General features: G+C 39.6%; 1 protein-coding gene across 3 annotated transcripts; it reads left to right on the top strand.

Moving 5' to 3' along the window:
* The first annotated feature begins 21078 nt into the window (after nt 1-21078).
* Nucleotides 21079-113440, top strand: NNT (nicotinamide nucleotide transhydrogenase). 3 transcript variants are annotated; one of them, XM_068990392.1, is made up of 22 exons: nt 21079-21151; nt 26294-26498; nt 32963-33192; nt 36022-36239; nt 40190-40277; nt 45413-45501; nt 48196-48383; nt 66104-66237; nt 66508-66699; nt 67734-67887; nt 70866-71027; nt 72148-72258; nt 73146-73291; nt 74799-74994; nt 78177-78410; nt 79511-79671; nt 81248-81427; nt 88354-88513; nt 90902-90983; nt 108234-108352; nt 109821-109936; nt 112228-113440. In XM_068990392.1, exons 2-22 carry the CDS (start codon nt 26348-26350, stop codon nt 112375-112377), a joined length of 3261 nt encoding a protein of 1086 aa, XP_068846493.1. In that variant the 5' UTR covers nt 21079-21151; nt 26294-26347; the 3' UTR covers nt 112378-113440. The 3 variants fall into 3 exon arrangements, with proteins under 3 accessions (XP_068846493.1, XP_068846492.1, XP_068846495.1); XM_068990391.1 differs by lacking the exon at nt 21079-21151 and adding an exon at nt 21617-21705; XM_068990394.1 differs by lacking the exons at nt 21079-21151; nt 26294-26498; nt 32963-33192 and adding an exon at nt 35064-35111.
* Nucleotides 113441-133932: the final 20492 nt, after the last annotated feature.

The following is a 133932-nucleotide window of genomic DNA, read 5'->3' as shown; positions in this document are numbered from 1 at the left end:
GCTGTCTAATCAAAATATGAGAGCCACAAATGCAAGCCACTTACATAATTATAAATATTTTAGAATGCACCTTACGCGAGTGAAAAAAACAGGTGAAATTAATTTACATAATATCATTTACTTAAACAAGTAGACCCCAAATGGTATCATTCCAACATGTAATTAATAAAGATATTGAGGGTTTTTTTTGCATACTAATCAAAATCCAACGTGTATTCTAGGCTTCTGGCATATCTCACTTAGGATGAAGCCATTTGAAGTGCTCAGTAGCCCTCTGAGGCTAGTTGCTACTGCACTGCACAACAAATTTCTATTCATTATTTATGTGTAAATTATTGTTTTTTTAAAACCAGCTTTGATGGTGCTAAAGCCAAATGAGGGGAAAATGTAAGTAATAAAAAGGAGAAAAAAATGATTTTTTCACCATGAAATTGACACATCTTCATAAATTGATTGTAGCCCTGTATTTTAAGCAAGGCTTAATGTTTTTCAATTTTGTCATCTTGAGAATCATTTGTTAGGAAAAAAGAAACCTCCTGTTAATTTCTTTGTCTTGCTAATAAAGAAAACATTGACATCTTCACCTAAATGAAGGAGGAAAATAGCTTTGATGAAGGTGTGCATTCTCAGTCCTGTCCACTCTGTGCAACCTCATGGACTATAGCCCGCGAGGCTCCCTTGTCCATGGGATTCTCCAGGGAAGAACACTGGAGTGGGTTGCCATTTCCTCTGCCAGGGGATTTTCCTAACCCAGGGATGACACCCACATCTCCATCTCCTGCATTGGCAGGCAGATTCTTTATCATGGTGCCACCTGTAAAGCCCTAATGAGGCAATCACGAATAAATGATTAACACTGTTGAGTGTTGGCAAAAATAAGTCAGGGATGGAAGCCAGCAAAAAGTGCGGTTCCTCGGTGCTGAGAAAGAATGTAGGGTTCAAAGTAGGCCAGAAGTTTGGTTTGGATCCTGGTTTAGACCCTTAATGCCTGGGTGGTCTTGGGTAAGTAAGGGATTTAGCATCTCTGAGCCTCAGTTTCCTCAGCTATGAAATAAAAAGTATCCTGTAGCACTAAGTATATATCACGAAGACAAGATTACAATTTCAAAATTAGATGAGATAATGCCAATAACATAAAAATTCATTCTTTTAGGCTTGCCTGGACTTTTCTATTGTGTAGGAAAGCCCCACAAACTGTATGCTCAACGACAGAGTTATCCTGTATGTTCCTCCAAAGTAGCTGATCCAATCCTGTCCCAGACTTTTGTTTGCATTCACCTCTCTTTTCTCCCCTTAGAACTTGATGGCTAGCTCCTTTTCCGTATCTGAGACTTTCTTACCTGAGAATGAGGCTATTCTGCATCTGTGGTGAAATCAGGTTATCTTTATAGCCCCTTTTGTAAGATAAGTTAGATAATTTAGATGTTACTCTTTCAGTTCAGTTCAGTCGCACAGTCGTGTCTGACCCTGCAACTCCATGGACTGCAGCACACCACGCCTCCCTGTCCATCACCAACTCCTGGAGCTTGCTCAGACTCATGTCCCTTGAGTTGGTGATGCCATCCAACCATCTTGTCCTCTGTTGTCCCCTTCTCCTCCTGCCTTCAATCTTTCCCAGTATCAGGGTCTTTTTCCAATGAGTCTCTTCTTGGCATCAAGTGGTCAAAGTATTGGAGTTTCAGCTTCAGCATCAGTCCTTTCAATGAATATTCAGGACCGATATTTTTTTAAGATTGACTGGTTTGATCTCCTTGCAGTCCAAGGGACTCTCAAGAATCTTCTCCAACGCCACAGCTCAAAAGCATCAATTCTTCAGTGCTCAGCTTTCTTTATAGTCCAACTCTCACATCTATGCATGACTACTGGAAAAACCATAGTTTTGGCTAGACGGACCTTTGTTGGCAAAGTAATGTCTCTGCTTTTTAATATGCTGTCTAGGTGTGTCATAGCTTTTCTTCCAAGGAGTAAGCATCTTTTAATTTCCTGGCTGCAGTCACCATCTGCAGTGATTTTGGAGCCTAAAAAAATAAAGTCTGTTACTGTCTCCATTGTTTCCCCATCCATTTGCCATGAAGTGATGGGACTGGATGCCTTGATCTTCGTTTTCTGAATGGTGAGTTTTAACCCAACTTTTTCACTCTCCTCTTTCACTTTCATCAAGAGGCTCTTTAGTTCTTTCTTTCTCTCTGCCATAAAGGTGGTGTCGTCTGCATTTCTGAGGTTATTGATATTTTTCCAGGCAATCTTGATTCCAGCTTGTGCTCCATCCAGCCTGGAGCACATGGAGCATGATGGACTCTGCATTTAAGTTAAATAAGCAGGGTGACAACATACAGCCTTGACGTACTCCTTTCCTCATTTGGAACCAGTCTGTTGTTCCATGTCCAGGTCTAACTGTTGCTTCTTGACCTGCATACAGATTTCTCAGCAGACAGGTCAGGTGGTCTGGTATTCCCATCTCTTTAAGAATTTCCCATAGTTTGTTGTGATCCACACAGTCAAAGGGTTTGGCGTTGTCTTTTGCCTTCTGCCTATTTACTGTTATGCAACTTTAGCCCTGTTATGGTATAGGAAAAGTAGACCTGGGGACAAACATGAGTGAATTTTCTACATAGCTGTTGCTCTGATTCTTAGTCCTTCAGACTTGGGCTGGAATTATACTACTAACTTTCCTTGGTTTCCAGCTTGCGGACAGTAAATCGTGAAACTCCTTAGCCTCCATAATCACATAAGCCAATTCCGATTATAAATTGTAGCTGTCTCTATATCTATCTTCTGTAGTTATATTTCTCTGAAAAGCCCTGAGACAGAAGTTGATGCTGAGAAGTATGGAGCAGCTGTAACAAATACCAAAAAAAATGTGGTAGTGGCTTGTGAACTGGTTAATGGGTAGAGGCTGCTTGTGATTTTTTTTTTTCTTTTCTTTTTTTTTTGCTGCATGAAATGTGTGGGATCTTAGTTCCCAGAACAAGGAACTTGCCCCCTGCAATGGTAGCATGGGGTCTTAATCACTGGACTGCCAGGGAAGTCCCTGGTAGTGATTTTATAAAAGCTAGAAAAAGTCGATATTGCCATGAAGGGACTGTTAAAGGTAATTCTGATGACAGCTCAGAAAGGAAAGAGGAGCACTATAGAGAAAGCTTCCATCTTCTTAGCGAATACAAATAATCACATACAGATTGTTGGTAGAAATATGGATACTAAAGATGATTCCAGTGATGTCTCAGAGAGAAGTAAAGATGTCATCGGACAATGGCAGAAAGGCGTTCCGTATTACAAAGTGGCAAAGATCCTCTCCAGCTGTGAACCTGTGAAACCAGCTCAGTGATGTTTCCACCTAGTCTATGGTATTTTGTTAAAGCAGCCCAAATTAAGCCTTTACCCAGAGAAATGAAGATTTATGTCCACACAAAAACTGGTACCCAAGCTTTTATAATAGCTCATAATAGTCCCACACTGGGAATAATATAAATCCTTTAACAGATGAATGGCTGAACTGTGGTATTCATACCATAAAATACCATTCAACAAGAAAAAGAAAAACCCCCTGATAAATAGAACTTTGATGGCTCTTGAGGGATTATGCTGAGTTTAAAAAAGAAAGTAATCTTCAAAGGTTATTGTATGATTCCATTTGTACAACTTCTCTCAGTGAGGCAGCAGTGAGCGGTGACTAGAAGTGAGACCTTAATTCTCTGCCCAGGAACTGAACGTGGGCAACCTGTGTGAAAGCCAGGAATTCTAGCCACCAGATCAGCAAGGGCTAGTGGCTAGAAACTAATTTTCCTGGGATCTTTGTACCCCAGTGAAAATGCATTTATCACGGAGGCAGAAAATGTAAATGCAGGTACGAAGCTTATTATTAGAGACATAGCACAGCAACAAGTGGGAGAGCGCAGAGAGAAATGGTTTGTTTAGTTAAGACAGAAGCAAGGAGAGAGACACACCCGGGGAGAAAGGCTGTGGGTGTCCCCCCTCGTGAGATGGAGCACAGTAAGGAGACAGTTAAATCACTTATATAGGGCAGTTCTTCTGGGTCTTTCTCTTGCTTCAGGTCAATTATCTGGTCTCTTTTTTCATACCTGACCTATCCTAGGACATGCACCTGAGTGCACATGCACCCCTCAGCCAAGGTGGATCTTGAAACGAAGGCTTCTAGAAGGAGCAAGACTTATTATGGCCTGGCATTATTCCTTGACTTCTGACCCACAAGGGGACTTTCTGCCCATGTGTAGTATCCCTCTTCCCAAAAGAAGGGGGAGCTGAGATCCCTTAATCCTTTACTCAGAAAGAGTTTTGCCCCTCTTTGTCCTTGCCACGACTGTTACCTTGACTACTGCCATGACTATTACCCTAAGGTGTTTATAAGGACGAGCACTGACTATTTACCCTCTTTCTGTTGTTACTTCCATTTTGGAGGGCAAACGGGAGGGCGAGTGTAAATGCCTTCACTGGAGGCCACCTGTCTCTTGTCTCAAGAAATGGTAACAGTTATTAAGTACCTAACCTGAAGCCCACTTCTTCATGACCCATGAAATAAAAACAGGAGGCCAGTTGTAAATGTCTAACCTGGAGGCCATCTATCTCCTACATCACAACTCTGAAATGACAATATTATCAAATCTCTTACTATTATATAGTAGAAGTGACAAATAGATTCAAGGGATTAGATCTGATAGAGAGCCTGAAGAGCTATGGAAGGAGGTTCATGACACTGTGCAGGAGGCAGTGACCAAAACCATCCCAGAGAAAAAGAAACGCAAGAAGGCAAACTGGTTGTCTGAGGAGGCCTGACAAATAGCTGAGAAAAGAAGAGAAGCGAAAGGAAAAGGAGAAAAGGAAAGATATGCCTATCTGAATGCAGATTTACAGAGAAGAGCAAAGAGAGATAAGAAAGCCTTCTCAAGTGAATAGTGCAAAGAAATAGAGGAAAACGATAGAATGGGAAAGACTATAGATCTCTTCAAGAAAACTAGAGATACCAAGGGAACTTTTCATGCAAAGGTGGGCACATTAAAGGACAGAAACAGCAAGGACCTAATAGAAGCATAAGAGATTAAGAGGTGGCAAGAAGACACAGAAGAACAGTACAAAAAAAGATATTAATGACCCAGATAACCATGATGGTGTAGTCACTCACCTAGAGTCAGACATCCTGGAGTGTGAAGTCAAGTGGCCCTGAGGAAGCATCACTATTAACAAAGCTAGTGGGGGTGATGGACTTCCAGCTGAACTATTTCAAATCCTAAAAGATGATGCTGTTAAAATGCTGCACTAAATATGCCAGAAATTTGGAAAATTCAGCAATGGCTACAGAGCTGGAAAAGATCAGCTTTCATTCCAATAAAGAAGGGTAGTGCCAAAAATTGTTCAAACTATCGCACAATTGCACTCATCTCACGCACTAGCAAGGTAATGCTCAAAATTCTCCAAGTGAGGCTTCAAAAGTACGTGAACCAAGATCTTCTAGATGTATAAGTTACATTTGGAAAAGGCAGAGGAACTAGAGATCAAATTGCCAAAATTTGCTAGATTATAGAAAAAGCAAGAGAATTCCAGAAAAACATCTGCTTCACTGATTATGCTAAAACCTTTGACTGTATGGATTACAACAAACTGGAAAATTCTTAAAGAGATGGGAATAACAGGCTACCTTACCTGCCTCCTGAGAAATCTGTATGCAGGCCAAGAAGCAACAGTTAGAACCAGACATGGAAAAACAGACTGGCTCCAAATTGGGAAAGGAGTACATCAAGGCTGTATACTGTCACCCTTCTTATTTAACTTATATACAAAGTACATCATGCGAAATGCCAGGCTGGATGAAGCACAAGCTGGAATTGAGATTGCCGGAAGAAATATCAACAACCTCAGATATGCAGTTGATACCACTCTAATGGCAGAACGTGAAGATAAAGCCTCTTGATGAGGGTGAAAGAGGAGAGTGAAAAATCTGGCTTAAAATTCAACATTCAAAAAACTAAGAGCATGGCATCCGGGCCCATTACTTCATGGCAGATAGATGGGGAAACAATGAAAACAGTGACAGATTTTATTTTCTTGGACTCCAAAATCACTGCAGATCATGCCTCATGAAATTAAAAGACGCTTGCTCCTTGGAAGAAATGCTATTAACAACCGAGGCAGCATATTAAAAAGCAGAGACATCACTTTGCTGACAAAGTAAAAGCTTTGCCATATAGTCAAAGCTATGGTTTTTCCAGTAGTCAAGTATGGATGTGAGAGCTGGACCACAAAGAAAGCTGAGCACTGAAGAATTGATGCTTTTGAAGTGAGGTGTTGGAGAAAACTCTTGAGAGTCCCTTGGACTGCAAGGAGATCAAACCAGTCCATCCTAAAGGAGACCAACCCTAAATATCCATTGGAAAGACTGATGTTCCAGCTGAAGCTCCAACACTTTGGCCACCTGATGCCAAGAAGAGACTCCTTCGAAAAGACCCTGATTCTGGGAAAGATTGAAGGCAGGAGGAGAGGGGGACGACAGAGGACAAGATGGTTGGATGGCATCACCAACTCAAGGGACTTGAGTCTGAGCAAGCTCCAGGAGTTGGTGATGGACAGGAGAGCATGGCATGCTGCAGTCCATGGGATCGCAAAGAGTCAGATAGGACTGAGCAACTGAACAACAACAGCAACTATGTTCAGAGGATGACCAAAGTAGAAGTTTAGTGACTGAACAATGACAATAAAGATGGAGAATGTCTCAGTGATTGCCAGGGGTTAAGTGGGGGATGGCATTTGGAGAGAAGTAGGTGTGGTTATTAAAAAGGTGACGCATGTAATTAAATTGCATAAAACATGGACTGTAGCCCACCAGCTTCCTCTGTTCATGGGATTCTCCAGGGAAGAGTACTGAAGTGGTTAGCCATTCCCTTCTGCAGGGAATCTTCCCGAACCAGGGAACAGACCCGGGTCTCTGGCATTGCAGGCAGATTCTTTATTGTTTGAGCCATCAAGGAAGCCCACTTAAGTGTGACAATTAAAAAGGTGACATGTGATTAAATTGCATAGAATTAAATACATGTCCACACACACACACACACACAAATGAATGCATGTAAAACTAAGGTAAGTGGATTATTACAGTTTCATGGATGTGATACTGTATTATTTGTTGTTGTTTTAGTCACCACATTGAGTCCGACTCCTCCTGCAGTCCTTTGCAGCCTCAAGGACTGTAGCCCACCAGGTTCCTCTGTCCATGGGATTCTCCAGGATTCTACTGGAGTGGGTTGCCATTTCCGATCCAGGGATCGAACGTACGTCTCCTGCATTGACAGGTGAATTCTTTACCAACGAGCCACCTGGGAAGCCCTTCATTATTATAGTTCTGCATATTTATGCATGATATCACTATCAGGGGAAATTGAATAAAGGAGAAATAAAATCTCTTATTTCTCACAACTGTATGTATCTTCAACTATGTCTAAGTAAAAAGTTTAAAAAACTGAAGACATAAATAAATCTTGTTTCATTTTGTTCCATCACTCCCAACTCTTTCCTATCTAATTCTGTTCACTCTTTCCTGCCCAAATCATCATGACAAGTTATATATCATGGCAACATTATAAATCATTGGGGGTCTCATCAACAGAGAGAAGCATTAGCTGATGTGTTGATTCTCTTGGGTCTCATTTCTATAAATTTTCTTCCTCTCCTAGTCTCTTGGGCCATCTATGAGATGTAGCTCCAGCCAGGCAGCACTCGACTCCAATCTGGATCAGGGCTCCAATCCATCTTCAAGAGTCAGAATGCTGTCTGGAATCTCCCCCAACATTTAGTGTAGTCACTTGTTTAAGTGAAGTGAAGTCTCTCAGTCGTATCTGACTCTTTGCGACCCCATGGACTGTAGCCTACCAGGCTCCTCTGTCCATGAGATTTTCCAGGCAACAGTATTGGAGTGGATTGCCATTTCCTTCTCCAGGGGATCTTCCCAACCCAGGGATCGAACCCGAGTCTCCTGCATTATAGACAGATGCTTTACCGTCTGAGCCACCAGGGAAGTCACCAGTCACTTGTTTAATGATGATCTATTAGCTGGACTGTAAATTCCATGAGGATAGGAATTCACTCATTTATTTGTTCATTCATTCAGTAAATATTGCATGTCTACTAAGTGCCAGGCTGTTCTAGGTGCTGAGGGTACTCAGAGGTGTGAGATTAGTGGGTATGATGTGTATGAAACTAGTAGCAGGAAGACCAGTTGGGTGGGAGCAGCAGAAACCCTGGTGAGAAATAATAGTGGCTACTAAGATAGTGGCTGTGGGGTTGAAGAGAGGAGCCAAATGCAAGAGATGCTAGGAAGAAGCTGACAGGTGTACGTAAGGCATTAAGGAAAAACGAGAGATAAATATGATTCCAGGATTCCAACTTTGGTGCCTTAATCCCTAAGAGTGAGAATACCAGCCGGAAGCAGACTTTCACTGAACAGTGGCCTCTCACTAATTCCATTTCAGAAATTTCATTTGGCACCTGGAGTGTTGAAGTAGAATTGTTAATTCAACAGTTAAGTCATGAACTTGGAGTTCAAAGGAATGTTGCCTAGAGTTATATATCTGATAGCTGATGTCATAGGAAGAAATGACATTACTTAAGCAAAGTGCTGTTGTGGTTCAGTCACTAAGTTGTGTCTGACTTGTGACTTCGTGGGCTGTAACACGCCAGGCTCCTCTGTCCTCCACTCCCAGAGTTTGCTCAAATTCATGTCCTTTGAGTCAATGATGCCAGCTAGTGATGGGTAGGTAGCATCACTTAAGGAAAGCATTGAATACATAGAGGCAGGAGAGAGAAGCACTAAGTTGAATGGCGAGGTTGAAGAAGAGGATTCTGTTTATTTGCGTGCATTCTTAAGTCACTTCAGTCGTGTTTGACTCTGTGTCCCCATGGATTGTATGTAGTCTGCCAGTTTCCTCCGCCATGGGAATTTCCTGGCAAGGATACTGGAGTGGGTTTCCATGTCCTCCTTCAGGGGATCATCTGGACCCAGGGATCGAACCTGCCTCTCTTAAGTCTCTTGCAACGCAGGCAAATTCTTTTCTGTGGAGCCACAAGAGAAGCCTGTTTACTCTGCTTCAGTTCAGTTCAGTTCAGTTCAGTCGCTCAGTCGTGTCCGACTCTTTGCGACCCCATGAATTGCAGCAAGCCAGGCCTCCTTGTCCATCACCAACTCCTGGAGTTCACTCAGACTCATGTCCATCGAGTCGGTGATGCCATCCAGCCATCTCATCCTCGGTCGTCCTCTTCTCCTCCTGCCCCCAATCCCTCCCAGCATCAGTCTTTTCCAATGAGTCAACTCTTAGCATGAGGTGGCCAGAGTACTGGAGTTTCAGCTTCAGCATCATTCCTTCCAAAGAAATCCCAGAGCTGATCTCCTTCAGAATGCCTGGTTGGATCTCCTTGCAGTCCAAGGGACTCTCAAGAGTCTTCTCCAACACCACAGTTCAAAAGCATCAATTCTTCGGCGCTCAGCCTTCTTCACAGTCCAACTCTCACATCCATAGCTGACCACTGGAAAAACCATAGCCTTGACTAGACGGAACTTAGTTGGCAAAGTAATGTCTCTGCTTTTGAATATACTATCTAGGTTGGTCATAACTTTTCTTCCAAGGAGTAAGCATCTTTTAATTTCATGGCTGCAGTCACCATCTACAGTGATTTTGGAGCCTAAAAAAATAAAGTCTGACACTGTTTCCACTGTTTCCCCCATCTATTTGCCATGAAGTGATGGGACTGGATGCCATGATCTTCGTTTTCTGAATGTTGAGCTTTAAGCCAACTCTTTCACTCTCCTCTTTCACTTTCATCAAGAGGCTTTTGAGTTCCTCTTCACTTTCTGCCATAAGGGTGGTGTCATCTGCATATCTGAGGTTATTGATATTTCTCCCTGCAATCTTGATTCCAGCTTGTTTACTCTGCTTACGTAGAACTAAAACTGAGAATGTCAAATTGTGCCAGAATATCAAGTAAAAGTAGGATTCCTAAGAATCCAGGAAAGCACACCCATTCCCTGAACTTGCGCACCTCTTCACAGGTGCCTGTGTGCTTATCTGAGGTCATTTACACAGCTGAATGAACAACCGCCTGTGGGAACCATGCCCTTCTTCCCCAAGAGATCTTCTGATTATAATTTGACTTTCTAGCTAAATTTGCATTTGGAGAAGAACAATAGCAACAGTAATAACTAATGTTTAGCAACTGCTCTGTTCCAGGTAAGCACTTTACATGTATTATTCATTTAAATTATTCATCTTCTAAATCCTATGAGGTAGGTACTATTATTGATACTTACCCCACTTTATAGATAAAAACACTAAGATTCAGAGATGTTAATTTGCCTAAGATCACATAGTTAGTGAGTAACTCAGTTTTATTAAGTCCAGAGTCCACATACTGAGCCAGTAGGCTATACTTTATCCCCAGAATAAGTGGATGACACTGATGCAAACATTCTGTTTTGCTTGGGTTATATTTCTCACTGTAAATGAACAAATAGACATTCCAGTGATATTCTCCATGGGAATAATAAAGATTTGTGAGTTATTTGGGTGCAAGCAGTTGTCAAGATTAGGAAGTACAGACAGAGCTAAACCTGACTATGAAATAAACGAGAGAGATATGGGAAGTTTGCAAGGCAAGTGTATTAAAGACATTTTTGTTGCTTTTATTTTTCTTTTAAAGATGGGAGAAAGATTAGTTTGTTAGCTAAAAATCATGAGGTAAGGGAACACATTAGGGAAAGGGGGAAAATTGAAAGATTAAAGGACCAGGTCACAAACTCAAAGTACAGTTCAGTTTAGTCACTCAGCTGTGTCCGGCTCTTTGCGACCCCATGAATCGCAGCATGCCAGGCTTCCCTGTCCATCAGCAACTCCAGGAGTTCACTCAAACTCATGTCCATCGAGTCGGTGATGTCATCCAGCCATCTCATCCTCCGTTGTCCCCTTCTCCTCCTGCCCCCAATCCCTCCCAGCATCAGAGTCTTTTCCAATGAGTCAACTCTTGGCATGAGGTGGCCAAACTATTGGAGTTTCAGCTTTAGCATCAGTACTTCCAATGAACACCCAGGACTGATCTCCTTTAGGACGGACTGGTTGGATCTTCTTGCAGTCCAAGGGACTCTCAAGAGTCTTCTCAACACCACAGTTCAAAAGCATCAATTCTTCGGCACTCAGGTTTCTTCACAGTCCAACTCTCACATCCATACTTGACCACTGGAAAAGCAAGGAGAGATAAGAAAGACTTCCTCAGAGATTAATGCAAGGAAATAGAGGAAAACAACAGAATGGGAAAGACTAGAGATCTCTTCAAGAAAATCAGAGATACCAAGGAAACATTTCATGCAAAGATGGGCTTGATAAAGGACAGAAATGGTATGGACCTAACACAAGCAGAAGATATTAAGAAGAGGTGGCAAGAATACATGGAAGAACTCTACAAAAAAGAGCTTCAAAACCCGGATAATCACAATGGTGTGATCACTCACCTAGAGCCAGACATCCTGGAATGGGAAGTCAAGTGGGCCTTAGAAAGCATCACTACAAACAAAGCTAGTGGAGGTGATGGAATTCCAGTGGAGCTGTTTCAAATCCTGAAAGATGATGTTGTGAAAGTGCTGCACTCAGTATGCCAGCAAATTTGGAAAACTCTGCAGTGGCCACAGGACTGGAAAAGGTCAATTTTCATTCCAATCCCAAAGAAAGGCAATGCCAAAGAATGCTCAAACTACTGCACAACTGCACTCATCTCACATGCTAGTAAAGTAATGCTCAAAATTCTCCAAGCCAGGCTTCAGCAGTGTGTGAACTGTGAACTGCCAGATGTTCAAGCTGATTTTAGAAAAGGCAGAGGAAGCAGACATCAAATTGCCAACATTGACTGGATCATGGAAAAAGCAAGAGAGTTCCAGAGAAACATCTATTTCTGCTTTGTTGACTATGCCAAAGCCTTTGACTGTGTGGATCACAATAAGCTGTGGAAAATTCTGAGAGAGATGGGAATACCAGACCACCTGACCTGCCTCTTGAGAAACCTATATGCAGGTCAGGAAGCAACAGTTAGAACTGGACATGGAACAACAGATTGGTTCCAAATAGGAAGAGGAGTATGTCAAGGCTGTATATTGTCACCCTGCTTATATAACTTATATGCAGAGTACATCATGAGAAACGCTGGGCTGAAAGAAGCACAAGCTGGAATCAAGATTGCTGGGAGAAATATCAATAACCTTAGATATGCAGATGACACCACCGTTATGGCAGAAAGTGAAGAGGAACTAAAAAGCCTCTTGATGAAAGTGAAAGAGGAGAGTGAAAAAGTTGGCTTAAAGCTCAACATTCAGAAAACGAAGATCATGGCATCCAGTCCCATCACTTCATGGGAAATAGATGGGGAAACAGTGGAAACAATGTCAAACTTTATTTTTTGGGGCTCCAAAATCACTGCAGATGGTGATTGCAGCCATGAAATTAAAAGACCCTTACTTCTTGGAAGGAAAGTTATGACCAAAGTACAGACAACAGGAATATTAATAACTTTGGATGGGAGAAAAGCTATGTCACTAAGAAATGGAACCAGGTGCCAATGAATTACAGAAAAAGGGAGGGTCTGGAAACTTCAAATGATCTCTATGTTCTCAGTAAAAGAGGGGGAAATGTCTTTACTGAGAATGGGAGACTTAAAAGTAGGGCTTAAGGAGGGTGGCGACAGTTGCAAAAGCTGCTGTGGGAGAAGAAGCTGAAGAGGAAGCGGTCCATGCTCACAGGAGGACTGCTGGGTGGTTCAGAAAATCCAGCTGAGATTGAAGACCAGGGACTTGTAAGGACAATACTGAAAAATTTTATAATTTTTCTCGAGCAACTCTTCCTATCCTGATCTGAGATCTGAGAAACCTGTTAGTGGGAGTCTAATTTTGTTAAGGCAGTTAAGGCAGTAGGGTAAAGACAGAAGGGGCTGTTCATGGTTTAAGCTAGCTAGAGGAAGGATTGAAAATAAAAGACAGGTGATAGATGGAAAGGGAAAGGGGGATCAAAAGAAAGAAATGAGGGGAGTTGGAAAGAAAGAAAGTGGTTGTCCGAGCATGAGATGTGAGAGTTAAAAATTTTAGAGGAAGTTCTGGCAGACAGTTGTAACATACAATATTGTACTAACTGCATGATTCAACTAATTGAACTGAAGTGCTTGCTGGCCAGCAGCAAGGTAATATAATAACTGGAGGTGCTATTTTCAGAATTTAAATTTGGCATTCAAAAGACTGTTTGGAACATCAATTTTTTTTTAAAGGAACACCAATGTTTATAAATGTCACATAAGAGGCATGTTCTGCTTCCCGGGTATTCACTGCCCTCTCTGTTGGCACGAGTTCAAAAGCCAGTGTGTTCATTCTGTTTCAACTCCTAGAGGATGCTAACGCAGTTTTCTTTTTACGTATGGCTGCGTCAAGTCTTAGTTGTAGCAGGCGGGATCTCTGTTGTGGGCAGTTTGGGTCCAGAGTGTGTGGGCTCTGTAGTTGGAACATGTGGACTCAGTAGCTGTGGCGTGCAAACTTAGTTGCCCCGTGGCATATGGGATTAGTTCCCCAATCAGGGATCAAACCCACGTCCCCTGCATTGGGAGGGGGATTCTTAACCACTGGACCACCAGGAAAGTCCCAAGGTTTTCTTTCTTTTGACCAATATTTGTTGCCTGCCTAATAAAGCCAGACAGTCTGTTAGGTGTTGATGACTCATCAACAAGTAAGATGAAATATCCATCCTCAAGAAGTTTAAATGCAGAAATCAATAGGCAAAAATAATGCAGAATGATAAACACTATGATTATGTTAAAAGTTGGGTGTCAATGAGAGACCACCTAACTCAACCTTGAGTAGTCCAAAGAGGCTTCTGTGAGAAGGTGTCATCTAAAATGAAATAAAGGAGTATAATCCCAGAGAAGGCCATGACACTCCACTCCAGTACTCTTGCCAGGAAAATCCCATGGATGGAGGAGCCTGGTGGGCCGCAGTCCATGGGGTCTCGAAGAGTTGTACACGACTGAGTGACTTCACTTTCACTTTTCAGTTTTATGCATTGGAGAAGGAAATGGCAACCCACTCCAGTGTTCTTGCCTGGACAATCCCAGGGATGGGGGAGCCTAGTGGGCTGCCGTCTATGGGGTTGCACAGAGTCGGACAGAACTGAAGCGACTTAGCAGCAGCAGCAGCAGCAGCAGCAGCGACAGGTATAATCCAGGCAGATGAATGGGGAGGGAAAAATAAGAGGGACTCAATGTTCACAGAGACATCTCTGTCTCTGAAGGAGCCTCTGGGTTCCTTGCATCTCTTGGTATCTTCATTCTTACAGGCCAATTATCTTAACATCCCCATACCTAGGGGATACTTCTACTAGGAATCATTGAACCAGAAGATTTATATTTAACTGTCAGTAATATTTCTTATTTATGTGTCTTTAGATATGTCAGCTGATCTCAAGTCAGTTTCTTCATCTTAAAACAGGAATAACAATACCTACTCCAAGAGTCGGGCACGACTGAGCGACTTCACTTTCACTTTCACTTCAGAGTTATTAAGATGATCAAATGAAGTGATACATATGAAAGCACTATGCAAACTGTTAAATGTTACATAGATCTTAACTGTTCTTAGTGTCCTAAGATGTCATGCCCTATGCTTTTATATTCATTATGGGGATTAAGAAACCAAAAGTCCTGTATCATTGCTACAGATTTACTGGTTCTTTTGAGGTCTGCCAAGTTTAAGCTCTGAAATAAATTGTTCTCTGAAGCTACTTAAAATGTTTGAGTTAATGCCATAAATTATTATCATTGGTCCTCTACTCAAAAGCCACTGCAGAGAAGATATGGCAGCTAAAGTATCATTTAGCAGTAGAGTGAGCAAGGCCATCCTTAGAGTACATGGGCTGCTCTATGGTAAAAAAAGATCAATAGAGAGGAAAATCTGAAAATTAACAGGCCTAATAAATATTGCAGAATAAAGGTGAGATGGTGTGGTGGGAGGATGGAAAAGATCTTTACCTCCAAATTTAGGATGGCCTCTTGAACCATCAACATCTGCATCACTCTAGTTCAGAAAAGCCCCTCTAATGAAAAATCATTTCACAGAATTGGTTTCTTGTTTGGTGGGCAAATTCATTTGACAGACTCATGCCACTGGGGTGGAACAAGTGAATCTCTGAAACTTTTATATTAATTTTTCCCCTAATTTTACCAAGAAAATTTTAAAAAATACATACAGCTAATTTGAGAAAATTTTACATACTCATCTTTGTGTGCTGTGTGCTTAGTCACTCAGTTGTGTCTGACTCTTTGCACCCTCATGGGCTGTAGCCCACCAGGTTCCTCTGTTCATGGGATTTTCCAGGCAAGAATATTGGAGTGGGTTGCCATTTCTTACACCAGGGGATCTTCCCAACCCAGGAAGCAAACCCACTTCCCTTGTGTCTCCTGCATTGGCGGGCAGATTCTTTATCATTCTGCCACCTGGGAAGCCCCTACCTGAGTACCTACCACCTATTAATCAATTCTGTCATTAACATTTTAATACACCTGCCAGGATAATTCTTTAGGTTGAATATTTTATTTTGAGATAATTGTTGATGTACATGCAATTGTAAAGAATAATACAAAGAGAATATTTGTTCTTTACCCTGTTTTTCTCAGTGGTAACATCTTGCAAAACTATAGTCCAATGGCACAACCAGGATACTGACGTTGATACAGTCAAGATACAGAACATTTTCATCATCTTAAGGACTCCTTCCTGTTGCCCTTGTATAGTCACATCCACTCTCACCTCTTCCTTAACTCTAGAAATTACTAATCTGTTCTCTATTTCCATAATTTTGTTATTTCAAGAATGTGTGGCATCATTCAGAATATAATCTTTTGGGACTGGCCTTTTTCTCTCAGCATAATTCTCTGTTGATTCATCCAAGCTGCTGTGTGTATCAATACTTTATTCTTTTTCATTGCTGAAAAGCATTCCACTGTAAGAATGTACAACAGTCTGTTCAACCGTTCACCTGTTGAAGAACATCTGGGTTGTTTCCAGTCTTGGATTATTATGAATAAGGCTACTATAAACATTGGTGTACAGGTTTTTATTTTTTATTTTTGCCACACTATGTGGCTTATGGGATCTTAGGTCCTCAATCAGAGATCGAACCTGGGCCCTTGGCAGTGAGAGCATCAAGTTTGAACCACTGGACCGCCAGGAGATTACCAGTGTACAGGTTTTTGCAGAAACATAAAATTTCATTTCTCTGGGATAGATGTCCAGGAGTGTAAACACGGTAGTTACAAGTTTAATCTTTTAAAAAAAATTTATTTATTTTTAATTGAAGGATAATTGCTTTATAATATTGCTTTGGTTTCTTTCTGGAGGTTTCTGTTGTCGTTTAGAAGTTGCTCTGTAGGAGCTGTTCGATGTTCTAATGAGTTTTTGATGTATTTGTAGGGAGGCAGGTGATCTCCTTGTCTTACTCCTCTGCCATCTTCTTTTGTTCACAAGTTTAGTTTTTAAAGAAATCACCAAACTTTTTCCACTGACGGGTACCATTTTACATCATCATTAGTAATATGTGAGTGATCTAGCCTCTCCCCTTCATTGCCAGCATTGGGTATTGTCACTATTTTTTTATATTAGACATTCATAGAGATGTGTAGTGATGTCTCATTGTGGTTTTAATTTTCATTTCCTTAATGGCTATTGACATTGATTATATTTTCATATGCTTATATTGCTCTTTGGTGAAATATCTTTTTATGCATTTTGCCCATTTTCTATTTGGATTTTTTTAATTGTTGAGTTTTGGAAGTTCTTATATTTTCTAGATACAAGTCCTTTGTAGAGCAGGAGGGAATTTTCTCAAGTCAAGTTTAAGACATCTGTGGATATCCCAGTGGAAATGGCCAGCTTGCGGTTGGCTGCATGTGTCTGGAGGTTAGGAGAGAGATTGGAGCAGAACATTAAGCTTTGAGAGTTGTGATAGCACAACTGACATTACACTGGAGGGAAGACAACATTAGAGATGAAGGGAAAGACGGTCAAGAGAACATTTGTACGTTTAAATGGTGTAAGAACTGAGAACAAATAGTTAAAGAAATAGGAGGAGGTAGGAGAATGGTGAGATGAAAACCAGAACCTGGTTTTTGCTTTACTGTAATGGGTATCACCTAGAATTTAAAAAAAAAATCTACAAAGAGATGATACTCACAAAACTGCTTAAAAAGCAAGCAAACTAGAGTTTTCATCAAATGCAATATTTAAAAGTTAAGTAGAAACATGTTGACTGCTATTATGGAGTTTCACAATAACGTAGTTGGATAATAGTAGCTATGTAGTATATAGTTATATATATTTTTAATAAAATGAAGGAAAAATTCAATTAGGTTGAGTATTATAAAAGTAAACAAGTGTTTAGGAAAATTCTTTTAATTATTAATACAAAACAACTTTTACCTGGATTTCCCCCAAATAGTTTGAACTTTCACCTTAAACTCAAGAACTGGCGAATCTACCCATGTTAAAAACAATACGACTTTACTTTGCAGTAGCCTTAAACATACAGACTGCTCCTGTAGTGGGTTGAACAGTGTCTCCCCAAAATTTGTGGTCACACTTATTTGATATGGTCTTTGCAGATTTAATTTTAGTTAAGGATCTTGAGATGAATTCAGGATTTAGGGAGGACCTTAAATCTACTGGTTGATGTCTTCATAAGGGAAAGGAGAGGGAGATTTGGGCACAGAGAGACACATAGAAGGGGTAGAAATGCGAAGAGGAAGCAGAGATTGGAGTAATATGTCTACAAGCCAAAGAACACCAGCGACTGCTGACAACTAGAAGTGACTGCCGATAACCAGAAGCTTTCTCTACGTGCTAGGAGAGAGGTATGGGACATATTCTCCCTCAGAGCCCCCAGAGGAATCAACCCTGCTGACACTCTGATTTCAGACTTTTCGCCTTCAGAACCGTGCATGAGTACATTTCTGTCATTTTAAGCTACCTAGGTTGCAGTAGTTTGTTACAGCAGCCTTAGGATACTAATGCAGCGCCTCAGTTCAGTTTAGTCGTTCAGTCGTGTCCGACTCTTTGCGACCCCATGGACTGTAGCACACCAGGCTTCCCTGTCCATCACCAACTCCTGGAGTTTGCTAAAACTCATGTCCATCGAGTCAGTGACGGCATCCAACCATCTCACCCTCTGTCATCCCCTTCTCCTCCTGCCTTCAATTTTTCCCAGCATCAGTGAGTAAGTTTTCCAATGAGTCAGTTCTTCGCATCAGGTGGCCAAAGTATTGGAGCTTCAGCTTCAGCATCAGTCCTTCCAATGAATATTCAGGACTGGTTTCCTTTAGAGTTGACTGGTTTGATCTCCTTGTAGTACAATGGACTCTCAAGTCTTCTCCAACACCACAGTTCAAAAGTATCAATTCTTCAGCACTCAACTTTTTTTATGGTCCAGCTCTCACATCCATACATGACTGCTGGAAAAACCATAGCTTTGACTAGACAGACCTTTGTTGGTAAAGTAATGTCTCTGCTTTTTAGTATGCTATCTAGGTTGGTCATAGCTTTTCTTGCAAGGAGCAAGCGTCTTTTAATTTTCTGGCTGCAGTCACCATCTGCAGTGATTTTGGAGCCCAGGAAAATAAAGTCTGCCACTGTTTCTATTGTTTCCCCATCTATCTCCCATGAAGTGATGGGACCAGATGCTATGATTTTCATTTTTCGAATGTTGAGTTTTAAGCCAACTTCTTCACTCTCCTCTTTCACTCTTATCAGCTCCTATCCCTCACCATTTTCCCAGGCCCCCAAAGATACCACTACAGATTTTTTGTTATTCGTTTAAAAAAGCATAGATTTTTATCATTGGCACTTACTGCATAGAGACAACAAAAGTATGCTTAGAGCTGGTGTTTTATTTTATTTATTTTTGACTGTGCTGGGTCTTTGTTGATACGCACAGGCTCCCTCTAGTTGCGGTGAGCATGAGCTACTCTTTGTTGTGGTGCATGGGCTTCTTATTTCAGTGGCCTCTCTTGTTGTGGTGCACAGGTTCTAGGCACATGGGCTTCAGTAGTTGCAGCATGCGGGCTCAGTAGTTGTGGTATGTGTGCTCAGTAGTTGCAACCCCTGGAGTCTAGAGCATGGACTTGGTAATAGTGGCTCATGGGTTTAGTTGCTCTGGGGTACTTGGGATCCTCCTGGACCAGTGATAGAACACATGTCCCCTGTGTTGGCAGACAGATTTTTATCCACTGTGAAGTGAAGTGAAAGTTGCTTAGTTGTGTCCAACTCTTTGCGACTCCATGGACTGCAGAGTCCATGGAATTCTCCAGGCCAAAATACTGGAGTTGGTAGCCTTTCCCTTCTCCAGGGGATTCTCCCAACCCAGGGATCGAACCCAGTAATATGAGGGAAGTCCTAGTTGGTGTTTTTGATGCTTATAAAACTAATGGCCAATTATTTAACTTTGTGCTCTCTGTTTAAAGTCAGTTTGCCTGTATCCTCTTCCAATTAATGTTGATTAGTATAAATTCATTTAGCTGGTTATTATTTGCTTCCTACAATCAAACACACTCTGTTTTTTTTTTGGCTGCCGACGTTAGTGATGTGTTAGTTAGTGATGGATGTTAGTTCCCAGAACAGGGATAAACCTGCTCTCCCTGCATTGGAAGCCCCTTTGCTGTAAGGGGCTACCTAGTGTAATACCAGATGTTTAGCAGCATCCCTGGTCTCTATCCATTAGATGCCTCCCTTTTCCAGCTGTGATGACCAAAGATCTCCAGACATTGTGGGAAAAATTTTCCCCAGCTGGGAACCAACCATTGTTCTAAGTCTTGGGAGAGAAAGAAGCAAACCTCTGCTCCACTCCCCCACCTACACATGTGTTTTAAGCCAACCTTAGGTTTTTCCCCAGTTTTATTGATATGATTGACATATGTGTGCTTAGTTGCTCAGTTGTGTCATATTGATATATAGTACTGCATATGTTTAAGGAGTATAGCATAATAATGTGACTTACATTTGTTGGGAAAGGAGCTTAGTTTTTAATCCTTATCAAATACTCCTACCTCACTGTACTCGCAGTATCTTGAACCTGTTTCTGCTGCTGCTGCTGCTAAGTCGCTTCAGTGTGTCTGACTCTGTGCCACCCCATAGACGGCAGCCCACTAGGCTCCTCTGTCCCTGGAATTCTCCAGGCAAGAATACTGGAGAGGGTTGCCATTTCCTTCTCCAATGCATGAAAGTGAAAAGTGAAAGTGAAGCCGCTCAGTCGTGCCAGACTTTTAGCAACTCCATGGACTGCAGCCTACCAGGCTCCTCTGTCCATGGGATTTTCCAGGCAAGAGTACTGGAGTGGGGTGCCATTGCCTTCTCCGGAACTTGTTTCTAGGGTTGCACTTCTCATGGTTCATTATTATTTTAAAGCATGGAGCCGTGTCCTTTCCCGTCTGTGAACTCCTCCAGGACAAGAACAGTGATTTTACTTTGTCTGGATGCAGTAGAAGTCCTCAAGTTGAATGACCTTCTGTAGTGCTTAAACACAATAAATGTTCGCAAAGTAAGGGCTTCCCTGTAGTTTATTTCTTTTTAAGGATATGGAATATCTGTCTTGTCTCACGTCTTTGAGTTTCATAATTTTTAAACTCATCTTAAATATTTCAATTAAAGTAAAGAAGCAGTGACCATCTTGATACTTCATGATGATTCAGCTTTGGATAAGTGGACCAGTGTGTACCACTTTCAATCAGAAGACACCTGCAGACTAAGTAACAGGAGTCATCGCCTTGCAAAGCCGTTTGGCAGTTTTGCCGAAACCAGCCTAGGCCTGGTCAGGACACTTACCGTCCACCAAGGGCGCTCCGCAGCCCTGGCTATTAATACTCAAAGAAGCACACGGCTTTCCGTGGGCGGGCCGTTGGCAGACCAGTCCGCAGAAGTGTGTTAATTTTCGGGCCTTGACATCGTTTCGGAAGCATTTAACTCCACCTCTCCATCCGGAATTAAAAACATTCCCGCCCGTCACCACCTCCTGGCCTCCTCTCACTTTCTTTTTGGTCTTCTGTTTCAGACGTTCTGATTTTTCCTAGAGAGCGAGAGGAAAGTCAGGTACCAAAAGTGGAGTTCTATTACTTTATTTGCTCTGGTGGGACAATGCAGGTAGTCTCACTTTGTTCCTGGCTCTCCAGGAGAGGACAAATGTGGCCGTTGGCAACTTCAGCGCCCGCACTGAGCTCCAGGTTTGATTGACAAAGACGGGAGGAGGGATAGCACGGAGGCGGGGCCGAGGAGCAGCAGGTCGAGCCCGAGACAAAGAGGGTTTTGGCAGCCCCGGGAGAAGAGGCAAGGGTTCCTTGGGGTAACTGGTCTTTGCGCTCCAAGGGGCATTTCGTGGGGTCGCTTTCTCATTTGAAGAGAGGGCGGGCGGGCGGGCGGACGGGCGGGCGGGCTGGGGGAGGGGGCCGGGCGGGAAGAAGGGCCTGGCGGGGAGGCGAAGAGGAGGGGACTGGGAACCGGGGTGGGGGCTGCGCCGCGGTCACGTGGTCTCCGCAGCAACGGGGTTGGGGCTGTTCTTCCGGGTTGCTGGAGCCGCGGGGCTGGAGCCCGGGTCTGCCAGCGCGACGTCCGCTCGCGGCCCGCGGACGCCTGGCCTCCCCGCCAAGGTGAGCGTCCATGCAGCCCGGGCACGCGCCTGGGGCGCAGCTGGGGAAGGGGCGTGGGGCTTGTACGGAAGGTCGAGATCTCCAAGCTGGGAAGACCTGTCAAGGAGCCGCTGGGGGCGGGGTCGACAGTGACCGGGGCGCCGGGTTCACCCGGGAGCCTGAGGCCGTGCCTCGAGGGCCCTCTTTCTGGTCACAAGCTGGGGCGACGTGGAAGCGAGTCGGGGGTGGTGGATTCGAGAACCGGGTTTCCGCCGCAGAAGGCAGGGAACGAGGTGTCAGCTGTGCAGATGCAGATTTTGGAGCTTTGGGGGGATGGGGCTGGAGTTCTACAGGGTCCTTTCAGCTTAAAGGATGGGAGGACATAGGGGACTTTCGATAAGTGGTGCATCCAGAAAGGTGGCACCTGGACGCGCCGAAACTGTGCTTGAACCCGGAGAGATTTGGGGTGGGTGACCGGCTGGAAACACAGGTGGTGCTGTTGAAAGTTTTAACTGTATGGGGGGTGGGGCAGGCTGGTATTGGGCTGAGAGTGGGGTCTGGGCTGGCGTTGGGGGAAAGATCGTGTAGTGGGGCTGAGCTGATTCGAACTCCGGAGGCGGAATGACTATTATGCCGCCAGTCTCCACCAATCGGCTTCCGAGGAAGGTTATAAATAGCGGTCCCTGGCAGATGCTTGCCGGGTGGCAGTTTAGCTGCCGAGGGAGGAGCCTGAACCTGTGGGCTTGAGCGAGGTCACACTGCCTGCTAGTCTAAGCTTTGGTAGGGTATTGTGTCCTTGGTTGGCATGTCTCACTTTTAAAAGCGTGACTTGTTTATTACAGTTGCAGGTGCCCTTTATTCGCCCTCTGGTGCAAGGAAGTCCTTAAGCAATCTGTAAGGAGTCTTGTAGGATAGGATGTATTCGGAACAGTGAGGGTTGTGTGCTTTTATTTAAAATGTTTCCCTCTTCTGCAAACTGTGGCCGTTTAAAAATTAAAAAAAAAATTGAATTGGCAGTTTAGGATTGCTTTCTTATCAGCAAGTGTGCTCAGGCTGCTTACCTCTGCTGATGGAATCACTTTTCCAGGAAGCTACATAGCCTTTAATTTTTAAAGGAAATTTCCTGAAACTCCCTGGAGAATATATTCATAGAACTCCAGGCTTCAGGTTATCTAACTCTAGTTACACATTCACTGAATCAAACAGTACTTGTTGATTTCCTCTATTTTGTGCAAGGCACTGGGCCAGAGGTAATACTAAAGTGAATACTGATAGCAGTAAAGATACTGTGTCCTTTTAATCCTCACAGTGACCCTACAAGGTACTGTTATTATTTCCCCCATTTTAAAGGTGATGAAATCCGATACAGAGAAGTTCAGTGACTTGCCAAGGTGACCCAGCTAATGCATTGCAGGTGGGGCTTCCAATTAAGAGTTCACACTCTTAGCCTCTGTGTTATCCTCTCTCAGGTTCTTGCCTCCAAAGATTTTAATCTATTAGGGGAGATACCAAAATGCCTTACATTAACTGGTGGTGTGAATGCCCCAATTTTCAGTTGTAAAGTTGCTGTCCATTTCTTATTAGCCGTAGAAGCACATGGATAATAAAATAGCAGAGAGCTTTCAAGTGAAGTTAGGGGAAGACGTGACAATTAAGATAACAGCTCTTGAATAACGGCTCTCGGTGTCTGCAGTTCCTCCCCATCTGAGGATTTAGCTAACTGCACACTGTGTATATTGTACTATTGATATTTAGTATTGAAAAGTAGCTGCCTAGGAGCAGACCCATGAAGTTCAAACCCTGTTGGTCAAGGGTCACCTCTACTGTCTTTGCTGTAAACAAGTACTCGGCTGTGATAACATGGTTCAGATATCTCTGAATATCTTTCAGGTTCATTTTTTGATTTAGGCTTAGTGACAGTTTCTTGACACTAAACTACTTCCTTATCAACTGTCTTACATGCTCATGACTTGAATCAAGTAGAATTTGGAGGAGCACTTGGTCTCTGAAGGCCTTGGCTATGTTGATGTCTGATGCCAGGGCTCTGTTCAACATCAAATTATACTTTTTTAAGTAGACAGGGCAAATTGTGCAGACTCCAGGCCATGAAACAGGACTTCAGCTTTAGAGCATTGCAAAATCTCCATCTAATGATAAAACTTCTAGAGCCTGATTGTGCCCTTCAAGGGAGCTTTCCTGTACTCCTTTTATAGGAGAGCAGACTGAGCTGCCGAGAAATTCAAGCCAAACAGTCAGTGAGTAGCAGGTTTAGACAATACCCAGGCTGCATTATAACTAGCTTTGTTATTTTGCTGATGAGGTCTGGGTAAGCCTGACCAGTGAGAATGGTGGTTGTTGGGGATATGGGACGATCCAGGAAGAGAAACTAGGGTAAATGAGGAGATTGCGCTAGGACTAGGCCCTTGGTAGTGGTAGGAAAAAATTTCCCTTTCGACCGGAATTATCTTTTGTATATCTTTGGATCTCCCTCAGTTCTTGGCGTAGACTCAGTGAATGTTTTCAGTGGGTGGCTGAATTTTGAACTTGTTTGTTCTCCATTCTCAGCCATGAATAACTCTAGAAGTGACCTCTGAATGAATGAGGAGGGTATTTATTGATTCAGGGATGATTTAGAAAGACTGAGATGAAATGACATATATGGAAATACTCTGAAATTATGAAGTCTTCTGTCAGCATGTAAAGAATTATTCACATTTTTGGTTGCATGCCTGGACACATCTTATATGCTCCCTTTTCCTTAGCTTTGTTCATAGTATTCTCTCCTTCTCAAGTGCCTTTTCCTTCCTTTTCTTAGCCCTGTAGGAGGATATGATCTTCTTTGATGCCTCAAAGAACTTTGGACTTGTGTTACTCTGCTTTCTCTGTTATTGCTTGTTGACTTTTCTTATCTCCAAGTTTGTAACTGATTCCAGTTTAATTCTGCAGATGCTCCTAACGGCTGTGCCTCTGAGACTCAGCCCTCCATGTGTTTATTGAATTAAAGAGCATCAGGAATAAGCACTACCTGGATTGAGCATTTCTGTTCCCAGTGTTTCTTTCTGGTATTTGCATGAAGTGGCTTCAAGGGCTTGTGGCAGTAGTTATGACATGAAAAATGAGTTAGACCCTACTTCCTCTGGAGGCTGGAAGTATGTTTTTGGAGGCTGCTGAGTTTGGGTGCTGGGTCCCAGAAGGGCCTGCACCATGGGGCAGAGCCTAAAGGCATAGTAAGTGGAGTTAGCTGTGGTTGACTGAGAACAGTTCCAGGTCCTCTGCTTCTTCACATTTTTGAAGGAAAGAGAGCATTGGGAATCAGGGGGATAGTGGGAGAGCCTTCTGTGTACTCTCTGGGATCTGCCAGGGAGGTTGGAGAAAATAGCCACTGAAATCTCCAAAACAGCAAAGGTCACAATGCCATTTCACCTAGTTCATTTAGAGCTGGCAGAAACGGGCCTCGAGTGGTGAGAACCCCTCACAGAATTCCTAGTTACGCCCACATATGCAAGCACAAACCTATGTGGTAAAGTTAACTATGGAAGTTTTTTTTTCTTTTTTTTAAAAATTGGAGTTGTATTTTGTGCATGTTAAATTTTCTTGAGATGTACACCTGGCAAACATGAATCTCACTCAGTCAAGCTGGGTTTGGGGTGGGGGTGTGTATATCTCTCAGGATGTATAGCCTGCTGCACTGAAAAGGATGGTGGTGTTTTCTGTATTGTATAGTGGCCAAACAAGTACTACTGTACTATTTAGACAGTCTCAAGCAACCAGTATGAAATCACCACTGAATGAAGAATTGGGAAGAAGTGTACAAATTTGGCTCTTTAAGCTGGCTCTATCACATTGTTAGCTAAAATGTACTTGAAAGTTGACTAAAGAGACTTTTAAGTACTGATATTTCTTAATTTATCCTTTCTTATACTGTGGTTCAGAGAAGGCAATGGCAACCCACTCTATTACTCTTGCCGGGAAATCCCATGGACAGAGCCTGGTAAGCTGCAGTCCATGAGGTCTCTAAGAGTCGGACACAACTGAGCGACTTCACTTTTCACTTTTCACTTTCATGCACTGGAGAAGGAAACGGCAACCCACTCCAGGGTTCTTGCCTGGAGAATCCCAGGGACAGGGGAGCCTGGTGACCTGCTGTCTACGGGGTCGTGCAGAGTTGGACACGACTGAAGCGACTTAGCAGCAGCAGCAAGGAAAGTTAAGGGGAATTTTGATTTTGTGCAGTTTTTGCTGGACAAACTGAGATGATAACTTTCATATATGATGTGTCTGGACTTTATAGCAACTTTTCTTAACTTTTCAGCTACATTAAAGATCACTTAAACTTAAGTGACCTAGCTTGGAATTGAGTAATGAGTTTATAACTACAGTTTTAAGTGGGAAAACAGATTCCAAATTTTAAATACCTTAATTGGAAACAACCTTTTGAAGCATCTTCCTTAAGTAAAGGACTTGGCAAATAAATTCTTTGTAGATGCCCACGTTTAACTGTTATTTTCCAACCTCTCTCAATTTGCTTTTTTTTTAAAAAAGGTTTTTGATATCCAAAAGGCAAAGTATGTTATTTTCAGCACATACATTTTTGCTTTCTTTCCTTTAGTGATTTACCTTGAAGGAAACTGGGGATCCAGAAAATCGGGAACTTCCTGTGAACATGGCGAACCTACTGAAAACAGTGGTGACTGGCTGTTCATGCCCTTTCCTCAGCAATTTGAGGTCCTGTAAGGTTCTACCAGGGAAGAAGAATTTTTTACGAACATTTCATACTCATCGGATTCTGTGGTGTAAAGCCCCTGTAAAACCAGGTAAAGTCTCACTTTGAGTCGTAGAAACAATAGATCTGATGATGATAGAAAAACCACACAGTTTTACAGCCTAGTGCTTGTGAGTGGTCATTTTGAGTAAAAAACTGAATGAGTGCTTTCTTATATTTTCCATGTACGGAAGTTCTTGGCTGTCAGTGCTAACAGAGAAGAAAATACAATAGAAAAAGAAAAATGTTAAATAAATTGAGCTTATACCCAGGAAACCATTGCTCATAGTAACCATTTCTCCTGGTAGCTCTTCCGCTTTCCTAGTTGGTATTGGGGAATCATACCATACATGGCTTAACGATGCCTAAGAATTAGGAACTAAGCAGATTGATTGATTTGCGTTAATGTTTCTTGATTTAGTAAGTGGCAGCTTCATCTCAGTTGCTCAGGGCAGAAACCTTAGAGTCATTCCCGATGCTTATGATCAGTGTAGATCAGCTCTGCATCGTATCTTGAATCTGTTCTTTTCTCACCATCACCACTTTTATCATCCTGGTCCAAGCCACCATCACCTGTCAGCTGGACTGTTGCATTAGTCTTCTGAGTGGTCTCTGCGCTCTTTACCTCTGTCCCTGCCAACAGTCTGTTCTGTACAAGACAATGAGAATATTTTAAAAATGAAAGATCATGTTACTCTACTCTTCTGTTCGGAATTTGCCACCAGCTTCCTCGCTCACACAGGGTAATAGCTGAAGTCTTCCAATGGCCTACAGGCTTTCTCTGCTAGGACTCCCACATGCTTCTGTTCTGTGGTACAAGCCAGAAGGAGGAGAGGCTAAAAGGGGAAGCTTCTAAGCTGTGTCAGATCCCTTTAAGCATCTTGCCCAAAGACCCTTCTAGCGCTCTATCTATACCTCATTGGCCAGAACTCAGGTGGCAATATGTTGCTCTAAGGGAGACTTGAACATTTAGCTTTTTATTCTAGATGGCAACATACTTAAATAAAAATAGTATTCTGTTATTTTTAGGGGAGGAACAGCCTGGATATTTGGGAAGAATCAGAAGTCTTTGCCATATAGAATATTCTCTTTTTGTTTGTAGGACTGTTATGTGCATTCAGCATGCCTAAATTGCCAAGTGTTTTCAGTTCTTAGGTCTGCCTTTAGTAGATTTCATAGCCTCTTTTATTCTCACGTGACAAGTCACTATTGGCAGGGTACCTGCCTCTGAGAGCCCTCAGCCTTATCTGCAGATTAAGTGTTCTGGAAGGCCAGATTATCCAGTGTGATAAGAATGTGTATAAAGCAAAAGTCAGTAACTACACTGAGTACATGGGAATTGTCCTTGTAAGTGAAAGCCTGTACTTCAAGATCTCTACTATCAATTATGAGTAAGGCTTTTTTTTGTTTGCTTAATTTCTGTTCTTGACTATTTCCTAGATAATTATTTTTTTAATCTCTAAAAGATGAGGATTCTGTTTATTCCTTAATATAGCCACAATTTCATTAACACATTGAAAAGCTTGAAAAGTAACTTCAGTCAGTTTTAATATTTTCTCAATTTTTTTTTAACAGATGCCTTGTTCAAATTATGATCCAAACAGAGTCCATGTGTTGTATTTACTTGTCTCTTAGGTCTCTTTCAGTCTGTATGTTCCTCTTCTCTCTTTTCTTTTTATTTGTTGAAGCATTTAGTTGTCCTGTAGAATTTCCCACATAATTCCCTTGGTGTTATTTAACTAGGTTTCTTGTATTTTCTGTAATATTTAGCTGGATCTCAAGGCTTGATCAGACTCAGGTTTGCCTTTTCCAGCTAGTGTACTTCATAGGTGATGTTGTGCACTGTCTGTTGTATTCCATCAGGAAGATTGATCAGTGAGTTTAGATGTTGTCAGTGTGATCTGTTATGAAGTTCCCATTGATTTTTCACTCAGAGGCGCTAGCAGCCGTTTAATTGATTGTTAACTAAATGTGTGATTTTATCAGTAGCTTTAATATGCCATCATTTTGTCTTCATTTATTAGGTAGAATTTTTCTGTTAAAAAATTTTTCCTTCTGTGACAGTCATCCTTTGGTATCCATGGGGGATTGGTTCCAGACCTCCCGTGAATACCAGAATCTTTGGATGCTCAAGTTCCTCATATAAAATGGTGTAGTATTTGCATAGAACCTACACAGATCCTCCTGTATACTTTAAATCACCTTTAGGTTACTTATCTTTAGGTTCAATCATCTTTAGGTTGACTTCCCTGGTGGCTCAGATGGTAAAGCGTCTACCTACAATGCGGGAGACCCAGGTTCCATCCCTGGGCTGGGAAGATCCTCTGGAGAAGGAAATGGCAACCCACTCCAGTACTCTTGCCTGGAAAATCCCATGGATGGAGGAGTGAGGTAGGCTACAGTCCATGAGGTCTCAAAGAGTTGGACACGACTGAGCGACTTCACTTTCTTTCTTAGGTTACTCATGATGCCTGTGTGTGTTAAGTCACTTCAGTTGTGTCTGACTCCATGTGACCCGATGGACTGTAGCCCACCAGGCTCCTCTGTGGATACAGAGTGCGTGCATGCTAAGTCACTTCAGTTGTGTCTGACCCTTCTGCATTGGTAGGTGGGTTCTTTACCACTAGCACCACCTGGGAAGTCCGTGGATATAGAGGGCCAACTGTATTTAGTTACTCTGAGGTTGTATGGAAAAGGTGGGTAGATGTTTGATCATTGTTCAGTATTTACTAGTTTTGTTCATCAGTTGGTTCTCTTATGTATTCATTTTCTGCTGTATTAGATGATTGCAAAGTGGCTTCATATGACATATTTATTTTATTATCTTTTACTTCTGGAGGCCAAAGCCTGAGATGGTTCTCACTGGTGTCAGCAGGACGCATTCCTTCCAGAGGCTCTAGGGGAGAATCTGTCTCCTTGCCTTTTCCAGTTTCTGGAGACTGTCTGTGTTCCTTGGCTCATGGCCTGTTTCTCTGTCTTCAAAGCCAGCAGGATAGCATCTCCAAATTTTTCTTTGACTCTAATTCTTCTGCTCCCTTCTTTCACATTTAAGGATCCATGTGATATATTGAGCCCACCCACATAATTTAGAATATTCTCCCTATTTCAAGGTCAGCTGATTAACAACCTTAATTCCATCTGTTACCATAATTCTCTTTTGCCATGTACTGGAACGTATTCACTGATTCTGAGGATTAAGACATGGATATATTTGGGAGACTCTTATTCATCTTACCACACATTACTTTCTCCAAAGTTGAGAAGCTTTTAGCAAATATTTATTTTTTGAATATTTTTGAATTTTGAAATATTTATTATCATGAATTCTTGGATTTTAACATCTTTATATGTATTTTATGACATTTGCAATTAATTATTTTTCTTTTTGATGCTCAAATTGTCTCATATGTGGCCAGTGGAAGCCCTTCCAGGTTGGTTCCTAAATCCTTTTGATGTGACTTCATCTGTCTTTGGTAACTTCCTTGGCATATGATATGTAGGACCTAGAGAATTTGAGGTTGTCCAATAAGTGAACTCTAGATAAGTTTATATAATTAATTTTTCACCTTAATCCAAAATGTTTGCTATCTTTCAGTTATTTTCCTCTCTTTTAAGTAGAGAAGAAGATTCAGCATGTGTTTGCCTTTGGCTTACTATCAATTACTACTGCTTAAATAGTATGAGATCTAAGACTGCATGTCCAAATGCAGCTATTTTTAGGTTGATTTAGTCTCTGTAAAGTTTCACTTAATAAGTTACTCTGTAGAGATATTTTGATCTACCTTTTTATTATATAAGAGGAGAGTGAAAAAGTTGACTTAAAGCTCAACATTCAGAAAACTAAGATCATGGCATCTGGTCCCATCACTTCATGGGAAACGAATGGGGAAACAGTGGAAACAGTGTCAGACTTTATTTTTTGGGGCTCCAAAATCACTGCAGATGGTGATTGCAGCCATGAAATTAAAAAAATGCTCACTCCTTGGAAGGAAAGTTATGACCAATCTAGATAGTATATTGAAAAGCAGAGGCATTACTTTGCCAACTAAGGTCCGTCTAGTCAAGGCTATGGTTTTTCCAGTGGTCATGTATGGATGTTGAGAGTTGGACTGTGAAGAAAGCTGAGCACTGAAGAATTGATGCTTTTGAACTGTGGTGTTGGAGAAGACTCTTGAGAGTCCCTTGGACTGCAAGAAGATCCAACCAGTCCATCCTAAAGGAGATCAGTCCTGGGTGTTCTTTGGAAGGAATGATGCTAAAGCTGAAACTCCAATACTTTGGCCACCTCATGGGAAGAGTTGACTCATTGGAAAAGACTCTGATGCTGGGAGGGATTAGGGGCAGGAGGAGAAGGGGATGACAGAGGATGAGATGGCTGGATGGCATCACCGACTCGATGGACATGAGTCTGAGTGAACTCCGGAAGTTGGTGATGGACAGGGAGGCCTGGCGTGCTGCAATTCATGGGGTCACAAAGAGTTGGGCGCGACTGAGCAACTGAACTGTACTGAAAGTTTAGATTGGTAGAGTAAGTTTTCTAAACTTTAATAAGACATATAGAAGCAGATGCTCTTCATTAAAAATAATGTTTATGCCCATATATTGTGTAAAACAACAGAAAAAAAACCTAGTGTATTTTAGCTAAGGCTGGTCTGAACTGTATATAAATAATCTGTTGCTGTTCAGTTGCTAAGTTGTATCCGACTCTGCAACTACATGGACTGCAGCATGCCAGTTTTCTCTGACTGTGAGATTTTCCAGGCAAGAATACTTCAGTGAGTTGCCATTTTCTTCTTCAGGGATAAATAGTTTAACTGTGTTATACGGGTTCTTCTGTGTTGCAGGGAACAGAATCACAGCAGGTTATATTTTGTGATGAGGTTTTATTTTTATTGTATGGATTTTGGGGAAGTATGGAGCACAGTGAACTGTTCTCCTTCTTGGAGAAGTGGGGTGTTATTCTGGATTTCATTGCTGTCACTCTTCTTTTCCATCTGCATGCCCACTACCGATGTTTCTACTGCTATGGCTGCTGACCACCTCCCTTCGATTACCTTGTGGCTCTGTTTACAAATAGTTGCTGCATCATTCTACTCTCCTGGTCCGTTTTGGTGGGTCTCACGTCCCAGTTCTCTCTGAGAGACCCTGATTGGGTTGAATAGTCATTGACCGACATGGAGTATCCACAGGGCAGAGTTCCTCTATAAGTTGTCTCATGCACTACTGGTTTTCCTTCTGTCTGGCCTGTAGACTGTTATCTTTAACCCAGCTGCTGACCCCCTGGTCTCATCAGTTGTGACCAAGAATAGATGATGCACAAAATGGAATCAAGATTGTGGGGAGAAATATTAATAACCTCAGATAGGCAGATGACACCACCCTTATGGCAGAAAGTGAAGAGGAATTAAAGAGCCTCGTAATGAAAATGAGAGAGGAAAGTGAAAAGCTGGCTTAAAACTCAACATTCAGAAAATGAAGATCGTGGCATCCAGTCCCATCACTTCATGGAAAATAGATGGGGAAACAATGGAAACAGTGACAGACTTTATTTTCTTGGGCTCCAAAATCATTGTGGATGGTGACTGCAACCATGAAATTAAAAGACACTTGCTCTTTGGAAGAAAAGCTATGACAAACCTAGATAGTGTATTAAAAAGCAAAGGCATTACTTTGCTTACAAAGATCCATGTAGTCAAAGCTATAGTTTTTCCAGTAGTCATATATGGATGTGAGAGCTGGACAATAAAAAAGGCTGAGCGCCGAAGAATTGTTGCCTTCGAACTGTGGTGCTGGAGAAGACTCTTGAAAGACTCTTGGATAGTAGGGAGATCAAACCAGTCAATCCTGGAGGAGATCAACCCTGAATATTCATTGGAAGGACTGATACTGAAGCTGAAACTCCAGTACTTTGGCCACCTGATGCAGAGAGCCGACTCATTGGAAAAGACCCTGATTCTGAGAAAGATTGAAGGCAGGACGAGAAGGGGACGACAGAGGATGAGATGGTTGGATGGCATCACTGACTCAATGGATATGAGTTTGAGCAAACTCTGGGAGATGTTGAAGGATAGGGTTGCATGGTGTGCTGCAGTCCATGGGGTCACAAAGAGTCAAGACATGACTGAGCGACTGAGCAACAATTACTTCTGTCTTCCTTAAAGATAAGGATCAGGGGACCATAAACCACAATGGGTTAGTTTGATGAGTGGAGTTAGTGTGTTGAGTGGCCTTTCAACCCATTTTTTCCCTAAGAATAAGCTAAGCTAGTCATATGCCTTGAAGAAAGCCATTTGGTTAAATATTTAGGATTTTTAGGAGAGTAGGTATAAGAATTCCCCATCATCTATCAAAAAAAGTGAAATTATGATTACAAATCAGGAACATCACTTTGAATAGCAGCCTGTACATGTAGTGTATTTTGAACAAATTTCCCATTTCCATTTTCTGAACTGCATTATTAAAACATTGACTTTTGGTGGTGTTTCTTACCAATTTTTTTTTTTGTCTTTGTTGTAGGAATTCCATATAAGCAACTAACTGTTGGGGTCCCCAAAGAGATTTTCCAAAATGAGAAGCGAGTGGCATTGTCTCCTGCGGGTGTTCAGGCCTTGGTCAAGCAGGGGTTTAATGTTGTTGTGGAATCTGGCGCAGGTGAAGCTTCCAAGTTCTCAGATGATCACTACAGAGCAGCAGGTGCCCAGATCCAAGGGGCGAAGGAAGTGCTGGCTTCTGATTTGGTGGTCAAAGTAATTATTCCTTTCCCCCTTCCATTTATGGCTTGCTGGCTTTTCTAAATCTTCTTGTAGAAAGATTACTTCTTGTACAAAGATTAAAGTACCTTCTCTTTTGTTATAGTTTTCATACTTTCAAATGATGCTTTTTTCCTCAAGGAAACGATTGCATGTTGTGACTATTCTTCATGTTTCAGTAGAACTTTTATGAAAGTGAAAGTGTTGGTCATTCAGTCATGTCCGACTCGTTGTGACCCATGGACTGTAGCCTATCAGGCCCCTCTGTCCCTGGAATTCTGTAAGCAAGAATACTAGAGTGGGTTGTCATGCCCTCCTCCAGAGGATCTTCCCAACCCAGGGATCAAACCTGGGTCTCCCACATTGCAGGTAGATTCTTTACTGTCTGAGCCACCAGGGAACTCAGAACTTTTATGAGGCAGTGTGAACTATATTACTGTATTTAAGCATGAGAAAAGAAATGATCTTCTTTCTTACATTTGCTGTGTGGAATTCCCTTCTTATTGGCTAGGGAACATTTGTACCATATGGTTCCTATATGTCCATAGTACCACTGGGTGAGTATTTAACTCCTACTAGAATGGTAAAGAGGCAAAGAACTCCTTGGACTGAATGCGCAGTGATATTCTGATATTTTGAAGGATCTTAGGTCAGTGATTTAACTGATGTAAGTATTATTTCTAGAGGGCAGGACTATTCTGGAAAAAGTAACGTTGGGCTTAGAATAGACTTACCTACTTTAATAAAAGGTCTTAAGGTCATGTGTAATAGAGAGCTGTAAGCTAAAGAACTTTACAAATAAAATCTGAAGTAAAAAATTGTGTAGAGAAAGGGAAACTGTATCAAGAGTATAACATAGGTGAGCTGAATAGTAACTTAAGTCTTCTGTAACCAAGGCAGGTGGGGCTTCCCCGGTGGCTCAGTGATGCAGGTTCAGTCCCTACATCAGGAAGATCCCTTGGAGGAGGGCATGGCAACCCATTCCAATATTCTTGCCTGGAGAATCCTGTGGACAGAGGAGCCTGCTGGGCTATAGTCTATATGGTTGCAAAGAGTCAGACACGACTGAAATGTCTTAACACGAAACCAAGGCAAGTAGTGAGGTATGGATTAAATAAGCATGTTTATCAGGTTAAAATAGTCTCACTTTTCTAGGATGACCAGCTTTTTTCCTACGTTAATTTCTAAAGGGGAGTCAATACATAGGCTTTTTCACATATAGTCAACTGAATAACTTGATAAGATCTTACCGAGTATTTTTTGCAGGAGACACAAAACTTTTTCTATAGAAAATTAATAACAAATTTATGATACGGAAATAAATAGTAATTTAAGTGTTTAAACATTTAGGTATACTGATACTTGAGATACAGTATAATAAAGGCCTAGGGGAAAATTATAAAGTAAGTATAATCCATTTTAATGTATGTTTTAGGGATCAAAAACCTTTTGAGATACCCCACTGAAAGGGGTTACTAGGGTGCACATAAGCTTTAGAAATGCTATGTGTTTCTTGTAGATTCACAAGGTGTATGAGCCATGTTAAAGACACTGAGGAATCCTATAATATGAAAACTTAAATACTTTTATATTTGTAGTGATAAACTACTTGACCTTAGGTCTCTCTTGAGTCAAGCCTGTTAATATTCTGAGGAATTCGTGACCCCAAAAAGCATCTTCAGGGAGACATTCTGTTGGCTTCACTCACTCAGATGTCAACAGTTTCAGCTAAGCATTTGATAGGGGCCAGGAGAATTCAGTTGTCCTCTAATGTTTATTAAATCTATATTATAGATTCTCACTGAGGAAAAAAATAGACCTTGTCAGAGAGTCTTAATTAAAGTCCAGAGCCTAAAATCACACGCGTCACCGCAGCAACAACTGAAATGGGAGTGACAGATAAAGGTGTTTCATAGGTAAATTGAGTTGAAATGCTGTTAAATGACAGTATTGACCAAGTGTTTGTGTTTCTATTTCCTTTTAAAACAGAAGTCCCAGAGCTGTTATTGTTCTGTGCTTTCTAGCCTAAGAGCACTGCTGCTGCAGATTGGGAGCTAATGAAATGATACAGTTTAATTGAAGGTTGACTTTGAACAAGGATGTAAAACACATTTTAAAACACCTTTTTAAATGGAAGTTTTAAAAATTTAGCTTGAAGAAGTAGACAGTTGAAACTTTCAGGCATGGACAGTGTGTGTTCATTGACTTGATTCAACATAACAGAGTACATTGTAGCTTTTTGCTTAAACCCAACTCAGCAAGGCTACTGGTTTGAGTTGTGTTCATCTGTAGATTTTTCTGGAACTTTAAGGTGACATAAATCTATACACATGACATGGAGATTTTAATTTATGATATTCTTAAATTCTAACCACTCCAAATATTTATGCTTACAAATTAACAAGAATTAAATCTTTGAACATTCAACAAAAGCTTACTGTCTGTTTATTCTAATGTTTCTTAATTTTACCAGAATAGTAGATTTTGGGACAACAGATTTGTTGTAGAACCTGTTTCCCCCAAAAAACAGGTTGTTGTTTTTTTAAATTCCTCTACCTGTCATTGTCAAACCTGTCCTGACACTATTTCCAGGTATGTGTGCTTGTTACTTAAGACTAGGTCATAAGTTCAGTCAGATAATCAGTGGCATAAATTTCTATGTGCTTTATTTTGTTTAGGAATTGAGTAAGAAATTTTTTTGTGAGAGATTATTTCTGGAGTGTTATTTCAATAATGGCATATTATTTTAGCTGTCATGTTTACTTAAAAATAAGATAAAGTTATTTACATTTTTAATTAGTGACTTGACTTTTTTTTTTTTTCCAGGTGCGAGCCCCTATGCTTAACCCAACATTAGGTATTCATGAAGCTGATCTTTTAAAGACATCGGGTACACTGATCAGTTTTATTTACCCAGCCCAAAATCCAGACTTGCTAAATAAATTGTCCAAAAGGAATACGACAGTTCTGGCAATGGACCAGGTTCCAAGAGTCACAATTGCTCAGGGATACGATGCGCTAAGCTCCATGGCCAACATTGCTGGGTAGGTTGATTGTTTTCCAGTTGAACAAAAGCACAGTGGTGCTACAGAAACATGCTCACTATAGCTCTTCTCTCTTAGAATGATTTTGCTTGTAGTGGCTAGGAGACTGCAGCCTTCCAAGAGTGTACTTCAGTTATTTTTAAGATTCGTATTGTTTCACAGTCACCGTCAGTAGGAAATGGCTATTCACTTCGCATGCTATTGTATATTACTTTTTAATCTTCATGGGCAGAAGGGAGTCGTATTTCTTTCTACCAAAGGAAATGACTTTTTTTTGAAATGTGTGGTTATTTTTCTTAACATCTGTTTTCATGAAAAACTGCATGGTAAGTAAACCATAGTCTTAGCAATTTATAATTATCCAAGAGCTTTAATGTAGTAAACTCATATTTTACTAAAGTCAATAGCAGGGGTAGTGATAACAATTTAGAACAAATGGTTTAAAATTCACAAAAGTCTAGTACTGTCTTTAAAACTATTATTTATATGGAATGAGAAAGGCTGCAATGTAGAAAGTCTTATTTTAGTTTACTAATTATGAGGCTTCTGAATCTATGCTTAAAAAGTACTTCTGATTTCTGAATACATAATGTTCCAATTTTTCTCCTTTGTAACTTATTTGTACTTTAATGATGATATACTGTATTTCATATGTGTGTATGTGTTTGTGTATCTATGTATGTATTAGTTAAAATTACAGTTTTATTGCAGTATAATTGACACAGAACATTGTTTCCACCTTAAAATTTATGCAATGATTTGATATATGTATATATTGTGAAATTATTACCAGACTAAGTTTAGTTGACATAAATTACTGTTGTTATAGGGTCAAAAATGGTAACACATTAGCAGTTTCTTATGGTCCCGTCTAATATATACATATTGATAGATTGATCACTTTAATTAGATTTTGCCTAGGGAAATTTATAAATTATTTAATTAATAGGGAAAATGTCTGCACTTGAGGAAGTTTCATCTTAGGTCAAAACCCATGATAACTGAAGGCTAACTATGGCCAAGATGGCAATAAACTTCATTTGCCTGCCAGCCTGAATGCATTCCCCATCTAGTGCCTGGACTGCTGCATTGAGAAGAATTCTAGGACCCATTCAGCTCAGAGGAGTGTGTCTCTGACTAACAGTCATGTGTGCCTATGCCTGCCACAGAGCAGGGACAGGCATAACTATGTAAGTGCAGTATATTGCTGACTCTGCCTGGAGAGTGCGAAAAATCTGGAAATCAGATGATGTTTATGAAATCAGCTTATCTAAGGAACGAATTGAATTAGATTTTAAGCAGAAAACTATTAATAGTGACAACTTGCTAATATGAGTGAGGCACCAACAAATGAAAAAAAATTTTAAATAAAACGGTGCAGAAAGAAAGATAACCTGAATAAAGACTTTCACAGCTGACCCAGGAGCCGAAAGTTCTTAGGTTTCATATTTTAGATGTAGCATATCACATGTGCCACAGATTCTACTCTGGATTCCAGCTGTTCATTTTTGATGTAAAAGAGAAGTGCTAAACAAAAATGACAAATAGAACACATTTTGTTACCTTATGTAATATGACAAATTGTTTGAAGATTTTTTTGTGATGTGAATTAATGCAGAGAGACGAAGTAAACTTTTGTCACATTTATTTAGTTTCTGAAAGAGTTAGGTTATGCAGTGTGGGACTTAAAATTTTATGTAGGAAAGAAAGTGTCACTCAGTTGTGTCTGAATGGCCTGTAGTTGGCCAGGTTCCTCTGTCCATGGAATTTTCCGGGCAAGAATACTGGAGTGGGCAGATACTCCCTTCTCCCGGGTATCTTCCTGACCCAGGGACTGAACCCCAGTTTCCTGCATTGCAGTCAGATTCTTTCCCATCTGAGCCTTCAGGGAAACCTTTATGTAGGAAATGAACAATGTGAAGTTTTAAGGATGGTGTTCCTTTGCTCATGTGAGAAAGGTTATCCCAGTCAGTGGTTTTCAGCTGCAGAATCTTTTGAGCAAATGAAACAGGAGGGAATGTAAACAAATCCAGTAGTTCAAGTGGCCTTAGTTGAATTAATGCTTTCTTGGTGGCTCAGACAGTAAAAGAATCTGCCTGCAATGCAGGAGACCTGGGGTTGATCCCTGGGTCAGGAAGATTCCCCTGGAGAGGGAAATGGCAACCCACTCCAGTATTCTTGGCTGGTGAATCCCATGGACAGAGGAGCCTGGAGGGCTATAGTCTATGGGGTCGCAAAGAGCTGGACATGACTGAGCGACTAACACTTCACTTCAGTTGAATTAAGGGACAGAAGGGTGTCCAGAAACACTGTCTCTGTTTTCCTTCCCATCCACGATACTCTAAGAATTGGCTGAAGTGTGAGCTTTTGGAGATCCAGGGACACAGTTTTAAAGAATCACTGTCTTATGTCCTGAGCTGATATATGCAAAAGGCGTGGTTAGAGATGAATCATCTAGTATATTTACCCGTACAATATGTGATAAATCATTATCTAACTCACACACATAGGTGTGTTGCTGTGACGACATGCTCCTTCTAGTTCACTGCGTTCATCTGAGCCTTTTTGCTCTCCTCCAAAAAAGGCCCACTTTTATCACTTTTTCCCCACTACCAACGTTTTCTTATACATTTCCTGTGTAATCTATCTCATTTTTTTTCCCCAATACAGCAACTGAATCTTTTAATCAAAATTAATTTCTTCCAGTGGCCTTTGAGTGTTTATCATCTTTGCTCTCTGAAACTTTTTATCACTTGGATTCAGAACTAACAAGTAATATAATCATTAAAATATTTTTTCTTGCTATAAGTAATAGTAGTAACTATTATATGCTTTTGCATTAATCATTATATAATTTTTTTACAAAAATATGACCAGGTAAAGGTTTTTTTGTCAGCTAGTAGGTGGATACTTGCATTATGATTACGATCTTTGTATTATAATGTTAAGATAGAGTGTTTGTTACTGAGTGTGCAAAAGTACCTTTTAAGTATAAAATAATGTGAAAATGAAATTAATGTAATAGGTAATTTAGTGTAAAATACCCTATGAAAGAAAACTTAGTATAAATTGCTAGTTTTTGATGTATAGAGTGTTTTTTTAGCTAAAAACATACTTGCCAAGCACTTATTGTGATAGGTTTTATGGTAAGGGCTTTACTGAATTATCTTATTCAATCCTTACAACAACTCTTAAGAGACCCTTATTGTCCCCAGTTTAGAGATGAGGAAACCAAGGATTAGAGAATTAAAGAAATTTGCCCGGGGTCACAAAACTAGTTAGTGATAGAACTCAGATTTGAATTGAGATCGTGCTGTCTCAAAATATGCCACTTCCAACCATTAGAGATCAGGGGAAGTGTTTTTGGTTATGAGGTTGGAATTTTGTTATGTATGAACAGATAGCCAACCTCATTTTTTAATTTTAAAGATGTTTTCCCCATATTATATAAATACTACACAATCATCAAAGAAAATCTGGATGATAAAGTAAAACAAAGTTTAAAGTACCTAGAGTCCTAGCTGCCAAAGCAAACTGTTGTTAGCATTTTCTTGTCTTCCCTTTACTTCTCTTTTTATCTGAGCTAATTTTCTGTAGTGCTCATCATGAAGTCAGAGAGCACCATGGGTAAGAGTGTGTCTCTGCAGGCAGGATGCTAGGGTCAGACGTCTGGCTCTGCCATTTAATAGCTGAGGGACCTCGGTCAAGTCTCTTTGTCTCTCCATGCCTCAATTTCCTCACCTGTAAAATGAAGATTATAGTTATATTTATCCATAGGGTTGTTGTGAAGATTAAAGGAGTAAGTATATATGCAGTACCTAGAGCTGTTTTTGACAGATAGTACTTACTATATAAATTTTAGTTGTTATTCTCTAATAATTTTGACACATAAGCTTAAGTTCTTTAATTTTATAGAATTATTTATCCACTTATTTGTCTATTTTCCTAAGTTACAAGGCGGTTGTACTAGCAGCAAATCATTTTGGACGGTTTTTTACTGGTCAGATCACAGCTGCTGGAAAAGTTCCTCCAGCTAAGGTAGGTTAAACTTTTAATGTTTCTTCATACTATGAATTAATTAAAGGCAGGGATATATACAGTTATTTAAAAATTTTTGTTCTCTGTTAATGTCACAGGGATGACTTTTGTGTCACGTATAATATATGGTGGCGCCTGAAAGTTGCTTAAGATTACTTGGGAAAAAAAGAATTTTTGACATTTCTGGAAGTTCTAAGGTTTTTTTTTTCCCCTTTCTGTTTTTTACTTTCTAACTTGAATTCTTAAAGGGATTTGGGTGACTTATTACTAGTTTTTTTAAAACTTTGTGCTACCATTTAGCAAACTCTCAACTTCCCAGTGATTGTGACATGTTGGCTTGGGAAAGACTTGGTTTTCTCACTTTTTGCCAAATTTGGGGTCAAGAGGACAGGACTACACTACGTATTTGGCAGGGGGAGAAGCTGCGGTTTCTGTAATCTATATTTAGAGCAGAGAGGAGCAGGAGATAAGAGGTCAGGGTGGCTAAGTGAAAGAATCAATTATGCTGTGACCTTCAAGGCCACATATCCTAAATGACAGTATAAGCACTTTGGCAAAGTATAGGAAACAGGACCTTAAACATTGTCATCTATCTGCAGAGTACACTCTGTGGGGTATAGGTCTACTTGGTGCTTCCTGCTCTTAAGTACTTTGTAATATCAATCCAGAGCTCTCACACAAAAGAAATCTGAAAAAAATGAAAAGAAGACAATAGCAGCTTTGAGAACTCTAGTATATATGCTCGGAGAAGGCAATAGCAACCCACTCCAGTACTCTTGCCTGGAAAATCCCATGGGGGAAGGAGCCTGGTAGGCTGCAGTCCATGGGGTCTCTAAGAGTCAGACACAACTTCACTTTCACTTTCACTTTTCACTTTCATGCATTGGAGAAGGAAATGGCAACCCCTTCCAGTGTTCTTGCCTGGAGAATCCCAGGGATGGTGGAGCCTGGTGGGCTGCCCTCTATGGGGTTGCACAGAGTCGGACACGACTGAAGCGACTTAGCAGCAGCAGCATATGCTAGTGTGTATATAGTCTCTCTATAAATCTATCTAGTATATTATATAAATTATGTACTGGATTATATACTATATAATATATATATATACTATATAGGTATATACTAGGTTTCTAGTATATATAGTAGTAGATATATATATCTAATATATTGCATAGTATACCTAGTATATAGCTTCCCAGGTGGTGCAAGTGGTAAAGAACCCACCTGCCTATGTAGGTTGACTTAAGAGATGCCAGTTCAATCCCTGGGTTGAGAAGATCCTCTGGAGGAGGGCATGGCAACCCACTCTAGTATTCTTGCCTGAAGAATCCCATGGACAGAAGACCCTGGCAGGCTGCAGTCCATAGGGTCACACAGAGTCAGACATGACTGAAGTGACTTAGCACGCACACATGTTTAGTATGTAGCGTATATATCTAGTAGATATATGTATATATCTACTAGGATATATACTAGAAATCTAGTATATAACTATGTAGTATATGTATTATATAGTATATAATCTAGTATATAGTATATTACTTTAAAAACAGACCAGGTGGGACTTCCCTGGAGGTCCTGTGGTTAAAGCGTCACGCTTCCACTGCAGGGTTTGATGATTGGTCAGGAACTAAGATCCCTCATGCCTTGTGGTGTGGCCACAAAAATCAACCCCCCTCGCCAAAAAAAATCCCCCAAAACAGACCAGGTGAAGCAGGTGAAGATGATGGCAAGTGGTCCAAGTAGAGGCCAGAATACTTAACAAGAAGGTACAGAGAGACAACACAGAGGTCTAAGTAAAGTGATTACATCCGGACTTCTTTCTTAGGATCATAAGTAAAGGTTTAGCCCTCATGGTGGTCAGAAGTTGGCTGCTGTTCTTAAACTGGCTGAATGCTTTGATGCACAATCCACTACTCAGTTTTGGTTAGAACCTTTCTAGAATTATATGAAAGTTGAGAGGAAAGCTGTGATTATAAAAGATTAAAAAGTGAAACAGAAGATGAGGAGTAAAGGAAGGAGAATCAGTCAGGTTTTAAAAGGTGGAAAAGTGACTGTCTTTACTGAGAATTTAAACTGCAGCATAAGAGATTTTAGTTACATGTCACAAACACTTTCCTGGTATCAAAGAATTAGATAACAGATGGCCTTTTCAGGGTACAATGAATATTTTGAGTTTCCTTTAAACATGGAGTGTTCTTACTTGTCTAGAATGAGCTAAAATCAATCGGTTGATGGGTATGACATGCCAGGCACTGTTGCAGGAGCTGGGAATATGGCATGAACAAGACAAACAAAATCCCTCCCATATGTAACTTACATTCTAGTAGGGCCCACAGAGAGGAAGTAAATAAACCATCAAACAAATATAGAAGATTTTTTTTATATAGAGAGGAAATGAACAGGATGGTATGGTGGGTGGGTAATGGGAGCAGGCTACTGTAGTTAGGGTGATGGGGAAAGTGCCTGTAGCATTTAAGTTGGGACCTCAAGGATGGGAAGAAAGAAAGAGAGGTTCAGGCTTCTGGGCCAAGAGAGCAGTGTGCTCGAGGAGACTGAAGGAGGCCTCTGGTCTTGGGGTTTGATGAGTGAGGTGCAGTGTGATCTGAGATGATGCTGGAAAGGTAGGTCAGGGCTGGATGACGTGGGTCCTCTCTTCTTGGTCTTGTTTCAGAATTCAGATTGTCTTGCAGTTGAGGGAAAGTCTAATTTAGGACTGTTTTGGAAAAACTCCACTCTTCCTCATGTTTCTGATACTTCCTGTTACCAAATTTGTGGGGATTTTCCCCACCCTAGGCAATCCTCCGGCACCAACTGGGCACCCTCCGGTTTCACTGAATTCTCACGGTCTTCTTGGAGGTAGCGTCACATCTCACAGGTTAAGGGCTCAGGCCCATAGGACTGCCCTCACCTCTCAGATGCCAGTCACAAGTCTAAGTTGCTACCTACTTCTGACAGATGGGCTGTAAACCAGAGGTTCCCAACCCCTCTCCTTGGGTTTGATTAATTTCTAGAGCTGCTCACAGAACTCAGGAAAACAGTTTACTTCCTGTTAACCAGTTTATTATGAAAGGATATGATAAAGGATGAGATGAAAATCCTGTTGGGAGAGGTGAGCAGGGCAGGTGTGGGGCCTCAGTGCCCTCTTTGGGCCCTACTCCTGGAAGCTCCCAGAACCCTGTATTTTGGGGATTTTTATGAGGCTTCATAAGTAGGTATTCACTCCATTTCCAGCCCCTGTTCCCTCTCTGGAGAACAGATTCTGCCTTTTAAATTATGGGATCGTTTGTTATTTCTTGATTCAGGGTAACTTGGCCTAGTCCTCTTTTTTTCCTTTTTTTTCTCTCTCTCTCTCTCTCCCTTCCTTCCTCCTTCCTTCTTTGGTTCTCCTTCCCTTCCTTTCCAGTGATTGGGCTTTGGTGTGTGGAGTGGGATGGTGCCTTGGGGCCCAGTAGCGTCTTATTCCCTCTGGTCCCTCTTTGTCTCCCTTCCTGTAAATGCCCTCTGCTCCTTAAACAAAGCATTCCCATGAAGACTGATAAATGAGATCTCTAAAACACTGCCCAGAGGTCACTGGAGCACAGTTCCACTAGCCTAGTCTTCTCGAAGAGGCACAAGAAGTGGGCATGATGGGTGGGTGGGAATTTATAAACTTCTCTGTATCTGTGGGTATCTCTCTCTCTCTCTCTCTTTCTTTTTTTTTTTTTTTTAGCAGGAACAAGGAGTTGCTTTCAATTGACTGAGAAGTATAATAGGGACTTTTCTCTGGAAGGCCCATTCTAGTCTAGAGACAACATTGTTCTTAGCTTGTTTCTTAGAATGAGGAGACTCTTTCTGAGGAATTCTTTGATTTACTTGGCTCCAGTCCTGCCTTGGTTAGAGGGATTATTTACGTTGGTTTGGATTTCAGGTACAGATCATTCACAGTGGATCAAAGTTAGGCACCTGGTTCCCTCTTTTCCTTGTAGAAGCATTTGAGCTCAAAATAGGATTAGATACTTCACAAAGTTGTACCCATCTCTGAAACGTATTTTGATGTTTTATGAGCATAAAGAAATATTACACTGGGGATTCTATTAGAAGTAGCTTTGATATTGTGGGGAAGAACCTGTCAGTCTTTAACATTCCCAGCACTGCTGATGCTGTATATAGCTTTTCCAGTGAGATGCTGGGTATCACACTATTTTAGTGAAGTTGTTTTAAACTTTACTTTTTCTTTTTTAAGATTTATTTAATTTTTAATTATTTTTTTTAATTTTTATTTTTACTTTATTTTGCTTTACAATACTGTATTGGTTTTGCCATACATTGACATGAATCAGCCACGGGTGTACATGAGTTCCCAATCCTGAACCCCACTCCCACCTCCCACCCCATAGCATCTCTCTGGATCATCCCCGTGCACCAGCCCCAAGCATCCTGTATCCTGTATCGAACATAGACTGGCGATTCGTTTCTTACATGATAGTATACATGTTTCAATGCCATTCTCCCAAATCATCCCACCTCTCCCTCTCCCTCAGAGTCCAAAAGTCTGTTCTATACATCTGTGTCTCTTTTGCTGTCTCGAATACAGGGTTATCATTACCATCTTTCTAAATTCCATATATATGTGTTAGTATACTGTATTGGTGTTTTTTAAGATTTATTTAATTTTGGCTGTATTGAGTCTTCGTTACTCTGCATGGGCTTTCTTTAGTTGTGAGCTGGAGCTGTTTCTCTTTGCGGTGTGTGGGCTTCTCATTGCAGTGGCTTCTCTTGTTGCAGAGCACGGGCTATGGAGCTCGTGGGCTTCAGTGGTTGTGGCTCAAGGGCTTGGTTGTTCCTTGGCACATGGAATCTTCCTGGACTAGGGATCAAACCCATGTCTCCTGCATTGGCAGGTGGATTCTTAACCACTAGACTACCAGGGAAACCCTATTTTAAACTTTTTAAAAACAGTGGTGGTCCAGTTAAAGGATAGTCTATCCACTCCGTATATTTTTTGAGGACTGAATATCATTACCAGCACCACTGGGTGTAACAGTGGATGCTAAGTATGATACCTGGCCCTGAGAGTTACTGGCTGATGATTTTAGATAATCAGTTGATCATGAACTTTATTTAAAACATGTGGGTTCTATTTTCTCTCCTAGATTCTGATAGTTGGTGGTGGTGTTGCTGGGCTGGCTTCTGCAGGTGCAGCCAAGTCCATGGGTGCCATTGTTAGGGGATTTGATACAAGGTGAGTGCTATACTAGTGATTGCTTTAAGGTAAAAACATTTTGCTTCAGGTGAATATTATGTTTTCCTTAGAATTTATAAACTGAAGTAGTACATTGAAACTGTTGTATGACTTCTTTCCATTTAAAAATATTTCCGCTTTTTCACAGTTTACTCAAAGTGAAAATGTATTACTTAGTGGGGAAAAAATTTAAGGACCCAGACCCAGTACAGCAGAGATTATTTAAAAACAAAAAAAGTAAAAAACAACTCACACTCAGACTTGTATTTTCATGTAGATTAGCAATGGGACCAGATTAGCAGGGTTTGCTAATCTCTCTCCTGACTTTCTAACGTGTTTCTCCACTGTGTTTTATTTCTGCTTGAAATGTGTTTAGGCACTAGGTAGGGTTTGAAAAAAGGTGTTGTGAGTTTGAAGAAGGGGAGTAGTATGGGCAGCATCTTGGAGAGCAGTAGGGGGAGTGAAGGGTGGGGGGTTGAGAGGCATGCTCTGCATTGAAGGATGGAAGCAGGTGAAGTTGATTGGGCAGCAGTAGAGCCCCCAGATGAAAGTACTTGATTATGTCCATTGCATATTTCTTTAAAGCAGACACATCACCATTTTCCTAGGATTTCTTTAAAAGAAGTTTGATTAAAATTGTTCTTCATTTCAGGCTGCTATATAGCATAGAGAGCTCGGCTTGGAGCTCTGTGATGACCTAGAGGGGGGGTGTGTGGCGGGAGTAGGGAGGGAGGTCCAACAGGGAAGGAATACATGTATATATATAGCTGGTTCACTTCAGTGTAGAGCAGAAACTGACACAACATTGTAAAGCAATTATACTCCAATAAAAAAATAAATGAAAAAAAATCTTCATTTCAGAACACACTTTTTTGTTGTTGTTTAGTCACTTGGTCATGTTTGACTCTATTGCAATCCTATGGACTGTAGCCTGCCAGGCTACTTCTGTCCATGGAATTTTCCAGGTAAGAATACTGGAGTGGGTTGCCCTTGCCTCCTCCAGGGGATCTCCTTGAACCAGGGACTGAACCCTCGTTTCCTGCTTGGCAGGTGGATTCTTTACCACTGAGCCACCTGGGAACCTCTGTCATTTTCTTAAAGTGTAAGAAAATGGATTATTGGGACTTCCCTGTGGTCCAGTGGTTAAGACTCCACACTTCCACGGCAGGGGGCTTGGGTTTGATCCCTATTGGGGAATTAAGATCCTGCACGCTGCTTGGCCAAAAGTAATTCAAAAGATAATGTATTTTATCTCCGAAGTGAAAACCTGGGGGAAGGACTCCCTTTTCACACTAGAGGCGGCAGCTTATCACCCATCAGGGCCATCCAGGACCGGGGTCTTTCTGTCTCTCCTCTCTGCCGTTGTCAGCTTTGGCTGAGGTATGAGCGTCTTTGTTCAAGCTGGCAGAAATGGAGAGAAGCTCACATCCACCCATGCCTTTCCTTTTCTGCCCTGCCTTCTACATCCTACCTTTGTGTCCTCTCCCTGACCATGGCGGTTATCATGCGGCTGAAGGGCTTAGACCGCTACTGTTTCCCAAATTTCCCTGATGATAAGAATGACCTGCAGCTCTTGCTAAAAATAGAGATTCTGGTACCTCTGCTGGAGATTGTAATTTCAGTGGGTCTGGAGAGGAGCTTGGCAATTTGAATTTTTAACAAGTACTTGGAGTGATTGTTGTCGTTAGGGAGATTGGGATTCACTGTAGTGGACTGGATGTGGTGAGTTAAACACACTAGACCTGAGAGCTTTATTGGCTTTGGTTTTCCAGCTAGTACACAGAACTTGGCTAGTGTTTATTTTTAACCTGAATATATTTTTACATAAGTTAATTGTGTTGGTTCTTCACATGTTACCATTTATGCCATTTATAGATTGCTTTTCTCAAACACAGTTTAGTGAGGACTAGGGGCAAAAATCACTTTGCAACAATATTTCTAAGTAAAAGAGTCCTTTATGTCGTCAAAGTCCCCATAAGTCGCAATGTTTACAAGTGATTTGACTGATGTCAAATCTGAATGTTGGTCAGACAGATCTCACTTCATCACTGACAGTGGGACCTCTGTTAAGAAACAAAATTGATGACTAGAGTTGGCAGTAGTGAAATTCCTTTTGTGACTTAACTAAGTGATTTAGTTAACTAAGTTAGTAGAATTTCCTATAGTTTTTTTTTTTTCCCTAGGAAAAAATATCATAAAAGTGTTACCTGTCTTTAGAAAAAAATGGAAACAGTCTGGTCAGAGATCTCAAAAGAAGGGGTGTCCACTTTTGAATTTATAGTTTTCTTAATAATGCATATATAAATGATCTTTTTTTCTTAACATTTTATTTTGTATTGGAGTATAGTCTGTTAACAATGTGTTAGTATCAGGTGGACAGCAAAGGGACTCAGCCATAGGTATACATGTATTCATTCTCCCCAAACTCCCCTCCCATCCAGGTTGCCATATAACATTGAGCAGAGTTCCCTGTGTTATACAGTAGGACCTTGTTGGTTATCCATCTTAAATATAGCGGTATATACATGTCCATCCCAAACTCCCTAACTACCCCTTCCCCGCTGGCAATCATAAGTTTGTTCTGTTGAGTCTGTGAGTCTGTTTCTGTTTTGTAAATAAGTTCCATAAATGATGATCTTAATTTCTGTATTAAGGACCTGACATAACTGCTGCTTCCCCTTCAATAATCACCAGGGCCGCAGCTTTGGAGCAGTTTAAGTCTTTGGGTGCTGAGCCTTTGGAGGTGGATTTGAAGGAATCTGGTGAGGGACAAGGAGGATACGCAAAGGAGATGTCCAAAGAGTTCATTGAGGCCGAAATGAAGCTCTTTGCTCAACAGTGTAAGGAGGTGGACATCCTTATCAGCACAGCGCTTATTCCAGGTGTGTCATTACATCAGGGGTTACTGGTAAAGCACCTTTATGAATGATATTTTAAAATGAGAATGAGTTTAACATCAGGATTCAAATAAAGACTGATTTACTTCTAGAAAATAAGAAAGCACATGAAAGGCAGAAAAGGCAAAATCACTGTGGCCCCTGGAGAAGAATGGTCATTCATGATGTGATGTATTTTATATTTTTATCTGTGTTTACAGATTATGTACAATATTAGATTTATAAGCAGTTTCCTCTGTTTACATCCTTGAAAAATTGGTTTTTAATTTACTTCTGTTGTCTTTGTTAAGATACTACATTCCTATTATAGGAAATCCAAACAGTACTAAAAAATATGAAGGAAAAAAGCATAGATTGAAAGTTCTACCAGAGATGACCATTATTAATATCTTGATGATTGTTTTTCTATACATGAGAGAAAAAGAGAGGGGGCTTTGTGTGTATGTATTTATGGAATTTCCAGTATATATTTTTTTTACTGAAGGATATGATACTTTGTCATGTTCTAATTACTTCCTTTGAAGTGTTTGGTCTTTGCACCCAAATTGTGAGCTCTTTGATGGAAGGAATCACTTAGGTCCTTTACAGTATCTTCTTCTAAAGAATGTTTCTCACTCAACAGATGATTGATATCAAAGCAGCCAGCATTTATCAGTAGTAAATAGTACACAGTAGCTTGATCTAGCAAGATTTGGGCATGAAGAGACTCCCTCTTTTTTATTGCTACTTCCTCTCCTGTCCTTTCCTTCTATTACTGAGCAATGAATACCAAGCTGACTCTAATTTTTTTCCCTTTCCAAAAGAAAGTCGGCCAGATAACGAGAGCTTACAGGTTCAGGTTACTTGTGTTTGAACCTACTAAAGGAGCTTTGCTTGCTCTAGGGGACTGTGGAGGATTAGGGGAAGCTGCTTTGTCATGAGGTTATAGGAAATGGGAAGTTCTCTTCTGGCACTCCTCCCCATGCCCCTGCCAAATCTGGCTAATATACACCTAACAGCAGGAGATTGATTGGGGTCACATCTATGAGCTTGTGGGAGAAATTGTGCCTCCCAGGCTCTCCGTTATGTCCTCTGTTTACCCACGTGGTACCTGATAGGTGAACCGCTCTCTCCAGGTACCTCCATCCCCCTGGAGCTGGCTAGATGGAGCAGATAGCGGGAGGGTGATCTGGGCTCAGCCCCTAGAGGAATCTGTGTGTGGAAATGAGGCTGGGGTTGGTTAGTGGAGATAGGTGCAGACCAGACAAGGCAGAAGCCCCGGCTGCTATTTGTGAAATCTGCTAGCGACAGTAGGACTCGTGGACAGGCCGTGGCAGGAGAGCACTTTAGGGCTCGTCCTCTCCTTTCGTGGCGGCGGCTGCTGGCTCAGCTCTTACACAGTTGGTTTTGAAGGAGGTGAGGTAGCCTTTGCTGTAGCCACCATGTGACCTTGGAAAGGTTAGCAGCCTACTGGCCTCAGGAGTTAGGAGCTGATTAGATATAACAAGTGGCCAGTAGAGGGTGCTAAAGCATTTACTCATGCAGTAAAATGGGGAGGCTTTGAAGCTGGTAGTTTAGTGAAGCCATATTCTTTATAAAGAACTGAGGATAATTTGGGCATAGTGTTTAGAATTATCATTATTTTTAAAAATTTTTGTTGGAGTATGGTTGCTTTACAATGTTATGTTAGTTTCTACTGCACAGCATAGAATTATTATTGATTGTAAAGCTTTAAGTAAGTGATAGAACTCAAGACTTCTTGTATAAAACACATTTGGATTTTCCGGGCCTACCCCACATAGGGTATTTTTTTTAACCTAGAAAAGGGGATATGAAGAGGTGACTTGACTTTAACCTCTCATTTAAAAAAAATATCAATAGTTAGTAGTAAGTGTACTTTAGCAACAGGTCAAATTATATGATAGTGTAATATAATATAACTATACTATACAAAAAGAAGTTGTTGAGGAAGTTTTATGAGTCTGTTTTGCTGAGCCTTCCCTGTTTTCAGTCTTTTCTGAAGCAGCCTGCTCAGAGCACTTTAAACCTGTACAATGTCCTTGACCAGTGCCACTGACCTGAGCTTGCACTCATAAGACTGATCTGAAAAGGACTTTTCTGTTACTTTTTTTGGTAAGCCCTCCAAAAGAGAAAAGCTATTCAAATATTATAAGGAAGATGGTCTTCTACAGATCTTTCACATCCCTAGGGGACTGAAACTTGAAAGTATGAGCATTAAAAAAAAAAAAAATTGAAGAGGTTATATAAAGGTCCACGTGCCCTGTGAAAAATAGTGTCCTTGGCATTATACCCTTATTGATGTTTGTCCCAAGCCTTTGCATGGGTCACCTGACGGTGTGTGTCTCGTTCCTGAAAGACTGCTGGAACATAAGTTGTTCTGAAGTTTTCCTTGAGTGGATCCAAAGGGGATTAAGTCAAATGTCAGAGGTTCCCCAAGTAGCAATTCCTTAAACAGAGATCCTCGCGGCTGTGCTGAAGACCTGGCCAGGATAAGAACATTAAGAGAGGAGCATGGGCAGTTAGCTTGCTTCAGGCAGCAATCATGCTGAGTGGGTAAATTTTCATTCTTCCTAGGCACACATTAGTCAGTGGGCTTGGACACACAATTACATTGTAGTTAGGAGGATCGTAGGTAGAATGAGATGTTTCTATAACTAGCTGCTTATTATGCTGCCTGCTAGCTTTTATTTTTTTTAGTTTATTTTTAATTGAAGGATAATTGCTTTACAATATAGGTTTCATTTCTGGCATACATCAACATGAATTAGCCACAGGTACACATATGTCCCCTCCCTCTTGAATCTTCCTCCCACCCCCGACTCTTTCCCACCCCTCTAGGTTGTTAGAGAGCCTCGGTTTGAGTTCCCTGATTCCTACTGCAAGTTTTCATTGGCTATTTTACATATAGTAGTGTATATGCTTCCACGCTACTTTCTCCATTCATCTCATCCTCTCCTTCCTCCCCTCCACCCATGTCCATAGTCTTTTCTCTGTGTCTGCATCTCCATTGCTGCCCTCTGAATAGATTATCAGTCTTTCTAGATTCCATGCTGTGTTGTGCTTAGTTGCTCAGTCGTGTCCGACTCTTTGTGACCCCATGGACTGACTGTATCCTGCCAGGCTCATCTGTCCATGAGGATTCTCCAGGCAAGAATACTGGAGTGGGTTGTGATGCCCTCCTCTGGGTGATCTTCCCAACCCAGGGATTGAACCCAGGTCTCTTGCATTGCAGGTGGATTCTTTACTATCTGAGCCACCAGGGAAGCCCAGGAATACTGGAGTGGGTAGCCTATCCCTTCTCCGGGGGAACTTCCCAACTCAGGAATCAACCTCGGTCTCCTGCATTGCAGGCAGATTCTTTATCAGCTGAGCTTCCAGGGAAGCCCCTAGGTTCTATATATATGTGTTAATATACGATATTTGTTTTTCTATTTCTGACTTCACTTTGAAGTTCATCCACCTCATTAGAACTGACTCAAATGCATTCCTTTTTATGGCTAAGTAGCATTCCATTGTATTTACGTACCACAGCTTCTTTATCTATTCATCTGTCAATGGACATCTGGTTTATGCTGTCTGGTATCTTATACCATCCTCTAGATCCTCTCAGTTGGGTTGGGCGATGGATGAGGGCTAGCATTTAACTTAATGGCAGGTAACTTCAAGAGAGGGCCTAGTGGAGAGTGTCAGTTTGTGGTTGTGTACCCACCAGGGAGCGCTCCCAACCTTCTTGTGACCTTTAGGGTCATCATTAAAAAGTACCTAGAGAGACTCTTCATAGACTTGGAATGTTTAATCAGGAAGAGACTGAATCAGATTGAAAATCTGATTGGTAAGTTTGGACTTATAGGGGCCAGGTGAGGAGGAATCGCAGTGGTTTAGCACTGACTGTTTAAGCAGATTTTGCCTAAATTCCTGAGACACTTAGGAGTGCCATGGGGCACACAGTAAATCCACCCTGATGGAAATAGCCTTCTCCATTTAGGACCTTTCCTGATGGCCACCCGCTTGCAAAGCATGAGCATCGTAGGGTCACTTGACATTCCCGTTCTCCCTTTCCCCACCTCAGGTCCTGTCCTCATTTTGTAATGGCACCAGAAAGCCTGGGATTTTGTTTAATAAGGACAGTAACTTGGACTGCTCATGTTAGATAAAGGCATCTAAAGTCATCAGGACTGGAGCACATCCCCTCCCTCCCCGCCCCCACCCTTAACTGTGCTCTAAATTTTGCACCCCTTGGTAAAGTGTTTGTTGCCTTTCAGTTTCTAGTCCCGGTTTAGCTTTGGGGCCTCATGTTAAACTAATTTCATGCTCCCTGGGCCTGATTTCGGTCATGCTGGCTGTTGTGATCTGCACCAAGAGGCCAAGGACTTTCAGGCCTTAAACATATTGTTCCTTCTCTTGAGAATGCTGTCCCTGCCCTTCTCTGCCTTTTGAAGTCCTACTGAATTCAGTAGTTAAACTCCATAGTTTCTGCTGTACCCTACCCTGGAGTAAACACTTTTTTTTTTACCCCTGCATTTGTAGCATTTGCCTGTGGCTTGAATGCCAGCAGTGCTCAGCTCACTGCCCTGTCGTTGTCCCATCTACCTGTGCCGCCAGAGTGCCTAGCTTATCTCTGCCATGGACGGTGCTTACCACGGAGCCTTGTATACAACAGTAGCTCAGCAGATGTTCCTGAGCTAATGTGAGTTCCTTCTTTATTCTCAGTTGGTACAATCCCTTTCATTTTACCAGTGCTATCCAAGGAAAGATAGAATACTCTTGGGTAGGAATACTGCAGAGGCTAGTCTTAAACTAAGAAAGGAAGCTAGCTTTCTTAAATTTTCGAAACTATTACTCTTGCCATATTTGCAATTTGAGGTGATTAGCTAGGCCTCTCAGAAGAAAGACTTAGGAAGTAGTGGGATGGTCTGTTCAGGAGTTAGAAGTACCCTGTCAGCCAGGAGGGAGGCTATTCATTGGTTGATTATAAATTATAATGGCTTAGGCCATATATGCCTGGACCTTTTTAAGGCACAATGAAGATTAGGATAACGGTACTTTTTATTTTTGGGCTTTCCCAGGGCTCAATGGTAAAGAATCTGCCTGCAAAGGACTTTTGTGGTAGTTTTGCATGACTCTGGGGAATTGGGAGGGGATGTTCTCCCTTGATATGCAAGGGCCTTACACATACGAGACCTAACCTGAGGGCTGTCACAGTCTCCTGGAAAATCAACACTGGTTCTCCATCAGATCTCCATCTGTCTCTTGGAATCCATCTTTCATATAGAGTAGAAATATAGTACAAAAGAGTAACTTTCCACGGTAATTTTCAAACTTGTTCTTTTAGGCAGGAGCATAATTGATTCAGCAATATACGTATCTTCATTTATGAAATTCCACAAAGATATTATTGTTTCGATAACTACTCAAGGTTATTCTCTAAAGTGAAGCTTTGTTTTTCAGATTTACTCTTTTCATTCTGTAAGCATTGTGATCTAATAGGACAGAACTGTACAGATCAGTGATTTCCAACTTTTTTTGAAGAATGGTTTAACTTTGTTTTACTGACTAATCTGACTCATATACCAGCATCCTCTCCAATAAATGCATTGTATGATTTTATGGAATTTTTTTAATATTACTTGCATGAAGTTTCATTTGTTTTGAGAATTTTGAAGGACAGAAATACTTAAATGTTGCAACATCAAGGGTTGGTAACCACAGGCTGTCTACACACCTCTTTGTAACTTTCAGCAGAGCAGGACAGCTTGTCATCAAGAAGAAGGTGCCAAAGTTGTGAAGTTTTCCATCATGTGTCAGTCTTGATTGTTTAGAGTATGTTTGAGCGCATTTAGTGAGAGAATGGGCTGAATTTAACAGATATCCATTAGGAAGATTTATGGCACGGAATCTTCTGGTTTGGTCTGTTGTTTCTCCCAAAGTGTGTTGCAAGATTGGGAAGCATTGTGTTCCCCTCCCTGGCAGTCCTTGAGATGAAAAGAATTGGGAGACTGATGCTGCTCTGGTGAGGAGCACCCAGTAGAGTTACAGCTACAACCAGCACCTTCCATCATGTGCATTTCTGTTCTTCCTTCTTTCCTCTGTCTCAGTATTAGTTAGGGTGGTCTAGCTGCCTAACAAATTCACCCCAGAGCTCAGACATTATAGACATTTATTTTCTGCTCAGTTAACAGTAATAGGATGATTGACACATTGGAGGGCAGCTCTTCTTGCAGTCTTCTGGGATTCAAGTACGACAGTATCACCGTAATGGTGATAAGGCTCTGAAAGTCACTCAGGATACTGTGTCTGTTCCACTGACTAGCAGCAAAAGGCCATGGAGGAGTGTGCATGGGATGCCCAGAAGTGGCACATACCACCTCTGCTAACATTTCTCTTGCTAAAGACCTAGTCACGTGGTCAGACCTAACTGTGACAGATGCTGGGAATTGTAGTCTAACAGTGCCTACCGGAATAAGAGAACACTGTGGTAGTTTGCTAAGGCTGCCATAACAAAATCTCACAGACTGGCGGGGGAGGTGTGTGGTGGTGTTGCTTAAATGATAGAAATTTATTTTGTTACTGTCTGGAGCCTAGAAGTCCAAGATCAAGGTGTCGGCAGGTTTGGTTTCTTCTGAGGCTTCTTTCCTGGGCTCGCAGAGAGCCTCTTCTGGTGCGTCCTCATATAGTCTGGGTGTCTTTTTTTGTGTGTGCGTGTCTTCATATTCTCTTGTTTTAAGGATACTAGTCATATTGGACTGGAGCCCACCCTGATGGCCTCATTTAATATAATCATCTCTTTAAAGGTTCTACCTCTAAATATAGTCATATTCTGAGTTACTGTGGGTTAGGGCTTCAACATATGAATTTTTCTGGGGACACAATTCAGCCCATAGCAAATGTAGACTTTGGTGAGGAGCTGAAAGCTGCTTTCCTCTTCCCCTGTACTGTGTGTGTGCGCAGTCACTTCAGTTGTGTCTGACTCTTGGTGACCCTATGGACTATAGCCCGCCTGACTCCTCTGCCCATGGAATTTTCCAGGCAAGAGTACTGAAGTGGGGTGCCATTTCCTTCTTCAGAGGATCTTCCTGACCCAGGGATTGAACCTGCATCTCCTGTACTGTAGGCGGATTCTCTACCACTGAGCCACTGGGGACATCCCTTATAACTGCTTATGTTTAATCCATTCATTGGCGATCAGATCATGGATTTAGAACCAGACAGAGTAGATTCAAATTCTAGTTCCACTACTTAACAGCTGATGTGTCTCTCTTAACTTCAGATTTCTCATCTCTGAAAAGGAGGTAAACATTTTCATCTTACAGAGCTGTTCTGAGGACTTGTTAAGGGAAAAAGCCCAGCGTAGGGCCTGGCACATAGAATATTAGCATAATCTCCTTTCTTCTATTGGTGATGCTTGTCTTGCAGATGGTACCCAGACTGAACAGCTCGTTGAATTTTGCAGTAGAAGGTCTGGACATTCTTGAGCATTTCGTGGTATGTCAGAGATAGTCTCTGAAATCTTCAAGCTTATGGACATAACTCATGAAGTTACAACACCATTGCCATTAGATGGCAATCTAGCATGGATTTCACTGTGGAAAACCGTGACTTAACTTGCTTTTCATCTGACTTTTCTGAAGATACCTGTTTCATTAAGCCTTTTTCGTCCATCTCATTCTAAGTTTTCTGACATGGAAAAGAAAATAGACAGTATTATTTCTATTAAAAAATAACTTCCTAATTGTTTTATAAATTAGTGTATAATAAATATTCATTAATCTTTTTAGGGATTTTGGTAGCTGAGGTACACCTAAATGGGCTTCCCAGGTGGTGCTAGTGGTAAAGAACCTGCCTGCCATTGCAGAAGACATCCATCCCTGGGTGGGGAAGATCCTCTGGAGAAGGGAATGGCAACCCACTCCAGTACTCTTGTTTGGAGAATTCCATGGACAGAGGAGCCAGGCAGGCTACAGTTCATGGGATTGCAAAGAGTCAGACACAACTGTGCAACTAACTATTGCTTAATGTAATATATATTTACATATATGTTATATAATATACATTTCCTTTTTATGTTACCATTTAAGTTTGGTAGGTTGTTTTCCTTTTTTTGAGAATTCCCATAGATTATGATTCCATGGTAAAGCCTTGACTAATTTTAATTTTTATCTATACAGAATTTTATAGCTATAACAGGTAAATTATTAAGATAATCCTGGGAAAATTTTTATAAATGTGTTCTCTAGTTATTGGGTAAAGGCTTGTTTTTAGGTTTCTTCTTTAAATGAATCTTTAGGGATTTCTCTAATCTGCTAAAACATGCTGGTGACTTACCCTTTTTGCTAAGTATTACATTTAGAAATATCTTGAGGCATCCAATTTGTAAAAGTCAAATTTTTGCCAGCCTGACTTTCTCTCTGGTTCCTTATACAAATAATTAATTAGGCAGAGGAAATTTTTGTCTAGTTCCAAGAATAGCATTCACATGTAATGTACTCTACTTGACTATTTAAGCTTAGGTCAGGATCATTCCGTACTCCCTGGTGGCTCAGATAGTGAAGACTGCTTGCAATGTGGGAGACTCTGATGGGTCAGGAAGATCCCCTGGAGGAGGGCATGGCAACCCACTCCAGTGTTCTTGCCTGAAGAATCCCATGGTAGAGGAGCCTGGAGGGCTACAGTCCATGGGGTTGCAAAGAGTTGGACATGACTGAGCGAACAGCACTTTCACTCTCAGAATCTCTTTCTGTTCACAAACACAGCTATCTGTAGCCTCTCCAGTGATAACAGAGCTGGAGGGGGTTGGATCTATCTGTTGCTGTGTCTACCACACTTGGCAGAATCAGAGACTCATTCGATCAGTGGTTCAAAATGTTCAGCAGTTTTTTTTGCCACACCCAATCTATTACATAACCAATGATCTCTTTTTTCCTTATGTATACATATATTTGTATAAAACACCTTTTGTCCTAATCTGTAACATCTTTATGTTTTAAAATTCAATATTTGAACCCTATCTGTGATTTTGAAATTCCAGAAGAGCCTTTGGTGTGTATAAGTTAGAATGCCTTTGGCTGCCAGAAGCAGACGTTCCAGCACAATCTGCCTTAAACCAGAAAGGAGACTTGTTGGGTCTTGCAACTGAAAAAACTAGGCTTCCTTTGTGGCTCAGCTGGTAAAGAATCTGCCTGCAATGTGGGAGATCTCAGTTTGATTCCTGGGTTGGGAAGATCCCCTGGAGAAGGGAAAGGCTACACACTCCAGTATTCTGGCATGGAGAATTCCATTGACTATAGCCCATTGGGTCACAAAGAGTCAGACATGACTGGGTGACTTTCACTTGTCACTTGTAATGTAAAAAAGTCCAGTTATAACTGGAGACGTGTGCTCTGGGGAACCCTGCTGGGCTCCTTTGTCCTCTCAGCTCGGCCCTCTCTGGTTGGTTTCATCCTCAGGGGTAGAGGCAGAAGTAGCTTCAGGCCTCAGTGTGCGCAGCACATTACACCACCAGAGGACAAGGCAAGCCGAGTCTGATGACTCCCTCTTGAAGAGCAAGGAAACTTCTTTTTCAGAAGCCCTTAGCACACTTTCCCTCATTCTTATTTACTTTGATTGGGTAATGTCTTCACTTTAAAAAAAAATTATTTTTACTTATTTATCTGGGTCTTAGTTGGAGCATGTGGGATCTAGTTCTCTGACCAGGGATTGAACCTGTGCCCCCTGCATTGGGAGCTGAGAGTCTTAGCCACCAAAGAAGTCCCAACATCACCACTTTTGAACCAATCAGTGTAGGCTGGGCCCCTCAGCTTACACCTGGATTTCTGAACAGGTCATCAATAAGTTATCCTTGGGCCAGCCAGGCCTGCCTTTGGAGTAGTTTCAGGTCATTTCTCCTTAAAGCTCATGGACTGTGTCGAGAAAATGAAAGTCAGAGTAGTGACAAGAGGATGCTGGATAAACACCAGTGCTCAATGTAAAACTGTGTTCTTGAATAATATTCCTTAATGCATAAATACTACAGTTCAGAACATCTTTACATGCTCTGTTTTGCATGTAGTCAATATAGTAGTCAATATATTAAAATTATCCTTGTGTTTATAGTACTTGTTCACAAGAAATCTATTTTGGTTTGTATAAATACATTTAATAAGTTATATTATTAATCTCTTTGTTACTATATTGTTAAATATACTATGTTCTTGTTAAAGCAGAAAGTTTTTCTTGAGCCTGCTTAATTTGATGCCTTACAGGCCAGGAAGTTAGAAATTTCCCCATCTGATTAAATGCCATTGAATAATTCCAGTAAGTAATGCTAAATGTTCTTTGGAATTATTATAAAACTTTGTGGTAAACCTTTTTCATCTTGGTGTCTTGTTGTTCTTAATATTTTTAGTGGTTTCCTCTGAATTTTCCTCTTTTTTTTTTTTTTTTGGTGTCATTAAAGTTGTCTGTGAGGGCTTGATTCTTTTTCTGCTAAGACAGAATCTGAAAATTATTTCAGATGATCATGTTAGACCTGATTTACTCAGAGAAGTATAAATAACATTTTGTAGAACTTTCCAGCAAAGCTTTAGCTGTTGGTGTTTAGTTTAAGCTAAATCTCTCTATTTGAATTTAGTGTTGTAGAGGCCAGTGGTATATTCTTTTGCCACATAGCAGTAAGTTGTTAAAGCTATTTTTAGAAACCCAGGTGGCACCAGTGCAGGACACTTAAGAGACATGGGTTTGATCCCTGGGTTAGGAAAATTCCCTAGAGGAGGGCACAGCTACCCACTCCAGTATTCTTGTCTGGAGAATCTATGGACAGAGCAGCCTGGAGGGCTATAATCCATAAGGTTGCAAAGAGTCGGACACAAGTGACTTAGCATGCAATCTTTTCTAGAAGTTTTTGTATTTGCCATTTTAACAACTACATCTTAGTATTCATTTAATAAGAAAACATGAGTATGAAAGCTACTATGAATTCAGTCACATTTCAGAATAAATATGTGTGACGCACTGCCATATAGGCACACATCAAGAAACAGTGCACACATGTGAGGCATTTTTTCAGCCTGCACTCAGTTCTGCATGTACACAAAGATTCAAGAATACCTTATATTAATCTGTGGCACCTCTTGTCTGTTGTTACTGTTTAGTCACTAAGTCGTTCTGACTCTTCTGTGACCCCATGGACTGTAGCCCACCAGGCTTCTCTGTCCGTAGAATTACCCAGGCAAGAATACTGGAGTGGGTTGTCATTTCCTTCAGGGGATCTTCCTGTTCCAGGGATTGAACTCCTGTCTCCTGCATTGGCAGGCAGGTTCTTTACCACTGAGCTACCAGGGAAGCCCATGGCACCTCTACTTACCCCAAATAATGGCCATCCAATTGGGAAACTCTATAATTAAAATTTTTAGATGAGTGTTATAAATATCTCAGTTATTCTCCTAATTAAAATGTTCCCTGATCTTTGAATGCAACCTCCTTCAGTCCTAAACAGTTAGACCTCAGAGCTATAAGTACAGCTCTCCTTCCCCATTTAGCCTGTACATGGTAGGCACTGAATGGGTATCAGTTGAGTCAGTGCATAGATACACACTTGAATGATGACTATGAGTGCATGATGTTCTATGATTGTTTTGGCAAAAGTACGGAAGTAAACTCCCAACTGGGAGGGAGGAAGCTTACCAGGAACTTAATGTTCATGAACCAAAAGAAACCAAGAAATAGTTCATGAAGTTGGACATCTTCCCAAACCTTTAACCCACAGTTTGTTTTGTGCCAGGAAATATATTAATATTTTTTTCTCCTTGTTGAGTTTTTTCAATCATAGTGATTCTTTTTCTGAGGGGGGTGGTTTGAAGAGATGTAAGTTTTGATCTTTTTATGTTTCTCATCTTCTGCAAATAAATGATGAAATCAACAGAAATGAGCAGTCAAAGGGGGAAAACCCAAGTATGCCTCTAACAAAACCCTTGTATCTGCCTCCTTTTATTAATCTTTCTGCCTCCTTATACAGTCCTGTCCTGAAACACCTGATATGCTTATTTGATCTTTTATCCATGTGTCTAGGATCTGTACTGGGCTGTCCATCCTTAGTTATGATTCTGTCTCCCTGTGTAAGGATTTGGGTTCACTCTTTGAAAGGCTTTCCTAACTGTATAGCTTCCTTTGGTGTAGCAGGGAGGGCAGAGGATTTTGAGTGAAGTGTTTTCTGTTGGTAAGTAAACAGACTGGGTAAGGGTTATTTCTTAATTATTTTAGTTCTTCTAGTACAACTCTTTAATCTCTGTCCTCTACTTAAAGGGGAAACTGGTTGTGATTATGCTTTGTTTATTTTTATAAAAATAGTGTGTGACTTTTGTTGGAAATACAGTAGAGTACAAAGTAGAAAATAAAGATCATTTGTGATCCTTCTACTCAGTGAAAAATACTATTAACATTTTACCATTCCCTCTCAGCCTTTTTCCCATGCATTTTTATCATATTGCTGCTGCTGCTGCTAAGTCGCTTCAGACGTGTCCGACTCTGTGCGACCCCATAGACGGCAGCCCATCAGGCTCCCCCGTCCCTGGGGTTCTCCAGGCAAGAGCACTGGAGTGGGTTGCCATTTCCTTCTCCAATGCATGAAAGTGAAAAGTGAAAGGAAAGTCGCTCAGTCGTGTCTGACTCTTAGCGACCCCATGGACTGCAGCCGACTAGGCTCCTCCATCCATGGGATTTTCCAGGCAAGAGTGCTGGAGTGGGGTGCCATTGCCTTCTCCACACATTAGATAAAGATAAAATAGCTTTCTTACTTACCCCACTAATACTCTTTTAAGTTTCCCCCTTAATATAATGTCATTAAGAACTCCCTATAAACATATTTTAACAGTTTTGTTAGAATTTTCTTGTTTGAATGTATTGTATTTTATTTAACTGTTCTCCCAAAGTTAAGCTTTTTATGTATTTCCAGTTTTTGTCAATTAAAAACATTTTTTTCTGCTTTATTCTTGTATCTGTATTTTCAGTTATTTCCCCAGGATTAATCAAATCTAGGAAGTAGAATTAGTAGATGGATATTAGTATTGTTGGCAGTTTGGTAAACACTTGATAAACCATGCTTTCCTGGAAGATTATGTAGTTGATAATCTCATCAATAGATCATCCAATTAGTTGTTTCATTTCATCAGTATTCAAGATTTTGTTGACTCTTTCAGTTTGAGGGCAAAAATATATCTTTCTTTGTACTCACATTTCTTTTTCTTTCTTTTTTTAATATATTATTTTTTAAAATTGGATTATAATTGCTTTACAATGTTGTGTTAGTTTCTGCTGTACAACAACATAAATCAGTTGTATGTGTACATTTATGCCTTCCCTCTCGAGCCTCCCTTCCACCCCAACCCCCATCCTCCCCCTTTAGGTCATCACAGAACACCCAGCTGAGCTCTCTGTGCTATATAGGCCCTTCCAACTAGCTATCTGTTTTACACATGGTAGTATATATATGTGTGTGTTCTCACATTTCTTTGGTTCTTTCTGAGGTTGAACTGTTTTCATTGGGTTGTTACCTTTCTCTCTGAATTAGCCATTTGCATTTGCTGTTCATTTATCTGTTAGGATCTTAGTGTAGTGTTTTGTTTCTATTTGAATTTCTGTGAACTTTTTATTGCATTAATTTTTTGTCATGTTTATGTTCTTCTGAGGATAGTAATATATACCTTTTCATATTTAAATTTCTTGATGTTTTCCTTTGTAATTTTTCCCATTGCTGAAATTGAAGAAGTACTTTTCAGTCTAAAGACAAGAGAGAGATTTACCAAGGATATCTTTTCTTCTCTTTGTGGGGTGATTCTTTTATAATTAATTCTTTTATAATTAATTATAATTAATTATAGAGTTCAGAGTTTAATTTGAAATAAATGTTAGGTTAGGGTAGATTTCCCCCTGAAAAGCTAACTCATTATCTTATTATTTTTTTGTTCTTTCCATTTTGTAATGCCACACTTGGCATTTATTACATTTTTGTCACAGTAGGCCATCAGGGTAAGATAGTATTTTGAAATTTCCTTCTCAGTCTTTCCCTTTCTTGACCTAATCTTTTGAGGATTTGCTCATTTGGAATTTTTATGTACTATTCTGCTCCTCTTTTGGCTCTGTTTTTTCCCTACTGTTTTTAATTTGCATTTCTGCACTTTTCAGAATTTTCAAAAAATTAGTCCACATGTGAGTTCTTAAAGACAGCTGCACTGTTACATTCATCATTGTATTCCCTTGTAGCCCTTATTGAATTTTTAAAGCAATAACATTAAAGCAAGCTCTTCTAGAAAACTTGGGAGATAAGAAAAAGCATAAAGAAGAAAATAAATTAGTCTTACCACTCAAAGATATCCTGATACTGTTAAACATACTCTATAAAATTTTCTAGGAACTATATGCATGTGTACGTAGTTACTCAGTCGTGTCTGACTGTTTATGACCCCATGGACTACAACCCCCCAGGCTATTCTGTCCACGGAATTCTCCAGGCAATACTAGAGTGGGTTGCCATGCCCTCCTCCAGGGGATCTTCCCAACCCAAGGATCGAACCCAGGTCTCCCACATTGCAGCCCACATCTGAGCCACCAGGGAAGCCCAAGAATCCTGGAGTGGGTAGTCTATCCCTTCTCCAGGGGATCTTCCTAACCCAGGAATTAAACTGGGGTCTCCTGCATTGCAGGTGAATTCTTTGCCAGCTGAGTTACCAGGGAAGCCCAGGAACTATATAGTATTTGTAGTATTTTTTTTTGTGTGTGTGGGTGTATGCTTGAAACATTCATATATATGTGTATAATTTTATTTTTTACTAAATGGGAGCATCCTATACATACTGTTTTGTTGTGTACTTTTTACTTGTAATAATTCCATGTTTTTTAAACATTCCTCTATGACTTTATATTTTTTTGACTTACATTCCCATTATTTGGCTATATACTAAATAAAATATTTTATGTGAAAGAAAATGGTATTCTTTCAAAGAGATTGAATTTCAGACTGCTAATATGGCCAGAACACCTGTTATCTCTGTTGCAGCGGACATATATGTGTGTGTGAGCCACTGTAGAATTGCTTTGTGTAGGTTGAATAAGTAAAATCAAAGAAGAGAAATAAATAGGTGGTTCATTAGATGTATTCTAGGGAGCCTAAATGGTTTTGGCCACTTGACATCTTATAAAGTGGGCAGCATTACAGATCCAGGGTCTGAGCTGTAGCTATAGTTATCTCAGAAGGAAGAAGGAATTCAGAATTTTGGGGGCAGGAGATGTTAGTTAGATGCCAAATCAAATTTGTGAGGTCAATGGTTGTAAAGTTGGTGCAGTTAGAAGTCAAAGGGGATAGACCTGTATCTAAATTGGTTATAGTCAAAAGAGTAGTTTAAGGCATGTCAACCTCAGACCAGAGGGCACAAGACAGGTGGGAGGAAAAACTGTGACAAACATGAGTCTGGTTAGTAGAGATGAGGTTCTATTAGATGAGGCTTAGTAGAGATGAGGCACCAGAGGTGGGTAGTGATGACAGTCAAATTTACCCCTTTAAATTTGCTCCCTTATGTGGAAGCAACTCTATCACACATAGCTTTAAATACCTGCGGAACAGAGCAGCATGACCTTTATTTTGAAGAGTCCTCAGATGTGTGTGGTTTGCATCCCCAAATTCCCATGCTCGAGTAAAGGTTAAAATATTGAAGGTTCCTTTGTTGGACTGTAGCGTGGGAGCCTAGAGGAAAGGAATGCAAAATTCCAGAGAATTTTGAGAAGTATGAAGCTACCAGGACTTCTGGGAGTTGTCTTTGGGAAAGTGAAGTGAAATTCACTCAGTCGTGCCCCACTCTTTGCAACCCCCATGGACTTCTCCAGGCCAGAATACTGGAATGGGTAGCCTTTCTCTTCTCCAGGGGATCTTCCCAACCCAGGGATCGAACCCAGGTCTCCCGCATTGCAGGCAGATTCTTTACCATCTATCTGAGCCACCAGGGAAGCCCAAGAATACTGGAGTGGGTAGCCTATCCCTTCTCTAGGGGATCATCCCAACCCAGGAACCAAACAGGGGTCTCCTGCATTGCAGGTGGATTCTTTACCAATTGAGGTATCAGGGAAGCAAAGACCTCCTCATTCTTGCTCCTTTCCATGGGGACGCAAAAGAGAGCCTCAGATCTTTCCTAACAAACCAGTATGGTTGGAGCAGACAGTCCACTGGAGCAGTAATGAGAAGGAATGCTAGGCAGAGTGCTTCAGCTGGAGGAGAAAGGCCTTCAGTTATAGGAGACTTAGGAGTTGGGCTTGATCTTGGAAGTGTTAAGTTTGCATTGAGAAAGGAGGTTCACCCACTTGTATCTTTATAACTTTTTTTTTTCACATGTGCTACAAAGAAAGGTTATTTTTCTTTTTCAAATCACATGTATTCCAGTCAAATAGTCTGAAAAACAGATTATTATAATGAAAATTTTACTTTTAGTTGATTTCCATTTATAAAATTGACAGTGTTTTTATTAAAATTCACTCAGAGTTGAAAACTTTCAGAAGAAGAAATAATTAGCTTTTTAGCTCTCTGCTTTCCGATAGTCAATCTCACAAGTTCATGCCCTTTTTCTTTTGGCTTAGATATTTACATTGTTTTGTGAAACTTGAACAAGACATTATACCCACCACGTGAGCCCCTGTTGAACATACTGATTGATGTATGTTAGCTTGAAAAATCCTTGTGTTCGGAGCTTTATTCTCTATGTAAGAATTAGTGTATGATTTAAAATGTGAAATATCTTGTGCAGAGTATGCTCCACGAGAACAGGGATCTTTTCTGTTTATCTACCAGTAAATTCCCAGCACCAGTCATGGAACTCGACTCAACAGAGGTACAGAATAAATACTTGTTGAGTGGGAATAAAAATGTATGGGTGATTTCTACGAGTTTTTTCGAGTTCTGGTATTCTATCTTTGCCATATCATCGTACTCCTCTGTTTCTCCTCAAAGTTATCCTGTATTAAATTAAGGTTCCCAAGTGGTGCTAGTAGTAAAGAACCTGTCTGCCAATGCAGGAGACATAAGAGACGTGGGGTTCGATCCTTGGGTTGGGAAGATCACCTGGAGGAGGGCAACCCACTCCAATATACTTGCCTGGAGAAACCCCTTGGACAGAGGAGCCTCGTGGGCTACAGTCCATGGTGTCACAAAGAGTTGGACACGACTGAGATGACTTGGCATGCACAGCACAATATAGTATGTGGGAAAATCTGGCGACATTGGTTCAGATGACTGGAAATACTGTGTTGGAATTCATAGATTACTACTGAATATTCCCTTGACATTTGTGGTGTTTATGAATTGTCCAATTCTCATGCACACAGTTTTCTTACTAGCTTATTTATTATGCATTTACAAAAAACAGGTAAAATGTTGATTTTTTTTTTTTTCACAAGTGGAGCTGGATGTAAATCAGCTGGAAAGAGCAGTGCTAGTTGAGGTTTCTGTGGTTAGCAGATGGCAAGAGTTGTTTGCTGGTTCAGTGGCTCCTTCCTGCCCACTGGCTTTGCAGTTCATGCTCATCCCATTTCTTCCTTAGGTGACCAGCCTTACCTTTGTTATGGGCTTTAAGGGGTTTCTTGAAAGGGTTCAATTTGTGAGTACTCAGAGACTACCATAATAATTAGAATATAGAGTTTTAAAAACTCACCATGTGCTTTATACTGTTTTCTGTTTTCTTTGGTTTTGCTAGGTAAAAAAGCTCCCATTTTGTTTAATAAAGAAATGATCGAGTCAATGAAGGAAGGTTCAGTTGTTGTGGATTTAGCTGCTGAGGCTGGCGGAAACTTTGAAACCACCAAGCCAGGAGAACTTTATGTTCATAAGGTATAGCTCAGAGCTTCCTCTTGCTATGATCCTGATCCTTCATCTTTAGTGATTTGTGAGAGGGTGTTTGTTGCTTTAAATATTTAGAGAAACTGAGGCCGGTAATTTTCTAAAATTAAAAATAATCACATTTAAAGCTCTTTCTGAAATATGTATTCGTGTGTATATAAAGATGTGTAATTTCAAAACTTAGCCTTGGCTGAGAATTATCCTGGAAAGAATGTGAGCATTTAGTAATAGACCTTTCTGACTGTATTTTTGTTCATTTAGGGAATTACTCACATAGGCTACACAGACCTTCCCAGCCGAATGGCCACTCAGGCCAGCACCCTGTATTCCAACAACATCACCAAGCTTCTGAAGGCTATCAGCCCGGACAAAGATAATTTTTACTTTGAAGTGAAAGATGACTTTGACTTTGGTACAATGGGTCACGTCATTAGAGGAACTGTAGTGATGAAGGTGAGTAAAGAGATCTATTCCTTCCTGTGTTTTCATTTTGCATTTGTTCTAGGATTTTTGTTTATGGAAGAATCCTATCTTGGAATTGAGATATATTCTAATACAGTATCAATGTGTTGGGTTTATGCCAATAAAAATTATTTAAAAATCCAGAACAACTTAAAGAAAAATATTGCAGATATACATGTGACTCACCTAAAAAAATAGAAGGTGGCGATGGCAACCCACTCCAGTACTCTTGCCTGGAAAATCCCATGGGCGGAGGAGCCTGGTAGGCTGCAGTCCATGGAGTCGCTGAGTCGGACATGACTGAACGACTTCACTTTCACTTTTCACTTTCATGCATTGGAGAAGGAAATGGCAACCCACTCCAGTGTTCTTGCCTGGAGAATCCCAGGGATAGGGGAGCCTGATGGGCTGCCATCTATGGGGTGGCAGAGAGTCAGACACAACTTAAACGACTTAGCAGAAGCAGCAGCAGCAGCGCCTAAAATGTGTATTGCTTTTGAAAAACAGAAAACAAACAAAACCCCCAGAACTGAATAAAGTAAAAATTAAACATTCCCCCACCTATCTTCTTTTAAGTTCTATTTTCTTCCTTATGTGTTCTATGCACATACAAATTGTACATCTATGTGTGTTTTCGTGACACAGCCATTATATATTTATGTACATGTATATGGTGCTAATGGTAAAGAACCTACCTGCCAATACAGGAGACATAAGAGAAGTGGGTTCAGTCCCTGGGTCAGGAAGATCCTCTGGAGGAGGGCATGGCAACTCACTTTGCCTGGAGAATCCCACGGACAGGGGATCCTGATGGGCTATAGTCCATAGGGTCACAGAGAGTTGGACACGACTGATGGAAGTGACTTAACATGCATGTACATATTATATATTTATATAAAGTGATGTTATAAATTATATGAACTTCTACATTTATTTAAAATTGTTTTTCAAAGAGTTTTTCTGCAACACTGAATTGACTGAATGCTGGATGGTTTAAAAAGTGCTGTTCTTCTAATTTCTGTTAGGATGGCCAAGTGATTTTCCCTGCTCCCACACCGAAAAATATTCCTCAAGGTGCCCCAGTAAAACAGAAGACAGTGGCAGAGCTGGAGGCTGAAAAAGCAGCTACTATCACGCCCTTCAGGAAGACGATGACATCGGCTTCTGTCTATACAGCAGGTAAGGGTTCCTTCTATGAAGATTTAGGCTTCTTTGAATTATGACTGTATTATGTGAGTAATGTATTAACTGTCAAAGTTAGTAAATGAAATGCAGTTGTCATTCATTGGATTCTCAGGACTTGACCTTGTTAGAAGCAGTTTTCACATGTAACATGTCACCTGTCCCACCTCTGTGGACTTGGAGACTGTATTGTCCACTCAGAGATGTAGGCACTGGGGTAAATGCTGGAATGAACAAGTAAGAAATAATACATAGGCGGTTAATGCTTTTCTTTTATAAAAAATATTTAAAATATAATTGTTAATGTTTTTATATATGTACACCAAATATAATGAGTAATGATGTATGTCAGATTGTGTTATAAAGTTCATCTAAATGTGGTTATTGATTTATTTTTTGTGGTTTATAAAACATCACTTGTGATTATCTGCATCTCTGGGTAAGATGGGAGGCCAAATATTTGCTTTTAAGAATAAACAGTAAGTTATTCTTCTAGTAAAAAAATTCAGTTTTAAAGTTTTTAATCTCTTTCTTTACAGTTTAACATAGATTCTTCATTTTCTAGTTAATCTTCATGAAGACACTAAAGAATTGTCATAAAATAGTGATAAATATTCATTCTGGCTATGAATTGTTGGAATTTGAAATATGGAGATTTGATTTTAAGTCGGTTTCTGTCTCATAGAATGAATTAAAAATGTTTAGATCTGTGAGAGCCAAAATACAAACAAAAGCAAACTACAAAGAATTAAGGACCGGTACCAAGCACACAGAATTCTTGTAGCCTCAGCATTCTTCAAATTCCCATGTGAGGCCAGATGTTTTAAGCTAAATATGTAACTCTCCTTGAATAAAGAGCAAGTCTCAGCAAAATGACTGAAAAAGCCTTTAGTTGTGAACATTGTGAATAGATGGAGCAGTGTCCCTATTTGCACTTACTTATTAAAAAGAAGGAACCATATTACTGTGTTGTACAAGGAGAATATGGTCAGTAGGTTGTAAATTTCCATTTCTCTTTGGGATTCATAAGGAAATGTAGTGAGATATAGCAATTATTTATTTTTCTAGGTTTCTCTTATGTTTATTGAGTCAAAGTTTATTGTGTTTTAATAGATGTGACAGTGGCATATCCCAGTGAATAAAAGGACGGCCTTCTGTTTATTTTTCCGTACCCTTAAAGTTCCTCCTTTATAATAAAGCCAAGTGTTTTTCTGGAACACTTCTACCATATGTTAGGATCTATTTAACTAGCTTTCTTCAAAAATTGTGATTTGCTTTTTTTCCTTTTTTTTTCCTGTTTTTCTTTTCTTTTTCCTTCATCATAGAGAATAAATGTAGCATATTTGACATTAATGAATGTCAAATGAAAAGACTTTAGTTTACTAAATAGTTAATAAGAAACCTTCAGCTGAGGAGTTTCTATCTTAGATGGCCAACACAACTGATTGCAGGTGATGATAACTTACTGCTTCATAACTAATGTGGGCATTTAGTGAGTGCTAGGCATCATGCTAAACATGTCACATGCCTTAGCTCATTTATTCCTTATAAGAACTCAATGAGTTGGGCATATTATTATTTTCTTTTTCCAAATGAAGACAGAAAGGATTAATAATGTTACAGAGACTACTGGAGCACAGAGAGGTTAAGTAAGTTGCCTGGGATCACACAGCTAGGAACCAGTAGAGCCAGAATTTGAACCAGGCAGCCTGGCTTAAGAAAACATATTCTTAAATATAACCCTGCACAGATTCTCTGATGCTTAACTGAAGCTCAAAACAATATTCTGTCTAACTCTCCCTCCAGATGGTTAACAGGCCATTCACGGGAGCCCTGGAAGTCTTATATGTGGGTAGGGAAATGAAACTGCATAACCTTCCCTAGTGGTCCAGTGGTTAAGACTCCACACTTCTACTGAAGGGAACACTGGTTCAATCCCTGATTGGGGAGCTAAGATCATGGGAACTATGCCATGTGGGGTGTCCAGTAAACAAAATAAAAAATTTTAAAACTACAGTCTTACTGAATAGTTTAAAGTAACTTGTCAGTTGCTAATGTTTCAGCTATGCCACTTGTAAAGAAATAATCCATATCAAGGGGAAAAAGTACCTTATTCAAGGAAGTTAAATTCCAGCATCCTGGTCATCCATTATGATTTGGTTTTCACTGACCGCTAGGTAACCCTTTCTTCTGTTGCAGAGCAGCCATCCACATGTTTGCTGTTAGGAAAGGTGATAATTAAAGATGTATGTTGAGAGCTGAGTGTTTGTATTCTGCACATTCTTAATTTAATTTGTATTTTTTTCCCTTTTTCTTTGTAAAATCCTGTTTGCTGACTTGGTATTGAGGCTGGAGCTGACTGCCCTGGCCAGCAGTCCAGTCCAGATTCAGGAGCAATTGCAAAACTTCTATCCCGGGTGGGTGGAAGCCATATGTTTTGGGGAGGTGCTGGAGTGAATGAAACCCTTCCTACTCTTTTAAAATCCCTGTTCCCAGCTAAATCTGAGAGTGACATGAAATAGGCCTCCCTAAAGTCTGTCTTACAAAGGTTGTGTCTTGCCCAAGTAGGACATGCTTTGGTAGATCCTTTATAGGCCTATAATTCTGGAATAGAAACACTTGTATAAACACATGTGGCATCGTCAATGAAAGTTAGAGCAGAGAAGAGGACAAGTTATGCAGAGGAAAATGTGCAAATTATTATTAAGGTGACTCATAAATTTTACTAGATGTTTACAATTTATTTTAGAGGATGGTGGTCAGGAAGTTAAGTTTTGCTCACAATACCTTTAACTCACTTTCACCTCCCTTCCCAATAATGAAATGTCTTTAAAAAAAACAACTCATTATTTGCAAGCGTGTGAAATTTTAAAGCCTTGAATATGCCACATGTTTGTTTGTGTGTGGGTGTGCGTGTGCTTTTAATCCTCCTGAGATAATTGGATGTGAGCTCACATTCTTTCCTGTTTCTCCAGGTCTCACTGGGATACTAGGTTTGGGCATCGCGGCTCCCAATTTAGCCTTTTCCCAGATGGTGACCACTTTCGGCTTGGCTGGCATTGTGGGCTATCATACTGTCTGGGGGGTGACTCCTGCTCTCCACTCACCGCTGATGTCTGTGACTAATGCAATCTCAGGTTTGTTCCCCTCTTGTTTCCCCTTATCTTAGGTTTTCAAGGGCTTGTTCAACTCACAGAGTGCTTTCCATGAGGTTGATAAAGTCTGTGTTTCCAAATTGTAGGGCTTGGCATTGTGGTGGTGGTTGTGGTGACTTGGGCTCCCAGAGGTGGAGGGGTGGGGTTGGAAGTAAGAAGCCAGGGAGGTGTGTCAAGCCTTTGGGCTGCCCCCATTTCAAGCAGGGCAGAGCCACTGTATCTTCTTTCAGTTATGATTTCCTTTGAAGAAACGATTCCTCCAAAGAAATTTGGAAGCAATGTTTCCCAGAAGCATGATGATTCATGCAGTAGTGCACATGGCTCGTCCCAAGACTGTTCTCTGTTGTCCCTAGCGATGGCTCAGATCTAAGGAATGAGACCCACATTGGACAGATATGGGAGCCGCTGGCTCGGAAACCTCATGGCCCTGGTGAGCATCTCTTGCCACAGGCATAGCTTTCAGGATCTCCACCAGTGAGGTGGAAGTTGCTCAGATGTGTCCGACTCTTTGCAACCCCATGGACTGTAGCCCGCCAGGCTCCTCTGTCCATGGAATTCTCCAGGCAAGAGTACTGGAGTGGGTTGTCATTCCCTTCTCCAGCAGATCTTCCCAACCTGGGGATCGAACCCAGGTCTCCCACACTGCAGGAGGATTCTTTACCGTCTGAGCCACCAGGAAATCTCCACTGGGAGCAAATCCAATCCCAAGAAGTACTCTTCTCAGGAAAGCTCAAAGCTGTGGCTCTCTCCATCATATATTTTTAGTTCATGTGTAGCATTTTCCAGTTCGGATGCTTCGTATCCAGCAGAGGTCCCTTTTCGCCACAAGCGATGTCATCTAATAACATTATTGCTTTATATCTTTATCAGGGGAACAGAGCTACAAAGTTCAAGGTTAAAATTCTTACGCAGTTCAAGGTTAAAATTCTTACACAGAAAGAGAAAATGTTTTGTTAACTCTTTGCCCATGAAAGTACTTCATTGAGAGTGTGTGTGAGAGCTTTTTCCTTTATGGTGCGTGTGCTTGTGAGGTTTTTCACTGATGATATTTGCTTCGGCAGTGCGATTGTTTCTGTTTACCACATCCATGCTTTCTTCCCAGGGTTGACTGCAGTCGGTGGGTTGGTGCTGATGGGAGGACACTTGTATCCTTCCACAACTTCTCAGGGCCTTGCTGCTCTTGCTACGTTCATATCCTCAGTCAACATTGCAGGTACGAGGACGGGGAAAGAACCCAGAGTGCTGTTTTTGGTGGAGACATGAGAAGCAAATATAAAATGATATGCATTTGTTAAAATATGTATATTAAATATATAAAATAAGCATTCTGATTTTAAGAATTTAATCATGCCTTTTAAAAAATGTTTCGCTCAGATTATAAATGCTCTGTGTGAACGGGAATTGGTTATTTTTGCCCATTGGTAATTTTTAGAAACTATTTGATAAAAGAACATCCCTACCCCTGAGTGCCCCAAAACAAATAAAATGATGTCTTGCTTCAGGTTAACTGGAAGGTTATTGCATGCATAGTTTTGAATTAAGCTGACTTAGATCTATCACCATAGCATCTTTAACTAAGTATAATTTTAGGTAAAACTTTAGGTTTTTGCCTTATCCTGTCCCATGTTCCTGAAAACTGAAAGCCTAGCACATGGCTTGTGTATGAAACCCATTTGATGCTATTTTGTACCTAAAAATTCTTTAATGTGTCCAGCAGACCTAGTACCTGCTGATATGGTATTTTTAAAAGTCACTTATTCTAGGGTTTAACAAATAGAATAACCTATAAGAAAAAAATACTGGCTTTTTGATCTTTTACTTTCCTGAGCTGTTTGAATAGTTTGTTTATTTTTAGTCATGCAGAAATAGCTCGTTCTGTGCTCTGATAGCAGATTTTCTTCTGAATGTTTCTAGGGTTCCCCCTTCAATGTAACTGGCTTGAATGATACAATAACTTCTAATTTTGAGGTTTTAAAATATTAACTTAAAATGGTAGTTATTCCTAGATGATAGAGAAATGCTTAACATAGAAAAATTTTAGCTCTTTAAAAATTATGTTGCTTAAGATACCTCTTTTTGTTTTATGTTTACTTTGATAAGGTGGCTTTCTGGTGACTCAGAGAATGCTGGACATGTTCAAGCGTCCCACTGACCCTCCGGAGTATAATTACCTGTATCTGCTCCCTGCTGGTACCTTTGTTGGAGGATATTTAGCCTCCCTCTACAGTGGTTATAACATTGAACAGGTGAGAATCTCTTTTGAAAGCTTTTTTTTGGTACTGTGTCTTCGTCCCAGTGAGATTACCATTACCAAAATTCTAATTCCACTAATCAAATACAACAGTAACTCTTGAAGCATCTTCATCAAATAGAACATTCTCATCCTCTTAAGAATCAGGACCCTGGTTTCTAGAGGCAGCTTTGCCTGCTAACTCTGCAAATACGGCTTTACCTGTTTGTCCCTACATTTTTTCACATGTAAAAAGAGTCAAGAAGGTTATAAGTGTCCTTTTTATGTACATAGCTGGATTGTTGTGGGGATACAATGAAATAATCAGTTAAGAATTTGAAAATTTTTTATTAAAATATCGTCAGTCCTTTTCCTATTTATTTATTTCCTCTATGGATCTGGCAGGTATTATGCTGGTGCATTTAAAAAAGAAAAATTTAAAATGAATGCTGAGTAGGAAAACAGAAATAATCAAGTTGACCTTTGGAAAGTTCCATATCTAAATATAATTTATAATAGAGATTCAGCTTTGTTCTGAACTCAGTCATACCTTTGTTTTCAATGACTATTGTAGATTGCAGCCTCTCTGACAGGTGAAAAATCATGTCTCCCTTAGTTTCTGCTGTTTCTAACATGTATTTGTTGAATGAACACAGTCTTTGAGAAGAGTTAGAGTAGTGAGTCAGGGAGATTTATGTCAGCATCCCAGATTTGCTATTTAATGATCATTTGCCCTTAGAAAAATTATGCAGCCTCTTTATGCATTGATTTTCTTTTATAAAATGAGGATGATGATTCTCTCCTCCTGTGAATCTCATGATACAGGTTATAACTTGCAACGTATATAGTATGGTCTCTGGCACTTACAGCCTCACGGGGTTGGCTCCCTTATAACATTGGGTCAGGTCTAGATCCCATAACTCATTTAAATTTAGGTACTTTTATATGCATTTGTATGCTGTCAAGTCCAGAAGAAATCAGTGTACGTAAATGGTTTAATTGCAAGTACAATTTAAAGTATTTAGTATGTTAATATCCCCAATAGATAGGAATATATATTGAAATATTAAAAGAAGAGATCATATTGACTCTTTTAACTTTAAAATTGTCTGACTTTAAAATTGTCCTTAAAAAGACACAGATGTGTATAACGGACTTTTGGACTCAGAGGGAGAGGGAGAGGGTGGGATGATTTGGGAGAATGGCATTCTAACATGTATACTATCATGTAAGAATCGAATCACCAGTCTATGTCTGACGCAGGATACAGCATGCTTGGGGCTGGTGCATGGGGATGACCCAGAGAGATGTTATGGGGAGGGAGGTGGGGGGGGTTCATGTTTGGGAACACATGTAAGAATTAAAGATTTTAAAATTAAAAAAATAAAAATTAAAAAAAAATAAAATTGTCCTTAGAAATGTCTTTAGAGAATCATGTTTCCTCAAAGGAAGTTCTCTTTAAGCTGGTGGACTAAAAGCTTTCGATAACTTCTCTCTCTGTTTCTTCCTTTTCTTTTGAAAAGATTATGTACCTGGGCTCTGGCCTTTGCTGTGTTGGTGCCCTGGCCGGGCTTTCCACCCAGGGGACTGCACGTCTTGGCAATGCTCTGGGCATGATTGGGGTGGCTGGAGGCCTGGCAGCCACCCTCGGAGGCCTAAAACCGTGTCCAGAATTGTTAGCTCAGATGTCTGGAGCAATGGCTTTGGGCGGTACCATTGGTAAGCACTTGTGGGTTCTGCCTTAATATAAACCCATGCCCTTTGAACACCTGAAGGCAGTTAGGCTCAGAGATTTAGGAATACGTTGTTAAGAGTAAGAACTTTTACTTGCACTTCAGTTTCTGAATATATATGTATCTGTTTGAAGCCCATATTGATAAAGGAATTAAGTTGCCTACTATGGAAGTTGCTTCAGTAAATATTTTGGCAAAAGTCATCATAGTTGGTATTGTAATTGTCATTCAGAAATAAACACTTGAAAACACTGAGTAATATGAACTGTGTCACAAAAGTGGGCTAAGAAGTGCCTTTACTCAGTTCTTGTTTTCCTTTAGTGACTGTTCCTTTAGCTGATAATAGAACAGGAGATCAGAATACTTGTATGTATGTACTGTCTGGAGGCTCGTGTTTTATTCTGTTGGGTTTAAATAACAGCAGATGATCCGGCTTCAGACTTGTTAAAAACACGAAAACATGTGCCAGCAGAAAAACCACTCTTTTAATTTTATTCAGTAGTGTGTTGGGGTTGATTGTTAAATTTTCAGGAGTCTTTTGAACTGGTTGTTAACACAGCCATTATAAAAAATTAAATTATATAAACTTAAAACTAAATGAATTAGAAACAAAGGTAATAATTCTGAACACTCATGACTTTCCAATGAATTAACTAGCTTTTATTATCTCCAGTTTTGAGATTATCCATGTGTCTTATGTCTGTGTGGTAGAAATGCTATGTAATTATGGGCTTCTGTGCATCTCTTCCTGAATCCATATTTAATGCCATCACATTGTAGCTTCAGATCAGCCATGGCAGTTGTATTTACACCATATAGGTCAACAAATGTTACAAATCTGGGATTCATTTACTGTTTTGTTGATTGTCCAGCCCTAAAAAAGTGATGGAGAAAATGTTAATGCAGTTTAAACTTAAATGTGTGTTTTGTCTGTAGCCATTATATTGTGAATTGCACAAAAAATTGAATGTTCTTCTAGTATTTGGAAACTATTTTCAGATTCAGCAGAATTCCCACTCACATGGTTGACAATGAGTGAAGTTCTTATATATGCCTTGTTGTTTCACTGTCATTTTATTTGTTAAAGTAAACAATAATCTCAACCAGCATTCATGTGGGAACTATACTCATTTATCAGTTGCAAATACTAGGTTGGCTGCAGGTACCAGAGTTTAGCAAAAAATCAACAAAAGCATTCTGTGAAAGTCAATTGGCTAGATGAAGCTTACAATATAGAATATTGTATATATTTTTATTTTTTGAAACTTGTGTACTACATACCTTTTTATAAGTAAAAACTCCTGTATTTACACACACACACTTTTTAAAAAAACTTAAAGTTGGTTTATTTAAGTATAAAATCAACAATATTCTAAGATTTGGAAGAGTAATACAAATATATGTATAATTATACATATATAATTGTCTATATCATTTCAGTGGATAAGAAAATAATGACTTAGACCTACAGCTATTAAAAAGGTAATAAAAAGATAATAAACTATATTAAAGGTAGTGAAATAGTGTTATGCATAATTTTATAACTTTATATTCCCAAGAATGATATAGGCTGAGATTTAAAAATTCATAGTAAAGATTTACATCTATTGAAATTGAAACAAAAAAGCATTCTTTCAGAAAAGTTAAGTTCATATAGTTTTATTAGTGAATTTTTCTAAATAGTTAAGGGAAAAATGAAACACCACTTTTACATGAATCTCTTTTGAGAATAGGAAAAAGGAGCATTCTCTAATCTATTCATTTTTTTACTTTTTTTGTATTGTAGTATAGCCGATTAACAATGTTGTGATAGTTATAGGTGAACAGTGAAGGGACTTGGGCATACATACACAGGTTTCTGTTTTCCTGCAAACTCCCCTCCCATCCAGGCACACACACCTGTTTTTATCCTGGGAGGCTGGTGGTTAAATACTTAACCAGCACAGCTTTAGCTTACGTCTCGTATTTTATTTATCTGGGAAAGCGGTGCATACTTTCTTACAGTCCCTGGAAAGGCACGTGGAGGAAAATGCTTGTGCTGTAGTTTCATGGTGGGAAAACCTTTAGATGTGGTCTTTGCAAATATTATGAGCCCCAGTCCTGTGTATCATCTACCTGTAGCCAGGTAACTCCTTCAGAGTCTCCTGGTTTGGTTGTTTTCTATCCAAAAAACATTGCATTTCATTACCTGTGGACTTGGCTTCCTTCTGCCCACCTGAAAACCTAGGCTGCCTTCATTCCAGCTGTTTCTTGTGTGCTGAGGGGCAAGTGATGCCTAATAGGGAAGGGAGCCTGGGCTGTTCATGCAGTCGGGAGAATTTAAGGGGTTTAGTTGGAACTTTAACTAATCTGAAGATGCATTAGTCCTGTGGAATGTTCAGAGTTTGTAAGGAAAAGTTGATGCTATGTGTTTGGGTTCTTTGGAGTTGGCATTGATTGATGAGGTGGTTGAAAGAACCTGCTATATGAAAGGGTATTTAAGCCAATGTTCTTGCCTGGATAGTCCTGTAAGAGAGTATTTTGCTAGGAAGTGGATAAATAGTTATTAATGACAGTGATGGATAACCTTAGTATTGTCTTTTTTTAAAATTGAGGAATAATTGACATATAATATTATACTGGTTTCAGATATGCAACATAATGAGTTGATATATACATATATATATTGCAAAATGATCACTACAAAAAGTCTATTTAACATTTGTCACCATACATAAATTATTTTTTCTTTTATGAGGACTTTTAAGATCTACTCTTTTAGCACCTTTCAAATCTGCAATATAGCTTTATTATTAACTATAGTCACCATGCTGTACATTCCATCCCCAAGACTTACTCATTTTATAATGGAAAGTTTGTACCTTTTGATCCCATTCACCCATTCTGCCCACCCCATACCTCCTGCCTCTGGCAGTCACCAATTTGTTCTCTGTATCTATGAGTTTCTTTCTTTGTTTAGATTCCGCATATAAGTGAGATCATATGGTATTTGTCTTTCTCTGTCTGGCTTATTTCACTTAGCATAATGCCCTAAAGGTCCATTCATGTTCCAGTGACAAGATTTCCTTCTTTCATGTAGCCAAGTAATATTTAATTGTGGACTTTATTGGATTATTTCTCAAAGGTCTGTTATGCTTTAATTTTTCTTTGACTTTCATTTCCTGACAGGATTGACAATTGCGAAACGCATCCAGATTTCTGATTTACCTCAGTTAGTTGCTGCTTTCCACAGTTTAGTGGGATTGGCAGCTGTGCTTACGTGCATAGCTGAGTACATCATAGAATATCCACATTTCGCTACGGATGCGGCAGCCAATCTTACCAAGATCGTGGCCTACCTTGGTACTTACATCGGTGGGGTCACCTTCAGTGGGTCTTTGGTTGCCTATGGAAAATTGCAGGGTAAGTGATTCAGTGTAACATGGAGGTGAATATCTACTGTTTAGGGTGTTCAGGAGTCCATTTCAATTTCAGAAAATGGCTTAGTAGTAGAATCTATTAGGCAAAGAGTATTTGTATGACTCTGGGAAACACTATGAAAGTTTTTTTCTCAAAAAAGATGGCTTCTCTTATTGGTCTTTACAAATCTCACAAAGCTTTGAAGCCAAGGTTTCTGCAGGCAGCTCATGGAGGAAACTAGTGCACAGAAATTTGCCTACAGGGACTAGTTGACATTTGATGATACATATGAACAAAATGACATCTTCATAATTTTTGGTTAGAGATGCCTGTATAGCATTCACAGAAATGAACTTTATACATTTCCCAGAATAGAGAGACGCTTATTGAATAATGTGTGATTAGTATACAGTACTTACTTTGAAAATAAATACACCTTTTTTGAGGTCTAGTGTGGCAGCTTTGGCAGCCATTAAAGCCAGTCATGAAAACAGAAGTGGAGGGGAAAAAAAAACCTCTCATAGCTGCTTTCAGTGTTTTCATGAAAACACGAGACTCTGGAAAAACAAGTTTGTGATTTAAAAACCTGGTTTTGCTTCTCAGTAATCAGTCATTAGAATTAAGTGGGGAACATCGTGAAACTTAAAAATCACAGAAGAGCTTAATGCCTATGATATGTTCTGTCTTTAAAAAGAGCAAATAAGGACCCTTCTCCCTTGGGCTCAGTTGATAGAATCAGAAAAACGAATGGTCTAAGACTCAATTTTGAAGTTTTAAATAAATAAGACCACACTTAATTTCTGTATTGGTCATATGGGGAAGAAAAATCACTTTTCATGATTCCATGACAAAGAGTAATGAACTTGTGTGATCAAAGGACAGTTAAGCTGAGCCATCCTTTTCCCACTTTCATTAATGTGTATCTGTAAGAACTCTAATGTATGCTTTCATGTTTCAGTAGCTGGTGATAAAAAGTACTATTTTAAGTAGCATGTTTTTTTCCTAATATTACATTTGGTAGCTTATGATTAAATGACTGAGAGTGTTTGAGGGGATTTCTTGGGACACGTCTTGGGTACTGATGGTCCCATCCTCCACCCTAGGAATCCTGAAGTCCGCCCCTCTCCTGCTCCCTGGGAGGCACCTCCTCAACGCAGGCCTGCTGGCTGCCAGCGTGGGTGGGATCATCCCCTTCATGATGGACCCCAGCTTCACCACTGGCATCACCTGTTTGGGCTCTGTGTCAGCCCTCTCTGCTGTCATGGTAAGAGGTCAGAGATGGAAAGCACGTTCTTAGTGAGGAACTAAGTATTTTATTAGGTTATAGTCTAACCTTATTTCTGTCTCATCAAGACCCCTGATGGAATAAAAATGTTTTAATATGCTGTTATGTGTTCATCTTCGTAGAGTCTGAACAATATAGAAAAGTGTAAGAATAAAGTCCCCCTTCTCTTCACTTACTCACTCCTGTCCAGACTGTCACATGTGACACCTTTATTGCTCTGGGGTCTTTTTACTGGATTAGTGTGTCGGTCAATAGGAATTTAAAGAGCCAAGAGTTTCAGTTCTGTTCATCAGGTGCCTGCTGTGTGACAAGCCCTCAAACAAGTGTCAGAGAGACCCTGCCCATTGGTTGCTCTCACATTTGCCGGAAGCTCTGATATCAAGCCAAATAGTCATATAAAATGAAATGCATTTATTAAACCCTGTGTGTTCAGTAGGGGTGTTCAGAGAAACCTCCTAGGATAGGTTGGTCTTCCTCTTCCTCTCTGTTTATTGCATTTAGTATGTGGGTACATAACAGTATTCTGTGTGTCTGTGTATCACACTTTAGCATTCTGTTAGAGCAATGTATGGCGCTGCTGTGTTAGCTGTGTGTCGCTCACGGATTACTTCATGTTGTCTAGTATACTCTTAGTGTATACTTCATTGTCGAAATGAAGTTAAAAATTTAAAAAATCATCTATGATGTTTAGCACAAAGTTAGACATATAGTAATTGCTTCAGTTTAGTTCAGTCACTCAGTTGTGTCTGACTCTTTGCAACCCCATGAACTGCAGCGTGCCAGGCTTCCCTGTCCATCATCAACTCCCAGAGCTTACTTAAACTCATGTCCATCGAGTTGGTGATGCCATCCAACCGTCGCATCTTCTGTTGTCCCTTCATTTTATGATTATTTGGCTTGATATCGGGGCTTCCATCAAATGTGAGAGTAACTAATGGGCAAGGTCTCTTTGACACTTGTTTTATTTTAGAGGGCTTATCACACAGTAGGCACCAATGAACAGAACTGAAACCCTTGTCTCTTTAGATTCCTATTGACCGAAACATTGATCCAATGAGAAGACCCCAGAGTAATAAAGGTGTCACATGACAGTTTGGACAGGAGTGAGTAATTGCTTAGTCACCCAAAGCTCTACCCTCAGATTTTCAAACCAATAAGACTGGGCTTATATTTGAGTTTTAGCTGCTTCACTTGGCACCGACAGGACCCTCCCTGCTCATCAGCTAAAGTCATAAAAATTGTAACATCAACTCAGTGCTATTAACTTTTTTCCAAGTGTAGACCCCTCTCCAATTTCTGCCTGCTCATGGTTAGTGCCTCTCAGGGATTTGGGGATTTTTTTTTTTTTTTTTTTTTGCAGATGGAAAATGTGATTCAGTGTTTTCACTTGTTATATCTGTAGGAGAGTTGGTCTGATAGGGGTCATTCCCAGGCATGGAATTTACATGTAAATATATTAATTGGAAAACTGGAATGATTATGAACCACAGTTCTCAGTGTCAGAGGTTCCTTTCCAATGCGTGAATTTTGAATTCCACTCTGGTTTTTGTCATAGGGTGTGACTTTGACGGCTGCCATTGGGGGTGCTGACATGCCCGTGGTCATCACTGTGCTGAACAGCTACTCAGGCTGGGCCCTGTGTGCAGAGGGGTTCCTGCTCAACAACAATCTGCTGACCATTGTGGGCGCGCTTATTGGCTCCTCGGGCGCGATCCTGTCCTACATCATGTGTGTGGTAAGGAAGCAGCCAGTGAAGGAGAAGGAAATACTGTTCTGAAAATCAGGACCTGTCTGTTATTTCTTTTATTTGTAGTAGAAATGACCATGTCAGTTCTTTTTCTCTCTCGCAGAAATATTGGAGTGTTTCATTTGAATGAATTTGCCAGACTGCTTGTAAAGTACCTGAGTGTAGATAATTTATAAAATTAAATATCAAGACAAAAATCTTCTAACTTCATCTGGAGATGAAAACACTTAAGATTTTATTTTATTTTTATTTTTTTGTGTATTCCAGATCTCTGTGTTTACTTGTCTGATCATATTGTATATTGTATGTTAGTTGCTCAGTTGTGTCTGACTCTTTGCGACCCCATGGGCTGTAGCCCCCCAGGCTCCTCTGTCCATAGGATTTATATTTAATTTTTTTAATCTTCTGAGTGATAGTCTTGATGCTTATTTTAAAAATGCTGTTTAAATACTGTTTTTAGGGTTTCATACTAATCTATCATATGGATATTCAAGATTTAATTCTTCCCCAATGCTTTACCTTTAATGTTTGATTTTTCTTTCTTGTGCATAAGTACATGTTTGGCATTTCTGATTTTTGTCTTAGGATGATTCCTAGAAGTAAAGGGTGTGCTCATTTTTTGGGCTTTGTCTTCTTTTTGTCATGTGGTTTCCAGAAAGCTTACTGCAATTTACAGTCCTATCTTGAAGTTTTGTGGTCAGCATGGTTTGAAAAAAAAATTACCAAGACAAATACTTCCTAGCTTCTTTTTTGTTTCTAATTCTCTTTTTAATGGCAAGAAGATAACCTGCAAATAGTTTTGACTAAAGCACTTTTTTCAAATGATAGCTATTATTCTCTAAATAATGGTTTTGAATGGCTGTGAAAGGGCAAGCATGAAACTGGGTAAAGTCAGAACTGTCTTTATACTGATTGATCACTCAGGCAGAAAAATGACTCCACCTTCATTCTTTTATTAGAAGTTTAAAAGCCCTTATTTTATAACTCAGAATTTCTCTTATGTTTTAATTTAAAATTGAATGCTAAAATTATCTTTTCATAATGAAAAATTAGTTTTCTTTGGACATACTGTAAGTACAAAAAATTGAAAGCCTCAGTTCAAAACCAGCTGAGAGGTTTCACATAAAATCCTTCAAGTTGTTCAAGGAGTTTGGAAAGGTGTTTCTTATTGGAAGAGTGTCAGGCTTTGGAATATTTTTTTTAAAGCAAATGTTTATAAAGAAGAAAAATTTATTCAGTTGTATTAGAAATAGTTTTCTGGCTTCATTTGGTAAATTTGAATGACCAGTGGGGGGCAGCAGATTGTCACTAATGCTTAAAACTTACTGTGTGTGCTCAGTTGAGTCCTCTGTGCAGCCCCATAGACTCTAGCACACCAGGCTTCTCTGTCTATGGATTTTTCCAGGCAAGAATACTGAAGTGATTGCCACTTCCTACTACAGGGGATCTTCCTGACTCAGGGATTGAACCCGCATTTCTTGCGTCTCCTGCATTGGCAGGGAAGCACTTAGCACCACCTGGGAAGTCCCACTTAAACTTATGGTTGATGTCAAATACTAATTTTAAAATTAAATGGGAGGATTTGAATTTTTACAAGACCAGTGGGGAGAGGAAGGGGGTACTTGTATATAGTTCTTGAAAAGTCAACATGGGTACCTTCTAATCTTTATTCTTTTTTTCTCTCTTTTTTTAAAATTCTTTTTCTCTTAAATGGTTTTCCTTGTTGTTGTTCACTTGCCCAGTCGTGTCCAACTCTTTGTGACTCCATGGACAGCAGCACACCAGGCCTCTCCCTCACCATGTCTTGAAGTTTGCCCAAGTTCATGTCCATTGCAGCAGTGATGCCATCCAGCCATCTCATCCTTTGACGCCCCTTTCTCCTATCCTCAATCTTTCCCAGCATCAGGGACTTTTCTAATGAGTCGGCTGTTCGCATCAGATGACCAAAATAGTGGAGCTTCAGCTTCAGCATCAGTCCTTCCAATGACTATTCAGGGTTAATTTCCCTTAAGATTGACTGGTTTTAATCTCCTTGCTGTCCAGGGGACTTTCAGGAGTCTTCTCCAGCACCACAGTTGGGTTCTTAAATTTATCCGCAGTGTTCCCCAACCTTCTGTGTCTTTTATTTCCTCTCTTTCCCCCTGTTCACTTAGTTTCTTCTGTTGTTATAGTAACTATAATAACTTTTGAAATAGCATTTCTATAGCTTTAACTAGAATAAGGTATAAAAGGCACTTGTTGAAAGTACTCTTTTCTACATGTGTTTCTGCAATCATATCGTCTTTCTCTTTGTTTTCAGTCGCGTCAGGTGGCCAAAGTATTGGAGCTTCAGATTCAGCGTCAGTCCTTCCAATGTGCTTTTGCAGTTATGTCATCTTTCTCTAAATTTTTATCTGTTCTTTTGTATTTATTGACCCGTTTTTGCTGTTCTTTTCTATTTTCACTGCCTCAGGCATGTCATTTACTGTCAGCATACCTCAGATATTTCTTAATAGCTGTATTGTATATAAGGCTAACAAGGTCTCATAGCTGTCTGTGACTGTAGAAATCACACTCGGTCAGATTGCTACTCTATAATAGCAAATTGTAGTAATTTGGAATCAAGAACAGTTGAAGCTTTAATTTTTAAAAAATATTATTTGATTACAAAAATAAATGATATTTAATGAAACATCTTTCATTAAGAAAACAGAAAAGGATAAATAAGAATATATATAATTATCTACAATCCCATTATCACCTAACTGTTAACATTAGTCTTAATTCTTATCTTTTTTCATATGTATATGTTTAAATACATGCTATGTTAACATTTAGTTTTCTTACCAATAAAGTTTAGTGTCTACTAAACTATTATAAACTACTAAATTATTATATCACAAAGATATATCATAATTTATTTATCCAAGTCTATGATAGTAGTTGTTTTTAACTTTTTTTTTTTGCTGCAGTGTTCCTCCTTAGGCATCATGGATTATTTTCTTAGATCAAATTTCTGTGAGTACAATTACTTGACCAAAGGGATTAAGATTGTTTTCTTCGCTGTCGATATTGATAAGTTGATCTTCAAAGGACAGTCCAGTCAAAGCTCCCACCAGTGATGTGTGGGGTGCTTGTGTTACTGCTCACTGTCCATTCCTATGACTTCTTGCAAAACAAACAAGACAACAAAAACACGCCTGCCATGTTTTATATTTCAAAAGTACAAATTTCCTTTCCTTTTCAATTTTCCTGCTCTCTGACTTTTCACATTAATCTTCATTGATTCTTAGCTTTATTATAGGAAATTGCTTATTTCTTATAATAAGCAATTAATTATAAGCAATTGTTTCTCCATGGCTTGTGCTTAGCAGCTTAGAGTGGTTCATAATAATAATAAAAGTGAAATAGCTGCTCGTAATTGGATGTAGTATACTATGCTGGGTGCTTTACAAATGTTGACTCCTAATTCTCAAACTAATTCTGGAGGTAGGAAATACTCTCATTTTACAAGGAAGCTATTTTAAGACACCATTTATTATTTGCCTTTGTGTTTGTGGAGCCTGCCCTCGCACCTGGCACATTCAAGTGAATATAGCAATTTTAAAATGAATGTTTTATTAGCTCATTTCCCATTTTGGAATCCTCTTCGGGAAGTTATGGTAGCAGAAATACTACTTCTTATCAATAGCTGTTAATATTACTAGTACGTTTACTTTCATAATTTTATCATTTATTGAAGGAAAAATCCAAACCAGAGCAGAGTGGTGGAGTGGTTTTATTATGTGAGAGGGGATGGAATGGACCCTAAGTATAACCATCATCCTGAAAATTGAATATTTGTTCTGACAAAGAAGTCTTTAGGGTATCCTCTGAGCGTAATGCTTGGTTACATGACACCCAATATTATAAAAACTAGAAAATGTCAAAAGTGTCCAAATAGCCAGCTCAAATGAATGATTTGCTTTATATATCCAGAGGTCATAGAGACGTTAACCTCTTTATGATTTTATAGTTCATTTACTTGAGATAGTGTCCAAATTAGGGTTTGGGATATAGAGGGCTTTCAAAAATGCAACATCATTCTCAGACTAAATTCTCTGATTTGTGTACTTTGCTGCTTGTTTCCAAATGAAAATAAAGCAGAATGAAGTAAGTGAAAGCCAAACCAAAAATAATTTTTTTTGCCTTGTGATAAACTAATTAGCACCTACAAAGCGTTGAAACGAGGGGACGCTAGTCAATGGTATACATGTTATTTTTGCTTTGGTTTTGTTTATTTTATGATCTTCCTTTGTTTTCATATTTATTTCTTAATTTGCTTAGAATTATGTGAATTAAGCATCTCTTTAATGTAGCATACAATTTTCATTACGGGGCTTAATAACTTAAAAGGAACAGTCCTGGACACTGTTGCAAATGCTTTGTCTTGGAACTTGGGAACTCTTCAGGATGTGGATCAGTGGTCACAGGGTAGTCTCATCAAGTCTTAAGCAAGCCAAAAAAAAATAAAGGAAACAAAACAAAGCCCTAAACCCTAAACGTTTATTGGAAATATGATGTTGCAATGGTAAATTCAGAGATGAAGTTTGATTTAGTTTTTAAGAGACCATGTGGAATTGGTGTAATGGTGATATAATTGAGGATATGTGTTTAACAAGTTGACTTTGATTGTTAAATTACTATGTGGTTCCCTATTTTTTCTTGTAAGATACCATCAGAAGTGGGTACACACTAATTAAATATTCTCAGGAATTCTTTCCTTCTCCTCCATTCAGCTTTATGGGAAGAAGAGAAGGGTTCCTTTTAAGCCAAGTGAGAGAAAATTGGTCGTATTCTTCTACGTCCTATTCCTCTATCATCTGTCTGTCTATAGGGCTGTGTGATGCAGGTGATAGAGCCTTTTTATACATTTCACTAAAATAAAATTATAGCAGAAATATTTTAGTGTTTGAAATTGTTCTTTGAAACCATTTTAAGGGCAAAAATTGATAGAACATATTTTTAGTAATTTAGTTTCAAAATCCTGTGATTCAAAACTGGAAAGGATTTATAAGAATCAGCAGATGTTGAATGTTTGGAAGTCTCAGATATGGCTGTTTGGATTTTCATTCAACCTTGGATTTAAGTAGAGGAGGTTGTGTTAAGAATTTGAAACTTCATGTTGGATTAGGATGAAGAACTTAAAAGCATCACTTTAATTTTTCTCTGATCCTCTTATCTGTTAGTAATATGCATAACGATATTCTGAGCTTTATTTTATATGTAATAATCTTAGGCAAATTTACCAGACTCTGGGCTCTGTAAATGTGAATGTCTGATAAATGAGGTTAGGTCAAAGGAACAACTTAAAAATTCTGACTTTTTGATCCACATCTTTGAAACATAAGTGAAGCTCTCCTCTTCTCTTCTCTTTTCCTGCCTTCGCTCTGTCCTACTTCAGCAGTTTATGTAAATCTCTCTGCTAAGGTGGTAGCAGGCTGGCCTATCTTTGGATGAGTTTTTTTTTTTTCCCTCTGATGTATTACTTGTCACTGAAAGTCTCCAGATGCTTTTTGCTCTTTAATAATAAAGGGTTGTCTTTTTAAAAAAAGTTTAGTTTGACACTTGTATAGCTTTAAAATAGTATAAATGATGGATCAATGATATGTTTATTCAAACCCTTAAAATAAGGTTTAATTGTTTGGAATTTTTTTATGAAATGATATCAGTTATGATCATTTAGGATGACTACTTTGATCATGTATAGTGTTCTGAAAATGCTTTTGGTTACTAAAAACATCCAGCTTCTGGTCTTTTATTTTTGTCATTTTATTTATTTATTTTTTTACCACCACACCTCTCAAGATCTGCAGACAGTTTTCAAATCCGTTATTGTCACATGGTCCAGGTGTGTTTGTATGGTACATTCTTTAGTTCACTTGCTCAGTTGTGTCCGACTCTTTGCGATCCCATGAACCACAGCACTCCAGGTTGGATGATTGTAAATGAGCATCCAATAAATGCCTCCCACTTACTTTTTCATTGGATGGTTTTACTAGTTAAAAGGTGGGTGTAAATTTTAGTGAAGCAGGGTATAAGCTTACTCATTTACCTTTTGGAAGTGAACTATTTAAAAAGGCTAATGATGAATCCAGTCACTTCTGTTCTTGCTTCTTGGAGCTGTAGGTGCTTTGAAGTGTCAACGCCTTCACTTTTTTTTCTTGATGGCAGAGGGCAGCAGACTTCTAAATGATAGGGGTCTCTATCCTTTGATTCTTCCCTGTTGCCTCTTGACAGCTTGTAGCAGAATTCACGTGAGATATCGGTAGGTAGAGACACCTTGTAAAATTTCTATAGCCTTCATTCTCTTTTACTCAGGTGAAATACATGCCGATATGGAGATAGAACGTGCTTAGTCAGTAGACAGATAAGAATGACTAGATCAGAGTTTTTAGGCCTTCTCTGGTGGCTCAGATGGTAAAGAATCTGCCTACAATGATGGAGACCCAGGTTTGATACCTGGGTCAGGAAGATGCCGTGGAGAAGGAAATGGCTACCCACTCCAGTATTCTTGTCTGGAGAATTCCATGGGCAGAGGAGCCTGATGGGCTACAGTTCATGTGGTTGCTAAGAGTTGGACATGACTGAACAACTAGTACTTTTTAAATATATATGTTAAAATCACTGGTAATTTTCCATTAAATGCCTTTATAAAATTTATTTTGATGGAAAATATATCAGTGTGAAGTTGATTTTGTAGAAAACAATGATGTGATTTCCCAGATGTCTTTTTATCATTTAAATTTTTGAAATAATTTTCAGACACTCGATCAAATTTATTTGGTTAAAATGTTTTAGGTGATCAAGTAAATGTCTTTAATTGACTCTGACTATCATATTCACAGAAAATTTATGTGGATTAAATTTTCACAGCTGATAATTTTTCTTTCCAGGCAATGAATCGCTCCCTGGCTAATGTGATTCTTGGAGGCTATGGTACCACTTCAACAGCTGGTGGAAAACCCATGGAAATTTCTGGCACACATACAGAAATCAACCTTGACAATGCAATTGACATGATTCGAGAAGCTAATAGCATTATTATTACTCCAGGTAAAAAACCAAAACCCAAAAGGAAACAACCTATAATCACTTAAAGTAATTTCTTGTAATAGGAAAAATCAAATTGGAATTTACTCATTTTTGAAAATATAATGGAAATTTAGAAACAACTCTGTGATTACTAAGTGAATAGTTCTGGAATTCTTGGCTTAGGTTAATAGTTTGGGAATCATATAGAGATTTTATAAGTTGAGGTAGTAGATTCTACCTGTGTTTTTCTGTGATTCAGTACAAAATGTTTAAATCATCTTTGAGTCTTGGTTAATTTTTTTTTCTCATTGATAAATTTTGGGCCTATGTCAGAATTAGATAGTATATTAAAGTGTTCAACTCACTCGTTAGACTTACTTGGTAAAGGTTGGTAAATGTTAATGTCTTTCTTTCTAAAAGTAAATATTTTTTAAAAAAATCATTGAAAATCATGTGATTTCCAACAAGATGAGGTAACAAGTCCAGTAGAAAGGACTTGGTCTAGAAGTCATAACACCTTACTTCTGTTTTTCATTTTGCCTCTAATAATTGACATGTGGCCCAAGTCAGTTGGTGTCCCCGTTTCAATTTCCCAATTTCCTGAGGCTTAGCCCAGTACTTCTTTACTCATCAAAGAATGTCATTGCATTTGATTTCAGATTAGAATTTTAACTCTATCATGCTATCATAGAAGTTTTCTGTAAAGGAAATCAATTGATTTTGTCATGTGGGTAGTTTGTTGGTTGACTATGTGAAAGTGAAAGTAAGTGAAGTTGCTCAGTCGTGTCCGACTCTGCGACCCCGTGGACTGTAGCCTACCAGACTTCTCTGTCTGTGGGATTCTCCAGGCAAGAATACTGCAGTGGGTTACCATTTCCTTCTCCAGGGGATCTTCCCGACCCAGGGGTTGAACCCGGGTCTCCCGCACTGAAGGCAGATGCTGTAAACAACAAACATTAGCAGAATTGAAACTTCAGCTGACAGTCTTCTCAAGTGGGGGCAGCATTATTTTTCTCAGGGTATTTTAAACACATGGATTTGGGGATTTGGCTTCTCAAAGATGGAGCTGCTACTGTCAGCTAGCGTGTGTGTGAGCAGGTAAACCAAATATGCTATAAGCCTTGGACCTTCCTGCAGCATGGGTTGTCCCAGCCAGAGTGCATTGGTGTTACCTGTTGAGAAACATTGTCCTGGGGTGTGAAAGTGGAGAGTAAATGCCCTTTAGGCATTTTCCATATAGTGGAGAAGTCAGATCAGTAAATAATGTAAGATGGGTTATGATGAGAGCTGCATTGGGCAATGTAGGCATGTTTTCTATCACGGGGAATCTAAGGATTGTTGGGAAGTCTGGATTTGTGTTGGACCCCTGAGGGTGGATGGTATTGGGGTGGGGGAGGTAGGGGGGATACTTTGAGCAGAGATCGGTCTTTGAAAAAATGAGGGTAGGAAAGGGGGGATAGATATGAGATTCACTGGAAAGGGTGGAGGGACAGAACACAGGGGTTGAAGGAGAAGGGAAATGATTGATGTTTTTGGTCATACTTGAAAGAACATCAGAACTATGGAGCACTGTTTTTTTTGGCAGAGGGGGAAAATCTTAAGTTCTTATTTGGAAACATTAAATTTGCAGTGTAGCTGGGACAGTGGACAGGCTGAACTGGAGCTCAGTGTTAGGTGGAGCCTGGAGGCAGATTGGGAGCCGTCAGGCAGTTGTTGGGGCTTCCCTGGTGTCTCAGACAGTAAAGAATCTGCCTGCAATGCAGGAGACCTGGGTTCGATCCCTGGGTCTAGAAGATCCCTTGGAGAAGGGCGTGGCTACCTGCTCCAGTATTCTTGGCTGGAGAATTCCATGGTCAGAGGAACCTGGCGGGCTGCAGTCCATGGGGTTGCAAACAGTTGGACGTGACTGAGTGACTAATACTTTTTTACTTTCAGGAGGTTGTTGAAGCTGTGGGATGGGCTGAGGTTTTCCAGGGAGAGAGTGAGATGCAAAGTTAAAGCCCTGGGGAGACTCAGGATTTAAGAGTGGGAATACAGAAGGAAAAGATCTGTTCAAGGAAATCGAGGAAGAATAGTGGTGAAGTTAGGAGGGTTACTAAGGGACGGCAGTAATCTCAAAGCCAAGTAGGGTGACAGTTTGAAAACATTTATGTGAGAGCGTATACACCGTGTGTGTGTGTGTGTGATGTGGGAGGGAGTGCCCAGCACTGTTAGACACTGCAGGGGACTGAGGAGGGACCATGAGATTTTAATTTGAAATTTAGGCCAATATTTTTAAAGTCCATATTGTCAGTTTTTTGTTTTCACTTCTAGTCCTGTTAACTGATTTCCCTTTTTGGCATAAAGAAATTGTTGTTCATACAATTTGAACTAAAACCGCATTCTTCTGTGTTCTCAATGCTCCTGTAGGCTACGGCCTCTGTGCAGCCAAAGCTCAGTACCCCATTGCTGATTTGGTGAAGATGCTCTCTGAACAAGGCAAAAAAGTCAGGTAAGTGCTTGCCATGCATATGTGAAAGGAAAGGAAGAGAGATAACTTCCTTGAGGTGACTGTTTCTTCAAGTGGGGTTTTACCTGTAATACTAAGTAGAGAAAGTTGTGAAAGACCCTGTTCTAGCCTTAGTTTTACTTCCTAGTTTTCATGCTGTCTCTAATAGCATCCAACTTCAATATAGTCTCATTTTAGAAAAGGAAATTCTTACGGTACTACATTCCAGGATATTTATCAATAGAGAAAAATGGAAACCTGGTTTCTCTGTGGTTTGCTTGGGGAAGGAGGTCATCAAGGCATCTGAGTCCCATCAAGCTGTGTCTTTTGGGTTTCTGTTGTTCACACAGAAGGAAAACATCTCAAATGGGGGGTTTCCGAAGGGTGTGAGCCCGAGTGGTGAACCCGGGACTAGTTGATGGATTTAGCTCTCACACTCGGGCTAGAAAAGACTGCAGAAAACTTTTTCTGTGTATAAGATAGATAATAAAGCCATATACTTTTTGGACTGTGAATTAGAACAGCTCCTGTTGCTGCTATGTGCTACTTGGGCCCTGGATTCTGCTCTTGGGTGGATGGTTATTAAGCAGAATGTGAAGTCAAGGACTCTGCATTTCTAGATTATTCCCCCTGACCTTGGATAAAGGGTTTGTGGTATGTGAAAATGGGGTCAGGGTGATGAGCCCTTGCAGTGCTTTATGTCTGTCCTGTGTACCTTTGGGTCCGCCTTCTGGAACTCTGCTGCTGGGAGGCAGTGAAGGGGCCGGCTGGAGTTGTCCATGGGAGCATAGCTGCTGCATGTTGTGTGGGGAGACTGGTTCACTAGCAGTTTCACTGACATGGAAGTCAGAGCAACAGGGTAACTCTATTGTTAAATAAGATTGGTTCATTTACCAAGATGTCATTGCATATTGACAAAACTATTTATGTCTGTTAATAAAATTCCTTTGAGGTGTCAATCTTACACTTTTGCCTGGAGGAAAATGATAAGAAAATTAGCCAAACAGAGGGCCTAGAATTAATCAGACTATCTGTGCAGACTAGATGCAGAGTCCGAATCTTTAGCTCGAATGTCGCCGCCTTTAACAGCAGTAGAAGAGTCTTAGGTGATTAAATCAAAGCGTTATCTAAAAAGTTTTAACGTCAGCTGCATTTTCTTTCTTTCTTTCCACCCTTTTTTCCTTTTGTCAGTCTTTTTCTCATTCTCCACCTTCCTGTGATCTATAGTGAGTCTGTGCTTTTTAAATACACAGAATCAAAATACTATTTTATGACAGGTCCAGCATTTCTGTCATGTAGATGGCTTCCACGTTTAGTAAAGTCTAAGATGAATTGATAGAAGATGAGAAAAGGCATCGTCTTTGTTTTCTAATTTTCACATGAGAGGTCTCATTTTGGTAGCTTATTCTTTTTATAGAGGATATAAATGGGGCTTCCCTTTTAGTTGTAGTCTTTGCCACTTAAAGCATTTGGAGACCTACAAGTGGAAAGGATGTGTTACAGAATCTTTTATGATTTTCCTAAAAAGAAATTTTTTTCTCTTTATTTGATCCACATGTAAAAAAGTATAATGTATTAACGATGCCTTCTGTCACCACATGTTTAGGAGATGAGTGGCAATCATAATCAAACAGAAAGATGGCTTTCATGTCTTAATTATTCTTAGGGAAAGGCATGATTAATTTGATATAACCTCTGTTGTTACCCACTGGTCAGCCCAGGTTGTGGGTGCAAGGATGGGAAGCTTGACAGAAGGCAGGATGTGAAAGGGAAGGAGTTAAGAGAGTTAGGAAAGAAAATCAGGGATAAAGAAAAGGGATAAGACAATGGAAATTTTAGCTTCTGACCTCATTTAAAATTTGAATTTCATCCATGAAGGCATAATATAAAGTGCTGTTTTAGAAGGATTTCTGTCACACTGCATTGAAAAGGTAACTATTTGACTTAAGATTTCTGGCAGGTATTTAATTAAACATGTATGAATAGTTTCTCAGTCGTAATTTTTTTTTTATTGAAATAATTTTGGGACTTGCCTGGCAGTCCAGTGATTAGGAATCTGCATTTCCACTACAGGGGACCCGAATTTGATCCTTGGTTGGGGAGCTAATCCTGCAAGCCACATGGCACAGCCCCGCCCCCCGCCCCCGCCAAGAAAAAAGTAATTTTGTGACCAGAACATCAGGCTTTCACAAGAGCTTTTAATCATTTTGCATAATCATCAGTTTTTAAAATCATTTGTTAATAGTAAATGCTAATAATTTATTATGTGAATGATATTACTTGTCAGCCTAATTTCTACTTGTGAGTTAGGAAGAGTTAGCCACTTACATTGATTACTCTATTTCATATTAAAGAATTTATATATTAATATGTTCAAATTTTTTCTTTTTTTACTATAATGAATTTTAAACATGGGCTTTGTAGTAAGTTATGTAAGTCTCATATTTGTATTAAATGAAAGAGAGCTATTCTTGCTAACATGACAGTAGATTATCATATTTTTCCTTTCTAGCTTCCATGAGAGTGTTTTTTTTTTTTTAATTTAAAGGGAATCATAGCAACTTTGTTGATTCTGCTTTATGTGCATCATCATCTTTCTGTAGCAGAAATGCAGATTTTCTTTACGAAGTTAGGTGTTGGCTTTTTCTTAAGAAGCACATGTCTGTTTGAACAAGAGAGGGCTGCAGCAGTTACCTCGTATTTTAATGAAATAAATCTGTATTTACAGTTTGCGGTAATTTAGTCCTTTCATCACTCTGTGGAGCTCCCACGGTGTTCATTGAGCACAGCTGCTGGGCCTTTGCTGTTAGTAGATCTTTGTGCCTCAGGACCCCGGCATGCCTCACATCCAGATGTGGTGACGTATTCTCACACATTCCCCGTGGAAATGTGCCAGTGTGGACATACGATTGTCATCAATCAGTTATGCCCAAGTGGTGCCAAGAAAAATTGCCTCTGTCATACAGTCTGTCTGGCTTCATGGCCCATGATTGATTGAGAGACATTCCTGTTTCCCTTTACTTTGGCCATAGTCATAACATGCTCACAGAGACCTGAGGTTATATAATGAAGCACATGACATTTCATGAAAAGAGCTCATTTCAGAATGTCCTGGAAGTTCAGTGACTTAGCCATCTTTTCTGGATATTGTTTACCAGGACATTGTTGCTTCCTGGGCACCCAGAATACCTAACTTATGCTTGATCTCTGAAAGCATTTGATTATAGAAATCTTATGATACAAGAGCACAGACATTTTTTTCTCTTTGTTTCCCAATCTTTGGGTCAATACGAGCTTTTCATTATAAAGCTGAGGTAGTGTTTCCAACAAATAATCCGTAGAAAGACATTTTTTTTTCTTTTTGCAATTAATGACTGCTTGATTTTCTTTGTATAAAGCATTATTGCTTTAAAATTTGTCAACTTCTTTTATTGGCTAACTGATGTTATATATGGCTTTCCTATTAATGTCCAACTCTGTCTTTCTATTAATGATTTGCTGATAGAAATTTATTTCTAGGTGCTGAGAATACAAGGATGCAGAAGCTCATTTCCCACTCTCAAAAGTTTATAGATAGAGAACAAATCGATCAACAAATGAACGAGTGAATGAATTCCATTTAATGTACCAATATGCTAGAGTGGAGTAGAAGGAGGGTAGAAAGGCAAAGGACAAGAGTAGATAGCTGTCAAGGGAATATTTTAAACTTTTTATTCTACTCATAACCTGAAACTTTTTTGCAGGTTTTAAAAAATTAATATTTAATTAGTTTTTTCATCTTCTATCTAAACATATCTAGCTGCCAGTGGTATTTGCAGTTTAATAGTGTTTTACGGTCTTGTGTGACATGACTATAAGTTTAAATGTATGTTATTTTTGCTAGGAAATCTATTCTCTGAAGATACTGGAAGATGAAATATTTTGTTGATCTAACTGGATTTTCCCGTTTTTCATGGATTAAATGCAGTCCAAATAAACAGAGTTCAGCTATCTTGGATTTGTTATATTTTGGGGTGCAGGAAAATCTAGCACATGCAGATTTGTTGAGTAATAAAGATATGTGCTTCTGAAGAGAATAGAGGGTTAGGCCAGATAAAAAGATCCAGTGTAGCAGTTGAGAAAGGAAATAGATATTTTTTATGAGTTTCTTGCCAGCTTTGCATTGCTTTCTTATTAGCCATGACTATTCATGTCAGTGACCATTTCACTGTATGAATAATTACATAGTACTTGGTGCCAGGCAGTGTTGTAAGTTCTGAGAATACATCAGCGAATACAAAGATCAAAATTCCTGACCCATGTGGAGCTGACATTTATGGAGAACTTAGTTAATAGGTGTTAAGATATTCTGAATTGACACTTATAACCCTATTGTGTTTTCAGTTCAGTCACTAGTTGAAATGATGAAGAACAGCAGGGGCATTGATCACTGTATCAGAGTTTCCACTGGCACTCTTTGGTGATGAACTAGCCAGTGCTTCTGGTGTTCTGAAAGAACATGCTGTGTTTCTTTGCACTGAGCCTGCCTTCTTATAAAACATGGTTACAGGAGGATGGATGATGGAAATTATTTGTGTAATTAGTCAAATGAGTGAAACTTTTGGTAGAAGAGAGGAAAATCAGCGTGTGCATTCACTTATATCTCTGGTCAACCTGTTGTATAAAATTTCCAGGAATCGCTCAGATCAAAGTTGTCTGTTTTACTAGAAAAGGGCCATCATCCTTCCAGACTCTTGACTGTTGATCAGATTGCCTCTGACTGCGTGCTGCCCACAACATATTGATATGGTGGAAGGAAGAGAAGACTATGTTAAAGGCTGTGATTTAGGTGCTTTATAAAGCCTCTCCCAGCCATGCTGTTCTAGGACTCATTCCTTGGAAATGATGATCACAGGCATTCCAATGGTCAAGGGGAGAAACTCATCATTGACGGAAACCAGTGCCTCTGACCATCAGAGTGATGTTTGGCTTCTAGGTCTACTATTAATTATTATAGACTATTTGAGCTGATTTTTGTCAATGAGGTTCATGTAAACATGGCAGAGGAGAAGTAAATAGAAGCCCTCTTGTCATTTCATGTTCAAATTCTTCAGTATCTTGTTAATAATTTCCATTTCATGCTATTTACTAGCCATTGCATTTCAAGAGTCATTCAGCATCATTAAAATTATTCAGTCAGAAATAAGAAATTATGTATAATTTTCACTACATCTCTCCATTGTGCAAGCATATGTATTCTAGAACTTTATCTGCAAATAGAATTTCAGTTTTCCCCCTGATATCGTTCTTCATAGTCTTAGTAGTTATTTTGAAATAAAAACCATGTCAGTAGTCATACAGCTGCTGTTCTTGACTGCACTGGATTTGGTTCAGTGAAGGAAAAAGCAGATTTGGGCACAATTTATAATAATCTCCTTGGAGTGGAAAAGGAAGTGTTGGGACAGGGTTCTGCACTGACATTCACACCAGTCATCTGACCTGGTCCTGTTTAGATGACTTCTTGTCTTTTGGGGGTGGCCCCAGTGTCACCGGGCCACCTGTACACATTGGAACATGTGACCATAGCGTCCTGTCAAACATTTCTTCACTCATACTCATAGAACAGGTTGTTCTGTATTAGAAAAACTGCCCCTGAGACATTCTTGTGAGCCCTTTAACATTCATTATTCTTTCCTGAAGAAGGGGAGGTTGTGGATGAATACCAGATTCAGATCAGAGTTCAGCCTTTATTCACCTTCCAAAAAAAGAGAAAAGTACTTAGTGTTCTCCAATTCTGGCAGTTGGAAAGTTAGAGGAAATTAGAATTTTCTTTTTCATTCATAATTGTATGAGTAGGTTTATCTGAACCATTACTTCTGAAAAGGACTCAACAGTTTTCAAAAGTTGGGTTTCTATCCTTTTGCCTAAGAAGACTTGCCAAAACATTGACTCCACAACCTTTCTCATTAATCAGTTTTTGTGGATGACAGCTGCATTGCCGGGCAGATTTTTTTTCCACTTTGTTTCCATGCTTCTCTTCTGATGGATAGACTAACCCCACGCAGCTGGTCCCAGCCTTTTCACCGGGAAGGATACTGTTTAGTTTGCTTCGTATTTTATAAGATTTTACTTCAAAATGCATTTACTAAAATTATTTCTCTTAAATAAGTTTTCCTTGGGCTTTTAATAGGTGACCTATAGCTGTCAATCAGAAGTTCTGGTCAGAATGTGATAAACCAAAGAACCCTGTCTTTCCAGATGCTGTCATGTTTTTCAAAGGTTAAGATTAATGAAAATATTAATTAAATAAAATAAACAAACATTTAATTAAAAAATATTGAAAATAGTAACAAATCTTTTTATTACCTCCATGAACCTTCCTTAGAATGGAGCATTGCTACATGCAAACATCAAATACAAAGGTTCTTCGGGCGTACCTCCTAGCAGGGATTCTATTACATCTGTAGTGAAATTCCCAGGACAGAACGCAGTGTACATGTTATTGTTGTTACTCTAAATAAAAGTGTCCTGCCTTAGGAAGCATTGTATTAGAGAGACCTTAAAGTCTATTTTAACTTTTAAAGTTTTCTTGATTTATAGATATTTATGGTTAAAAACAGGAAGAATAAGTAAGCTTTTTATTTTCCCTTTGTTATATCTTTTCCTGAGTTAATTTGTCAGCCACCTAGGAGCTGAGAACGATATATTTAGGAAAATTGTGCAATGATGTTATTGGGAAGGCAGAATTTCAAAATGCTATCAGCATACATTGTTCTGTGTAAAGTTCAATTTTAAAATATGAAACAGTAAAAGAAAGGATGTTAACCCTTTGAATATCTTGGGTATGAGAATAAATTTTGCATGAGTCAGTTCAGTTCAGTCGCTCAGTCGTGTCCGACTCTTTACGACCCCGTGAATCGCAGCATGCCAGGCCTCCCTGTCCATCGCCAGCTCCCGGAGTTTACTCAAACTCATGTCCATCAAGTCGGTGATGCCATCCAGCCATCTCATCCTCTGTCGTCCCCCTCTCCTCCTGCCCCCAATCCCTCCCAGCTTCAGGGTTTTTTCCAATGAGTCTACTCTTCGCATGAGGTGGCCAAAGTATTGGAGTTTCAGCTTCAGCATCAGTCCTTCCAATGAACACCCAGGACTGATCTCCTTTAGGATGGATTGGTTGGATCTCCTTGCAGTCCAAGGGATTCTCAAGAGTCTTCTCCAACACCACAATTCAAAACATCAGTTCTTTGGTGCTCAGCTTTCTTCACAGTCCAACTCTCACATCCATACATGACCAGAGGAAAAACCATACCTTTGACTAGACGGACCTTTGTTGACAGGTAATAGCTTTTGAATATGCTATCTAGGTTGGTCATAACTTTCCTTCCAAGGAGTAAGCATCTTTTAATTTTATAGTGTCTCATAAAACATATAACCAAATAGTTGAAGGTTGTAAAAAGATTTTTTTTAAATCTGGAGATCCTTTTCACTATTTGTAATAAGAGGCTTCAAAATGGAGAAAACACACTAAATACTTTAGAATGGGGCCCAGTTGTCTCCGTAGTTTCTTTGTCTTAGTACTGAGTTGGGATACTTGGCTCTTCATCATGTTTTATTGCTAAACTAAATCTGGATATTTCCATAATGCAAGCAGGGAAATGTAGTTTATTTGAACGTTGTGGTAGGATCCATGTAGTGAATGGTTTATACTCTGTAAAAGTCAACAACGATTGTGATACTCTGTGGTCAGGACATATTGTCCCCATGGCCCTTGTTCATGGGAACTCATGTTGTTCCTTTTAGCACATGTGATGTCTGAAATCTAATTTGAAGTTGCAGAAAAACTCTAAGAATGGGACTTACATCATCGTGTGTTACTTTGGCCACCTGATGCAGAGAGCTCACTCTTTGGAAAAGACTCTGATGCTCGGAAAGATTGAAGATGAAAGGAGAAGGGGCCTGCAAAGGATGAAATGGTTAGATAGCATCACTGACTCAACGGACAAGAATTTGAGCAAACTCTGGGAGATAGTGAAGGACAGGAAAGCCTGGTGACTGAACAATAGCAACAATTATAAAAGAGGCTTAAAATTCATAGTTTTTTAAAATTGCTCTTTTACTACATTTACCCATTTTACATGGAATTTATGAATAGCTTCTATATGCACTTTTATTTTCTTTCATTCTTTCTTGGTTGATTAAAAGGCCCTGAAGATTTGTTTCATGTGAGTATATTGTGCCACCTTTTTGGAACTGTGCCTGGGTCTGTTTTTAACTGGTGATGGGGGCCTTAGTTTTTATTATATAATGTTACACAAATGACTTTATTGTTTTTATGCTTGAGAGAGGAAAATAGAAAAACATATTTAACTTTTTCTTAAATTATCTTCAAGATAATTGAGAAGATTACCTTGACTTGTCAGTGACATTTGTTGTATCTTTAGGTTCAGGAAACAGTACTTTTTTGCCTTAATAGTATCTATAGAAGAGTTAAATGTGGCCTTTTGAAATTTGACACTATTAAAATAATTTGAATATTAGCTATGTCCAATTGATCAACAAGTCCAGTGGTCTTGACTGTATCATTTCTCTGGCTTTTGCATGTAGTTGCGAAGTACAAAGAATTTCTGGCTTTTATTGGACCATATTGATATTTGTTGGGATTTCAAGGTAAAAATTAGAAAACCAGTTTAGAAAATGCTGACAAATCAACATTTGTTTTAATGTGAAAATTTGCCTTTCTTTTAATATAAATGATCATTAAAAATGTGCATTTATTTGAACAATACAGATGAGCATTTATATCACAAAATATGTTTCAATGGGATATTATAATTACAGTTTACATTCATTAAGGACTCATGTGTGCCAGGCATTGGTCTAAAATACTTTGTATAAAATGCTCTTTATGTGAATTATCCTTAAATGTCACAGTAATCCTCTGAAAAGGCTTTATTATCACTCCTATTGTACATAGGAGGAAAGGGAGGCACACAGAGGTAAATTGTCTGAATGTTTTGAACCCAGGCAGTGGCACCCTAGAGCTTTTAGCTGCTACTCTTTACTACTTCTCTGAAATCTTTTTTCCAAAAGAGATATAGCGAGTTTTCACTTTATTGAATCAGTGCACTTTATTGGGCACACTATGTTCCTTAAAACCCTTTCCCCCACTCCCTACATCCCTCCCGTCCTTACTTCCCTCTCTTTATTTGAGTTGCTCTACTAGAGTGCCAGGTACTTTGGGAACTGATAAATAGGACACAGTCCCTGTTCTCAAGTTGCTCCCAGTTTGGAAAGCACAGTCATCAGCCAGTTCCTGTAATGCAGAAGGACCGTGAAGAGTGAGTTCTAGGAGCCTGGACGATTTTCCTGTGGTCTCATTTTAGTAGTTATTTGCTCTTCTGTAAAGTTAGGTTGTGGACAGGGACAGCTGATCCTGTTCTGTTAATAAGCAAGTGTACAATCCAGATAATTTTTGCGGTTTAAAGGGGAGAACCAAAAGGCTGGTAGGCTTTGCATTTCTGAATTCTGGATGTTCTTCATGTGATGATGGAACATTGACGAACTTTAGCCATCAGTTCCTGGAAATTGCTGGTCATGGGCAACCAATGTCTGATATAATTAGCTTTAATCCATACTTTGAAGATTAGCCAGTTGCATGGGCCAGAATTATTATAAATTCACATTGACTCATCAATGTGCTCATATATATTCCTACAAATTTAGTGTGTTCTGTCATTTCTCTCAAAACATTGGCATTCTCTTATAATAGCCTTTGTGTGTTTCTCTCCAACTTTAGAGTCTTAAAATTTAGTATAATAAATTGTTATACAAACAGATATGAAGTGAGCTGTCCTTTGGGATATTCAGCATAACATGCTGGTTAGCTATTTACCCCTCACAACTGGCTCAGCAGAAACGTTGTCTTTATGCAGTCTACAGATAATCAAATATTATGATAATAACAAATACATTTGGAGGTCTTTAACTTCTAATTTGGTCCAAGACACCTCAGTTAAAACTTGAAGATGATAGCCAGATGGATTAAAGATAAGCAAAGGCAGTAAAATTTTACAAAATCACTGGAATCAGGGAGGGATGCAGAAGTAAATTACAAAAGTAAGTCACGAAGTGTATATTGACTTATTCAGCTAAAACGGAATCCCTGGTTCATGGAATTTTAGGACTGGAAAGGGAGTTTGGGGTTAGCTGATTAATGACCCCCAAAGAAACCCAACTCTGAATACCCTACACTTGTGAATATGTTACCTTATATGGCAAAAGGAACTTTGTAGATTCAGTGATGATTTTGAGATGGAGAGATGATTCTGAGTTATTTGATTGGGTCCATGTAGTCACTAGGGTCCTTATGAAAGAGAGGAAGAGGGTCAGTGTCAGAAGAGGGGATGTGACAATGGAAGTAGAAGTCAGTGATGCAGCCTCAAGCCAGGGAGAGGGGGCAGCCTCCAGAAGCCGGGAAAAAGGCAAGGGACGGGTGGATTTTCTCCTCAAGGTTCTAAGAGAAGTACAGTCCTGCTGACACCTTGGTTTTAGCACATGGGTGCTGATTTTGGATGTCAGGCCGCTGTCATCGATGCATGTTGTTTTAAGCTACTAAATTTGTGGTAATTTGTTATATCACTAATAGGACACTAATACAGACCTTATATGTCCTATAGTGACTCAGTCTTTCTTGAGCCTCCCCCTGGGCTTCCCTGCTAGCTCAGTTGGTAAAGAGTCTGCCTGCAGTGCAGGAGACCTCAGTTTGATTCCTGAGTTGGGAAGATTCCCTGGAGGAGGGCATGGCTACCCATTCCAGTATTCTTACCTGGAGAATCTCCATGGACAGAGGAGCCTGGCAGGCCGCAGTCCATGGGGTCACAAAGAGTTGGACATGACTAAGCACAAGCCTCACCAATCGGGTTTTTTTGGGGAGAGGAATGGACTGGGGTGCAACAGGAAGCACTTGTTGATGCTCAGAAGGATTGTGAGATCAGGAGAAATTTTTGGTGTCCAAAATTTGCCATGAGGATCTCAAAAGAGCACAAATTCGTTGCAGTTAGTGGCATAGGACGGAGGTAGAGCAGTGTCTTGCGGTTGTTCTGGGAATCCTGTTTTACCAAAGCTGTTGTTCTCTCTTCCTAGTGGTTTTGACAACCGCCCCCGCCCCCCACCATTAAATAAAGAGCTGTCTCAGCTGCCATAACTGCCTTGACTATGTTCACTGCTGGCCAACCATCCTTAGCGTTTGTTTGTGAAATCCTTTTGAATCCATTTTGTACTAAATTGGTGGTTTGAACATAAGCTCAGATGAATGAAACCGTCTCTTCCTGATCCACAGAAAAGAGGCTTGAAACTTCCCCTAACGAGGGAGTTTGTTCTCTTGTGGCTTAGCTGGTAAAGAATCCACCTGCAATGCGGGAGACCTGGGTTTGATCCCTGGGTTGGGAAGATCCCCTGGAGAAGGGAAAGGCTACCCACTCCAGTATTCTGGCCTAGAGAATTCCATGGACAGTCCATGGAGTCACAAAGAGTCAGATACAACTGAGTGACTTTCACTTCCTAAGTTTTTGACAGAAAGGTATTTTTAAAAAAATTTAATTCCAGTTCTTTCATTTGCATTTGAAGACCGTTTTCTTTCTTTCTATTAAATGAAAATGGGGAATATTTGGTCAACTTCCGTTTTATTTGGTCTGCTTGAAAATCAGTTTTGCCTTTTTTTCTAGCCAGTTGATCTTTTTTCACTTAGTGTGGGTTATTTTCTAAGTTGTTAGGTATTTTATGTTTCTCTTGAACCTTATCCAAGTGCCCTGTGATCCTTTTAAGCTGAAACTCCCTAACTAAATCTAGTTATTTAGTTATATTATGGGATCTAGTCAGTGGTGGGAGATAGAGTGCCTTTTACTGATATTTGAAAACAACCCTGCATTAATTTTGAATGTTGATTTGAAATCACCACAGTTGAAATACAAATTGGCATTGACTTTGAATAGAAGTCAGCTTATTAACAATATAATTTGATATGTCAGCTGTATTACTAAGAACCTCTGTGAAGTGAAATGACCTTTTCAAACTAAAATTTTTGAGTTTAGGATGTGTTCTTTTGGAAATATTTTGTTCTATCATTATTCAAAAATAATGACATATTAGGGTGCCCAAATTTAATTACAGGATCCCTGCCTTGGTGGGCACATTCTTTGTGCTTTTTAGTTCTTCCACATGCTGTTTGGGCTTCTGTGGTAGTTTAGCTGGTAAAGAATCCGCCTGCAATTCAGGAGAACCCAGTTCAATTCCTGGGTCAGGAAGATCCCCTAGGGAAGGGATAGGCTACCCACTCCAGTATTCTTGGCCTTCCCTGGTGGCTCAGTTGGTAAAGAATCCATCTGCTACGCAGGAGACCTGAGTTCAATCCCTGGGTTGGGAAGATCCCCTGGAGAAGGAAATGGCTATTCACTCCAGTATTCCAGCTTGGAGAATTCCATGGATTATATAGTCCATGGGGTCATAAAGAGTCAGACACGACTGAGAGACTTTCACTTTTATATGATATTTAGAAGAACATCAAGTTGCAATATTCTATCAGTATCTGTGCATATCAAACAGTGCATTAAAATCATAATAAGCTATAATTTCAATTTAAGTTCTTCTTGGCTGAGATTTGGCTGTATAATCTTGGTAACATATATTTTAGCTATTATAAGGAACTGTTAGCTGGGAGAAAAGGAAACATGGACTGTGCCCACTTAACCAGATGCCCATTCAGCAGAGGATCCAGGTGTTCTGTGTCTAAGAACTAGTTATTACTGATCAATTTCAATGAAGTAGCTCTCAGAGAACATGCTGAAAGTCTTTACTGATTTTTTTTTTCTGTTGAGCTCTCGCTGTCTTTAAGATGTAGCAAAATCCTGTTTCTCATTCTAGCTTTACTCCTTAGATTGAGTGTGTGCTGATGATTTTTTATCTGAACCAATCTTGATGCAAAATGGTGGTTTTATAATCCACTACATTTATCAGTTGGTATTCTACCATTATCAGTTCAGTTCAGTTGCTCAGTCGTGTCCAACTCTTTGTGACCTCATGAATCACAGCACGCCAGGCCTCCCTGTCCATCACCAACTCCCGGAGTTTACTCAACTCATGTCCATCGAGTCGGTGATGCCATCCAGCCATCTCATCCTCTGTCGTCTCCTTCTCCTCCTGCCCCCAATCCCTCCCAGCATCAGGGTCTTTTCCAGTGAGTAAACTCTTTGCATGATGTGGCCAAAGTATTGGAGTTTCAGCTGCAACATCAGTCCTTCCAGTGAACACCCAGGACTGATCTCCTTTAGGATGGACTGGTTGGATCTCCTTGCAGTCCAAGGGACTCTCAAGAGTCTTCTCCACCACCACAGTTCAAAAGTATCAATTCTTCGGCACTCAGCGTTCTTCACGGTCCAACTCTCACATCCATACATGACCACTGGAAAAACCATAGCCTTGACTAGACAGACCTTTGTTGGCAAAGGTCTGCTTTTGAATATGCTATCTAGATTGGTCATAACTTTCCTTCCAAGGAGTAAGCATCTTTTAATTTCATGGCTGCAGTCACCATCTGCAGTGATTTTGGAGCCCCCCAAAATAAAGTCTGACACTGTTTCCACTGTTTCCCTATCTATTTCCTATTAATTGATGGGACCAGATGCCATGATCTTAGTTTTCTGAATGTTGAGCTTTAAGCCATTATGAAGCTCGCTCAGTTGTGTCCGACTCTTTGCGACCCCATGGACTGTAGCCTACCATGCTCCTCCGTCCGTGGGATTCTCCAGGCAAGAATACTGGAGTGGATGGCCATTTCCTTCTCCAGGAGCTCTTCCCAACCCAGGGATCGAACCCAGGTCTCCCATATTGCAGGCAGACACTTTACCATCTGAGCCAGGGAAGCTCATTATAGGGGAGAGTAAGCCATTTAAGCCATTATAGGGGAGAATATTCCCTCCTTCCATTTCTTTCTTTCATTAGTGACCTAATCTGTTATCAGTCTTTTTTTAAAAATAAGTTTCTAATAGCTTTATTTTATGATTTTTTAGCCGTGCTGAGTGAGAGGCATGTGCGATCTTGGCTCCCAACCAGGGATTGAACCCGTGCCTTCTGCAGTGGAAGTGCAGAGTCTTGACCACTGGACCACCAGGGAGATCCTGGTTATCAGTCTTGACTCCTGAGTTGCCTTTTCCCCCAGAGGGTTATAGTCCATTACTAACCTTATTTATTTTGATGTTCAAATTACTTTCTTATTTTTATACACCTTAATGTCATGCATGACACATCCATGTCCCTCTCTTATGTGCATTTATTTTGCTTTGTGCTCTGCCTTCTTTCTCAGTTTTTGTGAGGATTAAACAAATTGAATCTTTCCTCTTTTATGAAATTTAAATTCTTTATTCCATATAAGTGAGCTTTACCTTTTCTGAGTCTGTTGTTATCTTTTTTTCATTCTGCTTCTGTTATTACTTGTGAACCTAAGGGATTATTCATCCCTTTCCATCATTGAAGAAAGGTTTAGAAGTCCTGAATTGAAGACTGTGATGCTTGTTTACAAAATCAGTCACCTCTGAAACTTCATTCATATGTCTTTTCTTTTCCTACATTCATGCAATCAGAAGGCGTAGGAATATATTTTGGTTGTTCCAATATACTACATTTTCTCCCATTTTTTATATTAATGCTTAGAATATTATTGTTAGAGTATTAAAGTGACATTTATCTTCAGATTTGAGGGTTTGTAATATAATTCCCATTTAATGAACATATACTATGGTGCCTGGAGATATTTTCTTCGAATGTCTTATCCTACTGCCGTTGTGAAAACGTTAAAATTGTAGAGTATACATTTCAATCCAAGAGTCTGTGTGATATTTTGGAAGTGCCAAATATAGTTTGTATTATTACATGAAGAATGTGAACATGAATTGTCGGTATTTTGCCTCATTTCTTTTGTTTTCAGGGTGATTAAAAACTCATTTGAAAGAGACAGTGATACTAGGATAGTAGTATCTAGCCAAAAAAAAAAAGGAGCAGTCTTAACAATCTTGTTTTTAGAGAACATTTAAAAATTTTACTCAAGTATTGAACATTTACATTTCTAAAAATGATAGAATTTGTGATTAAAGAATTTAAGCTTTATGAGATGGTGAGGTTCGGTGACCACAGTCTGGAGTAAACTAATGACTGCCTTAATTTTATTCTCACTAAAATAAAACTCACTGAGGAAAGAGATGATAAATGCCTTTTAACAGAGTCTTCAATATACACACTACTGTATATAAAATATTATCATATAAAATAGATAACTAATAAGGACTTACTTTATAGTATAGGGAACTCTACTGAATACTCTGTAATGGTCAATATGGGAAAAGAATCTGAAAAAGATGAATATATATATAACTAATTCACTTTGCTAACACAGATAGTAAATCAACTATACACCAGTAAAAATTTTAAAAAACCAAGTCTTGGATTATTTTTTCTATATATTTAGATTTAATTTATAAGCACTTATCTTTAAGTCAATTAAATATAGTTCAGCCAGTCAAAGTAAGTACCATCACACATACATACAAATAATAAAACATTGTCCCACAAACAGAAGGTCAAAAGTATAGCCCAAAGATTCCACTTCTACTCCCAGAGAGAGGCTTCCATGTAGATTGAGAGCAGATGCAGGGCTGGCACTCAGGGAACCCAGAGTGGCTCAGTTCCCCCAAGGGAGTAAGCCCAGAGTGGAGTGGAGAGAATTTCCAATCTTTTCATTCCTGTGACAAAAACAATTATAGCTGAAGAGTTGTATATGCCACCATACAAAGTTCCAAAGTCCCAAAACGGCCTCAACACAGTTTGGTCGTTCCCGAAGTTACCGGCTGCTGACCTTTCTCGAGTCTTAGGTTAGTAAGAGTCCATTCTACGCAGTTCATTCTGCCTCCCACCCCTAGTAGTTTTTCAGAACCTACTTCCCAGCTGTAGAGGTGCTGGTAAATGTTTTGCACTATTGCAGGTACTTTCTGTACGGAAACATTTTTTTTTCCTATGTCCATGCAAACATTTAAAAATTAAAAAAAAAAATATTATTTGAAACTTCGTGTGTTCTCAGTTTTTGTTAGAGAATACTGTAATTTGGATTCTTAGAATTCCTTATTTTACCCATTTAAGCACAGATAAATAGGTATTTCTCAAACCTTTTCTGCAGGGTTTTATATAACCCTTGGCATGAGGTGGGCTTGTAATAACAGCTAGTTAGTACTCTATGGGAAAATTGAGAGAGCTGATTAGTAACTTACCAAACATTATATAACTGGTTATCTTGAGCTAATAACAAAAATACCTCTTAAATTGCCTGACCATACTGACTGTGTTGTAAAGTAGTGAAAAGTACAGACTTTTGAAGGAGACCTGAATTTGAATCTCTGGTTACCTGTTCACTAAAAAAGTTGTCAGGTTGCATGGCACATCTTGAAGAGTCAGCATTAGCCATTATGTGAAAATATATGCAAGGAACCCCTGTTATTTACATTCTTGCTCTTTCGCTCTTTTTTTAGATATAAGAATGTAGCTCTATAGCTCAGTTTATTTAACTAAGTCCTAAATTTGAATCAGGTGCTCTGAAGTCTAATTTTTGATGGAGATTATTAAAGATGACTTAGGGATAGAATGAAATAATATATAAGAAATTTATAAATTATATCACAGTATAAAAATATGAAGCGTTAATTTATCTTAAATGAAGTTAATTTTTTTCCACTGTAAAGCTGTTATTCTCATAGAAAATGTGGATAACATAGTTGGATAACTTTCTCTTTGAAAGTAGGCCTTTAACTTACGTGCACGACAGTGTTTTTCATGGCAAATGTTTAATTCTAGGCTGACTTCAGAAAGATTAAAAAAATATCAGAAAATATCATGAGAGAACATAATACCTACTGAATGTAAGGTGGTATTATTTATTAATGTTGTTGGGAGTTCATTGGACTTAAAACATATATGGAAGAGTCAGGTTCTAAAGCTACACTTATTTTCTTGAGAGCAGTTATAGTTTGTATATATGGAGATCCTTAATCTCCAGCCTTACTCTTTGTAGACTACTGGTATATCTGGACGGATTCTATTCCTTCTTGTAGAGATCAGATAGTACCAGGAGAAGCAGAGGTGCCAAGAACAGAGTGTGCAGGTCTGGAGGTAATCCTGGGGTCCCTGTACATTTTGGCCCATCAAATAAGGCCAGCTGTTCATTTATTTCCTGTCTAGGTTTGGAATTCACCCAGTTGCAGGCCGGATGCCTGGTCAGCTTAATGTGCTGCTGGCTGAGGCTGGGGTGCCATATGATATTGTGTTGGAAATGGACGAGATCAATCATGATTTCCCAGGTAAGTGATGGGGTACTAGTGAAATTCAAGTGTTCTTAATATGAATAGAGCAATGCCAGTCTGAGGATATAAACTGTGGGATTACTGCAGACTTGCTCCCAGAGGAAGAGTAACCTGCTCCTAGTAAGTGAGCAGTTGAAATTAAATCAACGAAAGATGATACTGAAAAATAGTGAGACAGGATCTGGGAGCACCATGAGTAGTCATTTCGCTGCAAGGAGATCTGAAGGACGGTGGAAATCTTGGGGGACAATGCGGTGGAGTGGAGTGCCTTGCAGAGGCTTTAGGGACAGACATGGGTTTGGAATCCAGATCCTGACTCTGGTTTGCTCGTGCCCTTGAACTTGGTGTTCACCTTCAGGCTTCTTATTTATAAAATTGTTTCCATTGATGACTTAGGATCTGATTCTTGCCAGCGTCTTGAGATTTTACTGGTTTTCAGTTGCACCAATTCATGGTCAGTCAGTACTTTCCTGTTTTCTTTGAAGTACTGGGACTTCACAAATAAGGGGCTGGACTTGGTGGTTTTCACTGGCTAGATGTGGAATGCTAATGACATTTGACCCAAAATCATGTTTGTTAAAATTAAACCAGTTCCCTCTGGCAAGTATCCACTGTAAACTTAAAAAAAATACTGTTTATTAGACAAAAATAAAGAAATTATGTGTATGTCTAGATTCACATGGCATTTTTGGCAAAGTTCTAAGGTAATTTAAATTACGGTTCTTAAAGAGAGAATTTAGGCCATTTTAATTTTATGTCTCCTTTTTAGATTTCACTGTTGCTAAATTATGTGTGAAACTTGGCAGTTCCAAGAATTATGGACACAGCTTTAATATAGTACAGACTCTCAGACCATATTCTTTTAGATGTCAGATTGCATATTAAGTGGTCATTTTGAAAGTTGAAAATGGAATGCATATCTTTAATGTTACTGGCAAGATCATTTTGAGATAATAGCTGTAAAGTCAGATTGGGCTTTCCTGGTGGCTCAGTGGTAAAGAGTCCAACTGCATTGCATGAGATGCAGGTTCGATTCCTGTGTTAGGAAGATGCCGTGGAGAAGGAAGTGGCATCTCGCTCCAGTATTCTTGCCTGGAAAACCCATGGACAGAGGAGCCTGGTGGGCTACAGTCTGTGGGGTCGCAGAGTCAGGCACAACTTAGCAACTGAACAAAAGCAACAACAAAAGTCAGATTGGGTAGATCCATGGAGGGGAGGGAAAGCATAATAATACAAGCTGCAGTCAGGGTGCTCAGGTTCAGATTCAGGACCTATTGCTTTTAAGCTGTGTGATGCTGGCTAAGTTACTGAACCTCTCTGATAAAGCTCTTTGTACAGTGCCTGGCACAAGTGTTCATCCTATAGCTATTAGCTTATTATAACAACTATTATATTGTTTTTAAAAAGTCAGATCACCTTCATTTGCCTGAAGTGACCACTGTGATATTTTTATTTTCTGTTGTAGACACTGATTTGGTCCTTGTAATTGGAGCTAATGACACTGTTAATTCAGCGGCTCAAGAAGACCCCAACTCCATCATTGCAGGCATGCCAGTCCTTGAAGTCTGGAAATCAAAGCAGGTAAAGTTTCAGACTTGCATTTCATTCTAAGGATTAAAGGTCTCTTAAGATATGCACACAGAACTTTTCGTGGGTCACTTGATGAGAAATGATGATGCCTTTTAGGAGGCTCAGGAGTTAAGAGGAGATTTAGGGTCCAACTCTCTAGATCCAGCTTCTGTCTGTTCTGTGGTCACCAGAGAAACTGAGTGAATGCCCTGAAGGCCTCCTCAATTAGAACTGCTGCTGCTGCTGCTGCTAAGTCGCTTCAGTTGTGTCCGACTCTGTGCGACCCCATAGACGGCAGCCCACCAGGGTCCTCCATCCATGGGATTTTCCAGACAAGAGTACTGGAGTGGGGTGCCATTGCCTTCTCCGCAATTAGAACTAGAGGGGATTATATGGGTGGATTAACGCAATCTGTAACCACAACTGAAAAAGGATCTGTGAGCTTTGGGGATGAGGCTGGCTGAATTCCAGGCTGAGTCCAGTGAAGCAGATGGCTTCCCTCTGGGACAGTGAGTTAATAACATCACCTTCACATATGAAGATGAGCACATATTTTCATTTAATTTTTTTGAAAGGGTTGGGCTTCCCTTGTCACTCAGCTGGTAAAGAATCTGCCTGTAATATGGGAGACCTGGGTTCGATCCCTGGGTTGGGAATATCCCCAGGAGGAGGGAAAGGCTACCCACTCCAGAATTCTGGCCTGGAGAATTCCATGGACTGTATAGTCCATGGGGTTACAAAGAGTCGGACATGACTGAGTGACTTTCACTTCACTTGTACATTATGGAGTGTCCAGAAGAAAGGTGATTTAGAAATCCAAACAGTAACATGGCATAGGGAAGCAAGCCCTGCTCACAGCACATTACTTCTGAAAAGGCTAACTGCTAGATTGTAGGGAAATCTAGCCCTTATAATTTTGCTCTGTCCCAACTGTGGGCAACTCTTTTCACCACTCTCAACTCATATCTGGATTTTAAGAATCATTATAACAGATATATTTCCTTTTAATTTGTCTCTCTTTATTGTAAAAATGTGGAGTTGTAAACATAGTATCTGTGGTGGGTGAGTAGATGGGACATGCACTTGTTCATATGTATTTAAACAATTACTGCATCAATCATCAGTACTTTGAGAGTTTGCACAGTACCTTACTGTATTAATGGTATAGGGGACATGAATACATTTGCTCTGCTTCCATTTTTGAGTAGCCTCTGTGTCCTAGAAGAACGTAGAAAGGCATTTCATTTCTTGAAGAATTAACTTGGTATTCAACAGGATAGTGACATCTATAATCTGTGTAATTGTAAATGTCTAGAACACATCTTTGGCGCCCACTCCAGCACTCTTGCCTGGAAAATCCCATGGACGGAGGAGCCTGGTGGGCTGCAGTCCATGGGGTCGCTAAGGGTTGGACGTGACTGAGCGACTTCACTTTCACTTTTCACTTTCATGCATTGGAGAAGGAAATGGCAACCCACTCCAGTGCTCTTGCCTGGAGAATCCCAGGGACGGGAGAGCCTGGTGGGCTGCCGTCTCTGGGGTCGCACAGAGTCGGACACGACTGAAGTGACTTAGCAGTAGCAGCAGCAGAACACATCAGTGTTAGAGAGACTTACCTCTTCATTTTTCTTTGTGGAAGCATTCTGTTAGTCATTAGCTCTGTTCTGGGGCACACTGGATTACTCTTTGGGCTCTTGTCTTACATCTTTCTTGTCCAATATTCTTTACTTTAAATCAATGGGCTAAGAATCATACCATTTTCCCACTCAACTACTTTTATCTTAGGATTGGTAGTAGAAATTTATGCACAAAATTTGTTGTCTTTAGCCCATTCAGAGAAAGATGGTTATTATTATTATTATTTTTATTGGAAAATGTTATACATTGTCTTTATAGACAAAGACACTGGGGGGAAAAATCACTTATCACTCAGAGATACACTGTTGTTAACAGGACCTTTTCTCTAGTGGATGTAAGAGTATGGGCATATTTGAAGAATTCAAGTTAATACAAGGTAAACATGCAGGTTCAGGATGGGGAACACGTGTATACCTGTGGTGGATTCATGTTGATGTATGGCAAAACCAATACAATATTGTAAAGTAATTTACCTCCAATTAAAATGAATAAATTTATGTTTAAAAAAATAAAAATACTCCTTGTGTATTTTAAAAGTCTTTGTAGTAAAGAATCAGTAGTGGTACATTCTTTGTTCAAAGTTAGGGCAGGACAAAGTTTGTGTGTCTGACACGTCCTGGCCAGGTCTGTTAAATATACTCTCTCACCTAATCTTTGGTTCTTAGGTCATTGTTATGAAGAGGTCCCTAGGTGTTGGCTATGCTGCAGTGGACAATCCAATCTTCTACAAACCTAACACAGCCATGCTTCTAGGCGATGCCAAGAAGACGTGTGATGCTCTGCAGGCGAAAGTTAGAGAATCCTACCAGAAGTAAAATATAAAGATCAAACCACCTCTTCACTTGTGGGAACAGGCAAATAAATTATTAACATATACAGCTGATACACGTCTGTAGCAAAACTCTTGGAAGAAAAGGAAGACTCTGAAGAAACAAAGCAAATAAACGGAAAATTTTCAAGAGCTGCGATCCATCAATTTTAAAAAAGGATTGATAATTCTAAATGTCTTTCTGTGCATATTTTTTGTTATGAATTCCAAAAGTATTTTACAAAAGGAGAAAAAAAGTCTCATTTTAGGTATAATCCATTCAGATTTTCCTCAATAGTCAGCAATATTTTAAGAAATTAAGTCTATGATTTTTGGGACTTACATTATACATGGATTTGAAAAAATCTGACACAGTGTAAACATTAGAGCCACCTGCATTTATTTTTTTTTTTCACCAAATGTGACTAATTTGAAACTTTTATCAACTCTTGAGCTATCTTCTTAACCATTTAACCATAATCTGAATTAAGCATATCAAATTGGTTTCAGTTTTTCAAACTGTACTTTAAAGTCTGTATTCAAGGGTATATTTTCCTCACTTCTATTTTAATACATTAAAGGACTAGATAATCTTTCAGAGATGCTGGAAGCAAATCATTTGCTTTGTATGTTTCATTAGAACACCAATGAAACATGTAACTTGAAATCAGTATTAGCTGTATTTTTTAAACCCCATTTCCAATTGGAGATCTCTTTTAATTTCAGTTTATATGTGTAGTACTGTATTAAGTGCACTTGAATGAAATTCTACTATTTGCCTAATAAAATGAGTTCATCATGTTTGCATACTGATGTAGCAGTTGTCTCTGGTGACTAAAGGCTAAAATCAAATAATTCTGCCTGTTGTTAACATCTGAGGAAGGAATTGCTATCATGAAATAGATGAGATTAACTTGTTTTACCTGTTTGGAAGAATGACTTTTTTCCTAAATCATTGTGTATTTGAAGGTGTTATGTAAATGATAATGTTTGAGAGAAATGGTGGCATTTTTCTAGCTACCTCTTTGTTTAAGCACCAGTAAAGATTCTGCCTTTTTAGCACCAGTAAAGATTGTCCTTTTGCAGTAAACGTGTAATTTTCTTTGTGTCTTTGCTAGTGTGCCAAAAGTTCTATACAGGTTGAATGTGTGGTGAATATTCAGAATACCTATTTCTCTGTGTAATTAACTTGGCATCAAGTTTCTTTCTTTCTGCTTGTTTTTGGCTGTGCTGGGTCTTCACTGCTGCGTGGGCTTTACACTAGTTGTGGAGGGTGCTGGCTGCTCTCCAGTTGCGGTGTGCAGCCTTCCCATTGTGGTGGCTTCTCTTGTTGCGTTGACCGTGGGCTCTAGGAGACCCAGGCTTCAGCAGGCTTCTGTATCATGTGGGCCCAGTAGTTGCAGCTCCCAGGCTCTGGAGCACAGGCTTAACAGTTGTACCATATGGGCTTAGTTACTCCACAGCATGTGGGATCTTCCCGGACCAGGGATCAAACCCGTGTCTCCTGTATTTTTTACCACTGAGCCACTAGGGAAGTCCCAGCATTGTTTCTTGAGACAGTTATTAACATGTAAACACTATCTGTAAATCGTAAAAAGAAATAACTGGTGTGAAATTTTTTACTATAATGCTCTTGTTTATTGAATTTACAACTCGTAATAATTGTTGGTTTGGTCATCAGTTTCTGTTTTGCTGTGCCTGAGATTAAGATCTGCATGTGTGTGCATGTGTTTAAATCAGGAAAGACTCCTTTTTAATTTTTAAATGGTAAATGCAATTTGTTAATGGATCTCAGATCATTTGTAACTTCATGAGTGATTTATACCAAGAAAGTTCTATTTGAAGAAAGTAAACAGTATCTTGATTCATTCCATTTCCTTTTCTCAAAGTAGTTGTAGGTATATCTGGGTTTTTTTGGGTGGGGGGATAATTTCTTCATTCTGTTTTAACTAAAATAATTATACTTGGATTTATTATTTCCATCATTTATAGCAAATATTTTTCTATATTTTTAAGATTTAGGATGATCTCATTTCTTTGATACTTGCTAATCATTCAGTTGTGTTAATTGAAAATTCATGCGCTGGTTGATTTTATTTTACTTTATTGTTTAAGGGATTTTTGAATATATATATATATATATAAAATTCCTTAAAGTAATACTCTAAAAGATTATTGATCCTGGATCATTATTATAGTGAGGTCTAAGATCAACAAAATAATTTTCATTCCTCTTATTTTACTATTCCTCCCTTTCTGATAAGTCAAACAACTGGTAAATATGACTTATTTTTTTCTGTATTGATCTATTGTTCAGTATATCTTTTTAATATTCAACTAGAAATAATTTTTAAAAATCCATTATATCCTACAATCTGTTACCAAAGAAAAAGAAGCAGTGAAGTGGTGATGTTGACTTGTGTTTTTAGTCTTATTAACCATCCTTTAGTTTTCTTAGGTTTGTCTCGATTTGGGAGTTTGTGTTATAGTTACTAATCTAGCTAAAGCATGTTATATAAGTAAATGTATACATTTTAAAATATATTCTATCTGTATATCTATTTATCTAACTTTGAACAGTTTTCTAGTACATAAATCTTTTTATCATTTTATATACTCTTCTTTCTATGGTTGGAATAGAGAGATTAAGAGAGGGGACTGATCTCTTCAGGAGACTTTCAGTTTTTCTGAGCCAGTGGATATCAGTTAAGTATTTGGTAATGGATCTGGAAGCTGGGGCTTGGTCTTTCTGAGTCCATTTAAGTCATGACCCTGATTTTTAGATTTTAGTCTTTTCTTATCTAACACAAATATGGGATATATTATGTTATTATGTATCAGTCAGCTTTAGGGTTTAGTTCAATTTATCTGGTCCCAAAGCCTTATTTTGTATAATAACTTATAACCCATATGTTTATATGACTTAGAGGCAAATTTTCTAGTCCCCAAAGGCATAAGTCTTGTGAATTAAAGCATTTTAGCCCTGGAAAGTTGGACAGCTCTTTTGTGTAGATAGGGGAGAATAGTTCAGATGGCTAATTTATAGCTCTTGCCAGTTTTTGAAAGTCTTTGCCAACAAATAGTACTGGGGCAGAATGGTTAAAAAGGAAAAAACCCAAACTCCAAACTTCAATCCAGTGGCAGTAACTTGCATAACCGGGTTGCTCTTTAGCTTCTCAAGGGAAAGAAGAATTAGGTTAATTAACAAAGAGAAAAAAAGAAAAGACTTTTCTAAGTGAAACTTTTAAAATGTTGATTTACTAAGGCAGCAGAAATAGTAACATTTGAATTTCAAAACACTCAAGATTGCTGTTCTTAAACTCTTATCTCTTAGACATTTATGTAGTGGGCTGAGGAATTGAACTGTTTTCTCTACTATAATAAGTAATTACAGATATTTAACATGGTATATACTGTAATTGTGGATGGAAATCTTTTGGATGCTGGTAAAATAGTGATATAGATGATACAGTAATTAGAATGACCAAGATTTGAAGCTCTTACATATAATAAGGTAGTGGTAGAAAAAAAAAGTTAGATCATAGTAGATAATTCATTTGGGGAAAAAGTAGAAAACCATATTGGATAGATAGAGAAAGGTCAGTTTATGAAGAACTTTAAAAGTGAGGTATATTACATCTCAGTCATGTTGATTGTCAAAGCATAAGACTGCCTTATTCAATATGAATTATTTGTACTTCATATTTTTGCCAACCTTGAACTCTGCTTTTCAGTTCTTTCCAAAAGCCTATTTGTGAAAATTAATACCAATGGAAAGATTGCTTAAAGGATATGGAGTCCAGTTTGCCCCTTGATATTTCAAATTTCAAAGACCAACCAGACCGTCTGTGAACTGGGTGCTTGGGCTGCATTGTCTGGGTTATTGTGAGTAACAAAATCATGAAGATGCTGGAATGGAGAGGGTGCCCATGAGATGGGGTGATGTGTGTGGGAGAATCCATGTGGCAGCAATGGAATGGCAGGGGCTAGAAGTGGTTGTCATGGATTTTGAGAAGGATTGAGAAGGGGATGTGGATTTGGGGTATGCAGGTAACACCTGGAGTGATGGTGGCTAGTTCTTTCCCACCGCAATGGAGAGAAGGGAAAAAGGAAGTGAGAACTCAGCCAAGGGATCAAGTTCAGTTCAGTTCAGTTGCTCAGTCGTGTCTGACTCTTTGCGACCCCATGGACTGCAGCGTGCCAGGCCTCCCTGTCCATCACGAACTCCTGGAGTTTACTCAAACTCCTATCTATCGAGTTGGTGATGCCATCCAACCATCTCATCCTCTGTCATCCCCCTGCCTTCAATCTTTCCCAGCACCAGGGTCTTTTCAAATGAGTCAGTTCTTCGCATCAGGTGGGCAAAGTATTGGAGTTTCAGCTTCAACATCAGTCCTGCCAATGAACATTCAGGACTGACCTCCTTTAGGATGGACTGGTTGGATCTCCTTGCAGTCCAAGGGACTCTCAAGATTCTTCTCCAACACCATAGTTCAAAAGCCTCAATTCTTTGGTGCTCAGCTTTCTTTATAGTTCACTCACATGCATACATGACTATTCAAAAAACCATAGCCTTGACTAGACAGACCTTTGTTGGCAAAGTAATGTCTCTGCTTTTTAATATGCTATCTAGGTTGCTCGTAACTTTCCTTCCAAGGAGTAAGTGTCTTTTAATTTCATGGCTGCAGTCACCATCTGCAGTGATTTTGGAGGCCCCCAAAATAAAGTCTGCCACTATTTCCACTGTTTCCCCATCTATTTGCATGAAGTGATGGGGCTGGATGCCATGATCCATGGCATCTGAATGTTGAGTTTAAGCCAATTTTTTCACTCTCCTCTTTCACTTTCATCAAGAGGCTCTTTAGTTTTTCTTCACTTTCTGCCATAAGGGTGGTGTCATCTGCGTATCTAAGGTTATTGATATTTCTCCTAGCAATCTTGATTTCAGCTTGTGCTTCATCCAGCCCAGCATTTCTCATGATGTACTCTGCATAGAAGTTAAATAAGCAGGGTGACAATATGACATACTCCTTTTCCTACTTGGAACCAGTCTCTTGTTCCATGTCTAGTTCTAACTGTTGCTTCCTGACCTGCATACAAGTTTCTCAAGAGCTAGGTCAGGTGGTCTGGTATTCCTACTTCTTTGAGAATTTTCCACAGTTTTTGTGATCCACACAGTCAAAGACTTTGGCATAGTCAATAAAGCAGAAACAGATGTTTTTCTGGAACTCTCTTGCTTTTTTGATGATCCAGCGGATGTTGGCAATTTGATCTCTGGTTCCTCTGCCTTTTCTAAAACCAGCTTGAACATCTGGAAGTTCATGGTTCACGTACTGCTGAAGCCTGGCTTGGAGAATTTTGAGCATTACTTTACTAGCATGTGAGATGAGTGCAATTGTGCGGTAGTTTGAGCATTCTTTGGCATTGCCTTTCTTTGGAATTGGAATGAAAACTGACCTTTTCCAGTCCTGTGGCCACTGCTGAGATTTCCAAATTTGCTGGCATATTGAGTGCAGCACTTTCACAGCATCATCTTTTAGGATTTGAAATAGCTCAACTGGAATTCCATCACCTCCACTAGCTTTGTTCGTAGTGATGCTTCCTAAGGCCCACTTGACTTCCTGTTCCAGGATGTCTGGCTCTAGGTGAGTGATCATACCATCATGATTATCTGGGTCGTGAAGATCTTTATTGTATAGTTCTTCTGTGTATTCTTGCCACCTCTTCTTAATATCTTCTGCTTGTGTTAGGTCCAGACCATTTTTGTCCTTTATTGAGCCCATCTTTGCATGAAACGTTCCTTTGGTATCTCTAATTTTCTTGAGCTCTCTAGTCTTTCCCATTCTATTGTTTTCCTCTTATATCTTTGCACTGACCACTGAGGAAGACTTTCTTATCTCTCCTTGCTATTCTTTGGAACTCTGCATTCAAGTGGGTTTATCTTTCCTTTTCTCATTTGCCTTTCGCTTCTCTTTTCCTGGCTATTTGTAAGGCCTCCTCAGACAGCCATTTTGCTTTTTTGCATTTCTTTTTGTGGGGATGGTCTTGATCCCTGTCTCCTGTACAATGTCACAAACCTCTGTCCATAGTTCATCAGGCACTTGGTCTATCAAATCTAGTCCCTTAAATCTATTTTCTTACTTCCACTGTATAATCGTAAGGGATTTGATTTAGGTCCTACCTGAATGGTCTAGTGGTTTTCCCTACTTTCTCAATTTAAGTCTGAACTTGGCAATAAAGAGTTCATGATCTGAGCCACAGTCAGCTCCTGGTCTTGTTTTTGCTGACTGTATAGAGCTTCTTCATCTTTGGCTGCAAAGAATGTAATCAATCTGATTTTGGTGTTCACCATTGTTGACCAAGGGATCAAGAGTGCTCCTATTTCCTCTGGTGTAAAGATGGAATAGGAGGATCTCATAACTTTTTCTCATTCTCCTTCCTGTGGCACTTGGGAAAATGAAAAACAGCAGCCATGTGATCTGATGTAGGGGATAGTAAAAACCCATGGAATGAATCATTTATGAATTGAAATAAGGCCAATTTTCCCCACCCTACTACTTTGTTTTTGGTTTACAATAGAAAAAGCAGCACTGGGAAACTTCTACAACAAGGTGTAGGACTAGATTTAGCCTGTGGATTTTGATTTAAACCAGTCCTTTCCTGGAACTGATTTTCCAAATGCCAGTGGGTTGCTATCAGTCAGCTGTGGTTTTTTTCTTCCTTCTTTCCCCCAGTTAGGGAGTGCACTTTCTGAAGAAGTACAATACAGTGGCTAAACCCGTGTCTTGCGCTGGTTAATTCTATTCAGACCATGCGATTCCAGTCCTCGCTGCACACACACGGTTAGAACTGAAAGGTTACATCTAAATCTCTCCAGAGAAATGCGAGAAAGTGTGACTAAATAAATAACTCCTTTGTATTATGTCTGCCGGAGAGATGGTTTTTTTCCTCAGAGGGATGAGACAGTGTCATGACTTTAGAATGTTTTGTCACCACTCTCCCAAGTTTACTGGAACATTATGCTTCAGAAGTCACGCCTTCTAGAAGGCCTTTTAAAACTTTCAGGGCTTTACTGATTCATGGAAAATTTTGTTCTTGAAAATTATGGTTAGCTCTGTGGTTTTGTCCCACTGGGATATATATGGGCATGACGACTTAGGCATACTTCAGGTCCACACCCTTGTGTCTGACTGGGGCTAACTGCTTCATTAGTGTTGGGTGTAATTCTAGTAACTTGGAAACATGGTCTCATAAAGATTGGAATCATTATTGTAAATGAGAGCACAGCAAAAAATCTTATGAGCTTACTGTATGCATAAGAATTTGAGTACCTATACTGGCTCTGATCTTTGCTGTTGTGCCGCTCGGGCTTCCCAGGTGGTGCTAGTGGTAAAGAAACATCCTGCCAATGCGGGAGACGCAAGAGACACGGATTCAATCCCTGGATTGGGAAGATTCCCTGGAGCTGGAAATGGCAACCCACTCCAGTATTCTCTCCTGGAAAATTCTATTGACATAGGAACCTGGAGTGCTATAGTCCATGGGGTCGCAAAGAGGTGGGCATGACCAAGCACGTGCACACCCGCACCCATGAACACGGACACACAGAGTGCATCTCACCCCAAATACTGTGTGTGTAAGTGGCGCCAAAGGTGGATTTTAATGATGAACCCGGTTAAACCGTTTTTAGTGGTGTGACTATAAAAGATGTTACTGTTTTCTACATAATAAATCACTTTGGTCATGCCTCATTTTTGGAGCGTATCGCTTTTCAGTACATTAAGCACAAAGCCATTTTAATAAATATTTTACCAGGCAGGACAGAAGGAGGGCAGTTTATCTTATACACTATTTAATTATTAAAGATAGAGTTAAAATCTCAGCCAGAAGAAGCCAACTTCTTACAGGAAGAAATGTGAAACAACTGCCTGCTGTCTTTATATGGCATTGCAAAAGTTGCTGGTTATCCAGTCAGGGTTTGTCTTGCCGCTCATTCTCTCTCTTTGCCTCATACACAAACACCTAAGTCCCGAGGATGCTTCCTACTCAGGAGCAGGAGAAAGGAACTTTTGGAGCAGCTGCTTTAGTTTTCCAGGCTTTGCTTTCCAGGATCTCACCTGCTGAAACTCCTTGCCTGCTTTGGCCTCTGACACATTTCCACCTGACAACCAGTCAGGCCAAAGCTTTTTGCTGTGAATTTTTGTCTCCTAGGTAAAAAACTTGAGATGTGCCAAAATATGACTATTTTTCCATGAATGAACTGAATTCCTCAGACCTCCCATTTTTGCTGGAATTGGAAACGACCCTTAATTCAGGGCATTTCCTTCTCCTACTCCTGGGGGCACTGCTTCCTTCTGAAGCAAGGTGGGTTGGAGGCAAGGTGAATTATGTAACCTCAAAGATTGAGAGGGATGAGTCAGATCCTTGGTGTCCATCTGTCCAGTCTGGAATGCTCTGAAATACACATTGTTCTACCAAGTCCTGGTTTCTAACATCTTTGCTGATTGGCATCATGTACTAAATGAAATAAAAGAAGTTACAAGATCATTTAAAGCAATATGGAATGGGGAGGAAGAAACACACAAGTGAAAGATAAGATAATCTCAATATATCTTGGCAAATTTCTCCTATTCCTACAATTTATATTTGGGGTGAACCTCTGAAAACAAAATACAATTTATATTTGGGGATAAACTTTTTTCTCCTTTGTGTGAAAATGGAATATTAGTGTTATTCCTACAAAGAATGTAGTAGGTGCCCTATTGTTTAAATAATTTGAAATGGAATTGATCCAAATGCTTCTAGCAAAAGAGTTTTAAGGAGTCATTTAATTTTTCTCCTGTGAATACCTGAATTGCTTCAGAAATATGTATTATTAAAAATTTAAAGACATGGAATTGTTTTGGGGAAGGTTTTTTTCCTCCCCTATGTGGAATATAAAGTGCATTATCTCTAATTTCTGTTAGTTTATTAACAGTGCTTTGGTGTTGATAGTAAAAAGTTTAATAGATTCATTCATAGTTGGAGCACCTCTCAAACAAAGCAAGGTCAAATCACACCTCCTTTGATAATTATTATCTTTTTTAAGGACACAAATTAGTGTTTCTAGCCCAATTAATTTTTTTGTACCAATGAAAAATTTTTTTGATAGTAATTTCTGTGTATGTTGTTAACTGTAATTTTCAGCTGGAGAAATTGGAGAATAGGGCATCACAATCTTCCCATAATTACCCTGCGGCAGATGAAACAGCAAGAACTTTATCTTCTGCCATTTAGCTGTATTTTTTCTTAAATCATGAGTGCCTGGTTGTTTGAATAAATGTCATGGTTCCTATTTTATGCATAAGCTTTTTGCTCCTCTGGAATAATAGTCCCCCCCACCCCCATGGAATTGTAGGAAATTGAGCAAAACAAAGAAGACATTAAATCATAAGATATTAAATCATGGCTATTTAAAACTGCCTTGATTTAGTATTTTCATGCTACCACTTGCAATAGACTACAAGATAGGACATGGGGCAATAGGGAAGTGCTTAGCATAAAAGATGTTCCTGAAGTACCTGGGATGAGAGGAGCTTGCAAAGTGAAACAGAGGCTGAGAAGAGTACAGTGGCCACTGCTGAGCATAGGAGACCACTCACTCACACGATAGGGGGAGGAAACCCCCCTGTGAATAGAGAGAGACCCAAGGAGCATTTCATGAGATGAGAGAAAGTCAACTAACAGTGGTTCTTGTTGATTCTAAATATGGAGGCAGGGGATGTCAAAGGAGAGAAGAATCAGAGCTCATTGGCATGAGGTTTTTGGAAGGGATGGTGGAGTAAGAAGTTGCAATTCAAAGCAAAAGAAACCATAAAATGGGCTAATGATAGGAGTAATGACATTTTCTAGATTATAAGATGATGTGAGAAATTGCTTATATTTGAAATGTCCTGAATTCTGTTTCCTCTAGCATTGACTTAGTTTGGTCTCTTTTGTCTGTAAAATAGGTACTCATGTGGCAATGGAAAGTGTAACCATTTATCATTTATTGTGCACTTTGTGCTGTGCCAGGTAACAGATACACATGACATGATCCCTTGCCGTGAAGTATGAGATGCATAGAGGAGCACAGTTTGGTGTAAATGTAAAATTGAAAGGATTTGCAAGTTATGGAGGGAGCTTAGAGAAGAGAAGGACTATTGTTGCCTGAGGAAGAGTGGGAAGTTCTGGGGAGCATTTGCAGAGAAGTATTCTGCAAGATAAATCAGAGATGACTAGGCACACAGGAAGGAGCAGGTATTTAAAATGGAGGAGAAAGTATATGAACATTAACTGGATCAAGAGAATTCAAAGGAAGTAATTCTCTTCAAATGTGGAACACAATATAGCTTTTTAATTAATAGCTATCAATGTTTTATATAAAACTTGTGCTAGAGGACAGTTATCTTCCAGGTTACCGTGAAGAAGAGATTTCAGGTCATGATTTGAAACAGTCGCTGTTTTTATTTATTTATTTTTTACTCCTTTTCAGTAGTCATTTGTCAATTTTGATACTGACTTGTCTCCCCTTCCTTATGCTGCTGTCAAGCAAAAGTAAAATAAAAATAATATTCCTAAGATTTTTCACAATATGTTCCTTACATAAATCATTGAAGGTATGATGATCAAAACATCTCATTTAATGACTGCAACCATTTCTCCTAACATATTGAAATTAGGTGATACATTTCACCACCTTTTACAAACAGAGTGAGTGATAGAGTCAGTGATTCTTCTAATAAATGATTCCTTTTTCTAGAGGACATGATACACCACCAAGGGAGATTTAAAACACTTGTAACATCTATCTTCTTTGTGTCAGAGTGCAGATGTGTGGGGATGATGTTTTAACGTTTGAAGAAAGGTATTTTTTAGTGATGCTTTGGTGATAGTATATGCTCATATCCAGAGAAAGACTGACTCCACTTTTAGAAATTCAAAGAGCACTCATTTTTGCATGTGGAGATCAATCCTTTGGCTCTTTGACTCCACTTTGGGCAGTGGGCATTAACAAGTGACATGCAGACAGTCTTGATAAATGCCTGTGCACTAGGGTTTCATCTTTTAGAAAGTTCCTACTTGGGATCCTGTTGCCATGTTATAAAGAAGCTGGGCTGAGTCATGAGGGGCAGCTTGAGAGATGGACCTTGCCAGCATGCCTAACAAACAGATTTCTGTGAAATAACAGATTGTTGTTTGGGGTGGTTGTTATACAGCAATGGACGACTGAAACAAGCTATGACAAAGCATTAATAGCAAACTTGACTTCTTTCTCCCCCCTTAAACTATGGATTAACTTAGTTCTATTATTTTTTAATCCCTTCCTTAGATTCCTCCTTTTTTTTCTTTCATGTCTTTTTTATATGAATATGCTTTGTTGCAGGAAACACCAGTGCCTTCTAAGGCACCAATGCCTTCTAAGTTTGCTTCGGGTGCCATAACAAAGTATCACAGAGTAGACGACTTAAGTCATAGAAATCTATTTACTCAAAGTTCTGAAGACTAGAAGTCCAAGATCAAGCAAGGTGTTAGAAATGTTGTTTCCTTCACAGGCCTCCCTCCTTGGCATGTATATGATTGTCTTTCCCTATTTCTTCACATAGTTTTCCGTCTGTCCATTTTTAGATTCCTTCTTATTTCTTCCTGCTATCTCCACTTCCCCTTTTCCTGTGGAAGCATAGATGGTCATTTTTCTAGGCAGTGAGAGCTGGGAGACACTTGGAACCCCTGCTCACCCTGGAATATCTTCCTTATCAGTCTGTCCTGGTAGTTGAATCTTTAACATTATTTAAATAATGATTTTTTCCCGTAAGCTAAGAATTTCCATCTCCAGTGATGAACATGCAGCTATCCCTGGAAACACAGCATTTATTCTCTGTCATTCACCATTGAGTCAGGATTAGTTTGTTAGTTCTCCAAGGAAATGGCTGAGAGGGACTGCTTACTGGCCCTGGCTTGCCAGAGGACCTTGCCCACATGCTTACTTTTGCTTACTCTTGTTTTGCTCCTCCCCTGTTTTGCCATCTAGTTAACTATGACTCTTCCGCCAGCTCTTGAATCCATTAATTCTTTTTTTTTTGAAAGCTCTTTTATTTTTTTAAATATAAATTTATTTATTTTCATTGGAGGCTAATTACTTTACAGTACTGTATTGGTTTTGCCATAAATCGACATGAATCCGCCACTAGTGTACACGTGTTCCCCATCCTGAACCCCCCTCCCACCTCCCTCCCCGTACTTAGGGAAGTGTCCCTGAACCCCTAATTGTAGGAACAGCCAAGAGAAGCTACCCCACATCCAAAGTAAAGAGCAGTGGCTGGGCTTTGCTGGAGCAGCCGTGAAGAGATACCCCACGTCCAGGTAAGAGAAACCCAAGTAAGATGGTGGGTGCTGAGAGGGGGCATCAGAGGGCAGACAGACTGAAACCACAATCACAGACAACTAGCCTATCTGATCACATGGACCACAGCCTTGTCTAACTCATGAAACTAAGCCATGCCTGCGGGGCCATCCAAGATGGATGGGTCATGGTGGAGAGGTCTGACAGAATGTGGTCCACTGGAGAAGGGAATGGCAAACCACTTCAGTATTCTTTCCTTGAGAACTCCATGAACAGAATGAAAAGGCAAAAAGATAGGACACTGAAAGATAAACTCCCCAGGTTGGTAAGTGCCCAATATGCTATTGGAGATCAGTGGAGAAATAACGAGAGAGAGAATGAAGGGATAGAGTCAAAGCAAAAACAACACCCAGGTGTGGATGTGACTGGTGATAGAAGCAGGGTCTGATGCTGTAAAGAGCAATATTGCATAGAAACCTGGAATGTTAGATCCATGAATCAAGTAAAATTGGAAGTGCCCAAACAGGAGATGGCAAAAGTGAACATTGACATTTTAGGAATCAGTGAACTGAAATGGATGGAATGGGTGAATTTAACTCAGATGACCATTATATCTACTACTGTGGGCAAAAATCCCTTAGAAGAAATGGAGTAGCCATCATGGTCAACAAAAGATTCCAAAATGCAGTACTTGGATGCAATCTCAAAAACAACAGAATGATCTCTGTTCATTTCCAAGGCAAACCATTCAATATCACAGTAATCCAAGTCTATACCCTGACCAGTAATGCTGAAGAAGCTGAAGTTGAAAGATTCTATGAAGACCTACCTACAAGACCTTTTAGAACTAACACCCAAAAAAGATATCCTTTTCATTATAGGAGACTGGAATGCAAAAGTAGGAAGTCAAGAAACACGTGGAGTAACAGGCAAATTTGGCCTTGGAATGTGGAATGAAGCAGGGCAAAGGCTAATAGAATTTTGCCAAGAGAATGCACTGGTCATAGCAAACACCCTCTTCCAACAACAAAAGAGAAGACTCTGCACATGGACATCACCAGCTGGTCAACACTGAAATTAGATTGATTATATTCTTTGCAGCCAAAGATGAAGAAGCTATACAGTCAGCAAAACCAAGACCAGGAGCTGACTGTGGCTCAGAAAATGAACTCCTTATTGCCAAGTTCAGACTTAAATTGAAGAAAGTAGGGAAAACCACTAGACCATTCAGGTAGGACCTAAATCAAATCCCTTGTGATTATAGAGGAAGTGAGAAATAGATTTAAGGAACTAGATTTGATAGACCAAGTGCCTGATGATCTATGGATGGAGGTTCATGACATTGTACAGGAGACAGGGATCAAAATCATCCCCATGGAAAAGAAATGCAAAAAAGCAAAATGGCTGTCTGAGGAGGCCTTACAAATAGCTGTGAAAAGAAGAGAAATGAAAAGCAAAGGAGAAAAAGAAAGATATACCCACTTGAATGCAGAGTTCCAAAGAATAGCAAGGAGAGATAAGAAAGCCTTCCTCAGCGATCAGTGCAAAGAAATAGAGGAAAACAATAGTATGAGAAAGACTACAGAGCTCTTTAAAAAATTAGAGATACCAAGGGAACATTTCATGCAAAGATGGGCTCGATAAAGGACAAAAATGGTCTGGACCTCACAGAAGCAGAAGATATTAAGAAGAGGTGGCAAAAATACACAGAAGAACTGTATAAAAATGATCTTCATGACCTGGATAATCATGATGGTGTGACCACTCACCTAGAGCCAGACATCCTGGAATGGGAAGTCAAGTGGGCCTTAGGAAGCATCACTACGAACAAAGCTAGTGGAGGTGATGGAATTCCAGTTGAGCTGTTTCAAATCTTGAAAGATGATGCTGTGAAAGTGCTGCACTCAATATGCCAGCAAATTTGGAAATCTCAGCAGTGTCCACAGGACTAGAAAAGGTCAGTTTTCATTCCAATTCCAAAGAAAGGCAATGCCAAAGAATGCTCAAACTACCACACAATTGCACTCATCTCACATGCTAGTAAAGTAATGCTCAAAATTCTCCAAGCCAGGCTTCAGCAATATGTGAACTGTGAACTTCCAGATGTTCAAGCTGGTTTTAGAAAAGGCAGAGGAACCAGAGATCAAATTGCCAACATCTGCTGGATCATGGAAAAAGCAATAGAGTTCCAGAAAAACATCTGTTTCTGCTTTATTGACTATGCCAAAGCCTTTGACTATGTGGATCACAATAAACTGGACAATTCTGAAAGAGGTGGGAATACCAGACCACCTGACCTGCCTCTTGAGAAACTTGTATGCAGATCAGGAAGCAATAGTTGGAACTGGACATGGAACAGACTGGTTCCAAATAGGAAAAGGAGTACATCAAGGCTGTATGTTGTCACCCTGCTTATTTAACTTATATGCAGGCACCCCACTCCAGTATTCCTGCCTGGAAAATCCCATGGGCAGAGGAGCCTTGCTGGCTGCAGTCCAGAGCGTCGCATAGAGTTGGACACGACTGAGCGACTTCACTTTCACTTTTCACTTTTCACTTTCATGCATTGGAGAAGGAAATGGCAACCCACTCCAGCGTTCTTGCCTGGAGAATCCCAGGGACGGGGGATCCTGGTAGGCTGCCATCTCTGCGGTCGCACAGATTCGAACACAACTGAAGCGACTTAGAAGCAGCAGCAGCAGCAGGGTACATCATGAGAAATGCTGGGCTGGATGAAGCACAAGCTTGAATCAAGATTGCCGGGAGAAATATCAATAACCCCAGATATGCAGATGATACCACCCTTATGGCAGAAAGTGAAGAGGGACTAAAAAGCCTCTTGAGGAAAGTGAAATAGGAGAGTGAAAAAATTGGCTTCAAGCTCAACATTCAGAAACTAAGATCATGGCACCTGGTCCTGTCACTTCATGCAAATAGATGGGGAAACAGTGGAAATAGTGGCAGACTTTAGTTTTTTTGGGGGGCTCCAAAATCACTGCAGATGGTGACTGCAGCCATGAAATTAAAAGATGCTTACTCCTTGGAAGGAAAGTTATGACCAACCTAGACAGCATATTAAATAGCAGAGACATTACTTTGCCAACAAAGGTCTGTCTAGTCAAGCCTATGGTTTTTCCAGTAGTCATGTATGGATATGAGAGTTGGACTATAAAGAAAGCTGAGTGCTGCAGTATTGATGCTTTTGAACTGTGGTGTTGGAGAAGAGTTTTGAGAATCCCTTGGACTGCAAGGAGATCCAACCAGTCCATCCTAAAGCAGATCAGTCCTGGGTGTTCATTGGAAGGACTGATGTTGAAGCTGAAACTCCAGTAGTTTGGCCAACTGATGCAAAGAGCTGATTCATTTGAAAAGACCCTGATGCTGGGAAAGATTGAAGGCAGGAGGAGAAGGGGATGACAGAGGATGAGATGGCTGGATGGCATCACTGACTCAATGGACATGAGTTTGGGTAAACTCCAGGAGAGGGACAGGGAGGTCTGGCGTGCTGCAGTTCTTGGGATTGCAAAGCGTTGGACACGACAGCAACTGAGCTAAACTAAACTGAATAGAACCAAACATCTCAGCTCCAGAGAAATTTCAATTCAACTTTCTTATATGTAATTAGGTTTATATTGCCTAGAATTGTAAGCTCCAAAAGAAGAAATTTTGTCTCTTTTTGCCCACAATATTTAGCGTATATTCTGACTTCTGGAACATACTCAAAACATATTTCTTAAATGAATGAATGAATGAACTGAGAGATTCTGAGCAATGCAATTTTCTCTTACTTTTGTACTTTTTAAACTTTTGTGCCTGGACTGGGTGTTGTACATAAGGGGACAGCGCAGGCACATGGCATTCTCAAAGTTCTATGAGATGTTTCAAGAAGGGAAATAAAAGCTAAGAGTGCAGTGTGGAAACTAAGACCCAGAGCAATGCGGGCTCCCTTACTCAAATTCTAATTCATGGATAAAAACATTCTCAGAAGCAAGAAAACTAATAGCTAGCATGAGTACTAGCATGCATTGTAAAAACATCACTAGGCTGCCTTAAAAATTACTCCTATTTTCCCATGCAATAGTAGTTAAAAGCTTTCTTTGCTTTTATAATTAAATGGTTTTGGATTTATGAAGGAAGAACTCTAAAGCTTTTTTAAAATTGAGCTATAGTTTGCATATAACATTGTATTATTTTCAAGTGTATTGCATAATGGTTCTATATTTGTATGTACTGTGAAATGATCACGACAGTGTCAGAACTATAATGCTTTAATACACTTTGCAGTTCACAGATTTATCTTCCTTAAGATCTGTAAGAATTAAGCAGAAAGAATGCTTAATGTGGGTTTACCAATATGAGAAGAAAAAGGAAGTGTTGGAGCGCTATATTTTATTTTAACATGGCTTTTGTGACTTTGAATGGGTTGAGCAAGAATCAATCATGATTTAGCCAATATTCCACTTATGAATAGCATTTTTATAATTTTCTGAGAGTTGTGAATCACAAACCTCCAGTTTTATTTCCTTAAGAGTAACTGTTCTTTGTTCTTCAGTTTAGGTTATTTGGGAAGTAATTGACCTGGAAAAACATTTCCCAAAATGTGATGGTAATGACAGGTAAAAGAAAAACAGGTTCTGTGGTTATAAAAGTTTAGGAAATGCTGGATTAAACAAAATTCAATAATATTTTTCTCTTTTTAATCACAGGGCTACTATTAGTAACATGCACTGTAAATCTCCAAGAAGGAGGTATATAATATACAGTATTTCCCATTATCATCTAATCACTGAATTTTTAAATTTAATTAAGCACTTTATTTTTGTGTTGCGTGTTCTTTGGAATTTAAATGTGTTCTACTAAACACTTTGGGCTTCCCTGGTTGCTCAGATGGTAAAGAATCTGCCTGCAATGCGGGAGCCCTGGATTCGATCCCTGGGTTGGGAAGATTCCCTGGAGGAGGGCATGGCAACCCACTCTAGTATTCTTGCCTGGAGAATCCCATGGACAGAGGAGCCTGGCGGGCTACAGTCCATGGGGTCGCAAAGAGTCAGACATGACTGAGCGACCAAGCACACCAACACTTTGGGAGATGTAGCCCAGAGAGAAATATCCTCTTACACATAGGTATAGGAGAGGTGTTGGCATTTACCAAATCCCTGGTGACGTATTTCTCTCCTGTCCTTTCCCTTAACCACAGCCCTATGAGCCTCCTGTTCTAGGAACTAAATAACTCTGTTCCTGTTCCTAAAACTGTGCTAATTATAATAATAGCTTGCTGCTGCTGCTGCCAGTAAGTCGCTTCAGTCGTGTCCAACCCTGCGCGACCCCATAGACGGCAGCCCACCAGTCTCCTCTGTCCCTGGGATTCTCCAGGCAAGAATACTTATATTCATTGAATACTGACTATGTGCCAGACACAATTCTAAAGCTTTTCAATGTAATAATTCATTAATCACAACAGAGCAATCCTTTCAGTAGGCATCCCATTGTACAGATATGGGAGCTCAGAGTCCAATTAATTAAATGGAGTCAGGATTTGAACCTGAGCCATCTGGCTTCACTCTGAACCACAGTACTATGCTGTCATAGCACTGACTTGCCAACTAACTTTTAGAAAACAACTTCTTGGTAAGTTGGGAACTACTTGTAATTTGTGAACTCCTTGGGATGCTAAACAAAGAAGCAAGAAGTACAGTTTAATGTACCAGTTTGACATTTGCTTAACTTCATGCATGTGTTTGGCAGAGTCAATTTTCCAAAAGATTTCTTCACCTTTTAGAAATACAGAATCTGTCATTTTGATGTGGTGCCATGAGAAGGATCATGTGCTTCACTCCTACAGTATGAACTTGCTTGTTTTTAAGTGCAGGCTGCTCTTGGGTTTTCCCTTTCTTTCTTTTTATATAGTATAGCTATAGATCTTACTGTGTACTTAAGCACACATATCCATACAACAGGTCACAAATAATTTGATTACCAAAGCACATCATGATTCCAGTGTTAACTACCATACCTTCTTTATTGGAAAGTTATGAAGCCTGTAATCCAGTTTGGTTGGGGGCAGATTCTCTGTCCTTTCTTTCTGGTCCTCCTTTTGTTATTATCTGGGTTCTCCATCATCTTTTGACCTTCTTTATCCCATTCTGGGGATTTCCTGGTGGCTCAGTTGGTAAAGAATCTGCCTGCAGTGCAGGAGACATGGGTTCAACCCCTGCGTCAGAAAGATCTCCTGGAGAAGGGAATGGCAACCGATTCCAGTGTTCTTGCCTGGAGAATAGTCCGGATTCCCTGCAGAGGTGATTCTTTACAGTAGAGCTGATCAAATTTTTCAAAAATAATTGTTTAAACTTCGTTCTTTATACTAGCCCATAAATCTGCTAAACTATATTCAAGTTCTTTTATATTACTTCAGAGCTAGTCTTTTTGAAATGCTTGTTCATATACTAGTTGTCAGAGCATGCTGCTGCTGCTAAGTCACTTCAGTCGTGTCTGACTCTGTGCGACCCCAGAGACGGCAGCTTACCAGGCTCTTCTGTCCCTGGGATTCTCCAGGCAAGAACACCGGAGTGGGTTGCCATTTCTTTCTCCAATGCATGGGAGTGAAAAGTGAAAGGGAAGTTGCTCAGTTGTGTCCACCTTCGTGATCCCATGGACTGCAGTCCACCAGGCTCCTCCATCCATGGGATTTTCCAAGCAAGAAAACTGGAGTGGGGTGCCATTGCCTTCTCTGTGTCAGAGCATAACTGAAGTTATATAATAATCTAAGGACACTAATCATATTGCTTCTTAGTTTTAATTATAGTTTTGGCTTTTGCTTGAAATTGCATAAAATTAACAAAGTTCTCTAAAGCAAGAGAAATTAATCCAATACTAGTTTATCTCCTGATTTAAATGCTATTTTCTTTCCTTTACTGATCAGGCTCTCCAGTGGATAGTTTACTTTAGCTCATACTCTCTTCAGGCCTCAAAAAGTTTTGCTGTTGGTTCCCATCCTAACTGACGAAAGAGCCTGGTGGGCTCCTGTCTATGGGGCTGCAAAAGAGTCAGACACGACTTAGCGACTAGACAACAATGACAGTCTTATCTCGAAAGTCAACAATGAGTCCTTATCATCAAACATAAATCTGAGAATTCATTTTCTTGGACATCTCTAACATTTGACACCATTGATCAACCACTCATTTTTAGAGTGCTTGCATGTTAAGTCACTTCAGTCATGTGGTGGCTCAGTGGTAAAGAATCTGCCTGCAAGAGACGTGAGTTCAATCCCCTGAGTGGGAAAGATCCCCTGGAGAAGAAAATGGTAACCCACTCCAGCATTCTTGCCTGGAAAATCCCATGGATAGAGGAGCCTGGTGAGCTATGGTAGATGGGGTGGCAAGAGTCAGACATGACTTAGTGACTAAACCACAACCACCATGAGCATATTACCTCTTTGACACTTATTTTTATTGTATTGAACTTAACTAAAATTCTTAGCTCTTTTCTTGCAAGGGCAGTTGATGATTAATTTCTCTTCCACTTATACTCTATAGTTTCTTTTTTTAAACTTGACTTATTTGGGCTTACTTTCTATCCTTGGGGATCAGGAATTTGAGTCTGCCATTCAAAGGGTTGACACTGTTCCTTCTGTCTTTGTGTCACCTGAGAGTATGGCATCAATGTTTGTACTGAGGTCATTGAGAAAAAAACCACTTTCCTCATTTTGTAGGGCTTAGGGTGAAACTGGACAACACATGCTACACACTCTTCTCCAACGCTGACTTTAATCTGTTAATCAGGACATTTTAGATACAAACAGCAATAAATCTATTGAACTCACATTTCTTCACTTTTTGTCCAGAAGCGTATCTTTAATAGCTTTGTCAAAAGTTTTCCCAAAATATACAGAAATAGGAAACTGACTAACCTAATAAACATGTAAAAACAGTAATGGGTTAGTTCTGGTAGGGTCTGTTTCCTGTGAACTAATCATGATTCACACGCAACACTGTTCCTGTTTTAGATGCTCACAGTCTGAGATTTTAATAGTTTGTTCTAGAATGTTGTTGAGGATGATTAGTGTATTCCCAGTCCATTTTCAATATTGACTTCTTGCCATTTTTGGAAGGTCAGGGATACATTTGCCCATTATCTGTCCTGTAGCATGATTCCTGCTTGTCTTAATTCCTCGAAGATGGCTGAAAATGGAGTCAGAAATCTCAAGGCATGTTCTACATTTATACTTGGAAATAGTATGAACAGATCTCATCTGGGCATATTTTAGAAAGTCCTTTAAAAAGTCCTCTCTTTTACCTTTTCCAGCTAAATCTCAATATACTTTGCACAGAAGAAAGGAGAATAGTATTCGAGGAGATTGGTTTTGTCCCTGCTCCTTGTTGGCATCAGCTCCCATGATTCAAAGACTTTTGCCTCTCATGCTTCATTTTCCTCTAAATATAAAGAACCTAGTTTATTGGTTTATCTTTCACAGTCTTAAGCTCGTGTCATATTTTGCCTTCTTTGACACCATTCTTATACCTCTGTGCCACTTTTGAAATAGTGTTCTTTTAAAAAAAATAAATTTATTTATTTTAATTGGAGGTTAATTACTTTACAATATTGTAATGGTTTTGCTATACATCAACATGAATCCGTCACAGGTATACATGTGTTCCCCATCCTGAACCCTCCTCCCGCCCTGTACCACCCCTCTGGGTCTTGATTATGAATCCTTACCTCCTTTCAGAGTTTGAGATTCTAGGAATGCTGTGAATTGTCTTTCTTGTTTAAAACAGCCATCGATTAAGTTTACCAGTGTTTTTTAAAAAATTAGGGCAAGAATCTACAAACATCTCCAAATCAGTTTGAATGCAGAATTCTAGATTGTTAGGTTTCTCTTCAATCTTCTATACTTGTTTCACTCCTACCTAATTTGATACCAATTTTTGAACTTACACTTGATTGATGTAGTAATTATTTAAGTTGTGTAATTAATATTGTGTAACTATAACTAAAACTGGCATAAACATATTTGGGAACAAAATCCAGCTGCCTCTTGTTAGGCATCCAACTCAGCTGGTAGGAACAGATGTTCATGAGTGTTTAGATAGCCTTCTAGCCCTAAGCATTCACTGTGCAGTGGGTGTGAGTCAATATATTTTATAGACGTAATGGAGAGCTTTGGTTAATGTGATGAGTTGGTTAAATGGAGGTTGATTA

This window comes from Capricornis sumatraensis, chromosome 18 (genome assembly GCF_032405125.1).
Source record: "Capricornis sumatraensis isolate serow.1 chromosome 18, serow.2, whole genome shotgun sequence".
Classification (NCBI taxonomy): Eukaryota; Metazoa; Chordata; class Mammalia; order Artiodactyla; family Bovidae; genus Capricornis; species Capricornis sumatraensis.
This window is presented reverse-complemented; position numbering and strand designations above follow the sequence as displayed.

Coding starts and splice junctions, on each gene's coding strand:
- NNT (XM_068990392.1), top strand. CDS start 26,348: ATGGCGAACCTACTGAAAACAGTGGTGACTGGCTGTTCATGCCCTTTC. Junction 66,238..66,507: donor GAGAACTTTATGTTCATAAG/GTATAGCTCAGA, acceptor TTGTTCATTTAG/GGAATTACTCACATAGGCTA. Junction 74,995..78,176: donor GGCTTTGGGCGGTACCATTG/GTAAGCACTTGT, acceptor ATTTCCTGACAG/GATTGACAATTGCGAAACGC.